Source organism: Phyllobates terribilis, unplaced genomic scaffold (genome assembly GCF_046119375.1).
Source record: "Phyllobates terribilis strain yellow unplaced genomic scaffold, ASM4611937v1 Scaffold_3__8_contigs__length_932513732, whole genome shotgun sequence".
In the NCBI taxonomy this organism is placed as follows: Eukaryota; Metazoa; Chordata; class Amphibia; order Anura; family Dendrobatidae; genus Phyllobates; species Phyllobates terribilis.
Genome location: NW_027362763.1, coordinates 78147601 through 78291779, shown reverse-complemented (window position 1 = coordinate 78291779; position 144179 = coordinate 78147601). Strand labels below are relative to the sequence as shown.

Below are 144179 nucleotides of genomic sequence, written 5' to 3'. Positions count from 1 at the left end.
GAACTCCAGCTTAAATGAGCTGTAATTCTCGGGGTTCCTTTCGGTGGGTCGCAGTTTTCGGCTGGCGTAGGCGATTACTCGTTCCTTCCCCTGCTGGATCTGGGACAGTACGGCTCCTAGCCCGATGTTACTGGCGTCGGTGTAGAGGATAAAGGGCTGGCTATAATCCGGGTACGCCAGGATTTCGTCCCCCGTGAGGGCCATCTTCAGCTGGCGGAAGGACTCTTCTTCCAGCTCCTCCCATTTGAAGGGCGGCTTCTGGTTCTTGGCCTTCCGGGACTGGCCTATCAGGAGGTCCTGCATAGGTGCTGCCTTTTTGGTGAAACCGGGAATAAACCTTCGGTAGTAGCCTACCAACCCGATGAACTGCCGCACTTCTTTTACGCTGGAGGGGCTTGGCCATTCCTTAATTGCGGTGATCTTATCAGGGTCGGGAGCCACTCCGTCAGCGCTCACCACGTGTCCCAGGTACTGCACCTTTGGTTTCAGGAGGTGACACTTGGAGGGTTTCACCTTTAGGCCGTAACTCGCCAGAGCTTCGAACACTTCCGCCAGGTGTTTCAGGTGGTCCTCATACGTCTTGGAATATACGATGACATCGTCCAGGTACAACAGGACCGTCTCGAAGTTTCTGTGGCCCAGACAACACTCCATTAGTCGTTGGAAGGTTCCTGGTGCGTTGCAGAGTCCGAACGGCATGCAGGTGAACTCGCTAAGTCCCATCGGGGTGGTGAATGCGGTCTTCTCCCGGTCCGCCTCTGCTACAGGAACCTGCCAGTACCCGCTAGTGAGATCCAAGGTAGAGAAGAAGTTAGCAGATCTTAAAGCAGCCAATGACTCCTCTATCCTTGGTAAGGGGTACGCATCCTTGTGTGTGATACGGTTGATTTTCCGGTAATCTACACACATCCTCATGGTGTTGTCTTTTTTTCTGACTAAGACTAGTGGAGCTGCCCAGGGGCTACAGCTATCCCTAATCACCCCAGCCTCCTTCATGTCTCTAAGCATCCCCTTGGCGTGTTGGTAGTGGGCAGGGGGTACGGGTCGATACCTCTCTTTTATAGGAGGATGGTCTCCCGTGGGGATGTGGTGTTCTACCCCCTTGACTCGCCCGAAGTCTAACGGGTGTTTACTGAACACTCTCTCGTACTCTTGAACCACCCGATAGACTCCTTGTTTCTGGTGTGCGGGAGTGGAGTCAGTACCCAGATGTAGTTGCTGACACCAGTCCTCCATGTTTTTCTTAGAGCCGTTACCTTCCTCCGGGTGAGATGGAGGCAAGGGTTCCACAGATTGTATAGAATTTTGGTTAATGGTATATAATTTGGCTAGCGTGGCATACCGGGGCAGGTACACTTCCCTCTCCCCGATATTTATTATGCGAACGGGCACCCTCCCATGGCGTACATCAACCACCCCCCGTGCTGTCAAAATGGTGGGCCTACTGTCCGAGTAAACTGGTTCTACCATTGCCTGGTAATCCCTACCTCTCAGACCAATAGCTGCCCGGCACCAAATCATCATTTCACTTTTTGGGGGCATGGCAATAGGAAAAGGGTCACACATTCTTACGCTACCAATCTCACCGCCGGAGAGTTCCACCTGTTGCCGTCGCATCAGTGCCCGGATCTCTTTCTGGAGCACCCGCTGCTCGCCGGAGCTGGCGTTCTTGGCAACCTGCTGTAAAAGGAAAATCACCTCTGCAAGACAATTTTCAATTACATTAGTTCCTAGAGTTATTTTTGGGTGACTCTCATGTTTGTCAATATCTACAATGATCAGTCCCTGTGCTGCCAGTTCGACTCTACCGATTTTGATGGTCACCTCTTTAAATCCGATCTGTGGCACGGGCTGGCCATTGCTGGCGATGATACTCAAGTCGTCGTCAGGGTAGCGGGTAATATCCGAGTCATTCCAGTACTGCTTAAAGAGCACGTACGGGATGGTGGTGACCTGTGACCCGGTGTCCAGTAGGGCACTCATGGGAATGCCATCCAGTACCACAGGCAAGACTGGACGTCCTCCCACATATCTGTCGCGCCAGTTCGATGGGCCTGGTGATCTTTTTCCTGGGGGTTGGCCCTCTACCCCAGGTTGTGCCCGTTTAAAGAACAGTACCTTGCCATATGTCCGGGTTGATTGCAGCGGCGGCAGATGGGTCGTCCGTCCTCGCTGTATCGGTCACTGGGTCTTCCTCTGGCCGGTGGGGTCCTCCTTGGTCGACGCCACGGGATGTCCTCCGGTCCGGATGCCAGCTGGATCTTCCCTGGGGTGGAAGCCTGTAAAGACTGCACAGTTCGGGTTAGCGCAGCAACGCTCTTAGCTAGCTCTTGGACCTGATGGTGTAGGTCTGGAGCCGGGTCATTGTCCAAAGCCTGCGCATCAGCTCCCACAGGCCCTGCCGACAAAGGCGCCGCCTCCTGGTGGTAAGTGATAGCAGGGCGCCTGTGGGTCACAACGCCACCCGGTGCCGGTTCTCGGAGCACCCGGATGGCTCTGTCCTTGAACTGTGCAAAGCCCAGATGGGGATCCTGTAAGGCCATTGCCCGCAACTGGGTTCGGTGGGTATTACAATATAGTCCCTCTATAAACTGTTCGGTCAACAGCCTGTCCTCGTTTCCCACTCCATCAGGGTCGGTCTGCTTAATGGCCCTCAGGGCCTCTTGTAGGTTTAGTGCATAGTCCCTTATACTCTCATGCGCTCGCTGCTTGCACCCGTAGAATCTAAGCTTAATCTCGGCTGAGGTGCGGGTATCAAAGGTGTCCTTCAGCCGGGTTAGTATCCCTGCGACAGTCTTCCTCCCAGGTGGCCAGGATTTTACTTCCCTTTTGGCTGCCCCGGTTAGTTGGGCCACCAGGATGCTCACTTTTTGCTCTTCTGTGAGGGGGTACACCTGGAAGAGGCTATCCAGCTTTTCTCTAAAGTCATGCAGGGTATGTGACTCCCCTGAGTACTGGGGTAGCCAAGCTGCTCCCGGGATATAGGGCATGGTGAAGGGCATAACTGCAGCAGCGGTAGCGCTGGCGGGGGTTGAGGCAGTGAAGCTCTCCTCCGTATCCGACATCTTCCTCCCCCCTAGTGGACCGTGGCCTACCTTGCGATGATCCTCTTCCGTAGGCCGCGGCTCCGCAGTGGATGGTTGAGGACCTTCCGTCGCGCTCCTGTGACGTCGGCGTCTGCTGGGCTCCTTCCAGGACCTTACGCAACGTCCGGACGTGAGGCGGGGCTTCAGTTCTCGCGCGCTTTCGGAGTCCACGCCCCTCTTCTTCCCACGCGGCGTCCTCAAGATGGCGTCCAATGGCGGGAAAACTCCACGGATGGCGGGAAGAAGGCAGAAGATGGCGCCGGATGGCGGGAAACTTCACCGATGGCGGGAAGAAGGCTGAAGATGGCGCCGGATGGCGGGAATCTTCACCACAGGTAAGTTTGAAAAGTCTCTTTTTCAGGCACGCAGTACCCGGTGGTTGCGGGCACGAAATCCTGCCGACTACGCCAAAGTTGACGCGCCCCTGGGCCTGCTGTGTCGCGCAGCGTCTCGCGCACGGGGGCTTACCCGGAACCGGATCAGATGAGGGTTGTAGTCTCCGAGTGGCGGGGACCCGGTCCGTGCCCAGGGAGTCAACTCAGTGTGTGGCAGTCTTGATAGATGTTATTTGAGTGTCGACTACGCCACCCGTTGATTTGCAGCTATGGAGCTGCCGCTGCAGGGCAGACCGCTGAGGCCGGTGTAGAATTGTGCAGCGTGATAGTATAACCCCCAACGGGAGGGGTATGGCCTCAGGGCAGCCGACGTGGAAGATGAGGGTAGCAGGAACCACTCAGAGACGGTGCGGTGTAATTCAGGGTCTTTACTGGTAACAACGATAGACCCTCCCGGAGTACTTGCTAGCGAACGGGGCCTGGTCAGTCCTTGAGCAGATGGGATCTCCCCTGGCCAGGCAGAGTTGTAGGCCTCCCAATCTGACTGTACTCTTCTGGCTACCTTGCTAGAAGCGGATATAAGTAGCCCACGTCCCTGAGTGTACCGTGTGGTGCTCACCCGTATGGCCGGTGACTCGGGGCCTTCTAATGGCTTCCGCTCCACGATGGCGGCGCTGGTCCCACGCGTGTGACCGTGCCTTCGGGTTTCTGGGCCTGAGGACCTGAAATCCCCTGCCGATCGGCTTCTGCTGCTGGGTAAGAGTTAGTCCCCACAGCCTCGGACGCCGGGTCCGGTAAGAAAGCTTCTCAGTCAGGGCGAGCTCTGCAGCTGCCAGCCCCTGACTAGTATTGCTCCCACTGAGCTTCTGCTGTTTCTTCCTGTGACTGTTTCTTGTCTCTACTCTCCTTGACTCCTAACCCTGCTTCAGCCCCGGGTTTATATAGGGGAAGTTCTTCCCCTCCCAAGACTGGGCAGGAGGTGTGGCATGCACAGGATCCCTGACCAAAGGACCTCCCACCTGCTCTCAGACATAACATTACATTACTGTGGAAACCAGACCCCTGGGGTGCCACATGTGTACAGTGTGTGTGTATATGCCTGTGTGTACAGTGTATGTGTATATGCCTGTGTGTGTGTGTGTGTACAGTGTGTGTCTATATGCCTGTGTGTGTGTGTGTACAGTGTGTGTGTATATGCGTGTGTGTGTACAGTGTGTGTCTATATGCCTGTGTGTGTGTGTGTACAGTGTGTGTGTATATGCGTGTGTGTGTACAGTGTGTGTGTATATGCCTGTGTGTGTGTGTACAGTGTGTGTGTATATGCCTGTGTGTGTACAGTGTGTGTGTATATGCGTGTGTGTGTACAGTGTGTGTGTATATGCCTGTGTGTGTATATGCCTGTGTGTGTGTACAGTGTGTGTGTATATGCCTGTGTGTGTGTGTACAGTGTGTGTATATGCCTGTGTGTTTGTGTACAGTGTGTATATACCTCTGTGTGTGTGTACAGTGTGTGTATATGCCTGTGAGTACAGTGTGTGTGTATATGCCTGTGTGTGTGTGTGTACAGTGTGTGTATATGCCTGTGTGTGTACAGTGTGTGTGTATATGCCTGTGTGTGTACAGTGTGTATATGCCTGTGTGTGTACAGTGTGTGTGTATATGCCTGTGTGTACAGAGTGTGTATATGCCTGTGTGTGTACAGTGTGTGTATGTCTCTGTGTGTGTGTGTGTATATACCTGTGTGTGTGTGTACAGTGTGTGTGTGTGTACAGTGTGTTTATATGCCTGTGTGTGTGTATATGCCTGTGTGTGTATGACGCGCCCCCTGGGCCAGTGCTGTTAGGGAATACCCGGAACCGGATCAGATGGGGGTTGTAGTCTCCGAGTGGCTGTGACCCGGTCCGTGCCCAGGGTGTCAAACTCAGTGTGTGGCAGTCCTTATGATGTTACCAGATGTTCTTTTGTGTCGACTACGCCACCCGTTGATTTGCGGTCAATACGGCCGCCGCTGCAGCAGGGTCCACTGAGGCTGGTGATGTATGTGCAGCTCAGGTAGTATAACCCCCAACGGGAGGGGTATAGCCTCAGGGGGTCAGTTGCAGAGGATGGGGGTTGTGGTGGTGCAGCGGGGATGGAAATGAGACTCAGAGTCGGGCTGTGCAGTTCAGGGTTTGTTTACTTACTGCAGTTGTTCTGGTCACTCCGGCCTTGAGTGACCACCCGAGCCGTGCTGCGTCCACCAGGTCCTGGACTCGGCCAACCCCCAGGTGATTCTGGAGCGTGGTCCTGAGCTCCCTTTCTGTCTTGTCCTCTTCTCTGGCCTTCCCCACCAGGGATCCACCTATGTCCGGCTCCCTCGGGCCTCTTGGTGGTAAACCCTTGTCTCTGGGTTCCCTGACCCTATTCCTGGTCTGCCTTCCGGGTGGATTTAGTGGGTGATCGTGGCAGATCCTGCCCACGACCTCCGGTTCCTGGCTAAGGTGTGCTGTAGCCTCTGCCAGCTTGGGATCCGGTACCCTGTTGCCGACTCTTCACCCTCTGGTCTAATTTGGGCTCTTGGAGTTCCTTCTTTCTCCCCCTCTGGGTCTTTCTTTCTCCTCTCTCTCTCTCTTGGCCTTGGAGCTGCTCTTCTCCTCTGCTCTGACAAAAGACTGACAGACTGACCCTGATCTAAGATGGTGCCCACCTTATATACTCCCTCTATGTGTGAGCTCAGGTGACCAGCACCCAATGAGCTCCTAACTTTACCCAGGCTGCTCCCCCTATCTGCCCCTACACTACTGGGATGTTCCACCCCCCTCCCACTCCAGCCAGGAACAGACACTGTCGTACCTGCACATTTCTCTAGTGGGAGTACCATCGGTCTGTTCCTCGGAAATGGGATGTGTGTAGTGCATGCAGCTAACTGAGCTCAGTTCCACAATCCATCCTTACCCGGGAGTGGAATATCACACCTCTGGCTGAGGTGCAATACCCCTGTAGCAGCCGAATCCTCAGGGTGCTACATTCCCCCCTGGTAAATCACAGCACGTCCTCGGGCTGTAAGATATAAAAAACATCCAAAACATACAATTTTTTTTTTTTCATAAAACATCAACATATAAACATATAAAACATCACATATATTATCAGCAATAAACTTTTCATATAAATAACATTTTTGTAAACATTCCTGTCTCTGGTTCCTCCGGTCACGGTGCAACTTGTGACCGGGTAAAGTGCGACAGTCTCTTGAAGAAAACAGTTTCCTATAAAACCGGTAGGGGGCGCTTTAGGAAGCGCAACTATATACAAGGGGATATGGCCGCTCTCAGTCCTCGGCCAGGTATTAGGGAGAATTGACCGCTCTCAGTCCTCGGTCAGTGGGAATAGGGACACACGGGGTTAACAGTTCACTCTTGGCTGGTCCCAACGGGGACTATATTTTAACTAGAACAGTTCTTATACCCTGATGGGTAACTATTTTACAGTCTCTCTCTACCGTACTCAACGACGGCGTCCTCCTGCTCCTTCTTTAGATTCTTCAGACCCGTCCGGGTCCTCTTGCTCCTCCTCACACCGCAGCTCCTCCTCCGTCAGGCGATGCACATGGAGGGCGTAGGGTCCTTTGGCACACTTGTGCCGGGTGAAGGTGACCTCGTCCCCTACATACAGGTCACGACCTCTGTGTCCCTCCGGCAGATGGCTTTCTACGTCTCTGCGGGTTACAAAGACGTCGCCGGGGGTCTGATGGTCTCTAATGAAGCCCCACCCATGCTGCATGTTGAATTTTATCACAGTCCCGGTGGAAGGGGGACCATGAGCTGCACGGGGATTCCTCCTGGTCCGGCTCTTCTGCTCCGCGCTCCTTATCTGCGCTTGCTGTTCCCGGACCCGCCTCTCTCTCCGCTCCCTCTCGAAGACCTCGAGCTGCTGCCGGCAGCACTCTGCACGCTCTGCTGCGGCCGCCCGAGTCTCCTGAGTGAACCCCATGAGGTCTTCTCCGGTGGGATCCCACTCAAACTGGGTCTCTTCTAGCGGGGGCGAGATCCTCTTCATGGGCTTTGGAACCGGGATCAGGGGTTCGCACATGGCCCTTGCTTTTTGCAGCTCCAGCTGGATGTATTCCTGGGGCCATACGAAGGGCTGCCCATCCGGGCACGTATGCTGGGCGAACAGGTCCTCACCCAGGTGCGGTACTTTAGGTGTTATGGGCGCCGTGGTGGTAGCGGCGCCCGGGTTAACCAGGCCTTGCGACCAGGCCTGGGGCACCTTGAAAGTAAAGGGCACCGTAAGAACGGCGGCGCCCTATGTTACTTGGCCCTGCGACCAGGCCGGGGGCTCCGCGGAGGTAGGGGGCGCTGTTGGTATTGTGGCGCCCGGGGGTACTAGGCCTTGCGACCAGGCCGATGGTACTTCCTGCTTGGCCACGCTCGGGGTCGAGGCGCGTGACGTCACAGGGGTCGCGGCTTCCGTTTGAGGCCTAGTCTGCGGCGGTGACGTTGCAGCGACGGGCACGGCAGGGGGTACTTCGGGCTCTGCGACGGGGAGCTGGGGCAGGCACGCGGTTTCCCGGCTCGGGGTAGTGACGTCCCCTTTACCTGCCTCCATTCGTTCGGCTCCCTTCTCGGCGCCGTCTCCGGCCTTCATTCCTCCTGCGCCATCCTCAGAGGTGGTCTGTCTCCTCGTCTCGGGCGGCGTGCTCCGCTGACGAGTCTCGGTCTGCTGGGCCATCTCTCGGCTCCACTCCACCAACGTCTCTCGTTGCACCCGGGCCAACCTCTGTGCGAGGCCCTCCAGCGCGGTCTGTGCACACTCCCGGTCTCGGGGGAGCTGTGTTAGGATCTCCAGCAGGCCTTCTGGAGTGGCGACCTGCAACAGGCTCCTGACCACTGGGTCGGTGCTGCCTGGAGTGGCGGCCCGCATCAGGCTCCTGACCGCTGGGTCGGTGCTGCCTGGCTCTTCCTCCATCTCCGGGTAGGCTCTCTCTGGACTCTCTTCCAGACGTCTTGTCTCCGGGTGCGCTTTCTCCAGACTGCTCCAGGCGACACCCATCTTTGTTCTCTTCTTCTGTCTCCGCCCACATCGAGGGTGGTCCCGGGGCAACTTCAGTTCCAGGGGCAGTTCTCTCACGCTGATGGACACTTCCAGCATCACAGTCTCTGTTGGTGGGCGCGGTTTCCGCTTTTGGCGCCATTCTTCGACCTGCCCACGATGGGAGGTGACCTCTTGCCACCCTCTGGCACGCCCATAATGGCGTCCGCTCTTCCAAGGCGGGAAATCTTTGGAAATGGCGGGAATCGTCTCACAGTGGCGGGAAACTCCATGGATGGCGGGAAAAAGCTGCAAATGGCGGACAACCGGCGGGAAACGACCTGTGATGGGGCCCGATGGCGGGGACCCTCCGGAACCGGCAGGAGACTTCTTTTTAAGGTAACGATGTACTTTTCTTCAGGCACGCAGTACCCGGTTGTTGCGGGCACGTAATCCTGCCGACTACGCCAAAGTTGACGCGCCCCCTGGGCCAGTGCTGTTAGGGAATACCCGGAGCCGGATCAGATGGGGGTTGTAGTCTCCGAGTGGCTGTGACCCGGTCCGTGCCCAGGGTGTCAAACTCAGTGTGTGGCAGTCCTTATGATGTTACCAGATGTTCTTTTGTGTCGACTACGCCACCCGTTGATTTGCGGTCAATACGGCCGCCGCTGCAGCAGGGTCCACTGAGGCTGGTGATGTATGTGCAGCTCAGGTAGTATAACCCCCAACGGGAGGGGTATAGCCTCAGGGGGTCAGTTGCAGAGGATGGGGGTTGTGGTGGTGCAGCGGGGATGGAAATGAGACTCAGAGTCGGGCTGTGCAGTTCAGGGTTTGTTTACTTACTGCAGTTGTTCTGGTCACTCCGGCCTTGAGTGACCACCCGAGCCGTGCTGCGTCCACCAGGTCCTGGACTCGGCCAACCCCCAGGTGATTCTGGAGCGTGGTCCTGAGCTCCCTTTCTGTCTTGTCCTCTTCTCTGGCCTTCCCCACCAGGGATCCACCTATGTCCGGCTCCCTCGGGCCTCTTGGTGGTAAACCCTTGTCTCTGGGTTCCCTGACCCTATTCCTGGTCTGCCTTCCGGGTGGATTTAGTGGGTGATCGTGGCAGATCCTGCCCACGACCTCCGGTTCCTGGCCAAGGTGTGCTGTAGCCTCTGCCAGCTTGGGATCCGGTACCCTGTTGCCGACTCTTCACCCTCTGGTCTAATTTGGGCTCTTGGAGTTCCTTCTTTCTCCCCCTCTGGGTCTTTCTTTCTCCTCTCTCTCTCTCTTGGCCTTGGAGCTGCTCTTCTCCTCTGCTCTGACAAAAGACTGACAGACTGACCCTGATCTAAGATGGTGCCCACCTTATATACTCCCTCTATGTGTGAGCTCAGGTGACCAGCACCCAATGAGCTCCTAACTTTACCCAGGCTGCTCCCCCTATCTGCCCCTACACTACTGGGATGTTCCACCCCCCTCCCACTCCAGCCAGGAACAGACACTGTCGTACCTGCACATTTCTCTAGTGGGAGTACCATCGGTCTGTTCCTCGGAAATGGGATGTGTGTAGTGCATGCAGCTAACTGAGCTCAGTTCCACAATCCATCCTTACCCGGGAGTGGAATATCACACCTCTGGCTGAGGTGCAATACCCCTGTAGCAGCCGAATCCTCAGGGTGCTACATGTACAGTGTGTGTATATGCCTGTGTGTGTACAGTGTGTGTATATGCCTGTGTGTGTACAGTGTGTGTACAGTGTGTGTATATGCCTGTGTGTGTACAGTGTGTGTATATGCCTGTGTGTGTGTGTGTGTGTGTATATGCCTGTGTGTGTATATGCCTGTGTGTGTGTATATGCCTGTGTGTGTACAGTGTGTGTACAGTGTGTGTATATGCCTGTGTGTGTACAGTGTGTGTATATGCCTGTGTGTGTACAGTGTGTGTATATGCCTGTGTGTGTACAGTGTGTGTACAGTGTGTGTATATGCCTGTGTGTGTGTGTGTGTGTGTATATGCCTGTGTGTGTATATGCCTGTATGTGTGTGTGTGTGTATATGCCGGTGTGTGTGTATATGACTGTGTGTTTATGTGTCTTCACACATATGTGTGTGTGTGCTTCCCTGCGTGTCTGCATTTTTGTGTGTGATTGTCTGAGTGTGTCTGTGCATTTCTGTGTGTGCTTGCCTGTGTGTGTACTTGTCCCCATTTCTGTGAGCATGTGTATCTGCGTGTGTATATTAGGGCTCTTTCACATGTCCTGATATTTACGGGACTGGAGATATCCGTGTCCACCTGTGTGTCATCCGTGTGACACGTACCAGCGCTTGGGAATCAGTGTACAGTTAGCGCTGTTCCCAAGAGCCGGGTGCTGAGCGCTGCCCTCATCATAGATCCCTGCAGGCGCTGTGATCAGCAGCAGCGGGGTCAATGATGAGAGTAGTAGTCTACTCCCACCGTGTCCGTGTCCAACTGTAAAAATAAGAATAAAATAAAAAAATCCTTATACTCACCTCTCCTAAGTGTCACCTGCTGTAATCCGTGCGAGCGCTCACGCCGAGGAGAATGACTCCTGCAGCGAGCTTGCTCCAGAGCTGCGCTTAGTGAATGACAGGGCACCGCTTGTTGAGCGCAGCTCCGGAGCCCACTCGCTGCAGGAGACATTCTCCTCGGCGTGAACGCTTGCACGGATTACAGCGGGTGACACTTAGTAGAGGTTAGTATAAGGTTTTTTTTAATTTATTCTTTTTACAGTTGGACATGGCGGGAGTAGACTACTACTCTCATCATTGACCCTGCTGGTACTGATCGCAGCGCCTGCAGGGATCTATGATGAGGGCAGCGCTCAGCGCTCTTCCCAAGCACCGGGTGCTAACTGTCATCAGTGTGCGGGACTTTTTGCGGTCTGGACAGCAGGTAAAAAACAGACATGCCAGCGTGATTTGCCCACGGACACCACATGGTCTGTAGAAAGTGGAAACACACTGACATGTGCACATACGCATTCATGTGAATGGGTCTACGTGTGTCAGTGTCTCTGGTACGTGTGGAAACGGTCACCGCATGTACTGACGTGTGAAAGAGCCCTTAGTATGTGTCTGTGTGCGCTTTTGTGTGTGTAAGCGTGCTTCTGCATGTCTGTGTGCTCTTCCGAAGATTTATTATATTTGGAGAGAGATGGGAGAGAAATTTTAGGAGACAGAATGGGGAGATGTGTGAAGAAACAGTATGGTGAACTAGGGGAGGGGTGGGAATGAGTGCAGGAACAGAATGGGGATGTATGAGGAAACAGTATGGAGAGTGGGGGAATAGTGTGAGGAGACAGTATGGAGGGAGAAAAGTGTGAGGTGACACAGCACAGAGACTAGGTAGTGTGGGGGAAGGTATAGAGATGCGGCAGTATGGGGGAAACAGTGTGAGGGCACAGAAAGGGGGGAACAGTATGCTGAGGAGGGGGAGTGTGATGAAGGGGCACAGTATAGAGACTGGGTAGTATAGGGGGGACACCGTGTGAGAGGACAATGTGAAGAGGGGGCCCAGTATGGTAAGGATAGGACAGTGTGGAGAGCAGGTACCATAAGAGGGGTAGAGTGTATGTCATATTTTGTGCAGGAAGCATTGTAAGAGTTAGGTTTATTCAGGGGCTCAGTGTAGATATTTTTATTCAGGAGCATTATAATGACACTGTATCTTTAAGGGCATCTTGTCGGGATGTGCTGCAGAAGACCGGAGAAGATGGAAGTCTGCAGAGACGAGCTGTGGATGAGAAAAGTCATCATGGAGACTGGACAAGAGGAAGAAAAGAAAGAGAACGACTCTAATCAGAGAAGACGTCTCAGGTAAGATACCTGGATGTAAATGTTCATTTGTGATCCTGCCTGTGTCTCATCAGTACTGTGGTTCCTGTATGGTCCGCAGTCTGATGATGACTGATAACTCCCAGTATCTCTATTGTTAATTACATACTGGGAGTTGTAGGTTTATGCGATACAAAGATATATGGGGCTGACCTGACATTACAAATGGTGGTGGTTCAGATGATGTATTCATGTACTGATGTGTTTGTGCTCGTCTGCGTATCTGGAATAGTATGTATTTTTGTAAGATGCGTGTATGTAACTGTGCATTGTGGTGTGTAATAACATTCATATGCTTGAGGCACCTTTACTAAATCTATTAGGTCTCTTTCACATGTGTTAGGGAATTCCATTTGTCTTTCCACATTTAGGAACAGACAAGTGAAATTTGCTAACCTTGTCATAACTGTCACCATTGGGTTGTACTTGTATGGAGCGGGTTCAGGAGCTGAGCCTGCTCCATACCGGGCAGATGTCGGCTGTGTTACATAGCCGGCGTCTGCCTGTAACAGCAGTGATCAGAGCTCGCCTTGATTGCTGCTGTTTTGAGTATTTAAGTGCCCTTGTCAATCACTGACAGCAGCATTTAGGTAGCACAATGCCCGGTGCATGCAGTCACCTGCTCCCTTCTGCCCCCTGTGACGCAGTTGCAGATTGCTGATGGGTTGCCAGTAGTGCTGAGTGAGTGTGGTCAGATAAGGTGTGATCCCAGCATGCTCGGGTGTTATCCAGGTATCTTGTAGTGCTCTGCTAATATGCTCGAGTCCCTGCGGTAACATGTTTTGCGGCGGTAGACAGAAGCAACATATGCAGGGATTACCTAACAAACAGGCAATTCCTGCATGTGTTGCGTCTGTCTACTGCCGCAAAACATGCTACCCTGGGGACTCGAGCATATTAGCAGAGCACTACAAGATACCTGGATAACACCCGAGCATGCTGGGATCACACCTTATCTGACCATTCTCGCTCAGCACTAGTTACCAGGTGCTGCTGCCATGTTAGTCATTCAATGAAGCTCAGCCTGAGGTTGGGCTCCATGGAAGTGTCACAATCCAGGTGCCGGACGTTATTGCAGCACCCTCACTTTGTAGTTCGCGGTGACTGTAATGTCTCCCTCCTTGCACCGATCCTATGACAGGGAGAATAAAACGTAATTTTCTCCGTGTAGCCAACGCTTTTCCATTAAGCCGTCTAACCAGGCTTTAAACCCTATTTACCTGCAGATTACCCCTATATCTGCAGATAAATAGCGTTTTTCAAGGTGACAAGTTACCATTATAGAGACTCTGGCAGTATGGAATGACTGTTCGAAGAAAGTCCTGCCGCTCAGTGCTCCACAGTGCAGCCAATCATGTAACTATAGTGCATTATAGAAATGCATAACAAGTAATAATACCGTTTATGGTGGGCTGTAGTGTGGGCCCCTAGAGTCAGTTCCCCTGGTGGGCCCTAGGCACCCCAGTCCGACCCTGCCAATACGATTCGCTGATTGGTCGCGCTCTCCGCCTGCGACCAATCAGTGATCTTGGCGCTAAAGTTAAACACCGCTCTGCTGATTGGTCACCAATTTGGGCGCCACATTTAAATAGCAGCCGCGACCAATCACCGATCTTGCCGCCAAATTTAAACAACGCTCTGCTGATTGGTCGTGGATGACAGCCGACCGCGACCAATCAGCGAGATTAGCGCAAAATGTAAACAATGCTCTATTTTCTCCCAACGGCAAGTGTGAACGGAGAACCGAGGAGCGGCACCGCCGGTCGGGATGCTTCTGCTGCGAGCAGCCGCTCATCTCCCAGCTGCTGGCAGCGGAAGTACTCGCACAGGCAGCGCTGCTCCCCGGTCCTCACTAATACGACGCTGATTGGTTGCGGCCGCCGGCCCCGACCAATCAGCGATTTTGGCGGCAAATTGAAACACCGCTCTGCTGATTGGTCGCTACTGCCGGGCGTGACCAATCAGCGATTTTGGCGTCAAATATAAACCCGCTCTGCTGATTGGTCGCGGTGGCCGGCCGCGACCAATCAGCAATTTTGGTGCTAAATTTAAACAACGCTCTGCTTATTGGTCGCTGTCGCTGGCCGCGACGAATCAGCAGTATTGGCGCCAAATTTAAACCTCGCTCTGCTGATTAGTCGCAACCACCGGCCGTGACCAATCAGCGATATTGGCGCCTAATTTAAACACCGCTTCGCTGATTGGTCGCGGTGGCCGGCCGCGACCAATCAGCGATATTGGTGCCAAAGTTTAACACCGCTCTGCTGATTGGTCGCGGCCGTGACCAATCACCATTATTGGCGCCAAATGTAAACACCGCTCTGCTGCTTGCGCCCGGTCGGCCGCATACCTATTCTAGAGTACCTGATGCGTTAGAATCGAGCCACCATCTAGTATTGTTATAAATCCCTCAACATTGAAATTGTAAAACCAAGAAGGAAAACTCCTGAATAGTGTTGAGCCACCCCCGTAGTGTTCGGGTTCGGTTCGGTTCGTCGAACACCGGGATGTTCGAGGAACTGTTCGTCGAACTGTTCGTCGAACACCTTAGAACACCGTCGAACACCGTTAAAACCAATGGCAGGCAAACAAAAACACATAGGAACACATAGAAAACACCTTCAAAGGTGTCCAAAAGCTCACAAACTGCTCAGAAGACGCTTTCTTTAAAAAAGCCGGCCGGCAATTCAGCAGCGGCATACACCGGTACCCGACAATTTAGACATGAAGGAATAGAGCATCACACATAGATTAGATAGATAGAAACATGTCAGTCACATATATATGAAGTACAGTGACAGTGTTGCTTACTGTACTTGTCATTTAGTGTAAAGGATTTATTAAAAAATATAATAGTGTTTTCGTGCACTGTCTCTTTAAAAAAGCCGTCCGGCAATTCAGCAGCGGTACCCGACAATTTATAACAGACAGAATAGAGCTTCACACATAGATTAGATAGATAGAAACATGTCAGTCACATATATAATAAGTACAGTGATAGTGTTGGTTACTGTACTTGTCATTTAGTATTAAAATAAAGGATTTATTATTAAAAAAAATTGGCGTGGGATCCCCCATAATTTTAGTCTCTAGCGGAGGTTAAGCAGACAGCTGGGGCAGATGTTTGAAGCCTGGGAAGGGGGTAAAACCCACGGAGCTTCCCAGGCTACTAATATCAGCCCCCAGCTGAATACCTAGCCTTTACTAGCTATTAAAATGGAGGACCCCCCCAAAAAAATGACGTGGGGTCCCCCCTAATTTAATAGCTAGCAAAGGCTAGGCAGACAGCTGGGGGCTGATATTAATAGCCCAGGAAGGGAGCCATGAATATTGGCCCCCTCCCAGGCTAGAAACACCAGCCGTCAGCCGCCCCAGAAATGGCGCATCCATAGGATGCGCCAATTCTGGCACTTAGCCTCGCTCTTCCACGCTGCCCTGGTGCGGTGGCAGGGGGTAATAGGGCTGGGGTTCATGTCAGCTTATAATGCCAGCTGACATCAAGCCCAGGTTAGTAATGGAGAGGCGTCTATAAGACACCCCCATTACTAACCCCATAGTCAAAGTTAAAAAAAAACACAAACACCCAGAATAAAGTCCTTTAATTGAAATAAAGACACAATCCTTTATTGTTCTAAATTAAACCATACTTACCGTCACGCCCATTCCAGCTGAAGCCAACGATCTCCTGCAATAAAAGAAAAATAATAAAGCAACCTCATCCTTACCTTTCCATGGTTCCCACGACAGCTTCAGCTCTGCTACATCGAGATGACAGGCTGGACCGCAGCAGAACGCTGCCATCCGGCCTGTCATCCCGCAGACACTGAGAAGCGCAGGCATGCTTGCGCTCCTCAGTGTCTGACTGTGACGGCATCCAGATGAGCCGACAATGAACTCGGCTCACCTCATGTACGTCACTGACAGCGTGGGAAAATTCTCCTGCACTCAGCGCTTCAGCGTGAGAATTTTCCCACGCTGTCAGTGACGTGCATAAGGTGAGCCGAGTTCATTGGACATGACCTCGGCTCATCTGGATGCCGTCACAGCCAGACACTGAGTAGCGCAAGCATGCCTGCTCTTCTCAGTGTCTGCGGGATGACAGGCTGGATGGCAGCGTTCTGCTGCGGTCCAGCCTGTCATCTCGATGTAGCAGAGCTGAAGCTGTCGTGGGAGCCATGGAAAGGTAAGGATGATGTTGCTTTATTATTTTTCTTTTATTGCAGGAGATCATTGGCTTCAGCTGGAATGGGCGTGGCGGTAAGTATGGTTTAATTTAGAACAATAAAGAATTGTGTGTTTATTTCAATTAAAGGACTTTTTTCTGGGTGTTTGTGTTTTTTTTAAATACTTTACTAGAAATTCATGGTGGTCATGTCTAATATTGGCGTGACCCCATGAATTTCGGGCTTAGGGCCAGCTGATAATGCCAAGCTGGCCTTAACCCCTTTATTACCCAGTGAGCCACCGCACCAGGGCCCTGGATGAGTTGGGTACAGCGCCAGAAGATGGCGCTTCTATGAACGCGCCATTTTCCGGGGCGGCTGCGGACTGCAATTTGCAGCGGGGGGGGGGCCCAGAAAGCTTGGGCCTCCCTGCGCTGCAGATTCCAGCCCCCAGCTGCCTAGTTGTACCTGGCTGGACACAAAAATAGGGCGAAGCTCCACGTATTTTTTTTTTAAATTCATGAAATTCATGGAATAATTAAGAAAAAAAGGGCTTCCCTATATTGTTGTGTCCGGCTAGGTACAAATAGGCAGCTGGTGGTTGGGAGCAGCCCGTTCCTGCCTGCTGTACCTGACTGGACACAAACATAGGGCGAAGCCCCACATCAATTTTTTTTTCATTATTTCATTATCTGGATGCCGTCACAGCGAGACACTGAGGAGCGCAAGCATGCCTGCGCTTCTCAGTGTCTGCGGGATGACAGGCCGGATGGCAGCGTTCTGCTGCGCTCCAGCCTGTCATCTCGATGTAGCAGAGCTGAAGCTGTCGTGGGAACCATGGAAAGGTAAGGATGAGGTTGCTTTATTATTTTTCTTTTATTGCAGGAGATCGTTGGCTTCATCTGGAATGGGCGTGACGGTAAGTATGGTTTAATTTAGAACAATAAAGGAATGTGTCTTTATTTCAATTAAAGGACTTTATTCTGGGTGTTTATGTTTTCTTTTAACTTTGACTATGGGGTTAGTAATGGGGGTGTCTTATAGACGCCTCTCCATTACTAACCTAGGTATTCAGCTGGGGGCTGATATTAGTAGCCTGGGAAGCTCCGTGGGTTTTACCCCCTTCCCAGGCTTCAAACATCTGCCCCAGCTGTCTGCTTAACCTCAGCTAGAGACTAAAATTACGGGGAACCCCACGCCAATTTTTTTTAATAATAAATCCTTTATTTTAATAGTAAATGACAAGTACAGTAACCAACACTGTCACTGTACTTATTATATATGTGACTGACATGTTTCTATCTATCTAATCTATGTGTGAAGCTCTATTCTGTCTGTTATAAATTGTCGGGTACAGATGCTGAATTGCCGGCCGGCTTTTTTAAAGAGACGGTGCATGAAAACACTATTATTTTTTTTAATAAATCCTTTGCAGTAAACGACAAGTACAGTAAGCAACACTGTCACAGTACTTCATATATATGTGACTGACATGTTTCTATCTATCTAATCTATGTGTGAAGCTCTATTCTGTCTGTTATAAATTGTCGGGTACCGCTGCTGAATTGCCGGCCGGCTTTTTTAAAGAGACGGTGCACGAAAACACTATTATATTTTTTAATAAATCCTTTACACTAAATGACAAGTACAGTAAGCAACACTGTCACTGTACTTCGTATATATGTGGCTGACATGTTTCTATCTATCTAATCTATGTGTGATGCTCTATTCTTTCGGTTCTAAATTGTCGGGTACAGATGCTGAATTGCCGGCCGGCTTTTTTAAAGAGACGGTGCATGAAAACACTATTATTTTTTTTGATAAATCCTTTACACTAAATGACAAGTACAGTAAGCAACACTGTCACTGTGCTTCTTATATGTGTGACTGACATGTTTCTATCTATCTAATCTATGTGTGAAGCTCTATTCTTTCGGTTCTAAATTGTCGGGTACCGGTGTATGCCGCTGATGAATTGCCGGCTTTTCATGTTTCACTGTGAGCACTGTTCCCATCGATTTGGGCAATCAGTGTAATGCCACAACCACCATGGCTGTGGCATTACAGTGAGTGGCAGACAATCCCTGCATGATTGGTGCTCTAAATAGCGCCAGACATGCAGGACACGCTTTTGGTGCACGAACAGTTATCGAACATAACCTCGAACAGCCGAATTTTTTGCAAATCGTTCGGGTTCGTCGAACAACTCGAACACCACCCAAAACAGCTCGAATTTGAGATTGGCGAACAGTTCTAGTCGAACACCGCTCATCTCTACTCCTGAATTACAGAAATCACAGGATATAAATATACTGGAAATAAATCATTTCTTCTGGTGTCGCCGGATCCTGAGAGCAGAAAGTTTTACATTTTTTAGGCAATGAAGTTATAGGAGGGCTTCATTTCTGCGTGACAAGATGTCGCTCCATTCTCTGATAGATTCGTCTTTTGGATAATTTATTCTACACTTTTTTGGAGGTGAAATGTAGAGAAGAAACAACAATTCTGTGTTATTTTACCCCCTGTTCACTCCTCAGTATAACGGACAGATCAGCTTTTCTCCTGCAGTAGAAATGATAATAACAATATACAATTTATATCCTTCTTATATTTTACTGCCTTTACACAAAATAAATCATCTTTTTCATGGGGTTCATCATATTCCAAGACTCAGACATTTTCTTTCATCTTCTGCAGATCAGTGACGTCTCCATCCTGGGATTTCCAGAATTCCACCACTTCTCCTTCTTGCTACAATTTCCATGTTGAGGAATGTAAAAAAAGGGCATGTATATTATATTATATTATATGTGGCCCTAAAAATGTCATTACTTGTTATCATTATGTAATGAATACACGATAAAAAAGAAAATCTAGTATCACCATAGAAAACCACCCACATTATACCGCCATATGGTGAACACATACTACCGCCAAACTGAGCGGACGTCCTCTCTCTAGGGGGATGACAAATATTGTCATATCATTTTTAATACTTCCATCTATGTTCCCTATATTTATAGGGTCCTGTATGGTATAAATGTCCCCGGCAGTGTACTATGTGACATGAGGAGTGAAAACCTCTCTATGGTCAGTATTGAGCGGCAATACGGCGATGGTACTATTGTCAAGATAAAATATATATATTATAGAAAATCAATTAGTTTCTTTTAATAGATTACCTAATCAGTGTGAATTAATATAGAGATGATGGAATAATCTATGTGTATGTATGTATGCAAATGTGTATATGCACATGGATTATGTTAATAGTTAATGACAGTTTCTGTTCTTATTGTAGGCATGAACAACTAAATGATTTCCTGGGAACGACGTATGCATGTACATGGCTGATAACAGGGAGATTCATGTCAAGTTGACAAAGATGGCGCTGAGAGACGAACTCACCCCCTCCCATCAGAATTCCTAAGGCGTTACTGAGGCCAAGAGATACATGGATGAGCAAATTGCAGTGTGCCAAGTTATCAGAAAGAGAAATGAATTTTACTAATCCCACCTAGGAGTGGAATACTCTATAACCCCATGTCTACATAATAAAGTATGCCATTTTGCGTGGTTCAGTCTCTGAGTGAAGCTTTTTAACCAGATTAGCAGATTTGGTTAATTAGCTTCTTTGCATGCACTCGGACATCTTTAATTTGGAGGAGAGCAGTTACCTGGTGTATCTTAAATTGGTGAAACCTCCACAAATGGTGCCGTGACTCGGATCACACTCGAGGGTACTCTAGGTCTTGGGGTGCCCATCACCGGACCACCTACAGACGAGCCGGTACTGCTCAAAGCGAGAACCTGATCAACTCTCATCACTGAATACGGTAAGTCTGCAGATGTAATGAATCCGTAGTGCTTATTCGTATTTTGAGCAGTCTCTGGTGAGTTTGTGATGTCTAGATTGGCCCTTAGGGACGGCCCGGTGCGACTGGGCGGACCCCGCTGTGTGATTCCAAGAACTCTGGTGTGTAGTCACTCCTGGCTAACTGCTGCTCTGTGGATTCTGAGGTGTTCAGTCCCATTAGAACGATCTTTGTACGCAGGGGAGTACAAGTATACACTTGAGAATTTAGGAAACTTTCTTTGTTTATAACGCGGGAACGCGGGGAGTGAGAATGCTGATAAGTCGTGTATTAAGACACCATTAGGGCGCGGGCACACGGGGCCAACCAATCCTCTATTAAGTTGTGTATTAAGTCGTGGGACACGCGGGGAGTGAAGTTGCTGATAAGTCGTGTATTAAGACGCTATTAGGGCGTGGACAAGCGGGGTCAACTAATCCTCTATTAAGACGTGTAATACTCGGGGAGCCAAATGCATCGTTAAGAGGCATATTACAATGTCACTAGGACGCGGGTGCGCGGGGTGCTCAGTGCTTCATTAAGTCGTAAAATAATCAATTCAGTGCTTGGTAGGGAGTGTAGGGACCTGTTACAATTCTACTTGTGTATCAGCTGCCTGGTCTGATCATAAGTCTAAGGGGACGGGACACCTGGAGCCAAAATCCTGGAAAAACTAAAGACATTGTTTGTGTGGCAGGGGTCGCTCGATCAGGAGCTACAAGACCCCAAAGATATAGTTGCTAGAAGAGAAGGAAGGAAATATGTAGAGAAAACCAAAAAAGTTATGTCATTGTGTGGGTTGTACCTGGGGGGTAGATTACAGTACGAGATGTTGAATGCAGCAATTTGTGAAAACAGGGGAAAACTGGAAGATAATGGGTTGTTGCAAAGTGCATACATGTGGAGAAAGGTTGCGCTGAGTTTATCGAAAGAAGGGTTTGTGGAAATTGAGGATAGGGATAACAAAAGGAACATAACTGGTTATTTCTATGTTAGAGAGATGCCTCCGCCACCGCCCTATAATAGCGGCGCAATGAATTGTTGGGTGTGTTCTAATTGTGGCCAACAGAATCCAATGTCAGCGGAGTATTGTGTTGCATGTCATGCGCCCCGTCCAGGAGGCCCACCCCTCGCTACTACCCAAGCCACTCCTAGTGCCCCATCTTCATCTGTTATACCTATGTCCGCCCAAAGTTCCAACCCTTCCTGCAGCGGCCATGTTACTACACCCATTGCATCACCTCCAGCCTCTGACCAGATGTCAGTGGGTGTGCTTCCTCCCAGTGGCACGCACCCTTCCGGTAGTGTGCTTCCTTCCAGTGGCGGCCATCTTGGCGCACCCGGAATACAGGCCGCAATACACATTACACCCGGAACATCAACCGCAACATTTACTCCTATACCAGTGTGTCCGGTTGTCACTCCGGATGGTGCGTACTATGTCCCAAAAGACTATGTTCCTCTCTATCCTCATTTGCCCAGTGCTGAAACTCTATTTAATAGTCCGGAGTTCCGGCAGGCCCTTAACCGAAGGAGAAATACAATTGAACCGGGGGAGCCGGGGGATGAAGAGGCGGCAGCACTACCACCACCACCATCAGCACCATCAGCATCCACACCGATAAGCGATACAGAAGGTAAACCAGCTGGTGTGACATTTCGTACACCAATATCAGAATTCACTCCTGATTGGGAGAATTCCCGTACCACCCTTTCAGATGAAGAATATCCACAGGTGTTGAAACCATGGACAGAAAGAATGATTTGGAAGTCATCAACGGTACTAACAGCAGGTCTGGGGGATCTGGTAACACAGCGGGTGGATGCTATAGTTAATGCAGCAAACCCTAGATTACAACATAGGGGAGGAGTGGCTAAGACTATTGTGCAAGCCGGAGGTAATGCTATTCAGGAAGACTGTAAGGCTGAGTTCACACGATGCGTTTTTCATGCGTTTCCGCAGTGTTTTTGCAGTTGCGTAAACGCCGCGGAAACGCATGAAAAACGCATGGTAGAAGGGAAGCAATGTTCCCCAATTGAAATCTGCATGTGCTGTGCCCATGATGCGGATTTTTCCGCAGCGTAAACGCTGCCGTCAAAAATCCGCAAAATGTCAATTAATTTTGCGGAAAAGCTGCTCTTTTGCCGCCATTGACTTGCATTAGACCGCATGGAATCCGCATCACTGTATATGTTGATGCGCTTTTCATGCGGTCTAATGTGCGGATGGTACCCAGGTGTGGAGGAGAAGACTCTCATCCAGACCCAGGTACCATTAAAAAAAAAAGAATAAAATAAAAAATATATATATTCTCACCTCCTGACGGCCCGCGCAGCGCTCCTGCTTGGTTCGCGGCTGAATGAAGAAGGACCTTCGCTGATGTCAGAGTCATGTGACGGGTCACGTGACGCTGACGTCGGAAGGTCCTAAAGTCTTCACTGCCGGCAGCCGGGACCGAGCGAAGCAGGACACCGGGGGCCATCAGAGGGTAAAGTATAGATTTATTTTTTATTTTTTGACATTCACACACTATATAAATCCATGCCAGTTGCATGGATTTATATAGTGTGAAGTTGACAAGCACTTTCCAAGTGATGCTAAAATCGCTTGGGAAGCGCTTGTCAACCCGCATGCGGAAATGAAAGTGAAGACCGCTTCATTTCCGCATGTCCCTGGCAGGAAACCGCATGTACAATCCGCATGCGTTTTTTCCTGCCAGAGAGATGCAGAAACGCTCAGGAAAAAATCCTGAGCATTTCTGCATCGTGTGCACATACCCTAACAGCATTGTACATTCTTCATGACCGGTGGAGGCAACAGACCTGGTAGCCACCAGACCAGGGAGATTACTGACGCGCCCCTGGGCCTGTGCTGAGTAGCGTTGCGCACGCGGGGGCCTACCCGGAGCCGGATCTGATAGGGGTAGTAGTCTCGAGGCGGTGACCCGGTCCGTGCCCAGGGAGTCAAACTGAGTGGCAGTATTTAGCAGAAGATGGTACGGTGTTCGACTACGCCACCCGTTGAATGTGGCTATGAAGCCGCCGCTGCAGGGCAGACCGCTGAGGCCGGTGGTAAGGTTGTGCAGCGTAGCTGGTAGAACCCCCAACGGGAGGGGTATGGCCTCAGGGCAGCCGACGTGTTTGAAGGGGGGTAGCAGGAACCACTCAGAGACGGTGCGGTGTAGTTTTGGGTCTTTACTGGTGACAAGGTAGACCCTCCCGGAGTACTGGCTAGCGATCGGGGCCTGGTCAGTCCGTGAGCTGATGGGATCTCCCCTGGCCAGGCGGAGTTGTAGGCCTCCCCAACTAATCGTACTCTTCTGGCTACCTTGCTAGAGGCTGATAAAAGTAGCCCACGTCCCTGAGTGTACCGTGTGGTGCTCACCCGTATGGCCGGTGACTCGGGGCCTTCTGGTAGCTTCCGCTCCACGTCGCGGTGCTGGTCCCTTGCGTGTGACCGTGCCTTCGGGTTTCTTGGCCAGAGGACCTGAAATCCCCTGCCGGGCGGTTTCTGCTGCTGGGTAAGGATTAATCCCCACAGCCTCGGACTCCGGGTCCGGTAAGAACTCTTCAATCAGGGCGAGCTCTACAGCTTCCAGCCCCTGATCTCTTTTAGCACAGCTCCCACAGAGCTCCTGATCTTTCTTGTTCCTAAAGCTGCTCCACTACAGACCAGACTGTGTCTCTGTCTGTGTTCTCTGCTCTTTCTCACCCTAACCCTGCCTCAGCCCCAGCTTTATATAGGGGAAGTTCTTCCCCTCCCAGGACTGGGCAGGAGGTGTGGCATGCATAGGATGTCTGACCAGGAAACCTCCCACCTGCTCACAGACGTAATATTGCTATTACTGTGGGAACCAGACCCCTGGGGTGCCACATTCCCCCCTAGTGAAATTTAGTACTCCGGGACTAAACATATTTTTGTAAAACATAACAAGTAAAAACAGAAACAGTACAATAAAGAAAAACACATTAGGATGGTCACGGCATGTCCACAACCGGGTGCAGTCTTTGAAGAAAACAAAGGTGTCCATTTCACCAAGAGACCGGGAGCCGTAACCAGGTAGGGGTCTGTCCTGCCCCGAGTCCTTAACAGTCTTTAGTCCATTCCTGGGTTACGCTCCAACATATGTACAAAGGATTCCGGATAATCCCTAAACGACACCTATAAAATAACTAAAAATACACAATTATTTACAAGTAACAGAAAACAGGTAAATACAAATAAACAGTTTAAACACCTAGATCCTCCAACGTACGGGCAACTGGCCTTTAGTGACCCTAGTGGACCTACGGAGCTGACTGACTGGTCCTGAGCTACGGGTGGTAGGAGCTATCAAAACTAAACTGGGCAGCTGTCTACGGGCTCTTTGGCTCACTAGGGGTACGGCAGGCTCACTATAAGCAGAGGGTTGATCCTCCTGGTCTGCTTGTGTGGGGTCTTCTGCCTCCTGGACCGGCTGCTCTTCCAGCTCTACCTGTCTCTCCGTAGGTACTTGAGATGCTGGTTGGAGGAAGGTGAGGACGGGTACCACAACAGCGCCATTGACTTGAGTCCAAGACCGAAGGAAGTCTCCGAGCACAGTACTGACCATATCTTCCCTTTCCTCTGAGGGTCGAGGGTCTTCTTGCTCTTCTTCAGGGCTTCGTAGCTGTTCGGGACACTTCTTCAGGTGATCTCGGGAGACAATGGCTGTGGTTTCTCCTCCGTCCTTACTGATTATGCAGACTTTCGGGTTCTCATGGCTTGAGGGCAGTACGGTGTACGGGTCCTTCTCCCACTGGTCGTCCAACTTGTGGAGGCGTCTCTTCCTCTTCAAGACCTGCTCTCCAGGTACCAGGGGAACAGCGGGAGCATACTGGTTGTAAGTCTTCTCCTGTCTTTCTCTAGCTTGACAGAGACTTCGCTCCACGCTCTCCTGTACCTTCCGGTACTGCTGCTGTCTTTCTGTGTCCCAGTCTGCTTCTGGTGAAGTGTCCTCGGGTGTCAGGACTCCCATCTCCAGATCAACAGGAAGCTTACCAGGTCTTGCTCTCATTAGGTAAGCCGGGGTACAGTTGGTAGAACCTACCGGGATGTGGTTGTATAGGTCCACCAGATCAGGCAGTTTCTCAGGCCACAGACTGCGTTCTTCCAGGGGCAATGTTTTCAGAAGATCCATCACCACCTGGTTCATTTTCTCGCAGAGCCTATTGGTTTGCGGATGATAGGGTGTTGTTCTTATCTTCCGGCAGCCATACAGAGTACAGAACTCCTGGAAGACTTCCGCTTCAAAGGCAGGTCCTTGGTCCGTCAGCACCTGCTCTGGGTATCCGTGTGGACGGCAGAAGTGCTGCTGGAAGGCTCTAGCTGCTGTTTGAGCCGTTAAGTCCTTGACGGGGACGACAACCAAGAACCGGGAGTAGTGATCCACGATGGTTAACGCATAGACGTAGCCACTTCTGCTGGGGGTCAGTTTTACATGGTCCAGGGCTACCAGTTCCAGTGGCTGTCGGGTGATGATGGGCTGCAAGGGAGTCTTCTGGCTAGCACGGTCCTTCCTTCGTAGGTGGAACGGTCCACAGTCTCTGCACCACCTCTCGATGGTTCCTCTCATGCCTACCCAGTGGAACCGCCCGCGCAGCAGGAACTCCAGCTTCTTCCATCCGAAGTGCCCAGCTCCGTCGTGGTATGCCTCCAGTACCATAGCCGCATCTCTTCTTGGCACCACTACTTGCCAGATCAGTTCATGCGTCCGGGAGTTAACCATTCTGCGGCACAACTTCCCCTTGTAAAGGAACAGTCGACTCTTCTCAGCCCACAGTTGCTTGGTCTCCTCCGGAGCGTCTGGGTCAAGGCGGGCATCTGGCTGAGTCAGCATCTCCTTCACCAGTCGGACGGCGGGGTCACTGTCTTGCGTTTCCGCCCAGTTGTAATGAGGTAAGGGGTTGAACGTAGCAGATTGCTTACTCCTTACACGGTGGGAATACTGGATAGTCCCATGACGGTGGAACGCGGGGAGTTCAACTTCTTCCAGTTCCTCTGGATCTTCCCCTACGTCCGGTAGGTTTGGCATTCTGGACAAGGCATCCGCGTTTGTATTGGAGCGTCCTGCCCGGTACTTGATCGTGAACTCGTAGTTGGACAGGCGGGCCATCCATCTCTGCTCCAGGGCACCGAGTCTTGCCGTATCCAGGTGTGTCAACGGGTTGTTATCCGTGTACACGGTGAACCGGGAAGAGGCGAGGTAGTGCCTAAAGCGTTCGGTGACTGCCCACACCACTGCCAGGAACTCTAGCTTGAATGAGCTGTAATTCTCAGGGTTTCTTTCGGTGGGTCGCAGTTTTCGGCTGGCGTAAGCAATTACCCGTTCTTTCCCCTGCTGGATCTGGGACAGTACGGCTCCTAGCCCGATGTTACTTGCGTCGGTGTAGAGGATAAAGGGCTGGCTGTAATCAGGGTACGCCAGGATTTCATCCCCCGTGAGGGCCATCTTCAGCTGGCGGAAGGACTCTTCTTCCAGCTTCTCCCATTTGAAGGGCGGCTTCTGGTTCTTGGCCTTCCTGGACTGGCCTATCAGGAGGTCCTGCATAGGAGCTGCCTTTTTGGTGAAACCGGGAATGAATCTTCGGTAGTAGCCTACCAACCCGAGTAACTGCCGCACTTCCTTTACGCTGGAGGGGCTTGGCCATTCCTTAATTGCGGTGATCTTATCAGGGTCGGGAGCCACTCCGTCAGCACTCACCACGTGTCCCAGGTACTGCACCTTTGGTTTCAGGAGGTGACACTTGGAGGGTTTCACCTTTAGGCCGTAGTTTGCCAGAGCTTCGAACACTTCTGCCAGGTGTTTCAGGTGGTCCTCGTAGGTCTTGGAGTAGACGATGACATCGTACAGGTATAACAGGACCGTCTCGAAGTTTCGGTGTCCCAGACAGCATTCCATCAATCGTTGGAAGGTTCCTGGTGCGTTGCAGAGTCCGAACGGCATGCAGGTAAACTCGCTAAGTCCCATCGGGGTGGTGAATGCGGTCTTCTCCCGGTCCGCCTCTGCTACAGGAACCTGCCAGTACCCGCTAGTGAGATCCAAAGTGGAGAAGAAGTTAGCAGATTTTAAAGCAGCCAAAGACTCCTCTATCCTTGGTAAGGGGTACGCATCTTTGTGTGTGATACGGTTGATTTTCCGGTAATCTACACACATTCTCATGGTGTTGTCTTTCTTTTTAACCAAGACTAGTGGAGCTGCCCAGGGGCTACAGCTATCCCTGATTACCCCAGCCTCCTTCATGTCTCTAAGCATCCCCTTGGCGTGTTGGTAGTGTGCAGGGGGTACGGGTCGGTATCTCTCCTTTATGGGAAGATGGTCTCCCGTGGGGATATGGTGTTCTACCCCCTTTACTTGCCCGAAGTCTAACGGGTGTTTACTAAACACTCTCTCGTACTCTTGAACCACCCGATAGACTCCTTGTTTCTGGTGTGAGGGAGTGGAGTCAGTACTCAGGTGTAGTTGCTGACACCAGTCCTCCATTGGTTTCTTAGAGCCGTTACCTTCCTCTGGTTGGGATGGAGGTAAGGGTTCCACGGCCTGTACAGAATTCTGATTGATGGTATACAATTTGGCTAGCGTAGCATACCGAGGCAGGTACACTTCCCTTTTCCCGATGTTTATTATGCAAACGGGCACCCTCCCATGGCGTACATCAACCACCCCCCGTGCTGTCAAAATGGTGGGCCTACTGTCTGAGTAGACGGGTTCTACCATTGCTTGGTAGTCTCTACCTCTTAGACCAATAGCTGCCCGGCACCAAATCATCATTTCACTTTTTGGGGGCATGGCAATAGGGAAAGGGTCACACATTCTCACGCTTCCAATCTCACCACCGGAGAGTTCCACCTGTTGCCGCCGCATCAGTGCCCGGATCTCTTTTTGGAGCACTCGCTGCTGGCCGGAGCTGGCGTTCTTGGCAACCTGCTGTAAAATGAAAATCACCTCTGCAAGACAATTTTCAATCACATTAGTTCCTAGAGTTATCTTTGGGTAACTCTCGCGCTTGTCAATGTCTACAATGATCAGTCCCTGTGCTGCCAGTTCGACTCTACCGATTTTAATGGTCATCTCTTTGAATCCGATCTGTGGCACGGGTTGACCATTGCTGGCGATGATACTCAAGTCGACGTCAGGGTAGCGGGTTATATCCGAGTCATTCCAGTACTGCTTGAAGAGCACGTACGGGATTGTGGTGACCTGTGACCCGGTGTCAAGTAGGGCACTCATAGGAATGCCATCCAGTACCACAGGCAAGACTGGACGTCCTCCCACATATTTGTCACGCCAGTTCGATGGGCCTGGTGATCTTATTCCTAGGGGTCGGCCCTCTACCCCAGGTTGTGCCAGTTTAAAGGACAGTACCTTGCCATATGTCCGGGTTGATTGCAGCGGCGGCAGATGGGTTGTCCGTCCTCGTTGTATCGGTCGCTGGGTCTTCCTCTGGCCGGTGGGGTCCTCCTTGGTCGACGCCACGGGATGTCCTCCGGTCCGGATGCCAGCTGGATCTTCCCTGGAGCAGAAACCTGTAAAGACTGCACAGTTCGGGTTAGCGCAGCTACGCTTTTAGCTAGCTCTTGGACCTGATGGTGCAGGTCTGGAGCCGGGTCATTGTTCAAAGCCTGCGCGTCAGCTCCCACAGGCCCTGCCGACAAGGGCGCCGCCTCCTGGTGGTAAGCGGTAGTAGGGCGCCTGTGGGTCACCACGCCACCCGGTGCCGGTTCTCGGAGCACCCGGATGGCTCTGTCCTTGAACTGTGCAAAGTCCAGATGAGGATCCTGTAAGGCCATTGCCCGCAACTGGGTTCGGTGGGCATTGCAATATAGTCCCTCTATAAATTGTTCGGTCAACAGCCTGTCCTCGTTTCCCACGCCGTCAGGGTCGGTCTGCTTAATGGCTCTCAGGGCCTCTTGTAGATTTAGTGCATAGTCCCTTATATTCTCATGTGCTCGCTGTTTGCACCCGTAGAATCTAAGCTTAATCTCGGCTGAGGTGCTTGTATCAAAGGTGTCCTTCAGCCGGGTTAATATCCCTGCGACAGTCCTCCTCCCAGGTGGCCAGGACTTTACCTCCCTTTGGGCTGCCCCGGTTAGTTGGGCCACCAGGATGCTCACTTTTTGCTCTTCTGTGAGGGGGTACACCTGGAAGAGGCTATCCAGCTTTTCTCTAAAGTCATTCAGGGTATGTGACTCCCCTGAGTACTGGGGTAGCCAGGCTGCCCCCGGGATATAGGGCATAGTGAAAGGCATGACCGCAGCAGCGGTGGCGCTGGCGGTGGCTGCGGCAGTGAAGCTCTCCTCTGTATCCGACATCTTCCTCCCCCCTAGTGGACCGTGGCCTACCTTGCGATGATCCTCTTCCGTAGGCCGCGGCTCCACAGTGGATCGTCAGGGTCGAGGACCTTCCGTCGCGCTCCTATGACGTCGGCGTCTGCTGGGCTCCTTCCAGGACCTTACGCAACGTCCGCACGTGAGGCGGGGCTTCAGTTCTCGCGGGCTTTTCGGAGTCCACGCCCCTCTTCTTCCCGCGCGGCGTCTTCAAGATGGCGTCCAACGGCGGGAAAACTCCACGGATGGCGGGAAGAAGGCAGAAGATGGCGCCGGATGGCGGGAAAACTTCACGGATGGCGGGAAGAAGGCAGAAGATGGCGCCGGATGGTAAGTTTAAAAGTCTCTTTTTCAGGCACGCAGTACCCGGTGGTTGCGGGCACGAAATCCTGCCGACTACGCCAAAAGTTGACGCGCCCCTGGGCCTGTGCTGAGTAGCGTTGCGCACGCGGGGGCCTAACCGGAGCCGGATCTGATAGGGGTAGTAGTCTCGTGGCGGTGACCCGGTCCGTGCCCAGGGAGTCAAACTGAGTGGCAGTATTTAGCAGAAGATGGTACGGTGTTCGACTACGCCACCCGTTGAATGCGGCTATGAAGCCGCCGCTGCAGGGCAGACCGCTGAGGCCGGTGGTAAGGTTGTGCAGCGTAGATGGTAGAACCCCCAACGGGAGGGGTATGGCCACAGGGCAGCCGACGTGTTTGAAGGGGGGTAGCAGGAACCACTCAGAGACGGTGCGGTGTAGTTTTGGGTCTTTACTGGTGACAAGGTAGACCCTCCCGGAGTACTGGCTAGCGATCGGGGCCTGGTCAGTCCGTGAGCTGATGGGATCTCCCCTGGCCAGGCGGAGTTGTAGGCCTCCCCAACTAATCGTACTCTTCTGGCTAACTTGCTAGAGGCTGATAAAAGTAGCCCACGTCCCTGAGTGTACCGTGTGGTGCTCACCCGTATGGCCGGTGACTCGGGGCCTTCTGGTAGCTTCCGCTCCACGTCGCGGTGCTGGTCCCTTGCGTGTGACCGTGCCTTCGGGTTTCTTGGCCAGAGGACCTGAAATCCCCTGCCGGGCGGTTTCTGCTGCTGGGTAAGGATTAATCCCCACAGCCTCGGACTCCGGGTCCGGTAAGAACTCTTCAATCAGGGCGAGCTCTACAGCTTCCAGCCCCTGATCTCTTTTAGCACAGCTCCCACAGAGCTCCTGATCTTTCTTGTTCCTAAAGCTGCTCCACTACAGACCAGACTGTGTCTCTGTCTGTGTTCTCTGCTCTTTCTCACCCTAACCCTGCCTCAGCCCCAGCTTTATATAGGGGAAGTTCTTCCCCTCCCAGGACTGGGCAGGAGGTGTGGCATGCATAGGATGTCTGACCAGGAAACCTCCCACCTGCTCACAGACGTAATATTGCTATTACTGTGGGAACCAGACCCCTGGGGTGCCACATTACCATGCAGGCTTATCATTCATGCAGTAGGTCCAGTGTATGATGAAGATCATCATGATCACTGTGTGTCACAACTTAGAGCTACAATCAACAATATTCTGAACTATGCTGGAACAAGGAACCTTACTTCTATTGCTCTTCCTGCTGTAAGTTCTGGAATGTATGGATTTCCTATGCAAGCCTGTGCCCAAGCAATAGTCCAAGCTATACGGGAGTATAGAGGACTAAATAAGTTGGAGGAGATAAGACTAATCAGCAATGATTATCATAAATCTCAAATTCTCACCCAGCTAGATCAGACCCACTCAGCCGCCAGATGACCTCAGAATATAACCCAAATGAACTATTTCCTAGACAAACAAGCCCACCTCCTATTGCTGTGTTGCCAGTATCTCCCTTAACATCTTCTCAGTCAGAATCTCCAGTGCCAGATCACCATAATAGATATGTGGCATTCACACCCTGGCAAGTTAATCTAGTGATTAGTCAACTACCTGACCCAGACAGACACCCTATGGCGTTCTACAGAAGAATCAGACAAATTCAACTAACTTATTCAGCCACTTGGAAAGATCTTCATGAAATCATTAGCATTAGAGCGGGAGATGCCTATCCCCTAAAATTGTAAAGTGCTGCGAAATATGTTGGCACTAAAAAAATAAAAATGATGATTATTATTATGCCTTCTGGCCAATAATTCAAGTAGCTCTGAATGACAGCCAAGTGACAGACAAGGAGACTTACCAATCAGGAGGAGCTTTTTGTCAACAACTACAGCAATGGGCCAAGGAGCGGCTCACAGACTCATCTACCAGTGTATCGGACTGTACTCAAGAATCAGGGGAGAATGTCGAAAAATTTTACACCAGAATCCATACTCTGTTCAAGGATCAAGGGTTCGATGAAGGTCAGAGGATCCAACAAAATCTACTAGTCACTTCATTTGTTAGGGGACTCAGAGAGAAAATCTCAGCGAAGCTTACAGACTCCAGACCAGAATATGTGGACATGTCCCCGCGAAAGGTACTCCTTATTGCTAAAGCTATAGAGAAACAATTGGATGCTGTACCAAGGCCTGCTCCAAGGCCTGCTCCAGAGCCTGCTCCAGCACCTGCACCGACTCCTGTTCCTGCTCCTGCTGCTCTAGCAATCTATCTGTGCCACTCCAGGCCTGGATGCCACAAATATTAAAGGCTGTGTCTGAGAGCAGGAGGGAGGTTCCCTGGTTAGGGACCATTAGCATGCAGCACCTCCTGTCCCAGGCCAGTAGGGGGAGCTGGCTGCCCCTATAAAAGCTGGAACTGGGGCAGGGTTAGAGAGACCAGAACCCACTTCTGAAGTGTCCAGAAGGGTTCTCAGAGAAAAGGGACAGGTCAGCAGCAGCTGAGGAGTCCATGGGGCAGAGGAGAAACTACAAGCCAGGGACAGAGGCGACGAGAGCCGGTCCTGGCTGAGAGAACGAATCTAACCGGACATTGGGGTCCGAGGCTGCCCGGGTTATCAAGCCCAGCAGAAGAGAACCAACCCGCGAGGGATTTCAAGTTCCTTGGCCTAAGAAGCCTGGAGGCTCCGCCACACAGAGGGACCAGTACAGCAAAGAGAAAGCAAAAGGTACACAAGGCCCGAGTCACAAGCCATACAGGCGAGAAGTACACGGCCAGCTCAGGGACGTGGGCTATTACACCACGAAGAGGGGGATAGTCAGAAAGAGCATAGAGAGAACGGTAGGCCTACACACTCACCCTGACCAGTGGGCTCGCCCATATGCTCTCAGACACCCAGGCCCATTCCTAACCGGTACTACTGTTGGGTCATTAATAATTCCTACAATAAAGACCCTGGACTGTTTGAAGTGGACTCTGAACTCTTACTATTGCGGCCTGCACTATCACCCCCAGCGTCCACCTACACTGCCCTGAGGCTACACTCATCCCGTGGGGTGTTATCCTACCCCTGTGCTGCACACCAACACCAGCCTCAGCGGTCTGCCTAGCAGCGGCGGTTATCCCTGACTGCAATCCACGGGTGGCGTAGTCGGACATTCAAAACACTGATAAATAGACTGCCACCATTTGGTCTGACCACCCTGAGCCACGGGATCGGGTTGCCACTACTACCCCCAGCATCATACAGAAGGCCTGGTTCCGGGTACCCCACGGCCCAGGGGGCGAGTCATATCAACCTGCAGATAATCAACAAGAACAGTTGCCATATCCCCCAGGATACCCACAACAACTATACCGCTCACCCCCACGATGGATGGTTCCTCAACAAATGTACAGAGGAGTGAGTTTAAGACTAAGGGAACCAATCTGTCACCATTGCAACCAACCAGGTCATTTCAGAAGAGAATGTCCAGAGAATAGAGGGGATCCTTTCTATGGCTCGATGCCACTCTCCTACAACCCGCAATTTGAAAGAAGAGATTCTTCACGCTACCAAGGGAATCCACGGTACTCCCACCAAGAGTATAGACAGCCATCACGGCAGCCACCACAGAGAGAATATGAGACAATGCCAAGAGAACCTGTGCAGAATTACAGAGACCAGCCACCGCAACAGATGTACCAAAATAACAGGGACCCACCACGCCGGTTTGTGGGGGAAGACCAGAATTACCCCCCATAGGACAGTGGCAAACCCGTGCTCACCTTGACCTCAGTTGAAAACGTCCCCACTAAATCTGGACTGATTTCTACTGTCAAAATAGATGTAGGGGACAGAACTTTACCTTTTTTAGTAGACACGGGTGCAGCCAGATCAGTAATACGGTCAAGAGATTTACCCTATGAATCGCTTATATCTGATGATTTCCTTTCTTGTGTGGGAGTGGATGGAAAACCACACTCATCCCGACTAACATTTCCATTGCCTATTGGGAAAGAACAGAAGCTGCTGGCCAGATTGCTCGTTTCAGACACCTGCCCGCTTAATTTGTTGGGAGCAGATCTACTCCAGAAGTTAAATGCTCAGATATCATATAATGAGAATGGAAAGCATCTAGATGTCTCTACTCCGTTATCATTAGAGGAACAAACAAAGGTACATGCCCTCCCATTGTGTGTCATCCAATTTGCAACAACCGCCATACCACAGCATTATCTTGACTGCATACCACCTGAACTCTGGTCTCAAGGTCCTGATGATATAGGCCGGCTACCTGTCCCACCAGTTCAAGTTTTCCTGAAAGAAGGTTCACGGATTCCCAGACTCCCACAGTACCCACTGAAAGCAGCCCAAGAAGCGTCATTAGATGCCCAGATCCAAGAATTACTCAAGAAAGGAGCATTACTGCCCTGTGTTTCTCCTGCTAATACTCCATTGTTTCCAGTGAAGAAGAAAACTGCAAGAGGAGAACCGGACAAATTTAGGATGGTGCAAGATCTGAGGGCTGTGATGCCAAATCCACATACATTACTCAGTGAAATTCCCCCTGAGGCAACGCATTTTACAGTAATCAACTTGGCAAACGCCTTCTTCAGTGTGTCTCTGGAGAGTGGGAAGAAGACTATGTCTGCCAAGAGCACTGTATCCTGCGGTGGTTCAGTGGACTCATGGAAAGGTACATAGAGGGAAGAATCAGATGATTTCAGTTATCAATAAACTCTACATTTCACCAGAGATCTCAGTTCTTGCTACAAACTATACTAGGAACTGTGAGATTTGTAACACTTGTAATCCCGGAAGAACAGAACATGTGCCAAAGAAGAAACTGGCAAAGTCACAGTATCCTTTCCAGAGAATCCAAATTGATCATATGCAATTACCCAAGAGTGGAAGATATGAATATGTTCTGGTGGTGGTGGATATGTTTTCCAGCTGTACAGAAGCATACCCAGTAGCCAACTTGACTGCTAGAACTACAGTGAAAAGGCTTCTGGCAGAACTTATCTGCAGATTCGGGATTCCAGAAGTGATTGAAAGTGATCAAGGACCCACCTTCACTGCAGAAGTTACCAAATCAATCTTGGAGATGATTGGGGCGGATTTGGGCCTGCATACTCCTTATCGTCCTCAAAGTAACGGCAAAGTTGAAAGGATGAATGGCACTTTAAAAAACAAAATTCTTAAAGCCATTAAAGAATTGTCACTTCCATGGCAGGAGGTGCTGCCTATTGCCCTATACTCAGTCCGACATACCCCGAGACAACCCACAGGGCTCACACCATATGAGATCTTGTTTGGGGGGCCACCTAGAATGGGTCGATATTACCCAGAGCAGCTTAGTTCAGGGAATGATAAGCTTGTGAATTTTGTTGTCGGACTTGCTAAAGAGTTAAAACTAACACTCTTCTATTCCAGACTCAGATCTTGAACCAGGTACTCACAGCATCCAGCCTGGAGAATTTGTCTGGATAAAGAATCACGTGCGAGGCACACTGGATGCCAGATATGAAGGGCCCTACCAAGTGTTGCTTACATCACCTACGGCTGTGAAGGTCGAAGACCGAAAATCATGGGTCCACACATCCCATTGCAAGAAGGTGGTCTCAGACCCACAACCCTGATGTTCCTTTGTCTGATGACAGTAGCTGGGGGGGGGGGGGGGCCTTTGTTACGGTAACACGTGCATTCCAAGCAATTATTACTAAACAGAATGATATTCCAGTTTTCTGGTACAACACTTCCTTGAATGTGGTGACATGAAGATTAGGATTAGACTGGAGGGCAAATGGACTGGGGAGTGTGCCATAACTAAAGCAATAATGTCTGTTTACCTTATATCTGAGTCTCAGGAATCCAAAGAGGAAATAAAGGCTGCGTTTGCAGGTACATACAGGGTCAAGAGAGAAGTTAACCCCAAAGGCAGTTTTGACCCACACATATATATTAATGTTCTCAGAGTGCTTAGGGGGGTGCCAGACAAATTCAAGGCCCGAGACCAAGTGAAGGCGGGATTTGAGCCCATAATAGCCATAATAACCATTAACAAGAACGTAGATTGGATAAATTACATATATTATAGCCAACATTGATTTGTCAATTGCACCAAAGATGCATTGCACGGGATAGCTGACCAACTAGAACCCACATCTACCATGGCCTTCCAAAACAGAATAGCTCTGGATATGTTACTTGCAGAGAAGGAGGGGTATGCAAAATGATAGATGAGCATTGTTGTACGTATATCCCAGAAAATATCGGCCCCACAGGGAAAGTTACTAAGGCTCTCAAAATCTATGAACAAACAGTTCTCCTTAGAACAAAAGTGTTGTACCAGAGAGATTACCGGAAGTAAATGAGTTTGTAAAGTTAATATCCATATTTCTGTGTTAGGGGTGGCCCTCGATTACCCAGTCACTAGATCGTTTAGGGTCTCCATCCATCCCTTTCCTGTAGGTCTTCGTATGAGTTAGATTTAGGAACGTCAGTGGGTCCGTCTAAAAGGGACGGGGCGCCCGTCACATCGTAGGGCTCCAGAATAGCCTTAACATACGGTCAATTCTTCTCCCCCTCTGATTTTTAGCATATGGATATTAAAAGCAAATAATTGATTTTAGGGGGGTCTGTCAAGGTAAAATATATATTATAGAAAATCAATTAGTTTCTTTAAATAGATTACCTAATCAGTGTGAATCAATATAGAGATGATGGAATAATCTATGTGTATGTACAGTATGTATGCAAATGTGTATATGCACATGGATTATGTTAATAGTTAATGAATATATAACTAATAGATTCTATTCTTTTTGTAGATACGAACAACTAAATGATTTCCTGGGAATGACGTATGCATGTGCACGGCTGATAACAGAGAGATTCATGTCGAGTTGGCAAATATGGCGCTGAGAGACGAACTCATCCCTCCCATCAGAATTCCTAAGGAGTTACTGAGGCCAAGAGATACATGAATGAGCAAATTGCAGTGTGCCAATTTTACTAATCCCACCTAGAAGGAGAATACTATATAACCCCATGTCTACGTAATAAAGTATGCCATTTTGTGTGGTTCTGTCTCTGAGTGAAGTTTTTCAACCAGATTAGCAGATTTGGTTAATTAGCTTCTCTGCATGCACTCGGACATCTTTAATTTGGAGGAAAGCAGTTACCTATTGTATCTTAAATTGGTGAAACCTTCACAGTATTATGTGTGCTTTATATTGTAGTATTATATGGGCTCCTTATTGTAGTATTATGTGGGCTCTTTATTGTAGTATTATGTGAGCTTTGTATTGTAGTATTATGTGAGCTTTGTATTGTAGTATTATGTGGGCTCTGTATTGTAGTATTATGTGGGCTCTTTATTATAGTATTGTATGAGCTTTGTATTGTAGTATTATGTGAGCTTTGTATTGTAGTATTATGTGGGCTCTGTATTATAGTATTATGTGAGCTTTGTATTGTAGTATTATGGGAGCCTTGTATTATAGTATTATGTGAGCTTTGTATTGTAGTATTATGCGAGCTTTGTATTATAGTATTATGTGAGCTCTGTATTGTAGTATTATGTGAGCTTTGTATTGTAGAATTATGTGGGCTCTGTATTGTAGTATTAGGCTGTGTGCCCACGTAGCGTTTTTCAAACGTATATGCTGCGGAATTTCCGCAGCGTAAACGCTTGAAAAACGCATGTATATCCGCACCCCATGGTCCCCAATGGCATTCCGCAATGTCAATGCCCATGCTGCGGATTTTTCCGCAGCGTATATGCTGCGGTCAAAAATCCGCAGCATGTTCATTAATTTTGCGGAAGCGCAGCGGAATCAATGTGCGGATGGTACCCAAGTCTGGAGGAGAGGAGACTCTCATCCAGACCTGGGTACCAAAGAACCTGTAAAAAAAAGAATAAAATAAAGTTTATACTTATCTTCTGATGTTTTCCCTCCGTCGCGCTGTTGTCTGAAGGACCTGCCACGTCATTGAGTCATGTGACCCACCACATGACTCAATGACGTCACCGCAGGTCCTGCACACAACAACGTGAGCCGCTCAAGCCTCCGGACGGGGCAGAGAATGCATCAGAAGGTGAGTATGAAGTTTATTTTTTTATTTTTTACCATTCTGAACAAGTTGTCAAGCACTTTTCCAAGTGATGCTTGGAGAAGTGCTTGATAACCCACATGCGGAAATGCATGCAAAGACGCCTCACAAACGCTTCTACCTGGCGGGAAAACCGCATGTAATATCAGCATGCGATTTTCCCGCCAGGGAGAAGCGTAAAAAATATGCTTCAGGTCCGCAACGTGGGCACATAGCCTTATGCGGGCATTCTATTGTAGTATTATATGGGCTCCTTATTGTAGTATTATGTGGGTTCTGTATTGTAGTATTATGTGAGCTTGGTATTGAAGTATTATGTGAGCTTGATATTGTAGTATTATGTGGGCTTTTTATTGTAGTATTATGTGAGCTTGGTATTGTAGTATTATGTGAGCTTTGCATTGTAGTATTATGTGGGCTCTGTATTGCAGTATTACGTGGGCTTTTTATTGTAGTATTATGTGAGCTTTGTATTGTAGTATTATGTGAGCTTTGTATTGTAGTATTATGTGAGCTTTGTATTGTAGTATTATGTGAGCTTTGTATTGTAGTATTATGTGGGCTTTTTATTGTAGTATTATGTGGGTTTTGTATTGTAGTATTATATGGGTGCTCTAGTGAAGTATTATGTGGGTGATGTAGGGTAGTATTATGTGTGATCTTATTGTAGAATTATGTGGGCTTTGTATTGTAGTATTATGTGAGCTTTGTATTGTAGTATTATGTGAGCTCTGTATGATAGTATTATGTGTGCTCTGTATTGTACTATTATGCGGGCTCTGTATTGTAGTATTATGCGAGCTTTCTATTGTAGCATTATGTGAGCTTTGAATTGTAGTATTATGTGAGCTTGGTATTGTAGTATTATGTGACCTTGATATTGTACTATTATGTGGGCTTTGTATTGTAGTATTTGTGAGCTTGGTATTGTAGTATTATGTGAGCTTTGTATTGTAGTATTATGTGGGCTTTTTATTGTAGTATTATGTGAGCTTTGTATTGTAGTATTATGTGAGCTTTGTATTGTAGTATTATGTGAGCTTTGTATTGTAGTATTATGTGGGTGCACTAGTGTAGTATTATGTGGGTGATGTAGGGTATTATTATCTGTGCTCTTATTGTAGTATTATGTGGGCTTTGTATTGTAGTATTATGTGAGCTTTGTATTGTGGTATTATGTGGGCTCGAAGTAGTAGTATTATACGGGCTTGGTATTGTAGTATTATATGGGCTCAGTATTGTAGGATTATGTGGGCTCTGTATTGTAGTATTATGTGAGCTTTGTATTGTAGCATTATGTGGGCTCTGTATTGTAGTATTATGTGAGCTTTGTATTGTAGCATTATGTGAGCTTTGTATTATAGTATTATGTGAGCTTTGTATTGTAGTATTATGTGAGCTCAATGTTGTAGTATTATGCGGGCTTTGTATTGTAGTATTATATGGGCTCTGTATTGTAGTATTATGTGGGTTCTGTATTGTAGTATTATGTGAGCTTTGTATTGTAGCATTATGTGAGCTTTGTATTGTAGCATTATGTGGGCTTTGTATTGTAGTATTATTTGGGCTTTGTATTGTAGTATTATGTGAGCATGGTATTGTAGTATTATGTGAGCTTGATATTGTAGTATTATGTGGGCTTTTTATTGTAGTATTATTTGAGCTTTGTATTGTAGTATTATGTAGGCTTTTTATTGTAGTATTATGTGAGCTTTGTATTGTAGTATTATGTGAGCTTTGTATTGTAGCATTATGTGGGCTTTGTATTGTAGTATTATGTGGGTGCTCTAGTGTAGTATCATGTGGGTGATGTAGGGTAGTATTATGTGTGCTCTTATTGTAGAATTATGTGGGCTTTCTGTTGTAGTATTATGTGAGCTTTGTATTGTAGTATTATGTGGGCTCTATGTTGTAGTATTATGCGGGCTTTGTATTGTAGTATTATATGGGCTCTGTATTGTAGTATTATGTGGGCTCTGTATTGTAGTATTATGTGAGCTTTGTATTGTAGCATTATGTGAGCTTTGTATTGTAGTATTATGTGAGCTTTGTATTGTAGCATTATGTGGGCTTTGTATTGTAGTATTATGTGGGTGCTCTAGTGTAGTATCATGTGGGTGATGTAGGGTAGTATTATGTGAGCTTGGTATTGTAGTATTATGTGAGCTTGATATTGTAGTATTATGTGGGCTTTGTATTGTAGTATTTGTGAGCTTGGTATTGTAGTATTATGTGAGCTTTGTATTGTAGCATTATGTGGGCTTTTTATTGTAGTTTTATGTGAGCTTTGTATTGTAGTATTATGTTAGCTTTGTATTGTAGTATTATGTGAGCTTTGTATTGTAGTATTATGTGGGTGCACTAGTGTAGTATTATGTGGGTGATGTAGGGTAGTATTATGTGTGCTCTTATTGTAGTATTATGTGGGCTTTGTATTGTAGTATTATGTGAGCTTTGTATTGTGGTATTATGTGGGCTCGAAGTTGTAGTATTATGCGGGCTTGGTATTGTAGTATTATATGGGCTTAGTTTTGTAGGATTATGTGGGCTCTGTATTGTAGTATTATGTGAGCTTTGTATTGTAGTATTATGTGAGCTTTGTATTGTAGCATTATGTGGGCTCTGTATTGTAGTATTATGTGAGCTTTGTATTGTAGCATTATGTGAGCTTTGTATTATAGTATTATGTGAGCTTTGTATTGTAGTATTATATGAGCTCTGTAATTTGGTATTATGTGAGCTTTGTGCTGTAGCATTATGTGAGCTTTGTATTGTAGTATTATGTGAGCTTTGTATTGTAGTATTATGTGAGCTTTGTATTGTAGTATTATGTGAGCTCTATGTTGTAGTATTATGCGGGCTTTGTATTGTAGTATTATATGGGCTCTGTATTGTAGTATTATCTGGGCTCTGTATTGTAGTATTATGTGAGCTTTGTATTGTAGCATTATGTGAGCTTTGTATTGTAGTATTATGTGAGCTTTGTATTGTAGTATTAAGTGAGCTTTGTATTGTAGTATTATGCTTGCTTTGTATTGTAGTATTATGCGGCCTTTGTATTGTAGTATTATGTGAGCTTTGTATTATAGCATTAAGTGAGCTTTGTATTGTAGTATTATGTGGACTTTGTATTGTAGTATTATGCTAGCTTTGTATTATAGAATTATGTGAGCTTTGTATTGTAGTATTAAGTGAGCTTGATATTGTAATATTATGTAAGCTTTGAATTGTAGTATTATGTGAGCTTGGTATTGTAGTATTATGTGAGCTTGATATTGTAGTATTATGTGGGCTTTGTATTGCAGTATTATGTGACCTTGGTATTGTAGTATTATGTGAGCTTTGTATTGTAGTATTATTTGAGCTTTGTATTGTAGTATTATGTGGGCTCTGTATTGTAGTATTATGTGGGCTTTTTATTGTAGTATTATGTTAACTTTGTATTGTAGTATTATGTGGGCTTTTTATTGTAGTATTATGTGAGCTTTGTATTGTAGTATTATGTGGGCTTTGTATTGTAGTATTATGTGGGTGCTCTAGTGTAGTATTATGTGAGTGATGTAGGGTAGTATTATGTGTGTTCTTATTGTACTATTATGTGGGCTTTGTATTGTAGTATTATGTGAGCTTTGTATTGTAGTATTATGTGAGCTTTGTATTGTAGTATTATATGGGCTTTTTATTGTAGTATTATGTGAGCTTTGTATTGTAGTATTATGTGGGCTTTGTATTGTAGTATTATGTGGGTGCTCTAGTGTAATATTATGTGGGTGATGTAGGGTAGTATTATGTGTCCTCTTATTGTAGTATTATGCTGGCTAGGTATTGTAGTATTATGCGAACTTTGTATTGTTGTATTGTGTGTGCATTGTATTGTAGTATTATGTGAGCTTTGTATTGTAGTATTATATGGGCTCTGTAATTTAGTATTATGTGAGCTTTGTATTGTAGCATTATGTGAGCTTTGTATTGTAGTATTATGTGAGCTTTGTATTGTAGTATTATGTGAGCTCTATGTTGCAGTATTATGCGGTCTTTGTATTGTAGTATTATATGGGCTCTGTATTGTAGTATTATCTGGGCTCTGTATTGTAGTATTATGTGAGCTTTGTATTGTAGCATTATGTGAGCTTTGTATTGTAGTATTATGTGAGCTTTGTATTGTAGTATTAAGTGAGCTTTGTATTGTAGTATTATGCTTGCTTTGTATTGTAGTATTATGCGGCCTTTGTATTGTAGTATTCTGTGAGCTTTGTATTATAGCATTAAGTGAGCTTTGTATTGTAGTATTATGTGGACTTTGTATTGTAGTATTATGCTAGCTTTGTATTATAGAATTATGTGAGCTTTGTATTGTAGTATTAAGTGAGCTTGATATTGTAATATTATGTAAGCTTTGAATTGTAGTATTATGTGAGCTTGGTATTGTAGTATTATGTGAGCTTGATATTGTAGTATTATGTGGGCTTTGTATTGCAGTATTATGTGACCTTGGTATTGTAGTATTATGTGAGCTTTGTATTGTAGTATTATTTGAGCTTTGTATTGTAGTATTATGTGGGCTCTGTATTGTAGTATTATGTGGGCTTTTTATTGTAGTATTATGTTAACTTTGTATTGTAGTATTATGTGGGCTTTTTATTGTAGTATTATGTGAGCTTTGTATTGTAGTATTATGTGGGCTTTGTATTGTAGTATTATGTGGGTGCTCTAGTGTAGTATTATGTGAGTGATGTAGGGTAGTATTATGTGTGTTCTTATTGTAGTATTATGTGGGCTTTGTATTGTAGTATTATGTGAGCTTTGTATTGTAGTATTATGTGAGCTTTGTATTGTAGTATTATATGGGCTTTTTATTGTAGTATTATGTGAGCTTTGTATTGTAGTATTATGTGAGCTTTGTATGGTAGTATTATGTGGGCTTTGTATTGTAGTATTATGTGGGTGCTCTAGTGTAATATTATGTGGGTGATGTAGGGTAGTATTATGTGTCCTCTTATTGTAGTATTATGCTGGCTAGGTATTGTAGTATTATGCGAGCTTTGTATTGTTGTATTGTGTGTGCTTTGTATTGTAGTATTATGTGAGCTTTGTATTGTAGTATTATATGGGCTCTGTAATTTAGTATTATGTGAGCTTTGTATTGTAGCATTATGTGAGCTTTGTATTGTAGTATTATGTGAGCTTTGTATTGTAGTATTATGTGAGCTTTGTATTGTAGTATTATGTGGGCCTTGTATTGTAGTATTATGTGGGTGCTCTAGTGTAGTATTATGGGGGTGATGTAGGGTAGTATTATGTGTGCTCTTATTGTAGTATTATGTGGGCTTTGTATTGTAGTATTATGTGAGCTTTGTATTGTAGTATTATATGGGCTTTTTATTGTAGTATTATGTGAGCTTTGTATTGTAGTATTATGTGAGCTTTGTATGGTAGTATTATGTGGGCTTTGTATTATAGTATTATGTGGGTGCTCTAGTGTAATATTATGTGGGTGATGTAGGGTAGTATTATGTGTCCTCTTATTGTAGTATTATGCTGGCTCTGTATTGTAGTATTATGCGAGCTTTGCATTGTTGTATTGTGTGTGCTTTGTATTGTAGTATTATGTGAGCTTTGTATTGTAGTATTATATGGGCTCTGTATTTTAGTATTATGTGAGCTTTGTATTGTAGCATTATGTGAGCTTTGTATTGTAGCATTATGTGAGCTTTGTATTGTAGTATTATGTGGGCTCTGTATTGTAGTATTATACGGGCTTTGTATTGTAGTATTATGCGGGTTTTGTATTGTAGTATTATGTGAGCTTTGTATTGTAGTATTATGTGAGCTTTGTATTGTAGTATTATGTGAGATTTGTATTGTAGTATTAAGTGAGCTTTGTATTGTAGCATTATGTGGGCTTTGTATTGTAGTATTATGTGGGCCTTCTATTGTAGTATCATGTGAGCTTAGTATTGTAGTATTATGTGAGCTATGTATGGTAGTATTATGTGTGCTTTGTATTGTAGTATTATGCGGGCTTTTTATTGTAGTATTATATGGGCTCTGTATTGTAGTATTATGTGGGCTCTGTATTGTAGTATTATGTGAGCTTTGTATTGTAGCATTATTTGAGCTTTGTATTGTAGCATTATGTGGGCTTTGTATTGTAGTATTATGCAGGCTTTTTATTGTAGTATTATGTGAGCTTTGTATTGTAGTATTATGTGAGCTTTGTATTGTAATATTAAGTGAGCTTTGTATTGTAGCATTATGTGAGCTTTGTATTGTAATATTATGTGAGCTTTGTATTGTAGTATTAAGTGAGTTTTGCATTGTAGTATTATGTGAGCTTTGTATTGCAGTGTTATGTGGGCTTTGTATTGTAGTATTAAGTGAGCTTTGTATTGTAGTATTATGCTGGCTCTGTATTGCAGTATTATGTGGGCTCTGTATTGCAGTATTATGCGGGCTTTCTATTGTAGTATTATGTGAGCTTTGTATTGTAGTATTATGTGAGCTTTGTATTGTAGTATTATACGGGCTTTGTATTGTAGTTATATGCGGGTTTTGTATTGTAGTATTATGTGAGATTTGTATTGTAGTATTAAGTGAGCTTTGTATTGTAGTATTATGTGAGCTTTGTATTGTAGTATTATGTGAGCTTTGTATTGTAGTATTAAGTGAGCTTTGTATTGTAGTATTATGTGAGCTTTGTATTGTAGTATTATGTAAGCTTTGTATTGTAGTATTAAGTGAGCTTTGTATTGTAGTATTATGCTTTCTTTGTATTGTAGTATTATACGGGCTTTGTATTGTAGTATTATGTGAGCTTTGTATTGTAGTATTATGCTTTCTTTGTATTGTAGTATTATACGGGCTTTGTATTGTAGTATTATGTGAGCTTTGTATTATAGTATTAAGTGAGCTTTGTATTGTAGTATTATGCTGGCTTTGTATTGTAGTTTTATGTGAGCTTTGTATTGTAGTATTATGCGGGCTCTGTATTGCAGTATTATGTGAGCTTTGTATTGTAGTATTATGAGGTTTTGTGTTGTAGTATTATGCTGGCTTTGTATTGTAGTATTATGTGATGCTTTGTATTGTAGTTTTATGCGGGCTTTGTATTGTAGTATTATGCGAGCTTTGTATTGTAGCATTATGTGTGCTTTCTATTGTAGTATTATGTGAGCTCTGTATGGTAGTATTATGTGGGTGCTATATAGTAGTATTATATAGACACTTTATTGCAATATTATGTGGGCTCTGTATTGTAGTATTATGTGAGTTTGTATTGTAGTATTATGTGGGATTTGTATTGTAGTATTATGTGAGCTCTGTATTGTATTATGTGAGCTCTGTATTGTAGTATTATGTGGGTTCTATATAGTAGTATTATATAGACACTTTACGGCAATAAATATGTGGGCTCTGTATTGTAGTATTATGTGAGCTCTGTATGGTATTATGTGGGTGCTATATAGTAGTATTATATAGACACTTTATGGCAATAAATATGTGAGCTCTGTATGGTAGTATTATGTGGTTGCTATATAGTAGTATTATATAGACACTTTTTATGGCAATATTATGTGGGCTCTGTATTGTAGTATTATGTGAGCTCTGTATAGTAGTATTATGTGGGTGCTATATAGTAGTATTATATAGACACTTTATGGCAATATTATGTGAGCTCTGTATTGCAGTATTATATAGGCTCTGTATGGCGGTATTATGTAGGTGCCATGTAGTAGTATTATGTGGACATTTTATGGTAGCATTATATAGGCTCTGTATGGCGGTATTCGTTGTGCACTGACATTACTAATTTTTAACGTTTTCAACCTATAATAATCCCAAATAGTAACATTTATAAACCCCCCCCCCATATTAGTACCAACCCCACAGTACCATACAATACTGCCGGTATAATGTTTCCACTCCAGGGCCTGTATCTGATAAAACATGTTCCCCGGTTCATTCATTTTGCTCCTGAGATTCTTTGACTTTTTGTGGTTTTGATTGGTGCCGACCAACTCCGCCAACTTTGTAAAAACAGGTTAAGCTTAGCCAGGATGGGGCGTAGCCGCGCGCCGCCGACAAATTAATCATAATTTATGGCACAAAAGTGGTGAAAATTATAAGAGAAAAATTCTCCAGTTCCCAAATGAGGAGCATTTCTTGTGGTGGCAAAAGGCAGCTGTAAGTAAATTTATTAAAGGGGAAGTGCCCAGTGATTGGCTGCAGCGCTCTATGTCCCTGAATTTGCCCATACAGGCTATACAGGGGATGCAGCTCAGTGGTAGAGCGCATGCTTTGCATGTATGAGTCCTTGGCTTCAGTCCCCGACATCTCCGTATATTGTGATAAATAGCTGGAAAAGCTTCCAAATATTCCGGGAACTGATAAATGTGCAGAACTTCATCTCTCTGGATGTAACAGAAGATTAGTGAGAAATGTCATCCAAACATGTTCTTAAAGGGGTTTTCTTTAAAAAAACCATGGTGGTATCTAAAAAAAACCCATAATAATAATAATTGCCTTCACGATTGTGCTGCACCACTGTCTGTGTTTCCTGCCGGTCACCTCATTTTCTGTTCTGGCGTGGGTAAAATGTTACCATTGATTGACTGCAGTGGTCACGTGACATCCCCAATCAGAAAACGAAGAGATGAGACCGGAAGGAATATGGAAGATAAGTATCTGCTCCTTTATATTGTTGGACAACCATGGATTCATTTTTAAATACTAGTTTAAAACCCCTTTAATTTGGAGGATTTTATGTAAAGTAACTTACAGACACCAGGGGGCAGACTTGTAGACACAAGGCACGTATGATCTACGCCCGTCCATCCCAACAAAGAAAGTTATAAAAAATGTAAAAATAGTATTACATGAGCCGTTGTCGCCTGTCACACAGAAACATCACATCCCACCACAAGCATGAGGGACTCGAACATGCGATACCACCCATACTACACTGTACTACCTATGAAGTGCAGAGAATCACCCAACCTGTCACTGTTTAACTGTCAATTAACTTATATCCTCACCTCCAGCGGGATCTGATAGGGTGATAAGGATCTGATGATGAAGCATACACTACCTACCACCTACCATTATATGGACCCGATATAATGCTCCATACAGAATAATGGGCCCCATATAATGCTCCATACAGAATAATGGACCCCATATAATGCTCCATACAGAATAATGGGCCCCATATAATGCTCCATACAGGATAATGGACCCCATATAATGCTCCATACAGAATAATGGGCTCATTATAATGCTCCATACAGAATAATGGACCCCATATCATGCTCCATACAGAATAATGGACCCGATATAATGCTCCATACAGAATAATGGGCCCATATAATGCTCCATACAGGATAATGGACCCCATATAATGCTCCATACAGAATAATGGGCTCATTATAATGCTCCATACAGAATAATGGACCCCATATCATGCTCCATACAGAATAATGGACCCCATATAATGCTCCATACAGAATAATGGGCCCCATATAATGCTCCATACAGACTAATGGACCCCATATCATGCTCCATACAGAATAATGGGCCCCATATAATGTTCCAAACAAAATAATGGACCCTATATAATGCTCCATACAGAATAATGGCCCCCATATAATTCTCCATGCAGTATGGGCCCCATGTAATGATCCATACAGTATGGGCCCCATATATTGCTCCATACAGTATGAGCCCCATATAATTCTTCATCCAGTATGGGCCCCATATAATGCTCCATACAGTATGGGCCCCATATAATGCTCCAGAGTCGGAAGACACCGAACTGCGGAGGAACGTGGAGAGATGAGTATCGCGAGCAGTTTAAACCAATGTGGGACGCGGTGCCAGCGCCCGTGCTGTACTGCTCTGCCAGCTGTATAGTGGCCGCTTCCAGGTACTGCACAGCTGACCCTATTCATATGAATAGAGTGGATCTGCAGTACCCGCTGTGGCCACTATGCTGTTGTCGGTGCTGTGCTGTTCCAGTCTGCAAATAATCACATCCAACCGGCACCAAGAACAGCTGATCACGCGTGCCGGGGGTCACGTCCCCATTAATCTGATATTGGTCGCCTATCCTAAGGGTAAGCCATCAATATAAGAGTGCTGGACATCCCCTTTAACTGTTGCCACTACCCCTATACCAACTAATGGTAAATCCCTCCCTCACTTATCATTATGTGCTGCTAATGTTACGTAACAACATTCTATATAGTGAAGTCACAACCAGACATAGAGATGGTAAATATTATTTATTTTTAGGAATATTTGGACAAATAATGGAATATATGAGGATATCATAGTCGGGGCTGCAGCTGTTATCAGCATCTCTGCACATGATGAAATCAGGGTCTCTATGAAGCAGATGAGGGATCTGTGGATCATTATGGAAATGATCTGTAACTTCTGCAGATTTCTGTAAAGAGAAGACACCAAATTATTACATCTCATCAATAGATTCCCAGTAAAAAGTTAATAATCAGCTGGAAAATATAAAAAAGCAAATTCTAATATCTACTTACATGAAGGACAAGTCATTCTGATCTAATTCCTCAATGTTCTCCAGACTTGGATCATCCTTCTATGAAAAGGAGAAAAGAACAATTACTTATATGTCACATGTGATCTAGATATCATGGGGCAGCGGGAATGAGAGGTGACTTACCATCGGGTGTTTTTGGGGTGTTCATGGCCCTTCATGCTTGGTAAGATGTTGACCAAAGCTGATGGTAAACTAAAGAGAGATCAGAACAGCAGGAAGTTACAGGTGATATTTTTTACAGTCTTGTAATGAATGTAGTGTTAATGTATGCATTGCTCCCTTACCTGGGCTGGGGTTCAGTATGTTCTCCACCACTGTCTGCACCATGAACATGGTGCTTCAATGGAAGCAGTGGTTACGGCACAGGGGGCACAGAGGGTTGGAGCGGAGCCATCTAGTAATACATCCCTGATGGAAGGTGTGGTCACATGGAAGGACCGTGACCTGCTCTCCGATCTCATATTCGGTCATACAGATGATACATGACTCGGCCTCCTCCTGTGCGGTTACATCCCTTGTTGGGAGATTTGCAATTAGCAGTGCTCTCCTGCGAACCCAATGCTGCCGCCTCTGCCGCACAGGTAGATTTTGTGCAGGTGGCTCCACAGCATTGCTGTCGCTCTGACGTCCATCACTGGTAGAAGGTCTTTCCTCGTCTCTTGGAGGAGACCGTCCATCACTGGTAGAAGGTCTCTCCTGCACAGGTAGGTTTTGTGCAGGTGGCTCCACCTGTGGCAGTGGTGGTGTCATCACACCCACTTCCTCCAGTTGAATGGGTGGGAGGGGACGGCCTCCATCCCTGCTGCTCTCTCCTGTTGTTCCGGAGGGCTCCGCAGGGGCTGGTCTTAGAGGAGAGCGGCTTCTATCCCTGCTCTCTTCCTGTCCTCTACGCCGTGGAGGATCTCTGGCCCGTCTCCCTCTCCTCTCAGTGACAGCATTGCTGTCTCTCTGACGTCCATCACTGGTAGAAGGTCTTTCCTGATCTCTTGGAGGAGACCTCCTTCCATCACTGGTAGAAGGTCTTTCCTGATCTCTTGGAGGAGACCTCCTCCGTCCATGGACAATTATGGCCTGACCTATAAACAAATTTATCAGAATTATTTCCAATTTTAGTAAACACTTTTGGGCTATAGTGATGGGTCCTTCTACTGCCGTGGTGTTTAGGGAGAGGGGAACCCTAGAAAGAATTGACTTTATTTTGGCCTTAGTTAACCTGCACTGTCTGTCCTGAAATGTGTCCCCTCATACCCCAGGGATATCTCCTCCCAGGAAAGCCCTATAGTGTGGGAATATTGTGGATCTCCCCCAAATATTTCACTTACCTTGATTTTCTGGTCGGCGCAGCCATGCCTCATTGTCAGCAATCAGCTGGCGCAGCTCCCGGGCGCTCATGACTTAGGTACCTGGAGCTGGCTGATAGAATATTGGAGAACTAAGCTCTCCGGTGGCACCGGTGTTATTGTGCTCTGATCAAAGATCAAGAAGAATAAATGGAAGTAATCACCAGATGTGTAACACAAACTAGTTCGCTCTTCCACAACCAAAGTGAAGTCTCAGCAAAAGCATCAACTCAAGAAATGGCGCTGATGTCACAGTGCTCAGAGATTATATACCCTCAGGACATTCCATGATGTCATTATGACATCATAACTGAGTGACCCCCTAATCCTGAGCATTGTGACATCAGAGCAGCCAGGCCGCCATGTTTGCTGCCAACTGGTGAATGAGGCAGAGAATGTGGAATAGAAATATCCCATCTGATTAATAGAATATAAATGTATATAAATCTGTGTTGGAAAAGATAGAAAAATCAGTTTTCTCCATGTTTGTAAATAGTCGTTTTTTCGCTTTGGTAGATATTATATACATGTTATATATGGTATAAATTATCCTCTGCTGTAAATGATAAGAATGGAATGTTATTCTTTATCATTTATAGTTGTGGGTGATACATTATTGCTAAACAATAAACAACTCACCGACCTGTCAGGGAAATGATCAGGTTATATAAATGAGTGAAAATAGAATAAATAATAATAGAAGGTAAAGTATACAAATGCCTCTAAAAAAAAAAGTCATCAGTGTTTTTACTTTTCTGTACCACCAGGGCCGTCCTACATGACATACATGGATTTTATGTGGGTGTCACGTGCCCCTATAATAATGTGTCCCTATCACTCAGTTACCCCAAATCCACAAAACTGTCTATTAGAACAAGAGCTGGACTGGTAATCTTCCTACCTGGCAGATTCCCTGTGGACACCTCGGGTGGGCTGGTCAGTGGATCACCAGCAAGGTGCAGATTTTGGAGAAGGAGATGGTGAAGTTGCCCTCCTAAAGTATAACAATAGTAACTATAACAATAGTATGTTTGCATATTATTGCGCTCCAGAGTGCTACTTTATTTGTTGGTTATATATGGAGATGGCTACTCTTAGTAAGCACCTGTACACACCGGTTTTCTGTTTTGGAAGTGAGGAGTGAGGGTCAGTCTTTTGATATTTGTATACATTTACATACATATACATATATTTGTAGGATTTCTGACTGATCACTCCATCCCTAAGCCTCAGGAGGTTTTAATTATAGCAGGATCTTACCCTCCCGTATACATGTAGACTTTAGTATAAGATTGGATTCACACCAGGTAGGTTCCAGGTGACGAGAGTCGCCTTACCGTGGCTGTCGGATACACATGAATTGGCCAATTTATGCGCTAAGAATTCTCATTTATTTCTATTTTCTAGAGCAGTAATGCTATTCAAATTTCATATTTTTCATGTTTGCATGCTATAGCGCTACAGAGTGCTACTTTATTTGTTAGTCATATATAGAGATGGCTACTCTTAGTAAGCACCTGTACAGACCAGTTTTCTGTTTTGGAAGTGACGGTCAGTCTTTTGATAGCTGTTATTGATAACCAGGGAACATTTTGGGCTAATGGCCCCTTTCCCTGGCTAGTAATATCAGCCCCCAGCACACGGCTTTCCCTCTGCTGGTTATGAAAATTTGGCCAGAGCCCACTCTGTTTTTTTAAATTTAATTCTTTATTTTACACATAATGTACCCTAGGGGTGCTGACTACAATTTCCATCATTGTCTCTTGCTCGGCGCTGATCTCAGGCAACAATGATGTGAGCTGCATTCAGCTCCCGGCGCCTGTCCGGCACTCCGGCATTCAAAAGTCCCACGTTAGAGCTACTGTCAGACCTGGTGGCTTGAACTCCGGTAACCTTGTAGAGTTCAAAGCCACCGGGTCTCCTGGCAGCTGCAAGGCCCAGAAATCTCATGGGAAACTTTGAGGGACATTTTAGGTTTTGGGAGTTTCCAGCTGCTGGAACACCTAGAGGCTGCGAACTAAGGTTACCTTAGGTGTCTATTTTACTGTGCTTGTTAATAAAAAAAAAATAAGTGGGGTCCCTCGTCATTTTCATAATCAGCAAAGGGAAAGTCAACGGCTGGTGGCTGATATTAATATTCTGGGAACAGGTCAATACCCATTACGGTTCCCAGGCTATTAATATCAGCGCACAGCTGTTTGCTTAGCCTTTATTGATTATTAAAGGGGAGACCCCAAACAAAAATTGATGTGGGGTCCCCCTATATTCACTAACCATCAAAGGCTAAACAGACAGCTGCGGGCTTATATTAATAGCTTAGGAAGTGGCCATGGTTATTGGCCCCCTCCTAGACTAAAAACATCAGCTCTCATCCGCCGCAGAAATGGCGCATCAATAAAATGTGCCAAATCTGATGCTTAGCCTCCGATTTTCCCACTTGCCCTGATGCGATGACAAGTGGGTTAATGATTGTGGGGTTGACGTCAGCTGTTTTATGGCCGCTAATATCAAGTCCACAAGTTAGTAATGGAGAGGCATCTATAAGACTCCCTATTACTAACCCAATAGTCAGATTGTAAAAAAAACCACCCAGAATAAAGTCCTTTATTTTAAATAAAGACAAACACTCTTTTATTGAAATAAAAATAAAAAAGTATTATACTCACCTTTATGTCTAATCCACCGAAGTCCTTGTTCCCGGTAAAAGAGAAAAAATTAAAAAACACCATAATGCTCACCTTAACACCTAATCCCTGATACCCTTGTCACCAGTAAACTACAAAAAATAGTAAACCACCATAATACTCACCTGTCCGCCGTGAATATAATCCATACTGTCCCATGACAGTCCGGATGACTTGGAGAGCAGTCACATCAGCAGTCACTAATGTGACTGCTCTCGACGACAGCCCGCTCACACTGACACAAGAGTGTATTCTCTCCTGCAGGTGATGCCGCCTTTCTGCCGCCGCTGATGGCCTGCAACCAATCATCAGACATAAGCAATGTCAGGAGATCATCATGGGGTGCAGTGCTTGTCACGGTGCGTATCTGGGAGGTAAGTGCTCTATGCTTTCTTCTTATTTGATTGGGACAATCGAAAAGCGCCATCCAGTAGGGAACAATCTCTTTAAAATATGGGAAAAGGAGAATTGCATTTTTTTTTAATCTGTTCAAAAAAAGATGTAAAAAATAAAATCGCCTCCTTTTTTCCCCATATTTTAAATATAAACAAATAATAAAAAATTAAAGAAAAATAGTTTCGTCTTGTCCCTAATAGTCCAGACTATGAGAATATGATGTTATTTATGCTGCATGATTATAGAAGAGAAAAAATAACAGAGAAAATCTATTAGTAGATAGTCATAGATTAGTGTCTCTTGGAGATGAGAACAAATCCCTGGGTGTCCATACAGGGGATGTAGCTCAGTGGTAGAGCGCATGCTTTGCATGTATGAGGCCCTGGGTTCAATCCCTGACATCTCTATGTTTTGTGATAAAAAAAAAAACTAGAAAAGTTTCCAAACATTCAGGAATCTGATACGTGTGAGTATACAGCGGTTCGTCTGTCTGGGTGTAACACAGAAACTGCACACAGAAGTAAATATCAGATAGGGACTAGTGTTGAGCGACACTAAAATGCTCGGGAGCTCGCCGTGATACTCGGTTGCCGGACCCGAGCAATGAACCCAATGTCCCTATGGGAGACCCGAGCATTTTTGCGGCGGCACCCCCGGCAGTCTGTAGAAAGCCTAAAAAGTGCCCAAAACGATAGTGACAGTGCTCAAATGACACGGGGACAGCATGGGGATCGCCCCAGGAAGCATTTCTGACCCCCAGGTCACTGCTGTCAATAACGTGGTCAGAGGTATTAAGCCACTTTTACGGGCTCACAATAGAAGGTTCAAAAATGAAACTGAAACTGTTTTCCTGTGAAATATGTTAAGGAACATCCTTTCCAGGGTAATGACTTGTGTATAAGGTAAAATAAATAACCAAAAACAAAAATACTCCTCCACACCTTGGGCTATGTTCACAAGTAGCATTTTTTATGCGTTTTTGCACTTTTGCATTGCTTTCAACCGTGACAAATGCAATCACCGGGAAATGTCATTTTAACATTTTACAACCTTATCTGGCCATGTGCTGTGTGACACATGCATACAGTGCTGAAAAGACATGGGAACAGCATGGGGAAGACCCCTGGATGCATCTCTGACACCTAGGTCACTGCCTAAAAGTGTGCCCATCAGAAATGATCCTTGCCGCATCAGAAGATGCAGACTTGCAACTATCCCCGTGCAAGTCCTTGTCCCAGGGCAGTGTTCAATTGTACCTCCCCCATTCCTTGCAATGAAAGAGCAAGTATGCAGCCTGCCACCCACTCACCCACCCCCAGGCTGCAATACCATACTGCTTGCTTGCTTGCACTTGAAATTGGGCCTTTTAGGCATGTGGAGGCGGAATCTGGCCACCACGTCATGGCTGCGTCGGCGGCCTGGTATCCATACTCAGTCCCCAGCCGCCCGGCGGCCGGGTGTCCACGCTTGGTCCGCAGCCGCCGGGGGTGGTCGGGTGTTTACGCTTGGTCCCCATCCGCCAGGGGGCGGCCGGGTGTCCATACTCGGTCCCCAGCCGCCCCGCGGCCGGGTGCCCACACACGGTCCCCAGCCGCCTGGGGGCGGCTGGGTGTCCATAAACGATCCCCAGCTGCCCCTATTTGTCTCGGTGCGCCTTATACACAAGCGCGCATACCAAAACATTACCTGTGACCTCCCCAGTGCATTTAGTGGGAAGGACAGCCTAACCACAAACACGTGGACAAGTGAATGTGGCCAGGGATGGTCCATCTCACTGACGCCTTCACACTGGGTTAATATTGTGGAAGCCGGGATACAGCTGGACACTGTGATGCAACACGTCCTCCAGACATAGAGGATTGCGGGTCCTGGGTCAATCAGGCTTCAACACAAAGTTCAGAAGGTAAACAGCAGCAATGGTCGGCCTCCTACACAACGAGTAAATTATTTATGATCATGAGGCTATCCATCTCATTAGCTTTCTGTTCCTTGGAATGCAAGCTCATGTATGTAGTAGCGGCTAGGCCTGAGGTGGTCAACGTTTTGGCGCATATCCTACCTCCTCCGAGGATTTCTGGATGTTATCCTGCTACTATCCCAGTTCTATGACTCCTGTTAAAACAAAGCTTCAGGTGATGAATGATGGATGAGGTGGTGGCAAAGGAGAAAGAGCAGGAGGAACAGGGACCATTCACATCAATATCAGGCCAGTCAACCACACATGTCTTGTAGGATATATTTCTGTACCAAAAGGAGCGGTTCGGCTACACAGTTATAGGGCATACAGTGAGTGCAATGCCTACCAAAAATTTCGAGGCACTCCAAAGCCCCTTGGAAGTGACATGGAGGTCAGAGGGCCTTAACTAAACCATTTTTTCCATTTATAGCAACTGGGACTCCAGTACACTGTTGGCCTTAGCAGTGAATGGAAGAGTCGTGGAGGTTAGAGGTAACTGAAAACAACATTTCAATGCCCCTTGGAAGAGCTGTGTAGTTCACAGTGGTTTAACAAGACCATTTCAATGCCCCTTGGAAGAGACGTGGAGGTCACAGTAGCTTAACAAGATGGTTTTAATGCTCCTTAGGAGAGACATGGAGGTCACAGTAGCTTAACAAGATGGTTTTAATGCCCCTTGGAAGAGTGGTGGAGGTTACAGTGGAATAAAAAGACAATATCAATGCCCCTTGGAAGAGACGTGGAGTTCAGAGTGGTTTAACAAGACGGTTTTAATGCCCCTTGGAAGAGACGTGGAGTTCAGAGTGGTTTAACAAGACGGTTTTAATGCCCCTTGGAAGAGACGTGGAGGTCACAGTAGCTTAACAAGACGGTTTTAATCCCCCTTGGAAGAGACGTGGAGTTCAGAGTGGTTTAACAAGATGGTTTTAATGCCCCTTGGAAGAGACGTGGAGGTCACAGTATCTTAACAAGACCGTTTAAATGCCCCTTGGAAGAGACGTGGAGGTCACAGTAGCTTAACAAGACGGTTTTAATGCCCCTTGGAAGAGACGTGGAGTTCAGAGTGGTTTAACAAGACGGTTTTAATGCCCCAACCAACCGCGACCAATCAGCGAGATTGGCGCTTAATTTAAACAGCGCTATGAGCTCCCGACGGCAAGTGTGAACGGAGGACCGAGGAGCGGCACCGCCGGTCGGGATGCTTCTGCTGCGAGCAGCCGCTCATCTCCCAGCTGCTGGCAGCGGAAGTACCCGCACAGGCAGCACCGCTCCTCGGTCCTCACTAATACGACGCTGATTGGTTGCGGCCGCCGGCCCCGACCAATCAGCGATTTTGGTGGCAAATTGAAACACCGCTCTGCTGATTGGTCGCTACCGCCAGCCGCGACCAATCAACGATTTTGGCGAAAAATTTAAACAATGCTCTGTTGATTGGTCGCGAATTCCAGCCGCGACCAATCAGCGAGATTGGCACCAAATTTAAACAACGCTCTGCTGATTGGTCGCGGACGGCAGACGCGACCAATCAGCGAGATTGACGCCAAATTTAAACAATGCTCTGCTAATTGGTCTCAGTCGCCGGCCTCGAACAATCAGCAGTATTGGCGCAAAATTTAAATTCCGATCTGCTGATTGGTCGCGACCGCCGGGCGTGACCAATCAGCGATTCTGGCGCCAAATGTAAACCCCGCTCTGCTGATTGATCGCGGTGGCCGGCCGCGACCAATCAGCAATTTTGGTGCCAAATTTAAACAACACTCTGCTGATTGGTCGCTGTCGCCGGCCGCAACCAATCAGCAGTATTAGCGCCAAATTTAAACACCGCTCTGCTGATTAGTCGAAACCAATATATAGAAAGGATATAAACGAGCTTGAAAAGGTACAAAGGAGGGTAACAAAATTAATAAGTGGAATGGAGGGACTGCAATACCCAGAGAGGTTGGCAAAACTAGGACTATTCATCCTGGAAAAGAGAAGGTTGAGGGGGGACATAATAAATGTGTACAAATATGTTAGGGGACAGTATAGAGACCTTGCCCGGGATTTGTTCAAAAGGAGGGATATTACGGTAACAAAAGGGCATTCATTAAGACTGGAAGAGAAAAGGTTCCAGCACCAGCATAGGAAGGGGTTCTTTACGGTAAGAGCAGTGAAAATATGGAATTCACTGAGTGAGGAGACGGTAATGTCGGATTCACTAAACCAGTTCAAGCGGGGACTGGATGCATTTCTAGATACCAGGCAGATTTCAGCATATACTTAAAAATAGAATAAAATAGTAGGTTGATACAGGGATTTATTCTGACTGCTGGTTTCAGAGTCGGGAGGGAATTTTTCCTCAGGTGAAGATTGGCCAAATCATTTGGGGTTTTTGCCCTCCTCTGGATCAACTTTAGCAACTACAGAACTTACAGGTCGAACTTGATGGGCGCAAGTCGTTATTCGGCTTTACTAACTATATAGTGATGTCACAGTACAGAGATAATACACATAGTGATGTCACAATACAGAGATAATGCACATAGGGATGTCACAGTACATAGATAATGAACATAGTGAGGTCACAGTACAGAGATAATGTATATAGTGATGTCACAGTAGAGAGATAATAAAGACAGTGATGTCACATTACAGACATAATACACATAGTGATGTCACAGTGCAGAGATAATAAACACAGTGATGCCACATTACAGAGATAATACACATAGTAATGTCACAGTAGAGAGATAATAAACACAGTGATGCCACATTACAGAGATAATACACATAGTGATGTCACAGTGCAGAGATAATGCACATAGTGAGGTCACATTACAGAGATAATACACATAGTAATGTCACAGTAAAGAGATAATAAGCACAGTGATGTCACATTACAGAGATAATACACATAGTGATGTCACAGTACAGAGATAATGCACATAGTGATGTCACAGTGCAGAGATAATGCAGATAGTGAGGTCACAGTACAGAAATAATGAACATAGTGAGGTCACAGTGCAGAGATAATGCAAATAGTGAGGTCACAATACAGAGATAATGCACATAGTGAGGTCACAGTACAGAGATAATGCACATAGTGAGGTCACAGTAGAGAGATAATAAACATAGTGATGTCACATTACCGAGATAATACACATACACATAGTGATGTCACAGTACAGAGATAATGCACATAGTGATGTCACAGTAGATAGATAATGCACATAGTGAGGTCACAGTACAGAGATAATGCACATAGTGATGTCACAGTAGAGAGATAATAAACACAGTGATGCCACATTACAGGGATAATACACATAGTGATGTCACAGTACAGAGATAATAAACACAGTGATGTCACATTACAGAGATAATACACATAGTGATGTCACAGTACAGAGATAATGCCCATATTGAGGTCAAAGTACAGAGATAATGCACATAGTGAGGTCACAGTACAGAGATAATGCACATAATGAGGTCACAGTAGAGAGATAATGCACATAGTGAGGTCACATTACAGAGATAATGCACATAGTGAGGTCACAGTACAGAGATAATGCACATAGTGAGGTCACAGTACAGAGATAATGCACATAGTGATGTCACAGTGCAGAGATAATGCACATAGTGAGGTCACAGTACAGAGATAATGCACATAGTGAGGTCACAGTACAGAGATAATGCACATAGTGAGGTCACAGTACAGAGATAATGCACATAGTGAGGTCACAGTGCAGAGATAATGCACATAGTGAGGTCACAGTACAGAGATAATGCACATAGTGAGGTCACAGTGCAGAGATGATGCACATAGTGAGGTCACAGTACAGAGATAACACACATAGTGAGGTCACAGTACAGAGATAAAGCACATAGTGAGGTCACAGTAGAGAGATAATAAACACAGTGATGTCACATTACCGAGATAATACACATAGTGATGTCACAGTACAGAGATAATGCACATAGTGATGTCACAGTACATAGAAAATGAACATAGTGAGGTCACAGTACAGAGATAATGCACATAGTGAGGTCACAGTACAGTGCAGAGGCTCTGCAGCCTATCAATTTCTGGTATATATTTTTCACTGCTTGTGTGATCTGTCCTGAAAACTGCATTATATCTCCATGCAATGCTCTGCAGCCTATCAATTTCTGGTATATATTTTTTCACTCCTCTAGCTTTTTTATTCCATGATACTTAAAGGTCATCACACTTACTTTAAGAGTTTATGATCCATGCCGAGTTTACTAGTCTTTTTTTTTTTTTTTTTTCCCTGCACTTTATGGTCTCCTGTTGTCTTTTAAGCTAGTGATTGATTGTTAATGAGTTAAATCTGTGCAGATCTAAGCAGATACGTCCCTATATATTGAGACTTAGTTAAGGGGAGGCATTTATGCGGGGGCATTTATGCATACTTTATCGAAGTGCCATAATTTAGCAAAGTGCCCTGGCAGTTAGAAAATGGCAGTTGGACAGGGCAGGAGACAGGTAAGACATGCAAGACAATTAAACAAACTTGCTTCCAGGTCATCTTTTTGGCAAACAGTATTCACCATTTGTATCTGTGCCATTTATACTCTGGTTGCTACAATCATCCACATTCACCGTTCTCCCACAAATGCGGCACACTTCATCCATATTAATCCCTCACTCCTCTCTTCTCCTATGTACAGTTGTCATGCTCTCTTCACAATGTTATACCACGCAGATCCATTCATTCCCACCATACAACGCAGGAAACGCTCTCACAAATCACTCAATCATCTGCTCACTCTCTGTATCTTCCTTCTATTAGTCGCAGGTGATATTTCTCCCAACCCAGGACCCTCCAGTAATAATAACACTAACTCTTTCCCTGTTACATTCAGAAACCCTGCTAATCTCATTAATATTCCCTGCATATCTTCTGTCTCATTCAACTGTGCCCTTTGGAATGCACGCTCAGCTTGTAATAAACTCTCTTACATCCATGACTTTTTCCTCTCTAATTCCCTCAACCTTCTGGCTCTCACTGAAACCTGGATCCAGCAGTCGGACACCACCGCCGCTGCAGCTCTCTCCTATGGTGGCCTACATTTCTCTCATACCCCGCGACCTGACAACAGATCAGGTGGAGGTGTTGGTCTGCTTCTTTCAACAAAATGTACTTTTCAGGTTATCCCCCCTGTACCCTCCCTTATCTTCCCGTCCTTTGAGGCCCACACAGTCAGACTCTACCGGCCCTTCTCCCTGCGAGTGGCGGTTGTCTATCGCCCCCCAGGTCCCCTCCATCAATTCCTGGATCACTTTGCTGCCTGGCTTACAAATTTTCTATCCTGCGACATCCCCACGATAATCATGGGAGACTTTAACATCCCAATTGGCGATTCTCTTTCCCCATCTGCCGCTCACCTTTTATCGCTAACCTCCTCCTTCGGCCTTTCACAGCTTGCTAATTCTCCTACACATGAGGACGGGAACACATTGGACCTGATCTTCTCCCGGCTTTGCTCAGTACATGACTTTACTAACTCTCCCCTTCCACTCTCTGACCATAATCTTCTTTCATTCTCTGTCAAGAACTGTGACTCTACTCAAGACACTCCCACCGTCCACACTTATAGAAATTTACGCGCCATTAACACCCAGAAATTTATAAAAAGGTTGCAATCATCATTGGCCCCAATCTCCTCCCTCTCATGTCCCGAATCTGCATTGAAGCATTATAACAAAATAATGCTATGCGCCCTGGATGAAGCCGCACCTCCTACACAAAGAACAATTCGGCATAGACGGCGACAACCCTGGCACACGCCTCAAACACGTCTTCTCCAGCGGTCCTCCAGGTGCGCTGAACGGCTGTGGAGAAAATCAAATCTGCCCGAAGATTTCCTCCACTATAAATTTATGCTGAAAACATATAACTCTGCCCTTCACCTCTCCAAACAAACCTACTTTAACAACCTCATCATCTCACTTTCCAATAATCCTAAACGACTCTTTGACACGTTTCATTCTCTCCTCAATCAAACAGCACAGGCCCCGACCACCGACCTCAGCGCTGACGATCTGGCTAACTATTTCAAAGAAAAAATTGACCATATCCGACAGGAAATTTTCTCCCAATCCCCAAATGTTATGCATGCTCCCCCCCGCCACATTGTATCTTGCTCATTTTCTGACTTCGAACCAGTCACGGAAGATGAAGTGATCAGGCTCCTTGCATCTTCTCGCCCTACCACCTGCACCAGCGACCCTATTCCCTCACATCTCCTTCAGTCCCTTGCTCCAGCTGTCACCTCTCACCTAACTAAAATTTTCAACCTTTCCCTCTCATCTGGTATCTTTCCCTCTTCTTTTAAACACGCCAGCATACAACCATTACTTAAAAAACCATCCCTCGACCAGAACTGCACGGCCAACTACAGACCTGTTTCCAATCTTCCCTTTATCTCTAAACTCCTGGAACGCCTGGTCCACTCCCGTCTAATCCGCTATCTCTCAGACAACTCTCTTCTTGACCCTTTACAATCTGGTTTCCGCTCTTTACATTCTACTGAAACTGCCCTCACTAAAGTCTCTAATGATCTACTAACAGCTAAATCTAATGGTCACTACTCCCTGCTGATTCTCCTGGATCTCTCTGCAGCATTTGACACTGTGGATCATCAGCTCCTCCTCACTATGCTCCGCACTATTGGCCTCAAGGACACGGTTCTCTCCTGGTTCTCCTCTTATCTCTCTGACCGCTCCTTCTCTGTGTCTTTCGCCAGCTCCTCCTCCTCCCTACTTCCTCTTACTGTCGGGGTTCCACAAGGATCAGTCCTAGGCCCCCTTCTTTTCTCCTTATACACTGCTCCTATTGGACAAACAATCAGTAGATTCGGTTTTCAGTACCATCTCTATGCTGATGACACCCAATTATACACCTCTGCTCCGGACATCACCCCTGCATTACTACAAAAGACCAGTGATTGTCTTTCTGCTGTGTCTAACATTATGTCCTCCCTCTGCCTAAAACTGAATCTGTCAAAAACTGAACTACTCGTCTTTCCTCCCTCCATTAATCTACCTGTGCCCGATATTGCCATCTCCGTTTGTGGCTCAACCATTACTCCCCAGCTACAAGCCCGCTGTCTTGGGGTCATTTTTGATTCAGATCTTTCTTTCACTCCTCACATCAAATCACTCGCTCGTTCATGTCATCTACACCTCAAAAACATCTCAAGAATCAGGACTTTTCTCACCTTTGACTCGGCAAAAACTCTTACTGTCGCTCTTATTCATTCTCGTCTTGACTATTGCAACGCTCTACTAATCGGTCTCCCTCTTACTAAACTCTCCCCTCTCCAATCCGTCCTGAACGCAGCAGCCAGGATCATATTCCTCGCCAACCGCTACACCGATGCCTCTTCCCTGTGCCAGTCATTGCATTGGTTGCCCATCCAATATAGAGTTCGTTTTAAACTTATCACGCTTACCCACAAAGCGCTCCATGCTTCAGTACCCCCCTACATCTCCTCCCTTGTCTCAGTCTACCACCCTACATGTGCCCTCCGTTCTGCAAATGACTTGAAACTAAAATCCTCCATAATCCGAACTTCCCACTCCCGTCTCCAAGATTTCTCGCGTGCTGCGCCAATTCTCTGGAATGCACTACCCAGGACAGTTCGATTAATTCCCAATACCCACAGTTTCAAGCGAACCCTAAAAACACATTTCTTTAGACTGGCGTATCACCTAAACACACTCTGTCCATCCCAGCTTTCCCCCATATTAAAATCTTCTTCAACTTCGGGTTCAAACCAACCATGCACATAAAAGCCTCTGTCAGGACTGCACACATACTGGCTGGCGACCAGTCCATGTATTATTATTTATCCTATTCAGTATATCAAGGCTGCATTATACAATATATGTACTTTTTACCTTTTGTGTCTCCCCCACTTCCTCATAGACTGTAAGCTCGCGAGCAGGGCCCTCACTCCGTTCGATATGAGATATGCTTATTCTGTATTGTCTGTATAAGTCCCCCCTAAAATTTGTAAAGTGCTGCGGAATATGTTGGCGCTATAAAAATAAACTATTATTATTATTATTATTATTATTATTAGAGATAATAAACACAGTGATGTCACAGTACAGAGATAATAAACACAGTGATGTCACATTACAGAGATAATACACTTAGTGATGTCACAGTACAGAGTCACTAAACACAGTGATATCACATTACAGAGATAATACACATAGTGATGTCACAGTACAGAGAAAATGCACATAGTGATGTCACAGTACAGAGATAATGCACATAGTGAGGTCACAGTACAGAGATAATAAACAAAGTGATGTCACAGTACAGGGATAATAAACAAAGTGTTGTCACATTACAGAGATAATACACATAGTGATGTCACAGTACAGAGATAATGCACATAGCGATGTCACAGTGCAGAGATAATGCACATAGTGAGGTCACAGTACAGGGATAATGCACATAGTGAGGTCACAGTAGAGAGATAATAAACACAGTGATGTCACATTACAGACATAATACACAGTGAGGTCACAGTACAGAGATAATGCACATAGTGAGGTCACAGTACAGGGATAATGCACATAGTGAGGTCACAGTAGAGAGATAATAAACACAGTGATGTCACATTACAGAGATAATACACATAGTGATGTCACAGTACACAGATAATAAGCACAGTGATGTCAAGTTACAAAGATAATACACAAAGTGATGTCACAGTACAGAGATAATAAACACAGTGATGTCACGTTACAGAGATAATGCACATAGTGATGTCACAGTACAGAGATAATGCACATAGTGAGTTCACTGTACAGAGATAATGCACATAGTTAGGTCACAGTACAGAGATAATAAACACAGTGATGTCACAGTACAGGGATAATACACATAGTGATGTCACAGTACAGAGATAATGCACATAGTGATGTCACAGTACTGAGATAATGCACATAGTGAGGTCACTGTACAGAGATAATGCACATAGTTAGGTCACAGTACAGAGATAATAAACACAGTGATGTCACAGTACAGGGATAATACACATAGTGATGTCACAGTACAGGGATAATGCACATAGTGATGTCACAGTACATAGATAATGCACATAGTGAGGTCAGAGTACATAGATAATGCACATAGTGAGGTCACAGTAGAGAGATAATAAACACAGTGATGTCACATTACAGAGATAATACACATAGTGATATCACAGTACAGAGATAATACACATAGTGATGTCACAGTACAGAGATAAAGCACATAGTGAGGTCACAGTAGAGAGAAAATAAACACAGTGATGTCACATTACAGAGATAATACACATAGTGATGTCACAGTACAAAGATAATAAGGACAGTGATGTCATGTTACAGAGATAAAACACATAGTGATGTCACAGTACAGAGATAATAAACACAGTGATGTCACATTACAGAGATAATACACATAGTGAGGTCACAGTACAGAGATAATGCACATAGTGATGTCACAGTGCAGAGATAATGCACCTAGTGAGGTCACAGTAGTGAGATAATAAACACAGTGATGTCATATTGCAGAGATAATACACATAGTGATGTCACATTACAGAGATAATACACATAGTGATGTCACAATACAGATATAATAAGCACAGTGATGTCATGTTACAGAGATAATACACATAGTAATGTCACAGAACAGAGATAATGCACATAGTGATGTCACAGTACAGAGATAATGCAAATAGTGATATCATGTTACAGAGAGAATACACATAGTGATGTCACAGTACAGAGATAATAAGCACAGTGATGTCACATTACAGAGATAATACACATAGTGATGTCATAGTACAGAGATAATGCACATAGTGGGGTCACAGTACATAGATAATGCACATAGTGAGTTCCCACTACAGAGATAATGCACATAGTGAGGTCACAGTAGAGAGATAATAAACACAGTGATGTCACATTACAGAGATAATGCACATAGTGATGTCACAGTACAGAGATAATGCACATAGTGAGGTCACATTACAGAGATATTACACGTAGTGATGTGACAGTACAGAGATAATGCACACAGTGATGTCACAGTACATAGATAATGCACATAGTGAGGTCACAGTACAGAGATAATGCACAGAGTGAGGTCACAATTGAGTGATAATAAACACAGTGATGTCACATTACAGAGATAATACACATAGTGATGTCACAGTACAGAGCTAATGCACATAGTGAGGTCATAGTACTGAGATAATACACATAGTGAGGTCACAGTACAGAGATAATGCACATAGTGAGGTCACAGAAGAGAGATAATAAACACAATGATGTCACATTACAGTGATAATACACATAGTGATGTCACAGTACCGAGATAATCCACATAGTGATGTCACAGTACATAGATAACGCACATAGTGAGGTCACAGAGCAGACATAATGCACATAGTGATGTCACAGTACAGAGATAATGCACATAGTGATGTCACAGTACAGAGATAATGCAAATAGTGATATCATGTTACAGAGAGAATACACATAGTGATGTCACAGTACAGAGATAATAAGCACAGTGATGTCACATTACAGAGATAATACACATAGTGATGTCATAGTACAGAGATAATGCACATAGTGATGTCACAGTACATAGATAATGCACATAGTGAGTTCACACTACAGAGATAATGCACATAGTGAGGTCACAGTAGAGAGATAATAAACACAGTGATGTCACATTACAGAGATAATGCACATAGTGATGTCACAGTACAGAGATAATGCACATAGTGATGTCACAGTACATAGATAATGCACATAGTAAGGTCACAGTAAAGAGATAATTCACGTAGTGAGGTCACAGTAGAGAGATAATAAACACAGTGATGTCACATTTCTTAGATAATACACATAGTGATGTCACAGTACAGAGATAATACACATAGTGATGACACAGTACAGAGATAATGCACATAGTGATGTCACAGTACAGAGATAATGCACATAGTGAGGTCACATTACAGAGATATTACACGTAGTGATGTGACAGTACAGAGATAATGCACACAGTGATGTCACAGTACATAGATAATGCACATAGTGAGGTCACAGTACAGAGATAATGCACATAGTGAGGTCACAATTGAGTGATAATAAACACACTGATGTCACATTACAGAGATAATGCACATAGTGATGTCACAGTACAGAGATAATGCACATAGTGATGTCATAGTACGTAGATAATGCACATAGTGAGGTCATAGTACTGAGATAATGCACATAGTGAGGTCACAGTAGAGAGATAATAAACACAATGATGTCATATTACAGTAATAATACACATAGTGATGTCACAGTACCGAGATAATCCACATAGTGATGTCACAGTACATAGATAATGCACATAGTGAGGTCACAGAGCAGATATAATGCACATAGTGAGGTCACAGTAGAGAGATAATAAACACAGTGATGCCACTTTACAGAGATAGTACAATTAGTGATGTCACAGTACAGAGATAATGCACATAGTGATGTCACAGTGCAGAGATAATGCATATAATGAGGTCACAGTAAAGAGATAAAGCACATAGTGAGGTCACAGTGCAGAGATAATGCACATAGTGAGGTCACAGAACAGAGATAATAAACACAGTGATGTCAGATTACCGAGATAATACATAGTGATGTCACAGTACAGAGATAATGCACATAGTGATGTCACAGTACATAGATAATGCACATAGTGAGGTCACAGTACAGAGATAATGCACATAGTGATGTCACAGTAGAGAGATAATAAACACAGTGATGTCACATTACAGAGATAATTCACATAGTGATGTCACAATATAGAGAAAATGCACATAGTTATGTCACAATAGAGATAATGCTCATAGTGAGGTCACAGTACAGAGGTAATGCACATAGTGAGGTGACAGTACAGAGATAATAAACACAGTGATGTCATAGTACAGGGATAATGCTCATAGTGAGGTCACAGTACAGAGGTAATGCACATAGTGAGGTCACAGTAGAGAGATAATAAACACAGTGAGGTCACATTACAGAGATAATACACATAGGAGTGATGTCACAGTACAGAGATAATAAACACAGTGATATCACATTACAGAGATAATACACATAGTGATGTCACAGTACATAGATAATGCACACAATGAGGTCACAGTACATAGATGATGCACATAGTGATGTCACAGTAAAGATATAATGCACAAAGTGAGATCACAGTAGAAAAATAATAAACACAGTTATGTCACATTACAGAGATAATACATATAGTGATGTCACAGTACAGAGATAATAAGCACAGTGATGTCACATTACAGAGATAATACACATAGTGAGGTCACAGTACATAGATAATGCACATAGTGATGTCACAGTACAGAGATAATGCACATAGTGATTAGTGTTGAGCCACCCCCGTAGTGTTCGAGTTCGGTTCGGTTCGTCGAACACCCGTGTGTTCGACGAACTGTTCGTCGAACTGTTTGTCGAACACCTTCGAACACCGTTAAAACCAATGGCAGGCAAACAAAAACACATAGAAACACATAGAAAACACCTTCAAAGGTGTCCAAAAGCTGACAAACTGCTCAGAAGACACAACTAACACATGGAAAAGTGACAAGTACATATAGTCATGCGAAAAGAGAAGAGGTGGAGGAGTAAAAGGAGGGGGAGACACAGATATAGGCATGTCATGCCCTTCTAAAATCCAAAAAGTGAGAAGCCGACACGTTCAGTCCGCTCCTGCCCGTGCCACCTCCGTGTCGCCGGGTTTGTGCCAGAGCCGCGGTGAACCCTGACGGCCAGCCCCCCTCTCCCAATACTGGTGCCAGTCCGCTGGTGGGTCGAGAGAGCCCCCCTGTGGTGGAGGCAGCTCTAAGCTTTTTAATTTAAATTGTCTCTCTAATTTGAATGAATACACTTTAAATCCATTTACAAGGATCTATTGGAGGGCAAGTCTCATGCCAGCAGCCGCGTAATTCCAGCTCCAGTAGCGTCAACTAAAGCTGCTGCAGTTAAAAAGCTTTTATAAGGATCGAGCTTGGCGGTCCACTGCAAGGCGTCCTACCGCCAGTCCCAGCCCCTGTGGCTTGGGGTGCCTCCTGATGCTCTTCACTGAGTATCCCGTGGTCCCGAAGCATTTCCTTTGAAAAAATTAAGTGTCCAAACTACAGGTGGTGTAGCTTGCTTAACAGCCGGGATAATCCGCTGACTAGCAGACACTGCTACTAGGCACAAAGTATTTCCTGGGCTAGATGCAGTTAAAAATTTGTAATTAGATTCTCTCGTTGGATGCTGAGAAAGCATTCCATAGAGTCTCCTGGCACGCCATATATGATTCTCTTAAAAAGCTTGGGGTAGGGGTCTAGGGGAACCTTTTATAGCCAAAATCACGGCCCTGTATCGCAATACGTCACCTAGGCTGAAGATAAATGGAACTATAGCACTCTGAGGGCTCGGTTGCTACAGAGGTATTGCACCTCACCCAGAGGTGTGATATCTCACTCTCAGGTAAGGATGGAGTGTGGATCAGGACCCGACACCTGCATGCATTACACCACATTGCCGTGGGGCAGGGCGACCAATATGCCCCTGAGATGGGCACGACAGTCCCTGTCCCTGACTGGAGTGGGGGGAGGGAACACTGAGGAAGGGGAACCCTGTAGTGCAGGAGCAGGGAGGAAGCAGTTCCTGGGTGCATTGAGAAGGGAGTATAAAAGGTGGGCACCATCTTAGTTCAGTGCAGAGAAGTCTGAGCAGAAGTGGCAGGGAGCAGGGGCTCTGCATGAGCTCTGCTCCGGAGGTGGGCCTAGTAACAGAGGCCCAGGCCTGGAAGAGGGAGAAGGAAGGAAGAGGAGCGGAGAAGTCTCCAGGAACGAGGAACGAAGGGATCCCAGGCGTGCGGACGGGCGAGTCGCCACCGCACGCCCGAATCCACCTGCGTGGAGGGGTCAGGCCAAAGGGGGAGACCGGTCCACGAAACTAGTGGAGGCAGGAAATGACCCTCAGCTAGAAACCGGAGGCTGTGACATTTTATGTGGCGCAGCCCCTCGCTACACCCGCTAGGAAGGCACCACATAGGGTCAGGGAAACTGGCGCCAAGTTTACCAAGAGGAGGCCCGAGGCAGCCGGACAGAAGGGTTGGTAAGAAAGGCCAGACAAAGGACACGCAAAGGGGGTCCTGTGAAGTGCTCCAAAGTTATCTGGGAGTTGTCTGAGCCCCTCACCTGGTGAGCACAGTACGACGTGGGCAGCCGTTACCTGCAGACGTGGTCTGGATAATAAGAACTGTGAGTAAAGGCCCTGAACTGCATCACTGACTCAATGTCGTTACTGCTGCTGCCCTGCACCATCACCCCCATCCTCCGCATACACTGCCCTGAGGCTATACTCCTCCCGTGGGGAGTTATGCTACGCTCTGCTGCACCCACAACACCAGCCTTAGCGGTCTGCCCTGTAGCGGCGGTTCACTCTGACCGCAATCCACGGGTGGCGTAGTCAGACATTTAAACATCAAAACCACATAAATAGTTCCGCCACTGGTTTGACCGCCCTGAGCCACGGAACCGGGTCGCCGCCACGGAGACTACAACCACCAGCATCCACCAAAAAGGGTCCGGCTCCGGGTGTCCCAAGGCCCAGGGGGTGCATCAGAACATTTTCATCACCTTTCACAATCACCAATGGGACAAGGCAGGGATGTCCTCTGTCCCCTCTCTTATACATCCTAGTGACGGAGCACCTGCTCTCATCAATTCGCCATAACCCCAATATTAGGTGGATTGAGGTGGGAGGCACCGAGTACAAGTGCTCTCTATTTGCTGATGATGTCCTAGTATATATCACTCAATCACATATATCCATCCCTGCTGTTATGGCTGAAATAGATCACTTTGTTACATGGTCAAATTTTAAAATCAATGCAGCGAAGTCTGAGGCCCTCGATGTCTCCCTCCCCAAATCCATACAGGATTCCATCCAGTCCAACTTTCCCTTTGCCTGGCCCTCACAGGGTATCAAATACTTAGGAATTCCTATTCATAGAGACCTCTCCCATCTATGTTATTTTAATTTTGGGCCCTTTATTGAACAACTCCATACAGACCACGGTTGGCAAGTTAGAACTGTAAGATTCACTACGTGAACCACTGGTGTTTTGTGGAAAAGCACATGTACACTGTGTTCCAAATTATTATGCAAAAAGTGTTTAGGAGTGATAAGGGAAGAATTTGTTTGTTTGTCAGTTAAACTCATTGATGGTGATGTGTGTCAGGGCTCTTTATATCACTGTAAGCAATTGCAGACACCTGTGCTAATTAGTTTGGCAGGTGTGTCCAATGAAAGGCAAGACTACTTAAGAAGGCTGTCTCACATTATTAAGCAGCCTACATTTTCTGCCAAAATGGGAAAGAAAAAGGATGTGTCGGCTGCTGAGAAGCAACAAATTGTGGAGTGTTTAGGTCAAGGCATGACTACAATCAACATTGTGCGATGATCAGGATGAAGTGTCTTGGCAATCAAGAAGTATGTAGCTGATTCACAGTACACACGTGTGCGTGCTGATAAGGGCAAATTGAGGACTCTTTCCTACAGGCAATTATGTCAGGTTAAAAGAGCAGCGGCAAAAAAGCCTTGTCATAGCAGCAGACAAGTTTTTGAAGCTGCTGGTGCCTCCAACGTCCCCCGAACAACAAGATGCAGGGTCCTTCAGAGGTTTGCAGCTGTGCATACGCCATCCTGTCGACCTCCTCTATCCACTTCACACAAGCAGAAACGGCTCCAGTGGGCCAAAGATTACATGAAGACTGATTTCAAAACTGTTTTGTTCACGGATGAGTGCCGTGCAGCGCTCGATGGTCCAGATGGATGGAGTGGAGGATGGCTGGTTGATGGACACCCCACACAAACACGGCTACAGCGCCAACAAGGAGGAGGTGGAGTAATGTTTTGGGCTGGAATCATGGGGAGAGAGATTATCGGCCCCTTTAGGATCCCTGAAGGGGTAAAGATGAACTCCATAATGTATGTGGATTTTCTCAAACAGCACTTCCTGCCATGGTTCAAGAAGAAGAACCGTGTATTCCACAGCAAGATCATTTTTATTCATGATAATGCACCATCTCATGCTGCACATAAAACATCTGCATCTCTGGCTGATATGGGCATAAAAGGGGACAAACTTATGGTGTGACCCCCATGCTCCCCTGACCTCTACCCCATTCAGAACCTCTGGAGCATCATCAAAAGGAGTGTCTATGATGGCGGGAGGCAGTTCACAACTAAGCAACAGCTCTGGGAGGGTATTCTGTCCTCATGCAAAACAATTGAAGCAGAAACCATCCAAAACCTGACAAATTCAATGGACGAGAGAGTTCAGAAGCTCCTTTCGAACAAGGGGTCCTATGTGAAAATGTAACATCACCTAGAATAAAGTTTTGAGTTGAAAACTGTTTGATTTCAGTTTCTAATAACCTGCTAATGCTTATAATTTCAAAAATGACCATTTTTTTGGTCTTTTTTAAAATGAAAAGGTTGATCGAAAAGTTTGGGGGATCTAAGAGTGTGGCAACCCAGTAGTCATGATTACTTCGAATTCTGACAATATGAGGGTCATGTTGCAGGTAGTGCAGCAAGAAGGCACTTATGTGTCTTGCGCATCTCGGAGCCCCAAAATTATTTTCCGGGCTAGATGCAGCTAAAAATTATTATTAATTTTAAATCTGGTGGAGCTTAGTATAGATGGCCTAATAGGATCAGTGCTGCACACGGCTACAAAGCCCAAATTATTTTCCAGCCAAGATACAGATAAACATGATTAGTAATTTTAAATCTGGTGGAGCTTATTATAGATGGCCTAATAGGATCAGTGCTGCACACTGCTACAAAGCCCAAATTATTTTCCAGCCAAGATACAGATAAACATGATTAGTAATTTTAAATCTGGTGGAGCTTATTATAGATGGCCTAATAGAATCAGTACTGCACACTGCTACAAAGCCCAAATTATTTTCCACCCAAGATACAGATAAACATGATTAGTAATTTGAAAGCTTAAAACGGTTGGTGAGGTGATTTTAACCAATCATCAAGCTTTTACTCTCCCCAGGATGACACAGGGGTAGAAAAGTCATTTCGGATCCATGATTTGTTCATCTTTATGAACGTGAGTCTGTCTACATTATCAGTGGAGAGCCGCGTGCGCTTATCTGTCAGCACACCACCAGCAGCGCTGAACACACGTTCAGACAGAACGCTGGCTGCGGGGCATGACAAGATCTCCAAGGCGTAAGTGGCTAGCTCTGGCCGTTTATCCAGATTGGAAGCCCAAAAAGAGCAAGGGTACAGTGACACAGTCATGGCTTCAATGTTTACTTGGAGATACTCCTGTATCATCGTCTTTAGGCGTTGACTATGTGTCAGACTTCTTGTCTCCTGTGGCCTTGCAAAGGATGGGCTAAAAAAGTGGTGAAATGATTCCGCAAAATTGATGTTACCAGCAGATACTGTGGTTCTGTTACGGTTTGAGTGCTGAACACTTAACGGTCCCACGGTTGGCAAGTTGGAACTGTGAGATTCACTACGTGCACCACTGGTGTTTTGTGGAAAAGCACATGTAACATTCTGCAACAGTCTCTGCTGATACTCCTGCATGCGTGCATCCCTTTCTATGGCAGGAATAATTTCTGCAAATTTACTTTTGTACCGGGGATCTAACAGTGTGGCAACCCAGTAGTCAGGATTATTTCTAATTCTCCCAATTCGAGGGTCATGTTGCAGGTAGTGCAGCAAGAAGGCACTCATGTGTGTTGTGCATCCAGGAGCACCAAGTCCCTGTTGTGTTGGTGGCGAGGTAACAATCATGCTTCCTTCCTCTGTCCTCTCCCCCCAACCTCGCACAACAGAAATTTGATCAAGGTCTCCCTCATCTGATCAGTCTTCCATCAGTTCGTCCTCCACTTCTTCCTGGGCTCCTGCACCTTCCTCACTAGTTTGGCTGCTACCATGCGCCCTGGTAAAACCATCTCCCCCACCCTCACATGCCTGCCGCCTTGGTGCTGCCGACCGTCTGGACCTTGCAGATGTTAGCCCTTCCGCATACAACTCCTCCTCCTCTACTTCCTCCACCTCCTCTTGTCGCACCACCTGACTCCGAATTCTGTTTAACATGTGCTCCAGCATGTAAATCACCGGAATAGTCATGCTGATAATGGCATCGTCAGCACTAAACATCTTCGTCGCCATTTCAAAACTGTGCAGAAGGGTGCATAGGTCCCTGATCTGAGACCACTCCTCCAGCGTGATTTGCCCCACCTCCGGATCTCGTTGGCCCAGGCTATACGTCAGAACGTATTGCACCAGGGCTTGTCGGTGCTGCCACAGTCGCTGCAACATGTGCAGAGTTGAATTCCACCGGGTAGGCACATCGCATTTTAGCCGGTGAAGTGGCAGGCCCAACGACTTCTGTAGAGATGTAAGTCGCTGAGCTGCGGGATGCGAACGGCGGAAGTGAGCACACAGCGACCGTGCCCTCTGCAGAAGGCCATCTAGTCCGGGATAGTGGGCTAAAAATCGCTGGACAACCAGGTTCAACACGTGAGCCATACAAGGCACGTGTGTGACATTGCCCCGGCGAAGGGCCGCACCCAGGTTTGCAGCATTGTCGCACACGGCCTTCCCTGGTTTCAGGTCCAGTGGAGACAACCATTCATGAAACTGGTTCTCCAGAGCTGACCACAACTCCTCAGCTGTGTGACTCACATTTCCCAGACATTTCAAAGTAAAAACCGCCTGATGACGTTGAGCCCTACTGCCAGCATAGTAAGGAGGTGTGCAGGATCCCTTCTGCGCAGTTAGAAAGCTTGTGGCACGACCAGACAGGCTTTGGGTGCAGGTGGAGGACCGAGAGGAGGTTGAGGAGGCAGAAGCAGTGGAGGAACTTTGAGATAAAGAGGATTGACACACAACTCGTGGGGACGGCAAGACTTGGACAGCAGCCCCTTGTCCTGCTGTCACCATAGTTACCCAGTGCCCAATCAGCGACATGTAACGCCCCTGTCCATGCCTACTCGTCCAAGTGTCTGTGGTGAAATGCACCCTGTCACACACAGAGTTTCTCAAAGAAGCGGTGATGTTGTGTGCGACATGCTGGTGGAGCGCAGGCACACCTTTCTTTGAGAAGTAGTGCCGACTGGGCATCTGGTACTGGGGCACTGCGACGGACATAAGGTCTCGAAAATCCTCTGTGTCCACCATGTGGAAAGGCAGCATTTCTGTAGCCAAGAGCTTGCAGATGGTGAAATTCAACCTCTTAGCTTTCTCATGGCTAGGAGGAAATAGTCTTTTACTTGTCCACATCTGAGGGACCGAGGGCTGGCTATTGTGCTTAGACGGGGTTGATAAGGGTGTCCCCGGCAAACTGCCGGTCTGTGAGGAAGATGCAGGCGGACATGTTAGGTTGCCTTGATCCAAAGGTGGTGCTATCGATGTCGGACAGCGCTCAACACCAGCTGGTGTTACCACCTCCAAAGAAAATGATGACCTGCCAATCACTCTGGCTGTTGCGCGTAAAGAGGTGGCAGGTTTGCGCCCCAAAACAGGTGTGACTGCTGTCCCCCCAGTCACAGAGGATGAAGAGGCCGCGGATGCACAAGATATGGCAGACGGTGGTTGGCCCGGCCGGCTAGGCCGCATTGTAGCACAGTGAGCTTCCCACTGCAACTTATGCTTCATGTCCATGTGCCGGTTCATGCATGAAGTACTCAAACTATGTATTTTTTGGCCTCTACTTAGCTTTTGCTGACAAATGTTACAGATAACACGAGTTGGGTCATCTTTATCGATCTGAAAAAATGCCCAGGCTATGCAAGGCTTAGCACCCATGCGACCTGAAGAGCCACCACGACTTGTGGTGAGAGGCAGAGTTGTGTTTGAGGATGCAGTTGTTGACGTGCTTCCAGTACTACGTCTCTGTCCAGGAAGGCACAACCTGACCTCGTCGTCACTAGCATCCTCCTCCTCCTCCTCTGCTGATCTCATCTCTTGGCTGACTGTGGGTTGACAGTAAGTGGGATCTCCAACCTCATCATCATCACCCTTTGCGTTATCACACCCGTCGTCCTCAGAGCCAACCTGTTCCTGCCCTGACAAAAAACTAAAGTTGTCGCTCCAATCAGGTATTTGAGTCTCATCATCGTCTTCCTCATTGTCTCCACCAACAGGAGTTACAGTTTGGGAATGAGGGTCTACATTATGGTCAGAACCTTCTGCGTCTGGTCCTGGATCCGACTCATAAAGATTCTGGGCATCAGTGCAGATCATTTCCTCGTCTGGATTCACAGAAGCGCTGGAGTCGACCTCTGATTCCCAGGCTATAGTATGAGTAAACAGCTCTGCAGACTCAACCATCTGTTCTACCTCATACTCAGATGGGCAGCTGGAGATTTGGGAGCTGTGAGGAAGCAAGTGCGATTTGGGTGACACCTTTGAGGACTGGAGTATTTGTGATGTTGAAGTTGATGTGGAGGAGAGCCCACTTAAAGGAGCACTTGATATCCGTTGAAGCACCTGCTGTTTTTGTGCCTCATCTGGAATTTGTAGCGATTGGCGTGGCCGTAAGAAAGGGATCTTATCACATTGTCCGCTAAAAGAAGTAGACATTTTAGTTTGGCTGGAAGATGGTCTTTCTTCTGCAGATGTTACTGTTGCTTTAACACCTACCCCACGGACACAACCTTTTTTCCCCTTCCCAACACGCCTATTCCCCTTTCCACCAGCAGCAGGCCTTTTTCCACTCATTTTGGTAGTTAACTAATTCACAACTCTGGAGTTGTTTGCACAAAAAAACAATGGATGGGAACCGAGCAGAGCTGAGTGGCCAAACTGTGGTATTAGGCCAAAACTATTGGCTGGGTTAGATGCAGAAAAAAATTGTATTCAATTTGCAACCTGATGGAGGTCAGTATAGATGGATTAATAGAACAAGTCCCACACACTGCTAGAAGGCCAAATATTTTTTCAGAGGTAGATGCAGATAAAAATTATTTTTAATTTGCAACCTGATGGAGGTCAGTATAGATGGACTAAGAGAATGATGCTATGCCCAAAAGATTTTACTTCACTAGGTGCAGTAAAAAAATTGTTATTCTATACACAGGTGGTATATCTTGCAACACAGATAGGCTACTCCACTGACTAACACACTCTGCAATAGGCCAAAAAGGATTAGCTTTGCTAGATTCAGCCAAATGCTGTGTAAAAAACTTGCACAGGACTGGCACAGACCTGCCTGGCAAAAACTGATAGGAACTGATGTAACCTAGTCCTGAAAAGGACTGCAATTACAATTAGTCTTTACTCCCACAATCTATCTATTTAAGAGCACAGACCTGCCTGATAAAAGTCGTAGGAAATGCTGTAACCTAGTCCTTAAAAGGACTGCAATCACAACTATTCCCTACTCCCAAGCTATCTGTAGATTTGTGCGAAAATTGGCTTGAAATTAAAAAGGTATAGCGCACACAGCAACAGCGGTGCCGTCTAACACGCAGCTGCAGCAGTGAGAAAATGGTGGCGACGGGGAAAATGGCTTGGTCTTATAGGGCAAGGACATGTGACATACACTGCCAATGACACATGCCCTTGCTTGTGTGAAAAAAGCACTTCGCTCCGTGTGTGCGCTGCTGATAGGCTGACAGATTGCACCTCCCCACTGCAAATGCGGGAAAGAGAAAAAAAAATGGAGATCTTCATTGTTCCTGCAGAGATCCATCCCCTGCCCCTCCCCCCGCCCCGCTGTACACTCAAACTGCGTATTAACATTAATTTTCATCATTACTGAGAAAAAATCCAGTTATGATTTTGGTGCACGAACAGTTATCGAACATAACCTCGAACAGCCGAATTTTTCTCAAATTGTTCGTGTTCGCCGAACGGCTCGAACACCGCCCAAAACAGCTCGAATTTGAGATTGGCGAACAGTTCGAGAAGAACAACGCTCATCTTTAATAGTGATGTCACATTACAGAGATAATACACATAGTGAGGTCACACTACAGAGATAATACACATAGTGAGGTCACACTACAGAGATAATGCACATAGTGAGGTCAGAGTACAGAGATAATACACATAGTGAGGTCACACTACAGAGATAATACACATAGTGAGGTCACACTACAGAGATAATGCACATAGTGAGGTCACACTACAGAGATAATGCACGTAGTGAGGTCAGAGTACAGAGATAACGCAAATAGTGTGGTCACAGTAGAGAGATAATGCACATAGTGATGTCACAGTACATAGATAACACACATAGTGAGGTCACAGTACATAGATAATGCACATAGTGATGTCACAGTACATAGATAATGCACATAGTGATGTCACATTACATAGATAATGCACATAGTGAGGTCACAGTACATAGATAATGCACATAGTGAGGTCACAGTACAGAGATAATACACATAGTGAGGTCACATTACATAGATAATGCACATAGTGAGGTCATAGTACATAGATAATGCACATAGTGAGGTCACATTACATAGATAATGCACATAGTGAGGTCATAGTACATAGATAATGCACATAGTGAGGTCACAGTACAGAGATAATGCACATAGTGTGGTCACAGTACAGAGATAATGCACATAGTGATGTCACAGTACATAGATAATGCACATAGTGAGGTCACAGTACATAGATAATGCACATAGTGAGGTCACAGTACAGAGATAATACACATAGTGAGGTCACATTACATAGATAATGCACATAGTGAGGTCACAGTACAGAGATAATGCACATAGTGAGGTCACAGTAGAGATATAATAAACACAGTGATGTCACACTACAGAGATAATAGACATAGTGAGGTCACAGTACAGAGATTATAAACACAGTGATGTCACATTACAGAGTTAATACACATAGTGAGGTCAGAGTACATAGATAATGCACATAGTGAGGTCACATTACATAGATAATGCACATAGTGAGGTCACAGTAGAGAGATAATAAACACAGTGATGTCACATTACAGAGATAATACACATAGTGAGGTCACAGTACATAGATAATGCACATAGTGAGGTCAGAGTACAGAGATAATGCACGTAGTGAGGTCACAGTACAGAGATAATGCACATAGTGATGTCACATTACAGAGATAATAAATACAGTGATGTCACATTACAGAGATAATACACATAGTGAGGTCACAGTACATAGATAATGCACATAGTGAGGTCAGAGTACAGAGATATTGCACATAGTGAGGTCACAGTACAGAGATAATGCACATAGTGAGGTCACAGTAGAGAGATAATAAAAACAGTGATGTCACATTACAGGGATAATACAAATAGTGATGTCACAGTACATAGATAATGCACATAGTGAGGTCAGAGTACAGAGATAATGCACGTAGTGAGGTCACAGTACAGAGATAATGCACATAGTGATGTCACATTGCAGAGATAATACACATAGTGAAGTCACATTGCATAGATAATGCACATAGTGAGGTCAAAGTACATAGATAATGCACATAGTGAGGTCAGAGTACAGAGATAATGCAAATAGTGAGGTCACACTACTGAGATAATGCACATAGTGAGGTCACAGTACATAGATAATGCACATAGTGAGGTCAGAGTACAGAGATAATGCATAGTGAGGTCACACTACATAGACAATGCACATAGTGAGGTCACAGTAGAGAGATAATAAACACAGTGATGTCACATTACAGAGATAATACACATAGTGATGTCACAGTATAGACATAATGCAAATAGTGAGGTCACAGTAGAGAGATAATAAACACAGTGATGTCACATTACAAAGATAATACACATAGTGATGTTACAGCACAGAGATAATGCACATAGTGATGTCACAGCACATAAATAATGCACATAGTGAGGTCACAGTACATAGATAATGCATATAGTGAGGTCACAGTACAGAGATAATGCACATAGTGAGGTCACAGTAGAGAGATAATAAACACAGTGATGTTACATTACAGAGATAATACACATAGTGATGTCACAGTACATAGATAATGCACATAGTGATGTCACAGTACATAAATAATGTACATAGTGAGGTCACAGTACAGAGACAATACACATAGTGAGGTCACAGTAGAGAGATAATGCACATAGTGAGGTCACAGTACAGAGATAATGCACATAGTGAGGTCACAGTAGAGATAATAAAAACAGTGATGTCACATTACAGAGATAAAACACATAGTGAGGTCACAGTACAGAGATTATAAACACAGTGATGTCACATTATAGAGATAATGCACATAGTGAGGTCACAGTAGAGAGATAATAAACACAGTGATGTCACATTATAGAGATAATACACATAGTGAGGTTACAGTACATAGATAATGAACATAGTGAGGTCACATTACATAGATAATGCACATAGTGAGGTCAGATTACAGAGATAATGCACATAGTGAGGTCACAGTACAGAGACAATACACATAGTGAGGTCACAGTACAGAGATAATGCACATAGTGAGGTCACAGTAGAGAGATAATGCACATAGTGAGGTCACAATAGAGAGATAATAAACACAGTGATGTCACATTACAGAGATAAAACACATAGTGAGGTTACAGTACATAGATAATGAACATAGTGAGGTCAGAGTACAGAGATAATGCACATAGTGATGTCACAGTACATAGATAATGCACATAGTGAGGTCACAGTAAATAGATAATGCACATAGTGATGTCACAGTACATAGATAATGCACATAGTGATGTCACAGTACAAAGATAATGCATATAGTGATGTCACATTACAGAGATAATAAATACAGTGATGTCACATTACAGAGATAATACACATAGTGATGTCACAGTACAGAGATAATGCACATAGTGAGGTCACAGTACAGAGATAATGCACATATTGAGGTCACAGTACATAGATAATGCACATAGTGAGGTCACAGTACAGAGATAATGCACATAGTGAGGTCAAAGTAGAGAGAAAATAAACACAGTGATGTCACATTACAGAGATAATGCAAATAGTGAGGTCACAGTAGAGAGATAATAAACACAGTGATGTCACATTACAGAAATAATACACATAGTAAGGTCACAGTACATAGATTATGCACATAGTGAGGTCAGAGTACAGAGATAATGCACATAGTGAGGTCACTGTACATAGATAATGCACATAGTGATGTCACATTACAGAGATAATACACATAGTAAGGTCACATTACATAGATAATGCACATAGTGAGGTCAGAGTACAGAGATAATGCACGTAGTGAGGTCACAGTACAGAGATAATGCACATAGTGATGTCACATTACAGAGAAAATAAATACAGTGATGTCACATTACAGAGATAATACATATAGTGATGTCACATTGCATAGATAATGCACATAGTGAGGTCACAGTACAGAGATAATGCACATAGTGATGTCACATTACAGAGATAATAAATACAGTGATGTCACATTACAGAGATAATACACATAGTAAGGTCACAGTACATAGATAATGCACATAGTGAGGTCAGAGTACAGAGATAATGCACATAGTGAGGTCACTGTACATAGATAATGCACATAGTGATGTCACATTACAGAGATAATACACATAGTAAGGTCACATTACATAGATAATGCACATAGTGAGGTCAGAGTACAGAGATAATGCACGTAGTGAGGTCACAGTACAGAGATAATGCACATAGTGATGTCACATTACAGAGAAAATAAATACAGTGATGTCACATTACAGAGATAATACATATAGTGATGTCACATTGCATAGATAATGCACATAGTGAGGTCACAATACATAGATAATGCACATAGTGAGGTCACAGTACATAGATAATGCACATAGTGAGGTCAGAGTACAGAGATAATTCAAATAGTGAGGTCAAACTACAGAGATAATGCACATAGTGAGGTCACAGTACATAGATAATGCACATAGTGAGGTCACAGTAGAGAGATAATAAACACAGTGATGTCACATTACAGAGATAATGCACATAGTGAGGTCACAGTACATAGATAATGCACATAGTGATGCCACAGTACAGAGATAATGCACATAGTGATGTCACAATACAGAGATAATAAATACAGTGATGTCACATTACAGAGATAATGCACATAGTGAGGTCACAGTAGAGAGATAATAAACACAGTGATATCACATTACATAGATAATGCACATAGTGAGGTCACAGTACATAGATAATGCACATAGTGAGGTCACAGTACATAGATAATGCACATAGTGAGGTCACAGTACAGAGATAATGCACATAGTGATGTCATAGTACATAGATAATGCACATAGTGATGTCACAGTACAGAGATAATACACATAGTGATGTCACAGTACATAGATAATGCACATAGTGAGGTCACAGTACATAGATAATGCACATAGTGAGGTCACAGTACATAGATAATGCACATAGTGAGGTCACAGGAAATAGATAATGCACATAGTGATGTCACAATACAGAGATAATGCACATAGTGAGGTCACAGTACATAGATAATGCACATAGTGATGCCACAGTACAGAGATAATGCACATAGTGATGTCACATTACAGAGAAAATAAATACAGTGATGTCACATTACAGAGATAATACACATAGTGAGGTCACAGTACAGAGATAATGCACATAGTGAGGTCACAGTAGAGAGATAATAAACACAGTGATGTCACATTACAGAGATAATAGACATAGTGATGTCACAGTACAGAGATAATAAGCACAGTGATGTCACGTTACAGAGAAAATACACATAGTGATGTCACATTACAGAGATAATACACATAGTGATGTCACAGTACAAAGATAATGCACATAGTGATGTCACAGTACATAGATAATGCACATAGTGAGGTCACAGTACATAGATAACGCACATAGAGAGGTCAGAATACAGAGATAATGCATATAGTGATGTCACAGTACATAGATAATGCACATAGTGATGTCACAGTACATAGATAATGCACATAGTGATGTCACAGTACAGAGATAATGCACATAGTGAGGTCACAGTACATAGATAATGCACATAGTGATGTCACAGTACAGAGATAATGCACATAGTGATGTCACATTACAGAGATAATAAATACAGTGATGTCACATTACAGAGATAATAGACATAGTGATGTCACAGTACAGAGATAATAAGCACAGTGATGTCACGTTACAGAGATAATACACATAGTGATGTCACAGTACAGAGATAATGTACATAGTGAGGTCACAGTACATAGATAATGCACATAGTGAGGTCACAGTACATAGATAATGCACATAGTGAGGTCACAGTAAATAGATAATGCACATAGTGATGTCACAATACAGAGATAATGCACATAGTGATGCCACAGTACAGAGATAATGCACATAGTGATGTCACATTACAGAGATAATAAATACAGTGATGTCACATTACAGAAATAATACACATAGTGAGGTCACAGTACAGAGATAATGCACATAGTGAGGTCACAGTAGAGAGATAATAAACACAGTGATGTCACATTACAGAGATAATAGACATAGTGATGTCACAGTACAGAGATAATAAGCACAGTGATGTCACGTTACAGAGAAAATACACATAGTGATGTCACATTACAGAGATAATACACATAGTGATGTCACAGTACATAGATAATGCACATAGTGATGTCACAGTACATAGATAATGCACATAGTGATGTCACAGTACATAGATAACGCACATAGAGAGGTCAGAGTACAGAGATAATGCATATAGTGATGTCACAGTACATAGATAATGCACATAGTGAGGTCACAGTAAATAGATAATGCACATAGTGATGTCACAGTACAGAGATAATGCACATAGTGAGGTCACAGTACATAGATAATGCACATAGTGATGTCACAGTACAGAGATAATGCACATAGTGATGTCACATTACAGAGATAATAAATACAGTGATGTCACATTACAGAGATAATAGACATAGTGAGGTAACATTACATAGATAATGCACATAGTGAGGTCACAGTTCAGAGATAATGCACATAGTGAGGTCACAGTAGAGAGATAATAAACACAGTGATGTCACATTAGAGAGATAATAGACATAGTGATGTCACAGTACAGAGATAATAAGCACAGTGATGTCACGTTACAGAGATAATACACATAGTGATGTCACAGTACAGAGATAATGCACATAGTGAGGTCACAGTACAGAGATAATGCACATAGTGATGTCACATTACAGAGATAATAAATACAGTGATGTCACATTACAGAGATAATAGACATAGTGAGGTAACATTACATAGATAATGCACATAGTGAGGTCACAGTTCAGAGATAATGCACATAGTGAGGTCACAGTAGAGAGATAATAAACACAGTGATGTCACATTACAGAGATAATAGACATAGTGATGTCACAGTACAGAGATAATAAGCACAGTGATGTCACGTTACAGAGATAATACACATAGTGATGTCACAGTACAGAGATAATGCACATAGTGAGGTCATAGTACATAGATAATGCACATAGTGAGGTCACAGTACAGAGATAATGCACATAGTGAGGTCACACTACAGAGATAATGCACATAGTGATGTCACAGTAGTGAGAAAATAAACACAGTGATGTCACATTACAGAGATAATACACATAGTGATGTCACAGTACAGAGATAACACACATAGTGATGTCACAGTATAGAGATAATGCAAATAGTGAGGTCACAGCACAGAGATAATGCACATAGTGAGGTCACAGTAAAGAGATAATGCACATAGTGAGGTCACAGTAGAGAGATAATAAACACAGTGATGTCACATTAGAGAGATAATACACATAGTGATGTCACAGTATATAGATCATGCACATAGTGAGGTCACAGTACATAGATAACGCACATAGTGAGGTCACAGTACATAGATAATGCACATAGTGAGGTCAGAGTACAGAGATAATGCAAATAGTGAGGTCACACTACTGAGATAAAGCACATAGTGAGGTCACAGTACATAGATAATGCACATAGTGAGGTCAGAGTACAGAGATAATGCAAATAGTGAGGTCAAACTACAGAGATAATGCACATAGTGAGGTCACAGTACATAGATAATGCACATAGTGAGGTCACAGTAGAGAGATAATAAACACAGTGGTGTCACATTACAGAGATAATGCACATAGTGAGGTCACAGTACATAGATAATGCACATAATGAGGTCAGAGTACGGAGATAATACACTTAGTGAGGTCAAAGTACAGAGATAATGCACATAGTGATGTCACATTACAGAGATAATAAATACAGTGATGTCACATTACAGAGATAATGCACATAGTGAGGTCACAGTAGAGAGATAATAAACACAGTGATATCACATTACAGAGATAATACACATAGTGATGTCACAGTACATAGATAATGCACATAGTGAGGTCACAGTACATAGATAATGCACATAGTGAGGTCACAGTACAGATGTAATGCACATAGTGATGTCATAGTACATAGATAATGCACATAGTGATGTCACAGTACAGAGATAATACACATAGTGATGTCACAGTACATAGATAATGCACATAGTGAGGTCACAGTACATAGATAATGCACATAGTGAGGTCACAGTAAATAGATAATGCACATAGTGATGTCACAATACAGAGATAATGCACATAGTGAGGTCACAGTACATAGATAATGCACATAGTGATGCCACAGTACAGAGATAATGCACATAGTGATGTCACATTACAGAGATAATAAATACAGTGATGTCACATTACAGAGATAATGCACATAGTGAGGTCACAGTACAGAGATAATGCACATAGTGGAGTCACAGTAGAGAGATAATAAACACAGTGATGTCACATTACAGAGATAATAGACATAGTGATGTCACAGTACAGAGATAATAAGCACAGTGATGTCACGTTACAGAGAAAATACACATAGTGATGTCACATTACAGAGATAATACACATAGTGATGTCACAGTACATAGATAATGCACATAGTGATGTCACAGTACATAGATAATGCACATAGTGAGGTCACAGTACATAGATAACGCACATAGAGAGGTCAGAGTACAGAGATAATGCACATAGAGAGGTCACAGTACATAGATAATGCACATAGTGATGTCACAGTACATAGATAATGCACATAGTGATGTCACAGTACATAGATAATGCACATAGTGAGGTCACAGTAAATAGATAATTCACATAGTGATGTCACAGTACAGAGATAATGCACATAGTGAGGTCACAGTACATAGATAATGCACATAGTGATGTCACAGTACAGAGATAATGCACATAGTGAGGTCACAGTACATAGATAATGCACATAGTGATGTCACATTACAGAGATAATAAATACAGTGATGTCACATTACAGAGATAATAGACATAGTGATGTCACAGTACATAGATAATGCACATAGTGAGGTCACAGTAAATAGATAATGCACATAGTGATGTCACAGTACAGAGATAATGCACATAGTGAGGTCACAGTACATAGATAATGCACATAGTGATGTCACAGTACAGAGATAATGCACATAGTGATGTCACATTGCAGAGATAATAAATACAGTGATGTCACATTACAGAGATAAAAGACATAGTGAGGTAACATTACATAGATAATGCACATAGTGAGGTCACAGTTCAGAGATAATGCACATAGTGAGGTCACAGTAGAGAGATAATAAACACAGTGATGTCACATTACAGAGATAATAGACATAGTGATGTCACAGTACAGAGATAATAAGCACAGTGATGTCACGTTACAGAGATAATACACATAGTGATGTCACAGTACAGAGATAATGCACATAGTGAGGTAACAGTACAGGGATAATGCACATAGTGATGTCACATTACAGAGATAATAAATACAGTGATGTCACATTACAGAGATAATAGACATAGTGAGGTCACAGTTCAGAGATAATGCACATAGTGAGGTCACAGTAGAGAGATAATAAACACAGTGATGTCACATTACAGAGATAATAGACATAGTGATGTCACAGTACAGAGATAATAAGCACAGTGATGTCACGTTACAGAGATAATACACATAGTGATGTCACAGTACAGAGATAATGCACATAGTGAGGTCATAGTACATAGATAATGCACATAGTGAGGTCACAGTACATAGATAATGCACATAGTGAGGTCACAGTACATATATAATGCACATAGTGAGGTCACAGTACAGAGATAATGCACATAGTGATGTCACAGTACAGAGATAATGCACATAGTGAGGTCACAGTAGTGAGAAAATAAACACAGTGATGTCACATTACAGAGATAATACACATAGTGATGTCACAGTACAGAGATAACACACATAGTGATGTCACAGTATAGAGATAATGCAAATAGTGAGGTCACAGTAGAGAGATAATAAACACAGTGATGTCACATTACAGAGATAATACACATAGTAATGTCACAGCACAGAGATAATGCACATAGTGATGTCACAGTACAGAGATAATACACATAGTGAGGTCACATTACATAGATAATGCACATAGTGATGTCACAGTACATAGATAATGCACATAGTGAGGTCACAGTACATAGATAACGCACATAGAGAGGTCAGAGTACAGAGATAATGCATATAGTGATGTCACAGTACATAGATAATGCACATAGTGAGGTCACAGTACAGAGATAATGCACATAGTGACGTCACAGTACATAGATAATGCACATAGTGATGTCACAGTACAGAGATAATGCACACAGTGATGTCACATTACAGAGATAATAGACATAGTGAGGTAACATCACATAGATAATGCACATAGTGAGGTCACAGTTCAGAGATAATGCACATAGTGAGGTCACAGTAGAGAGATAATAAACACAGTGATGTCACATTACAGAGATAATAGACATAGTGATGTCACAGTACAGAGATAATAAGCACAGTGATGTCACGTTACAGAGATAATACACATAGTGATGTCACAGTACAGAGATAATGCACATAGTGAGGTCACAGTACAGAGATAATGCACATAGTGATGTCACATTACAGAGATAATAAATACAGTGATGTCACATTACAGAGATAATAGACATAGTGAGGTAACATTACATAGATAATGCACATAGTGAGGTCACAGTACAGAGATAATGCACATAGTGAGGTCACAGTAGAGAGATAATAAACACAGTGATGTCACATTACAGAGATAATAGACATAGTGATGTCACAGTACAGAGATAATAAGCACAGTGATGTCACGTTACAGAGATAATACACATAGTGATGTCACAGTACAGAGATAATGCACATAGTGAGGTCATAGTACATAGATAATGCACATAGTGAGGTCAGAGTACATAGATAATGCACATAGTGAGGTCACAGTACATAGATAATGCACATAGTGAGGTCACAGTACATATATAATGCACATAGTGAGGTCACAGTACAGAGATAATGCACATAGTGAGGTCACAGTACATAGATAATGCACATAGTGAGGTCACAGTACAGAGATAATGCACATAGTGAGGTCACAGTAGAGAGATAATAAACACAGTGATGTCACATTAGAGAGATAATACACATAGTGATGTCACAGTATATAGATCATGCACATAGTGATGTCACAGTACATAGATAATGCACATAGTCAGGTCACAGTACATAGATAACGCACATAGTGAGGTCACAGTACAGAGATAATGCACATAGTAATGTCACAGTACATAGATAATGCACATAGTGATGTCACAGTACATAGATAATGCACATAGTGAGGTCACAGTACATAGATAACGCACATAGCGAGGTCACAGTACAGAGATAATGCACATAGTGATGTCACAGTACATAGATAATGCACATAGTGAGGTCACAGTACATAGATAATGCACATAGTGATGTCACAATACAGAGATAATGCACATAGTGATGTCACATTACAGAGATAATAAACACAGTGATGTCACATTAGAGAGATAATACACATAATGAGGTCACATTACATGGATAATGCACATAGTGAGGTCACAGTACAGAGATAATGCACATAGTGAGGTCACAGTAGAGAGATAATAAACACAGTGATGTCACATTACTGAGATAATACAAATAGTGAGGTCACAGTACAGAGATAATAAACAGAGTGATGTCACATTACAGAGATAATACACATAGTGATGTCAGAGTACAGAGATAATGCACATAGTGAGTTCACACTACAGAGATAATGCACATAGTGAGGTCACAGTACATAGATAATGCACATAGTGATGTCACAGTACATAGATAATGCACATAGTGAGGTCACAGTACATAGATAATGCTCATAGTGAGGTCAGAGTACAGAGATAATGCACGTAGTGAGGTCACAGTACAGAGATAATGCACATAGTGAGGTCACAGTAGAGAGATAATAAACACAGTGATGTCACATTACAGAGATAATGCACATAGTGAGGTCACAGTACATAGATAATGCACATAATGAGGTCAGAGTACAGAGATAATGCACGTAGTGAGGTCAGAGTACAGAGATAATGCAAATAGTGAGGTCACACTACTGAGATAATGCACATAGTGAGGTCACAGTACATAGATAATGCACATAGTGAGGTCAGAGTACAGAGATAATGCAAATAGTGAGGTCAAACTACAGAGATAATGCACATAGTGAGGTCACAGTAGACAGATAATAAACACAGTGATGTCACATTACAGAGATAATGCACATAGTGAGGTCACAGTAGACAGATAATAAGCACAGTGATGTCACGTTACAGAGATAATACACATAGTGATGTCACAGTACAGAGATAATGCACATAGTGAGGTCATAGTACATAGATAATGCACATAGTGAGGTCACAGTACATAGATAATGCACATAGTGAGGTCACAGTACATATATAATGCACATAGTGAGGTCACAGTACAGAGATAATGCACATAGTGATGTCACAGTACAGAGATAATGCACATAGTGAGGTCACAGTAGTGAGAAAATAAACACAGTGATGTCACATTACAGAGATAATACACATAGTGATGTCACAGTACAGAGATAACACACATAGTAATGTCACAGCACAGAGATAATGCACATAGTGATGTCACAGTACAGAGATAATAAGCACAGTGATGTCACGTTACAGAGAAAATACACATAGTGATGTCACATTACAGAGATAATACACATAGTGATGTCACAGTACATAGATAATGCACATAGTGATGTCACAGTATAGAGATAATGCAAATAGTGAGGTCACAGTAGAGAGATAATAAACACAGTGATGTCACATTACAGAGATAATACACATAGTGATGTCACAGTACAGAGATAACACACATAGTAATGTCACAGCACAGAGATAATGCACATAGTGATGTCACAGTACAGAGATAATAAGCACAGTGATGTCACGTTACAGAGAAAATACACATAGTGATGTCACATTACAGAGATAATACACATAGTGATGTCACAGTACATAGATAATGCACATAGTGTTGTCACAGTACATAGATAATGCACATAGTGAGGTCACAGTACATAGATAACGCACATAGAGAGGTCAGAGTACAGAGATAATGCATATAGTGATGTCACAGTACATAGATAATGCACATAGTGAGGTCACAGTAAATAGATAATGCACATAGTGATGTCACAGTACAGAGATAATGCACATAGTGAGGTCACAGTACATAGATAATGCACATAGTGATGTCACAGTACAGAGATAATGCACATAGTGATGTCACATTACAGAGATAATAAATACAGTGATGTCACATTACAGAGATAATAGACATAGTGAGGTAACATTACATAGATAATGCACATAGTGAGGTCACAGTTCAGAGATAATGCACATAGTGAGGTCACACTAGAGAGATAATAAACACAGTGATGTCACATTACAGAGATAATAGACATAGTGATGTCACAGTACAGAGATAATAAGCACAGTGATGTCACGTTACAGAGATAATACACATAGTGATGTCACAGTACAGAGATAATGCACATAGTGAGGTCACAGTACAGAGATAATGCACATAGTGATGTCACATTACAGATATAATAAATACAGTGATGTCACATTACAGAGATAATAGACATAGTGAGGTAACATTACATAGATAATGCACATAGTGAGGTCACAGTTCAGAGATAATGCACATAATGAGGTCACAGTAGAGAGATAATAAACACAGTGATGTCACATTACAGAGATAATAGACATAGTGATGTCACAGTACAGAGATAATAGACATAGTGATGTCACAGTACAGAGATAATGCACATAGTGAGGTCACAGTACATAGATAATGCACATAGTGAGGTCACAGTACATAGATAATGCACATAGTGAGGTCACAGTAAATAGATAATGCACATAGTGATGTCACAATACAGAGATAATGCACATAGTGAGGTCACAGTACATAGATAATGCACATAGTGATGCCACAGTACAGAGATAATGCACATAGTGATGTCACATTACAGAGATAATAAATAGTGATGTCACATTACAGAGATAATACACATAGTGAGGTCACAGTACAGAGATAATGCACATAGTGAGGTCACAGTAGAGAGATAATAAGCACAGTGATGTCACATTACAGAGATAATGCACATAGTGATGTCACGTTACAGAGAAAATACATATAGTGATGTCACATTACAGAGATAATACACATAGTGATGTCACAGTACATAGATAATGCACATAGTGATGTCACAGTACATAGATAATACACATAGTGAGGTCACAGTAAATAGATAATGCACATAGTGATGTCACAGTACAGAGATAATGCACATAGTGAGGTCACAGTACATAGATAATGCACATAGTGATGTCACAGTACAGAGATAATGCACATAGTGATGTCACATTACAGAGATAATAAATACAGTGATGTCACATTACAGAGATAATACACATAGTGATGTCACAGTACAGAGATAATGCACATAGTGAGGTCACAGTACAGAGATAATGCACATAGTGATGTCACATTACAGAGATAATAAATACAGTGATGTCACATTACAGAGATAATGCACATAGTGAGGTCACAGTTCAGAGATAATGCACATAGTGAGGTCACAGTAGAGAGATAATAAACACAGTGATGTCACATTACAGAGATAATAGACATAGTGATGTCACAGTACAGAGATAATAAGCACAGTCATGTCACGTTACAGAGATAATACACATAGTGATGTCACAGTACAGAGAAAATGCACATAGTGAGGTCATAGTACATAGATAATGCACATAGTGAGGTCAGAGTACATAGATAATGCACATAGTGAGGTCACAGTACAGAGATAATGCACATAGTGAGGTCACAGTAGTGAGAAAATAAACACAGTGATGTCACATTACAGAGATAATACACATAGTGATGTCACAGTACAGAGATAACACACATAGTGATGTCACAGTATAGAGATAATGCAAATAGTGAGGTCACAGTAGAGAGATAATAAACACAGTGATGTCACATTACAGAGATAATACACATAGTAATGTCACAGCACAGAGATAATGCACATAGTGATGTCACAGTACATAGATAATGCACATAGTGAGGTCACAGTACATAGATAATGCACATAGTGAGGTCACAGTACAGAGATAATGCACATAGTGAGGTCACAGTAGAGAGATAATAAACACAGTGATGTCACATTAGAGAGATAATACACATAGTGATGTCACAGTATATAGATCATGCACATAGTGATGTCACAGTACATAGATAATGCACATAGTCAGGTCACAGTACATAGATAACGCACATAGTGAGGTCACAGTACAGAGATAATGCACATAGTGATCTCACAGTACATAGATAATGCACATAGTGAGGTCACAGTACATAGATAATGCACATAGTGATGTCACAGTACAGAGATAATGCACATAGTGATCTCACATTACAGAGATAATAAACACAGTGATGTCACATTAGAGAGATAATACACATAGTGAGGTCACATTACATAGATAATGCACATAGTGAGGTCACAGTACAGAGATAATGCACATAGTGAGGTCACAGTAGAGAGATAATAAACACAGTGATGTCACATTACAGAGATAATGCACATAGTGAGGTCACAGTACAGAGATAATGCACATAGTGAGGTCACAGTAGAGAGATAATAAACACAGTGAGGTCACAGTACAGAGATAATAAACAGAGTGATGTCACATTACAGAGATAATACACATAGTGATGTCAGAGTACAGAGATAATGCACATAGTGAGGTCACACTACAGAGATAATGCACATAGTGAGGTCACAGTATATAGATAATGCACATAGTGAGGTCACAGTACATAGATAATGCTCATAGTGAGGTCAGAGTACAGAGATAATGCACGTAGTGAGGTCACAGTACAGAGATAATGCACATAGTGAGGTCACAGTAGAGAGATAATAAACACAGTGATGTCACATTACAGAGATAATTCACATAGTGAGGTCACAGTACATAGATAATGCACATAATGAGGTCAGAGTACAGAGATAATGCACGTAGTGAGGTCAGAGTACATAGATAATGCACATAGTGAGGTCACACTACTGAGATAATGCACATAGTGAGGTCACAGTACATAGATAATGCACATAGTGAGGTCACAGTACAGAGATAATGCAAATAGTGAGGTCAAACTACAGAGATAATGCACATAGTGAGGTCACAGTAGACAGATAATAAACACAGTGATGTCACATTACAGAGATAATGCACATAGTGAGGTCACAGTACATAGATAATAAATACAGTGATGTCACATTACAGAGATAATGCACATAGTGATGTCATAGTACATAGATAATGCACATAGTGATGTCACAGTACAGAGATAATACACATAGTGATGTCACAGTACATAGATAATGCACATAGTGATGTCACAGTACATAGATAATGCACATAGTGAGGTCACAGTACAGAGATAATGCACATAGTGATGTCATAGTACATAGATAATGCACATAGTGATGTCACAGTACAGAGATAATACACATAGTGATGTCACAGTACATAGATAATGCACATAGTGATGTCACAGTACATAGATAATGCACATAGTGAGGTCACAGTACATAGATAATGTACATAGTGAGGTCACAGTAAATAGATAATGCACATAGTGATGTCACAATACAGAGATAATGCACATAGAGAGGTCACAGTACATAGATAATGCACATAGTGATGCCACAGTACAGAGATAATGCACATAGTGATGTCACGTTACAGAGATAATAAATACAGTGATGTCACATTACAGAGATAATTCACATAGTGAGGTGACAGTACAGAGATAATGCACATAGTGAGGTCACAGTAGAGAGATAATAAACACAGTGATGTCACATTACAGAGATAATAGACATAGTGAGGTCACAGTAGAGAGATAATAAACACATTGATGTCACGTTACAGAGAAAATACACATAGTGATGTCACATTACAGAGATAATACATATAGTGATGTCACAGTACATAGATAATGCATATAGTGATGTCACAGTACATAGATAATGCACATAGTGAGGTCACAGTAAATAGATAATGCACATAGTGATGTCACAGTACAGAGATAATGCACATAGTGAGGTCACAGTACATAGATAATGCACATAGTGATGTCACAGTACAGAGATAATAAATACAGTGATGTCCCATTACAGAGATAATAGACATAGTGAGGTAACATTACATAGATAATGCACATAGTGAGGTCACAGTTCAGAGATAATGCACATAGTGAGGTCACAGTAGAGAGATAATAAACACAGTGATGTCACATTACAGAGATAATAGACATAGTGATGTCACAGTACAGAGATAATAAGTACAGTGATGTCACGTTACAGAGATAATACACATACTGATGTCACAGTACAGAGATAATGCACATAGTGAGCTCACAGTAGAGAGATAATAAACACAGTGATGTCACATTACAGAGATAATAGACATAGTGATGTCACAGTACAGAGATAATAAGCACAGTGATGTCACGTTACAGAGATAATACACATAGTGATGTCACAGTACAGAGATAATGCACATAGTGAGGTCATAGTACATAGATAATGCACATAGTGAGGTCAGAGTACATAGATAATGCACATAGTGAGGTCACAGTACATAGATAATGCACATAGTGAGGTCACAGTACATATATAATGCACATAGTGAGGTCACAGTACAGAGATAATGCACATAGTGAGGTCACAGTACATAGATAATGCACATAGTGAGGTCACAGTACAGAGATAATGCACATAGTGAGGTCACAGTAGAGAGATAATAAACACAGTGATGTCACATTAGAGAGATAATACACATAGTGATGTCACAGTATATAGATCATGCACATAGTGATGTCACAGTACATAGATAATGCACATAGTCAGGTCACAGTACATAGATAACGCACATAGTGAGGTCACAGTACAGAGATAATGCACATAGTAATGTCACAGTACATAGATAATGCACATAGTGATGTCACAGTACATAGATAATGCACATAGTGAGGTCACAGTACATAGATAACGCACATAGCGAGGTCACAGTACAGAGATAATGCACATAGTGATGTCACAGTACATAGATAATGCACATAGTGAGGTCACAGTACATAGATAATGCACATAGTGATGTCACAATACAGAGATAATGCACATAGTGATGTCACATTACAGAGATAATAAACACAGTGATGTCACATTAGAGAGATAATACACATAATGAGGTCACATTACATGGATAATGCACATAGTGAGGTCACAGTACAGAGATAATGCACATAGTGAGGTCACAGTAGAGAGATAATAAACACAGTGATGTCACATTACTGAGATAATACAAATAGTGAGGTCACAGTACAGAGATAATAAACAGAGTGATGTCACATTACAGAGATAATACACATAGTGATGTCAGAGTACAGAGATAATGCACATAGTGAGTTCACACTACAGAGATAATGCACATAGTGAGGTCACAGTACATAGATAATGCACATAGTGATGTCACAGTACATAGATAATGCACATAGTGAGGTCACAGTACATAGATAATGCTCATAGTGAGGTCAGAGTACAGAGATAATGCACGTAGTGAGGTCACAGTACAGAGATAATGCACATAGTGATGTCACAGTACAGAGATAATAAGCACAGTGATGTCACGTTACAGAGAAAATACACATAGTGATGTCACATTACAGAGATAATACACATAGTGATGTCACAGTACATAGATAATGCACATAGTGATGTCACAGTATAGAGATAATGCAAATAGTGAGGTCACAGTAGAGAGATAATAAACACAGTGATGTCACATTACAGAGATAATACACATAGTGATGTCACAGTACAGAGATAACACACATAGTAATGTCACAGCACAGAGATAATGCACATAGTGATGTCACAGTACAGAGATAATAAGCACAGTGATGTCACGTTACAGAGAAAATACACATAGTGATGTCACATTACAGAGATAATACACATAGTGATGTCACAGTACATAGATAATGCACATAGTGTTGTCACAGTACATAGATAATGCACATAGTGAGGTCACAGTACATAGATAACGCACATAGAGAGGTCAGAGTACAGAGATAATGCATATAGTGATGTCACAGTACATAGATAATGCACATAGTGAGGTCACAGTAAATAGATAATGCACATAGTGATGTCACAGTACAGAGATAATGCACATAGTGAGGTCACAGTACATAGATAATGCACATAGTGATGTCACAGTACAGAGATAATGCACATAGTGATGTCACATTACAGAGATAATAAATACAGTGATGTCACATTACAGAGATAATAGACATAGTGAGGTAACATTACATAGATAATGCACATAGTGAGGTCACAGTTCAGAGATAATGCACATAGTGAGGTCACACTAGAGAGATAATAAACACAGTGATGTCACATTACAGAGATAATAGACATAGTGATGTCACAGTACAGAGATAATAAGCACAGTGATGTCACGTTACAGAGATAATACACATAGTGATGTCACAGTACAGAGATAATGCACATAGTGAGGTCACAGTACAGAGATAATGCACATAGTGATGTCACATTACAGATATAATAAATACAGTGATGTCACATTACAGAGATAATAGACATAGTGAGGTAACATTACATAGATAATGCACATAGTGAGGTCACAGTTCAGAGATAATGCACATAATGAGGTCACAGTAGAGAGATAATAAACACAGTGATGTCACATTACAGAGATAATAGACATAGTGATGTCACAGTACAGAGATAATAGACATAGTGATGTCACAGTACAGAGATAATGCACATAGTGAGGTCACAGTACATAGATAATGCACATAGTGAGGTCACAGTACATAGATAATGCACATAGTGAGGTCACAGTAAATAGATAATGCACATAGTGATGTCACAATACAGAGATAATGCACATAGTGAGGTCACAGTACATAGATAATGCACATAGTGATGCCACAGTACAGAGATAATGCACATAGTGATGTCACATTACAGAGATAATAAATAGTGATGTCACATTACAGAGATAATACACATAGTGAGGTCACAGTACAGAGATAATGCACATAGTGAGGTCACAGTAGAGAGATAATAACCACAGTGATGTCACATTACAGAGATAATGCACATAGTGATGTCACGTTACAGAGAAAATACATATAGTGATGTCACATTACAGAGATAATACACATAGTGATGTCACAGTACATAGATAATGCACATAGTGATGTCACAGTACATAGATAATACACATAGTGAGGTCACAGTAAATAGATAATGCACATAGTGATGTCACAGTACAGAGATAATGCACATAGTGAGGTCACAGTACATAGATAATGCACATAGTGATGTCACAGTACAGAGATAATGCACATAGTGATGTCACATTACAGAGATAATAAATACAGTGATGTCACATTACAGAGATAATACACATAGTGATGTCACAGTACAGAGATAATGCACATAGTGAGGTCACAGTACAGAGATAATGCACATAGTGATGTCACATTACAGAGATAATAAATACAGTGATGTCACATTACAGAGATAATGCACATAGTGAGGTCACAGTTCAGAGATAATGCACATAGTGAGGTCACAGTAGAGAGATAATAAACACAGTGATGTCACATTACAGAGATAATAGACATAGTGATGTCACAGTACAGAGATAATAAGCACAGTGATGTCACGTTACAGAGATAATACACATAGTGATGTCACAGTACAGAGAAAATGCACATAGTGAGGTCATAGTACATAGATAATGCACATAGTGAGGTCAGAGTACATAGATAATGCACATAGTGAGGTCACAGTACAGAGATAATGCACATAGTGAGGTCACAGTAGTGAGAAAATAAACACAGTGATGTCACATTACAGAGATAATACACATAGTGATGTCACAGTACAGAGATAACACACATAGTGATGTCACAGTATAGAGATAATGCAAATAGTGAGGTCACAGTAGAGAGATAATAAACACAGTGATGTCACATTACAGAGATAATACACATAGTAATGTCACAGCACAGAGATAATGCACATAGTGATGTCACAGTACATAGATAATGCACATAGTGAGGTCACAGTACATAGATAATGCACATAGTGAGGTCACAGTACAGAGATAATGCACATAGTGAGGTCACAGTAGAGAGATAATAAACACAGTGATGTCACATTAGAGAGATAATACACATAGTGATGTCACAGTATATAGATCATGCACATAGTGATGTCACAGTACATAGATAATGCACATAGTCAGGTCACAGTACATAGATAACGCACATAGTGAGGTCACAGTACAGAGATAATGCACATAGTGATCTCACAGTACATAGATAATGCACATAGTGAGGTCACAGTACATAGATAATGCACATAGTGATGTCACAGTACAGAGATAATGCACATAGTGATCTCACATTACAGAGATAATAAACACAGTGATGTCACATTAGAGAGATAATACACATAGTGAGGTCACATTACATAGATAATGCACATAGTGAGGTCACAGTACAGAGATAATGCACATAGTGAGGTCACAGTAGAGAGATAATAAACACAGTGATGTCACATTACAGAGATAATGCACATAGTGAGGTCACAGTACAGAGATAATGCACATAGTGAGGTCACAGTAGAGAGATAATAAACACAGTGAGGTCACAGTACAGAGATAATAAACAGAGTGATGTCACATTACAGAGATAATACACATAGTGATGTCAGAGTACAGAGATAATGCACATAGTGAGGTCACACTACAGAGATAATGCACATAGTGAGGTCACAGTATATAGATAATGCACATAGTGAGGTCACAGTACATAGATAATGCTCATAGTGAGGTCAGAGTACAGAGATAATGCACGTAGTGAGGTCACAGTACAGAGATAATGCACATAGTGAGGTCACAGTAGAGAGATAATAAACACAGTGATGTCACATTACAGAGATAATTCACATAGTGAGGTCACAGTACATAGATAATGCACATAATGAGGTCAGAGTACAGAGATAATGCACGTAGTGAGGTCAGAGTACATAGATAATGCACATAGTGAGGTCACACTACTGAGATAATGCACATAGTGAGGTCACAGTACATAGATAATGCACATAGTGAGGTCACAGTACAGAGATAATGCAAATAGTGAGGTCAAACTACAGAGATAATGCACATAGTGAGGTCACAGTAGACAGATAATAAACACAGTGATGTCACATTACAGAGATAATGCACATAGTGAGGTCACAGTACATAGATAATAAATACAGTGATGTCACATTACAGAGATAATGCACATAGTGATGTCATAGTACATAGATAATGCACATAGTGATGTCACAGTACAGAGATAATACACATAGTGATGTCACAGTACATAGATAATGCACATAGTGATGTCACAGTACATAGATAATGCACATAGTGAGGTCACAGTACAGAGATAATGCACATAGTGATGTCATAGTACATAGATAATGCACATAGTGATGTCACAGTACAGAGATAATACACATAGTGATGTCACAGTACATAGATAATGCACATAGTGATGTCACAGTACATAGATAATGCACATAGTGAGGTCACAGTACATAGATAATGTACATAGTGAGGTCACAGTAAATAGATAATGCACATAGTGATGTCACAATACAGAGATAATGCACATAGAGAGGTCACAGTACATAGATAATGCACATAGTGATGCCACAGTACAGAGATAATGCACATAGTGATGTCACGTTACAGAGATAATAAATACAGTGATGTCACATTACAGAGATAATACACATAGTGAGGTGACAGTACAGAGATAATGCACATAGTGAGGTCACAGTAGAGAGATAATAAACACAGTGATGTCACATTACAGAGATAATAGACATAGTGAGGTCACAGTAGAGAGATAATAAACACATTGATGTCACGTTACAGAGAAAATACACATAGTGATGTCACATTACAGAGATAATACATATAGTGATGTCACAGTACATAGATAATGCATATAGTGATGTCACAGTACATAGATAATGCACATAGTGAGGTCACAGTAAATAGATAATGCACATAGTGATGTCACAGTACAGAGATAATGCACATAGTGAGGTCACAGTACATAGATAATGCACATAGTGATGTCACAGTACAGAGATAATAAATACAGTGATGTCCCATTACAGAGATAATAGACATAGTGAGGTAACATTACATAGATAATGCACATAGTGAGGTCACAGTTCAGAGATAATGCACATAGTGAGGTCACAGTAGAGAGATAATAAACACAGTGATGTCACATTACAGAGATAATAGACATAGTGATGTCACAGTACAGAGATAATAAGTACAGTGATGTCACGTTACAGAGATAATACACATACTGATGTCACAGTACAGAGATAATGCACATAGTGAGGTCACAGTAGAGAGATAATAAACACAGTGATGTCACATTACAGAGATAATAGACATAGTGATGTCACAGTACAGAGATAATAAGCACAGTGATGTCACGTTACAGAGATAATACACATAGTGATGTCACAGTACAGAGATAATGCACATAGTGAAGTCACAGTACATAGATAATGCACATAGTGAGGTCACAGTACATAGATAATGCACATAGTGAGGTCACAGTACATATATAATGCACATAGTGAGGTCACAGTACAGAGATAATGCACATAGTGAGGTCACAGTAGTGAGAAAATAAACACAGTGATGTCACATTAAAGAGATAATACACATAGTGATGTCACAGTACAGAGATAACACACATAGTGATGTCACAGTATAGATATAATGCAAATAGTGAGGTCACAGTAGAGAGATAATAAACACAGTGATGTCACATTACAGAGATAATACACATAGTAATGTCACAGCACAGAGATAATGCACATAGTGATGTCACAGTACATAGATAATGCACATAGTGAGGTCACAGTACATAGATAATGCACATAGTGAGGTCACAGTACAGAGATAATGCACATAGTGAGGTCACAGTAGAGAGATAATAAACACAGTGATGTCACATTAGAGAGATAATACACATAGTGATGTCACAGTATATAGATCATGCACATAGTGATGTCACAGTACATAGATAATGCACATAGTCAGGTCACAGTACATATATAACGCACATAGTGAGGTCACAGTACAGAGATAATGCACATAGTGATGTCACAGTACATAGATAATGCACATAGTGAGGTCACAGTACATAGATAATGCACATAGTGAGGTCACAGTACATAGATAATGCACATAGTGAGGTCATAGCACAGAGATAATACACATATTGAGGTCACAGTACATAGATAATGCACATAGTGATGTCACAGTACATAGATAATGCACATAGTTAGGTCACATTACATAGATAATGCACATAGTTAGGTCACAGTACAGAGATAATGCACATAGTTAGCTCACAGTACAGAGATAATGCACACAGTGTGGTCACAGTACAGAGATAATGCACATAGTTAGGTCACAGTACAGAGATAATGCACATAGTGAGATCACAGTAGAGAGATAATAAACACAGTGATGTCACATTACAGAGATAATACACATAGTGAGGTCACAGTACATAGATAACGTACATAGTGAGGTCAGAGTACAGAGATAATGCACGTAGTGAGGTCACAGTACAGAGATAATGCACATAGTGATGTCACATTACAGAGACAATAAATACAGTGATGTCACATTACAGAGATAATACACATAGTGATGTCACAGTACATAGATAATGCACATAGTGAGGTCAGAGTACAGAGATAATGCACGTAGTGAGGTCACAGTACAGAGATAATGCACATAGTGATGTCACATTACAGAGATAATAAATACAGTGATGTCACATTACAGAGATAATACACATAGTGATGTCACAGTACATAGATAATGCACATAGTGAGGTCACAGTACAAAGATAATGCACATAGTGAGGTCACAGTAGAGAGATAATAAACACAGTGATGTCACATTACAGGGATAATACAAATAGTGATGTTACAGTACATAGATAATGCACATAGTGAGGTCACAGTACATAGATAATGCACATAGTGAGGTCAGAGTACAGAGATAATGCAAATAGTGAGGTCAGACTACTGAGATAATGCACATAGTGAGGTCACAGTACATAGATAATGCACATAGTGAGGTCAGAGTACAGAGATAATGCAAATAGTGAGGTCACACTACAGAGATAATGCACATAGTGAGGTCACAGTACATAGATAATGCACATAGTGAGGTCAGAGTACAGAGATAATGCACGTAGTGAGGTCACAGTACAGAGATAATGCACATAGTGATGTCACATTACAGAGATAATAAATACAGTGATGTCACATTACAGAGATAATACACATAGTGAGGTTACAGTACATAGATAATGCACATAGTGAGGTCAGAGTACAGAGATAATGCACGTAGTGAGGTCACAGTACAGAGATAATGCACATAGTGATGTCACATTACAGAGATAATAAATACAGTGATGTCACATTACAGAGATAATGCACATAGTGAGGTCACAGTAGAGAGATAATAAACACAGTGATGTCACATTACAGAGATAATACACATAGTGATGTCACAGTACATAGATAATGCACATAGTGAGGTCACAATACATAGATAATGCACATAGTGAGGTCACAGTACATAGATAACGCACATAGTGAGGTCACAGTACAGAGATAATGCACATAGTGATGTCATAGTACATAGAAAATGCACATAGTGATGTCACATTACAGAGATAATACACATAGTGATGTCACAGTACATAGATAATGCACATAGTGATGTCACAGTACATAGATAATGCACATAGTGAGGTCACAGTACATAGATAATGCACATAGTGAGGTTACAGTACAGAGATAATGCACATAGTGATGTCACAGTACATAGATAATGCACATAGTGAGGTCACAGTAAATAGATAATGCACATAGTATTGTCACAATACAGAGATAATGCACATAGTGAGGTCACAGTACATAGATAATGCACATAGTGATGCCACAGTACAGAGATAATGGACATAGTGATGTCACATTACAGAGATAATAAATACAGTGATGTCACATTACAGAGATAACACACATAGTGAGGTCACAGTACAGAGATAATGCACATAGTGAGGTCACAGTAGAGAGATAATAAACACAGTGATGTCACATTACAGAGATAATACACATAGTGAGGTCACAGTACATAGATAATGCACATAGTGAGGTCACAGTACATACATAACGCACATAGTGAGGTCACAGTACAGAGATAAAGAACATAGTGATGTCACAGTACATAGATAATGCACATAGTGATGTCACAGTGCAGAGAAAATGCACATAGTGAGGTCACAGTACAGAGATAATGCACGTAGTGGGGTCACAGTGCAGAGATAATGCACATAGTGATGTCACAGTACATAGATAATGCACATAGTGAGGTCACAGTACATAGAAAACGCAAATAGTGTGGTCACAGTAGAGAGATAATGCACATAGTGATGTCACAGTACATAGATAACGCACATAGTGAGGTCACAGTACATAGATAATGCACATAGTGAGGTCACAGTACAGAGATAATACACATAGTGAGGTCACATTACATAGATAATGCACATAGTGAGGTCACAGTACAGAGATAATGCACATAGTGAGGTCACAGTAGAGAGATAATAAACACAGTGATGTCACATTACAGAGATAAAACACATAGTGAGGTCACAGTACAGAGATTATAAACACAGTGATGTCACATTACAGAGATAATTCACATAGTGAGGTCACAGTACATAGATAATGCACATAGTGAGGTCAGAGTACAGAGATAATGCACATAGTGAGTTCAGAGTACAGAGATAATGCACATAGTGATGTCACAGTACATAGATAATGCACATAGTGAGGTCACAGTACATAGATAACGCACATAGTGAGGTGACAGTACAGAGATAATGCACATAGTGAGGTCACAGTAAATAGATAATGCACATAGTGAGGTCACAGTACATAGATAACGCACATAGTGATGTCACAGTACATAGATAATGCACATAGTGAGATCACAGTAAATAGATAATGCACATAGTGATGTCACAGTACAAATATAATGCACATAGTGACGTCACAGTACATAGATAATGCACATAGTGATGTCACAGTACAAAGATAATGCACATAGTGATGTCACATTACAGAGATAATAAATGCAGTGATGTCACATTACATAGATAATGCACATAGTGAGGTCACAGTAGAGAGATAATAAACACAGTGATATCACATTACAGAGATAATACACATAGTGATGTCACAGTACATAGATAATGCACATAGTGAGGTCACAGTACATAGATAACGCACATAGTGATGTCACAGTACAGAGATAATGCACATAGTGAGGTCACAGTACAGAGATAATGCACATAGTGATGTCACAGTACATAGATAATGCACATAGTGATGTCACAGTACAGAGATAATGCACATAGTGAGGTCACAGTACAGAGATAATGCACATAGTGATGTCACATTACAGAGATAATAAATACAGTGATGTCACATTACAGAGATAATGCACATAGTGAGGTCACAGTACAGAGATAATGCACATAGTGAGGTCACTGTACATAGATAATGCACATAGTGAGGTCACAGTACAGAGATAATGCACATAGTGAGGTCACAGTAGAGAGAAAATAAACACAGAGATGTCACATTACAGAGATAATACACATATTGATGTCACAGTAGAGAGATAATAAACACAGTGATGTCACATTACAGAGATAATACACATAGTGATGTCAAAGTACATTGATAATGCACATAGTGAGGTCACAGTACAGAGATAATGCACATAGTGAGGTCACAGTAGAGAGATAATAAACACAGTGATGTCACAGCACAGAGATAATGCACATAGTGATGTCACAGTACATTGATAATGCACATAGTGAGGTCACAGTACAGAGATAATGCACATAGTGAGGTCACAGTAGAGAGATAATAAACACAGTGATGTCACATTAGAGAGATAATACACATAGTGATGTCACAGTACATAGATAATGCACATAGTGATGTCACAGTACATAGATAATGCACATAGTGAGGTCACAGTACATAGATAACGCAAATAGTGTGGTCACAGTAGAGAGATAATGCACATAGTGATGTCACAGTACATAGATAACGCACATAGTGAGGTCACAGTACAGAGATAATACACATAGTGAGGTCACATTACATAGATAATGCACATAGTGAGGTCACAGTACAGAGATAATACACATAGTGAGGTCACATTACATAGATAATGCACATAGTGAGGTAACAGTACGGAGATAATGCACATAGTGAGGTCACAGTAGAGAGATAATAAACACAGTGATGTCACATTACAGAGATAAAACACATAGTGAGGTCACAGTACAGAGATAATAAACACAGTGATGTCACATTACAGAGATAATTCACATAGTGAGGTCACAGTACATAGATAATGCACATAGTGAGGTCAGAGTACAGAGATAATGCACATAGTGAGTTCAGAGTACAGAGATAATGCACATAGTGATGTCACAGTACATAGATAATGCACATAGTGAGGTCACAGTACATAGATAACGCACATAGTGAGGTCACAGTACAGAGATAATGCACATAGTGAGGTCACAGTAAATAGATAATGCACATAGTGAGGTCACAGTACATAGATAACGCACATAGTGATGTCACAGTACATAGATAATGCACATAGTGAGGTCACAGTAAATAGATAATGCACATAGTGATGTCACAGTACAAATATAATGCAAATAGTGACGTCACAGTACATAGATAATGCACATAGTGATGTCACAGTACAAAGATAATGCACATAGTGATGTCACATTACAGAGATAATAAATACAGTGATGTCACATTACATAGATAATGCACATAGTGAGGTCACAGTAGAGAGATAATAAACACAGTGATATCACATTACAGAGATAATACACATAGTGATGTCACAGTACATAGATAATGCACATAGTGAGGTCACAGTACATAGATAACGCACATAGTGATGTCACAGTACAGAGATAATGCACATAGTGAGGTCACAGTACAGAGATAATGCACATAGTGATGTCACAGTACATAGATAATGCACATAGTGATGTCACAGTACAGAGATAATGCACATAGTGATGTCACATTACAGAGATAATAAATACAGTGATGTCACATTACAGAGATAATACACATAGTGAGGTAACGTTACATAGATAATGCACATAGTGAGGTCACAGTACAGAGATAATGCACATAGTGATGTCACATTACAGAGATAATAAACGCAGTGATGTCACGTTACAGAGATAATACACATATTGATGTCACAGTACAGAGATAATAAACACAGTGATGTCACATTACAGAGATAATACACATAGTGATGTCACAGCACAGAGATAATGCACATTGTGATGTCACAGTAGAGAGATAATAAACAGAGTGATGTCACATTACAGAGATAATACACATAGTGATGTTACAGTACAGGGATAATAAACACAGTGATGTCACATTACAGAGATAATACACATAGTGATGTCACAGCACAGAGATAATGCACATAGTGATGTCACAGTACATAGATAATGCACATAGTGAGGTCACAGTACATAGATCATGCACATAGTGAGGTCACAGTAGAGAGATAATAAACACAGTGATGTCACATTACAAAGATAATACACACAGTGATGTTACAGTACAGGGATAATAAACACAGTGATGTCACAGCACAGAGATACTGCACATAGTGATGTCACAGCACATAGATAATGCACATAGTGAGGTCACAGTACATAGATAATGCACATAGTGAGGTCACAGTACAGAGATAATGCACATAGTGAGGTCACAGTAGAGAGATAATAAAGACAGTGATGTCATATTACAGAGATAATGCACATAGTGAGGTCAGAGTACAGAGATAATGCATATAGTGAGGTCACAGTACATACATAATGCACATAGTGAGGTCACAGTAAAGAGATAATAAACACAGTGATGTCCCATTACAGAGATAATACACATAGTGATGTCACAGTATAGAGATAATGCAAATAGTGAGGTCACAGTAGAGAGATAATAAACACAGTGATGTCACATTACAAAGATAATACACATAGTGATGTCACAGCACAGAGATAATGAACATAGTGATGTCACAGCACATAGATAATGCACATAGTGAGGTCACAGTACATAGATAATGCACATAGTGAGGTCACAGTACAGAGATAATGCACATAGTGAGGTCACAGTACAGAGATAATGCACATAGTGAGGTCACAGTAGAGAGATAATAAACACAGTGATGTCACATTAGAGAGATAATCCACATAGTGATGTCACAGTACAGAGATAATACACATAGTGATGTCACAGTACATAGATAATGCACAAAGTGATGTCACAGTACATAGATAATGCACATAGTGAGGTCACAGTACATAGATAGCGCACATAGTGATGTCACATTACAGAGATAATAAATACAGTGATGTCACATTACAGAGATAATGCACATAGTGATGTCACAGTACATAGATAATGCACATAGTGAGGTCACAGTACATAGATAATGCAAATAGTGTGGTCACAGTACATAGATAATGCAAATAGTGTGGTCACAGTAGAGAGATAATGCACATAGTGATGTCACAGTACATAGATAATGCACATAGTGAGGTCACAGTACAGAGATAATGCACATAGTGATGTCACAGTACAAAGATAATGCACATAGTGAGGTCACAGTACAAAGATAATGCACATAGTGAGGTCACAGTACAGAGATAATACACATAGTGAGGTCACATTACATAGATAATGCACATAGTGAGGTCACAGTACAGAGATAATGCACATAGTGAGGTCACAGTAGAGAGATAATAAACACAGTGAGGTCACAGTACAGAGATAATGCACATAGTGAGGTCAGAGTACATAGATAATGCACATAGTGAGGTCACAGTACATAGCTAACGCACATAGTGAGGTCACAGTACATAGATAACGCACATAGTGAGGTCACAATACAGAGATAATGCACATAGTGAGATCACAGTAAATAGATAATGCACATAGTGAGGTCACAGTACATAGATAACGCACATAGTGATGTCACAGTACATAGATAATGCACATAGTGAGGTCACAGTAAATAGATAATGCACATAGTGATGTCACAGTACAAATATAATGCACATAGTGACGTCACAGTACATAGATAATGCACATAGTGATGTCACAGTACAAAGATAATGCACATAGTGATGTCACATTACAGAGATAATAAATACAGTGACGTCACAGTACATAGATAATGCACATAGTGAGGTAACAGTACATAGATAATGCACATAGTGAGATAACAGTACAGAGATAATAATCACAGTGATGTCACATTACAGAGATAACACACATAGTGATGTCACAGCACAGAGATAATGCACATAGTGATGTCACAGTAGAGAGATAATAAACACAGTGATGTCACATTACAGAGATAATACACATAGTGATGTCACAGTACATAGATAATGCACATAGTGAGGTCACAGTACATAGATAATGCACATAGTGATGTCACAGTACAGAGATAATGCACATAGTGAGGTCACAGGAGAGAGATAATAAACACAGTGATGTCACATTACAGAGATAATACAAATAGTGAGGTCACATTACAGAGATAATACACATAGTGATGTCAGAGTACAGAGATAATGCACATAGTGAGGTCACACTACAGAGATAATGCACATAGTGAGGTCACAGTACATAGATAATGCACATAGTGATGTCACAGTACATAGATAATGCACATAGTGAGGTCACAGTACATAGATAATGCACATAGTGAGGTCATAGCACAGAGATAATACACATATTGAGGTCACAGTACATAGATAATGCACATAGTGATGTCACAGTACATAGATAATGCACATAGTTAGGTCACAGTACAGAGATAATGCACATAGTTAGCTCACAGTACAGAGATAATGCACACAGTGTGGTCACAGTACAGAGATAATGCACATAGTTAGGTCACAGTACAGAGATAATGCACATAGTGAGATCACAGTAGAGAGATAATAAACACAGTGATGTCACATTACAGAGATAATACACATAGTGAGGTCACAGTACATAGATAACGTACATAGTGAGGTCAGAGTACAGAGATAATGCACGTAGTGAGGTCACAGTACAGAGATAATGCACATAGTGATGTCACATTACAGAGATAATAAATACAGTGATGTCACATTACAGAGATAATACACATAGTGATGTCACAGTACATAGATAATGCACATAGTGAGGTCAGAGTACAGAGATAATGCACGTAGTGAGGTCACAGTACAGAGATAATGCACATAGTGATGTCACATTACAGAGATAATAAATACAGTGATGTCACATTACAGAGATAATACACATAGTGATGTCACAGTACATAGATAATGCACATAGTGAGGTCACAGTACAAAGATAATGCACATAGTGAGGTCACAGTAAATAGATAATGCACATAGTGAGGTCACAGTAGAGAGATAATAAACACAGTGATGTCACATTACAGGGATAATACAAATAGTGATGTTATAGTACATAGATAATGCACATAGTGAGGTCACAGTACATAGATAATGCACATAGTGAGGTCAGAGTACAGAGATAATGCAAATAGTGAGGTCAGACTACTGAGATAATGCACATAGTGAGGTCACAGTACATAGATAATGCACATAGTGAGGTCAGAGTACAGAGATAATGCAAATAGTGAGGTCACACTACAGAGATAATGCACATAGTGAGGTCACAGTACATAGATAATGCACATAGTGAGGTCAGAGTACAGAGATAATGCACGTAGTGAGGTCACAGTACAGAGATAATGCACATAGTGATGTCACATTACAGAGATAATAAATACAGTGATGTCACATTACAGAGATAATACACATAGTGAGGTTACAGTACATAGATAATGCACATAGTGAGGTCAGAGTACAGAGATAATGCACGTAGTGAGGTCACAGTACAGAGATAATGCACATAGTGATGTCACATTACAGAGATAATAAATACAGTGATGTCACATTACAGAGATAATGCACATAGTGAGGTCACAGTAGAGAGATAATAAACACAGTGATATCACATTACAGAGATAATACACATAGTGATGTCACAGTACATAGATAATGCACATAGTGAGGTCACAATACATAGATAATGCACATAGTGAGGTCACAGTACAGAGATAATGCACATAGTGATGTCACAGCACATAGATAATGCACATAGTGAGGTCACAGTACATAGATAACGCACATAGTGAGGTCACAGTACAGAGATAATGCACATAGTGATGTCATAGTACATAGAAAATGCACATAGTGATGTCACATTACAGAGATAATACACATAGTGATGTCACAGTACATAGATAATGCACATAGTGATGTCACAGTACATAGATAATGCACATAGTGAGGTCACAGTACATAGATAATGCACATAGTGAGGTTACAGTACAGAGATAATGCACATAGTGATGTCACAGTACATAGATAATGCACATAGTGAGGTCACAGTAAATAGATAATGCACATAGTATTGTCACAATACAGAGATAATGCACATAGTGAGGTCACAGTACATAGATAATGCACATAGTGATGCCACAGTACAGAGATAATGGACATAGTGATGTCACATTACAGAGATAATAAATACAGTGATGTCACATTACAGAGATAACACACATAGTGAGGTCACATTACAGAGATAATACACATAGTGATGTCACAGTACATAGATAATGCACATAGTGAGGTCACAGTACAGAGATAATGCACATAGTGAGGTCACAGTAGAGAGATAATAAACACAGTGATGTCACATTAGAGAGATAATACACATAGTGATGTCACAGTATATAGATCATGCACATAGTGATGTCACAGTACATAGATAATGCACATAGTCAGGTCACAGTACATAGATAACGCACATAGTGAGGTCACAGTACAGAGATAATGCACATAGTGATGTCACAGTACATAGATAATGCACATAGTGAGGTCACAGTACATAGATAATGCACATAGTGATGTCACAGTACAGAGATAATGCACATAGTGAGGTCACAGGAGAGAGATAATAAACACAGTGATGTCACATTACAGAGATAATACAAATAGTGAGGTCACATTACAGAGATAATACACATAGTGATGTCAGAGTACAGAGATAATGCACATAGTGAGGTCACACTACAGAGATAATGCACATAGTGAGGTCACAGTACATAGATAATGCACATAGTGAGGTCACAGTACATAGATAATGCACATAGTGAGGTCATAGCACAGAGATAATACACATATTGAGGTCACAGTACATAGATAATGCACATAGTGATGTCACAGTACATAGATAATGCACATAGTTAGGTCACATTACATAGATAATGCACATAGTTAGGTCACAGTACAGAGATAATGCACATAGTTAGCTCACAGTACAGAGATAATGCACACAGTGTGGTCACAGTACAGAGATAATGCACATAGTTAGGTCACAGTACAGAGATAATGCACATAGTGAGATCACAGTAGAGAGATAATAAACACAGTGATGTCACATTACAGAGATAATACACATAGTGAGGTCACAGTACATAGATAACGTACATAGTGAGGTCAGAGTACAGAGATAATGCACGTAGTGAGGTCACAGTACAGAGATAATGCACATAGTGATGTCACATTACAGAGATAATAAATACAGTGATGTCACATTACAGAGATAATACACATAGTGATGTCACAGTACATAGATAATGCACATAGTGAGGTCAGAGTACAGAGATAATGCACGTAGTGAGGTCACAGTACAGAGATAATGCACATAGTGATGTCACATTACAGAGATAATAAATACAGTGATGTCACATTACAGAGATAATACACATAGTGATGTCACAGTACATAGATAATGCACATAGTGAGGTCACAGTACAAAGATAATGCACATAGTGAGGTCACAGTAGAGAGATAATAAACACAGTGATGTCACATTACAGGGATAATACAAATAGTGATGTTATAGTACATAGATAATGCACATAGTGAGGTCACAGTACATAGATAATGCACATAGTGAGGTCAGAGTACAGAGATAATGCAAATAGTGAGGTCAGACTACTGAGATAATGCACATAGTGAGGTCACAGTACATAGATAATGCACATAGTGAGGTCACAGTACATAGATAATGCACATAGTGAGGTCAGAGTACAGAGATAATGCAAATAGTGAGGTCACACTACAGAGATAATGCACATAGTGAGGTCACAGTACATAGATAATGCACATAGTGAGGTCAGAGTACAGAGATAATGCACGTAGTGAGGTCACAGTACAGAGATAATGCACATAGTGATGTCACATTACAGAGATAATAAATACAGTGATGTCACATTACAGAGATAATACACATAGTGAGGTTACAGTACATAGATAATGCACATAGTGAGGTCAGAGTACAGAGATAATGCACGTAGTGAGGTCACAGTACAGAGATAATGCACATAGTGATGTCACATTACAGAGATAATAAATACAGTGATGTCACATTACAGAGATAATGCACATAGTGAGGTCACAGTAGAGAGATAATAAACACAGTGATATCACATTACAGAGATAATACACATAGTGATGTCACAGTACATAGATAATGCACATAGTGAGGTCACAATACATAGATAATGCACATAGTGAGGTCACAGTACAGAGATAATGCACATAGTGATGTCACAGCACATAGATAATGCACATAGTGAGGTCACAGTACATAGATAACGCACATAGTGAGGTCACAGCACAGAGATAATGCACATAGTGATGTCATAGTACATAGAAAATGCACATAGTGATGTCACATTACAGAGATAATACACATAGTGATGTCACAGTACATAGATAATGCACATAGTGATGTCACAGTACATAGATAATGCACATAGTGAGGTCACAGTACATAGATAATGCACATAGTGAGGTTACAGTACAGAGATAATGCACATAGTGATGTCACAGTACATAGATAATGCACATAGTGAGGTCACAGTAAATAGATAATGCACATAGTATTGTCACAATACAGAGATAATGCACATAGTGAGGTCACAGTACATAGATAATGCACATAGTGATGTCACATTACAGAGATAATAAATACAGTGATGTCACATTACAGAGATAACACACATAGTGAGGTCACAGTACAGAGATAATGCACATAGTGAGGTCACAGTAGAGAGATAATAAACACAGTGATGTCACATTACAGAGATAATACACATAGTGAGGTCACAGTACATAGATAACGCACATAGTGAGGTCACAGTACAGAGATAAAGAACATAGTGATGTCACAGTACATAGATAATGCACATAGTGATGTCACAGTGCAGAGAAAATGCACATAGTGATGTCACAGTACATAGATAACGCAAATAGTGTGGTCACAGTAGAGAGATAATGCACATAGTGATGTCACAGTACATAGATAACGCACATAGTGAGGTCACAGTACATAGATAATGCACATAGTGAGGTCACAGTACATAGATAACGCAAATAGTGTGGTCACAGTAGAGAGATAATGCACATAGTGATGTCACAGTACATAGATAACGCACATAGTGAGGTCACAGTACATAGATAATGCACATAGTGAGGTCACAGTACAGAGATAATACACATAGTGAGGTCACATTACATAGATAATGCACATAGTGAGGTCACAGTACAGAGATAATGCACATAGTGAGGTCACAGTAGAGAGATAATAAACACAGTGATGTCACATTACAGAGATAAAACACATAGTGAGGTCACAGTACAGAGATTATAAACACAGTGATGTCACATTACAGAGATAATTCACATAGTGAGGTCACAGTACATAGATAATGCACATAGTGAGGTCAGAGTACAGAGATAATGCACATAGTGAGTTCAGAGTACAGAGATAATGCACATAGTGATGTCACAGTACATAGATAATGCACATAGTGAGGTCACAGTACATAGATAACGCACATAGTGAGGTGACAGTACAGAGATAATGCACATAGTGAGGTCACAGTAAATAGATAATGCACATAGTGAGGTCACAGTACATAGATAACGCACATAGTGATGTCACAGTACATAGATAATGCACATAGTGAGATCACAGTAAATAGATAATGCACATAGTGATGTCACAGTACAAATATAATGCACATAGTGACGTCACAGTACATAGATAATGCACATAGTGATGTCACAGTACAAAGATAATGCACATAGTGATGTCACATTACAGAGATAATAAATACAGTGATGTCACATTACATAGATAATGCACATAGTGAGGTCACAGTAGAGAGATAATAAACACAGTGATATCACATTACAGAGATAATACACATAGTGATGTCACAGTACATAGATAATGCACATAGTGAGGTCACAGTACATAGATAACGCACATAGTGATGTCACAGTACAGAGATAATGCACATAGTGAGGTCACAGTACATAGATAATGCACATAGTGATGTCACAGTACAGAGATAATGCACATAGTGAGGTCACAGTACAGAGATAATGGACATAGTGATGTCACATTACAGAGATAATAAATACAGTGATGTCACATTACAGAGATAATGCACATAGTGAGGTCACAGTACAGAGATAATGCACATAGTGAGGTCACTGTACATAGATAATGCACATAGTGAGGTCACAGTACAGAGATAATGCACATAGTGAGGTCACAGTAGAGAGAAAATAAACACAGAGATGTCACATTACAGAGATAATACACATATTGATGTCACAGTAGAGAGATAATAAACACAGTGATGTCACATTACAGAGATAATACACATAGTGATGTCAAAGTACATTGATAATGCACATAGTGAGGTCACAGTACAGAGATAATGCACATAGTGAGGTCACAGTAGAGAGATAATAAACACAGTGATGTCACAGCACAGAGATAATACACATAGTGATGTCAAAGTACATTGATAATGCACATAGTGATGTCACAGTACATTGATAATGCACATAGTGAGGTCACAGTACAGAGATAATGCACATAGTGAGGTCACAGTAGAGAGATAATAAACACAGTGATGTCACATTAGAGAGATAATACACATAGTGATGTCACAGTACATAGATAATGCACATAGTGATGTCACAGTACATAGATAATGCACATAGTGAGGTCACAGTACATAGATAACGCAAATAGTGTGGTCACAGTAGAGAGATAATGCATATAGTGATGTCACAGTACATAGATAACGCACATAGTGAGGTCACAGTACAGAGATAATACACATAGTGAGGTCACATTACATAGATAATGCACATAGTGAGGTCACAGTACAGAGATAATACACATAGTGAGGTCACATTACATAGATAATGCACATAGTGAGGTAACAGTACAGAGATAATGCACATAGTGAGGTCACAGTAGAGAGATAATAAACACAGTGATGTCACATTACAGAGATAAAACACATAGTGAGGTCACAGTACAGAGATTATAAACACAGTGATGTCACATTACAGAGATAATTCACATAGTGAGGTCACAGTACATAGATAATGCACATAGTGAGGTCAGAGTACAGAGATAATGCACATAGTGAGTTCAGAGTACAGAGATAATGCACATAGTGATGTCACAGTACATAGATAATGCACATAGTGAGGTCACAGTACATAGATAACGCACATAGTGAGGTCACAGTACAGAGATAATGCACATAGTGAGGTCACAGTAAATAGATAATGCACATAGTGAGGTCACAGTACATAGATAACGCACATAGTGATGTCACAGTACATAGATAATGCACATAGTGAGGTCACAGTAAATAGATAATGCACATAGTGATGTCACAGTACAAATATAATGCAAATAGTGACGTCACAGTACATAGATAATGCACATAGTGATGTCACAGTACAAAGATAATGCACATAGTGATGTCATATTACAGAGATAATAAATACAGTGATGTCACATTACATAGATAATGCACATAGTGAGGTCACAGTAGAGAGATAATAAACACAGTGATATCACATTACAGAGATAATACACATAGTGATGTCACAGTACATAGATAATGCACATAGTGAGGTCACAGTACATAGATAACGCACATAGTAATGTCACAGTACAGAGATAATGCACATAGTGAGGTCACAGTACAGAGATAATGCACATAGTGATGTCACAGTACAGAGATAATGCACATAGTGATGTCACATTACAGAGATAATAAATACAGTGATGTCACATTACAGAGATAATACACATAGTGAGGTAACGTTACATAGATAATGCACATAGTGAGGTCACAGTACAAAGATAATGCACATAGTGATGTCACATTACAGAGATAATAAACGCAGTGATGTCACGTTACAGAGATAATACACATAGTGATGTCACAGCACAGAGATAATGCACATTGTGATGTCACAGTAGAGAGATAATAAACAGAGTGATGTCACATTACAGAGATAATACACATAGTGATGTTACAGTACAGGGATAATAAACACAGTGATGTCACATTACAGAGATAATACACATAGTGATGTCACAGCACAGAGATAATGCACATAGTGATGTCACAGTACATAGATAATGCACATAGTGAGGTCACAGTACATAGATCATGCACATAGTGAGGTCACAGTAGAGAGATAATAAACACAGTGATGTCACATCACAGAGATAATACACATAGTGATGTCACAGTAGAGAGATAATAAACACAGTGATGTCACATTACAAAGATAATACACATAGTGATGTTACAGTACAGGGATAATAAACACAGTGATGTCACAGCACAGAGATACTGCACATAGTGATGTCACAGCACATAGATAATGCACATAGTGAGGTCACAGTACATAGATAATGCACATAGTGAGGTCACAGTACAGAGATAATGCACATAGTGAGGTCACAGTAGAGAGATAATAAAGACAGTGATGTCATATTACAGAGATAATGCACATAGTGAGGTCACAGTACATACATAATGCACATAGTGAGGTCACAGTAAAGAGATAATAAACACAGTGATGTCCCATTACAGAGATAATACACATAGTGATGTCACAGTATAGAGATAATGCAAATAGTGAGGTCACAGTAGAGAGATAATAAACACAGTGATGTCACATTACAAAGATAATACACATAGTGATGTCACAGCACAGAGATAATACACATAGTGATGTTACAGTACAGGGATAATAAACACAGTGATGTCACATTACAGAGATAATACACATAGTGATGTCACAGCACAGAGATAATGAACATAGTGATGTCACAGCACATAGATAATGCACATAGTGAGGTCACAGTACATAGATAATGCACATAGTGAGGTCACAGTACAGAGATAATGCACATAGTGAGGTCACAGTACAGAGATAATGCACATAGTGAGGTCACAGTAGAGAGATAATAAACACAGTGATGTCACATTAGAGAGATAATCCACATAGTGATGTCACAGTACAGAGATAATACACATAGTGATGTCACAGTACATAGATAATGCACAAAGTGATGTCACAGTACATAGATAATGCACATAGTGAGGTCACAGTACATAGATAGCGCACATAGTGATGTCACATTACAGAGATAATAAATACAGTGATGTCACATTACAGAGATAATGCACATAGTGATGTCACAGTACATAGATAATGCACATAGTGAGGTCACAGTACATAGATAATGCAAATAGTGTGGTCACAGTAGAGAGATAATGCACATAGTGATGTCACAGTACATAGATAACGCAAATAGTGAGGTCACAGTACATAGATAATGCACATAGTGAGGTCACAGTACAGAGATAATGCACATAGTGATGTCACAGTACAAAGATAATGCACATAGTGAGGTCACAGTACATAGATAATGCACATAGTGAGGTCACAGTACAGAGATAATACACATAGTGAGGTCACATTACATAGATAATGCACATAGTGAGGTCACAGTACAGAGATAATGCACATAGTGAGGTCACAGTAGAGAGATAATAAACACAGTGAGGTCACAGTACAGAGATAATGCACATAGTGAGGTCAGAGTACATAGATAATGCACATAGTGAGGTCACAGTACATAGCTAACGCACATAGTGAGGTCACAGTACATAGATAACGCACATAGTGAGGTCACAATACAGAGATAATGCACATAGTGAGATCACAGTAAATAGATAATGCACATAGTGAGGTCACAGTACATAGATAACGCACATAGTGATGTCACAGTACATAGATAATGCACATAGTGAGGTCACAGTAAATAGATAATGCACATAGTGATGTCACAGTACAAATATAATGCACATAGTGACGTCACAGTACATAGATAATGCACATAGTGATGTCACAGTACAAAGATAATGCACATAGTGATGTCACATTACAGAGATAATAAATACAGTGACGTCACAGTACATAGATAATGCACATAGTGAGGTAACAGTACATAGATAATGCACATAGTGAGATAACAGTACAGAGATAATAATCACAGTGATGTCACATTACAGAGATAACACACATAGTGATGTCACAGCACAGAGATAATGCACATAGTGATGTCACAGTAGAGAGATAATAAACACAGTGATGTCACATTACAGAGATAATACACATAGTGATGTCACAGTACAGAGATAATGCACATAGTGAGGTCAAAGTAGAGAGATAATAAACACAGTGATGTCACGTTACAGAGATAATACACATAGTGATGTCACAGTACATAGATAATGCACATAGTGATGTCACAGTACATAGATAATGCACATAGTGAGGTCACAATACATAGATAATGCACATAGTGAAGTCACAGTACAGAGATAATGCACATAGTGAGGTCACAGTAGAGAAATAATAAACACAGTGATGTCACATTACAGAGATAATACACATAGTGATGTCACAGTACATAGATAATGCACATAGTGATGTCACAGTACATAGATAATGCACATAGTGAGGTCATAGTACATAGATAACGCACATAGTGATGTCACATTACAGAGATAATACACATAGTGAGGTAACGTTACATAGATAATGCACATAGTGAGGTCACAGTACAGAGATAATGCACATAGTGAGGTAACGTTACATAGAAAATGCACATAGTGAAGTCACAGTACAGAGATAATGCACATAGTGAGGTCACAGTAGAGAGAAAATAAACACAGAGATGTCACATTACAGAGATAATACACATAGTGAGGTCACAGTACATAGATAATGCACATAGTGAGGTCACAGTACATAGATAATGCACATAGTGAGGTAACAGTACAGAGATAATGCACATATTGATGTCACAGTAGAGAGATAATAAACACCGTGATGTCACAGTACAGAGATAATACACATAGTGATGTTACAGTACAGAGATAATAAACACAGTGATGTCACATTACAGAGATAATACACAGTGATGTCACAGTATAGAGATAATGCAAATAGTGAGGTCACAGTAGAGAGATAATAAACACAGTGATGTCACATTACAGAGATAATGCACATAGTGAGGTCACAGTACATAGCTAACGCACATAGTGAGGTCACAGTACATAGATAACGCACATAGTGAGGTCACAATACAGAGATAATGCACATAGTGAGATCACAGTAAATAGACAATGCACATAGTGAGGTCACAGTACATAGATAACGCACATAGTGATGTCACAGTACATAGATAATGCACATAGTGAGGTCACAGTAAATAGATAATGCACATAGTGATGTCACAGTACAAATATAATGCACATAGTGACGTCACAGTACATAGATAATGCACATAGTGATGTCACAGTACAAAGATAATGCACATAGTGATGTCACATTACAGAGATAATAAATACAGTGATGTCACAGTACATAGATAATGCACATAGTGAGGTAACAGTACATAGATAATGCACATAGTGAGATAACAGTACAGAGATAATAATCACAGTGATGTCACATTACAGAGATAACACACATAGTGATGTCACAGCACAGAGATAATGCACATAGTGATGTCACAGTAGAGAGATAATAAACACAGTGATGTCACATTACAGAGATAATACACATAGTGATGTCACAGTACAGAGATAATGCACATAGTGAGGTCAAAGTAGAGAGATAATAAACACAGTGATGTCAAGTTACAGAGATAATACACATAGTGATGTCACAGTACATAGATAATGCACATAGTGATGTCACAGTACATAGATAATGCACATAGTGAGGTCACAATACATAGATAATGCACATAGTGAAGTCACAGTACAGAGATAATGGACATAGTGAGGACACAGTAGAGAGATAATAAACACAGTGATGTCACATTACAGAGATAATACACATAGTGATGTCACAGTACATAGATAATGCACATAGTGATGTCACAGTACATAGATAATGCACATAGTGAGGTCATAGTACATAGATAACGCACATAGTGATGTCACATTACAGAGATAATACACATAGTGAGGTAACGTTACATAGATAATGCACATAGTGAGGTCACAGTACAGAGATAATGCACTTAGTGAGGTAACGTTACATAGATAATGCACATAGTGAGGTCACAGTAGAGAGATAATAAACACAGAGATGTCACATTACAGAGATAATGCACATAGTGAGGTCACATTACATAGATAATGCACATAGTGAGGTCACAGTACATAGATAATGCACATAGTGAGGTAACAGTACAGAGATAATGCACATAGTGAGGTCACAGTAGAGAGAAAATAAACACAGAGATGTCACATTACAGAGATAATACACATAGTGAGGTCACAGTACATAGATAATGCACATAGTGAGGTCACAGTACATAGATAATGCACATAGTGAGGTAACAGTACAGAGATAATGCACATATTGATGTCACAGTAGAGAGATAATAAACACCGTGATGTCACATTACAGAGATAATACACATAGTGATGTTACAGTACAGAGATAATAAACACAGTGATGTCACATTACAGAGATAATACACATAGTGATGTCACAGTATAGAGATAATGCAAATAGTGAGGTCACAGTAGAGAGATAATAAACACAGTGATGTCACATTACAGAGATAATGCACATAGTGAGGTCACAGTAGAGAGATAATAAACACAGTGATGTCACAGCACAGAGATAATGCACATAGTGATGTCACAGTACATTGATAATGCACATAGTGAGGTCACAGTACAGAGATAATGCACATAGTGAGGTCACAGTAGAGAGATAATAAACACAGTGATGTCACATTAGGGAGATAATACACATAGTGATGTCACAGTACATAGATAATGCACATAGTGATGTCACAGTACATAGATAATGCACATAGTGAGGTCACAGTACATAGATAACGCAAACAGTGTGGTCACAGTAGAGAGATAATGCACATAGTGATGTCACAGTACATAGATAACGCACATAGTGAGGTCACATTACATAGATAATGAACATAGTGAGGTCACAGTACAGAGAAAATGCACATAGTGAGGTCACAGTAGAGAGATAATAAACACAGTGATGTCACATTACAGAGATAAAACACATAGTGAGGTCACAGTACAGAGATTATAAACACAGTGATGTCACATTACAGAGATAATTCACATAGTGAGGTCACAGTACATAGATAATGCACATAGTGAGGTCAGAGTACAGAGATAATGCACATAGTGAGGTCACAGTACATAGATAACCCACATAGTGAGGTCACAGTACAGAGATAATGCACATAGTGAGGTCACAGTAAATAGATAATGCACATAGTGAGGTCACAGTACATAGATAACGCACATAGTGATGTCACAGTACATAGATAATGCACATAGTGAGGTCACAGTAAATAGATAATGCACATAGTGATGTCACAGTACAAATATAATGCACATAGTGACATCACAGTACATAGATAATGCACATAGTGATGTCACAGTACAAAGATAATGCACATAGTGAGGTAACATTACATAGATAATGCACATAGTGATGTCCCATTACAGAGATAATGCACATAGTGAGGTCACAGTACAGAGATAATGAACATAGTGATGTCTCAGTACATAGATAATGCACATAGTGATGTCACAGTGCAGAGATAATGCACATAGTGAGGTCACAGTACAGAGATAATGCACGTAGTGGGGTCACAGTACAGAGATAATGCACATAGTGATGTCACATTACAGAGATAATAAATACAGTGATGTCACATTACATAGATAATGCACATAGTGATGTCCCATTACAGAGATAATGCACATAGTGAGGTCACAGTAGAGAGATAATAAACACAGTGATATCACAATACAGAGATAATACACATAGTGATGTCACAGTACATAGATAATGCACATAGTGAGGTCACAGTACATAGATAACGCACATAGCGAGGTCACAGTACAGAGATAATGCACATAGTGATGTCACAGTACATAGATAATGCACATAGTGATGTCACAGTACAGAGATAATGCACATAGTGATGTCACAGTACAGAGATAATGCACATAGTGATGTCACATTACAGAGATAATAAATACAGTGATGTCACATTACAGAGATAATACACATAGTGAGGTAATGTTACATAGATAATGCACATAGTGAGGTCACAGTACAGAGATAATGCACATAGTGAGGTCACAGTAGAGAGATAATAAACACAGTGATGTCACGTTACAGAGACAATACACATAGTGATGTCACAGTAAAGAGATAATGCACATAGTGAGGTCACAGTACATAGACAATGCACATAGTGAGGTCACAGTACAGAGGTAATGCACATAGTGAGGTCACAGTAGAGAGATAATAAACACAGTGATGTCACATTACAGAGATAATACACATATTGATGTCACAGTACAGAGATAATAAACATAGTGATGTCACATTACAGAGATAATACACATAGTGATGTCACAGCACAGAGATAATGCACATTGTGATGTCACAGTAGAGAGATAATAAACACAGTGATGTCACATTACAGAGATAATACACATAGTGATGTCACAGTACAGGGATAATAAACACAGTGATGTCACATTACAGAGATAATACACATAGTGATGTCACAGCACAGAGATAATGCACATAGTGATGTCACAGTACATAGATAATGCACATAGTGAGGTCACAGTACATAGATAATGCACATAGTGAGGTCACAGTACATAGATAATGCACATAGTGAGGTGACAGTAGAGAGATAATAAACACAGTGATATCACATTACAGAGATAATACACATAGTGATGTCACAGTACATAGATAATGCACATAGTGAGGTCACAGTACATAGATAACGCACATAGTGATGTCACAGTACAGAGATAATGCACATAGTGAGGTCACAGTACAGAGATAATGCACATAGTGATGTCACAGTACATAGATAATGCACATAGTGATGTCACAGTACAGAGATAATGCACATAGTGAGGTCACAGTACAGAGATAATGCACATAGTGATGTCACATTACAGAGATAATAAATACAGTGATGTCACATTACAGAGATAATACACATAGTGAGGTAACGTTACATAGATAATGCACATAGTGAGGTCACAGTAGAGAGATAATAAACACAGTGATGTCACGTTACAGAGACAATACACATAGTGATGTCACAGTAAAGAGATAATGCACATAGTGAGGTCACAGTACAGAGATAATGCACATAGTGAGGTCACAGTACATAGATAATGCACATAGTGAGGTCACAGTACAGAGATAATGCACATAGTGAGGTCACAGTAGAGAGAAAATAAACACAGAGATGTCACATTACAGAGATAATACACATAGTGATGTCAAAGTACATTGATAATGCACATAGTGAGGTCACAGTACAGAGATAATGCACATAGTGAGGTCACAGTAGAGAGATAATAAACACAGTGATGTCACATTAGAGAGATAATACACATAGTGATGTCACAGTACATAGATAATGCACATAGTGATGTCACAGTACATAGATAACGCACATAGTGAGGTCACAGTACATAGATAATGCACATAGTGAGGTCACAGTACAGAGATAATACACATAGTGAGGTCACATTACATAGATAATGCACATAGTGAGGTCACAGTACATAGATAATGCACATAGTGACGTCACAGTACATAGATAATGCACATAGTGATGTCACAGTACAAAGATAATGCACATAGTGATGTCACATTACAGAGATAATAAATACAGTGATGTCACATTACAGAGATAATACACATAGTGAGGTCACAGTACAGAGATAATGCACATAGTGAGGTCACAGTAGAGAGATAATAAACACAGTGATGTCACATTACAGAGATAAAACACATAGTGAGGTCACAGTACAGAGATTATAAACACAGTGATGTCACATTACAGAGATAATTCACATAGTGAGGTCACAGTACATAGATAATGCACATAGTGAGGTCAGAGTACAGAGATAATGCACATAGTGAGTTCAGAGTACAGAGATAATGCACATAGTGATGTCACAGTACATAGATAATGCACATAGTGAGGTCACAGTACATAGATAACGCACATAGTGAGGTCACAGTACAGAGATAATGCACATAGTGAGGTCACAGTAAATAGATAATGCACATAGTGAGGTCACAGTACATAGATAACGCACATAGTGATGTCACAGTACATAGATAATGCACATAGTGAGGTCACAGTAAATAGATAATGCACATAGTGATGTCACAGTACAAATATAATGCACATAGTGACGTCACAGTACATAGATAATGCACATAGTGATGTCACAGTACAAAGATAATGCACATAGTGATGTCACATTACAGAGATAATAAATACAGTGATGTCACATTACATAGATAATGCACATAGTGAGGTCACAGTAGAGAGATAATAAACACAGTGATATCACATTACAGAGATAATACACATAGTGATGTCACAGTACATAGATAATGCACATAGTGAGGTCACAGTACATAGATAACGCACATAGTGATGTCACAGTACAGAGATAATGCACATAGTGAGGTCACAGTACAGAGATAATGCACATAGTGATGTCACAGTACATAGATAATGCACATAGTGATGTCACAGTACAGAGATAATGCACATAGTGAGGTCACAGTACATAGATAATGCACATAGTGATGTCACAGTACATAGATAATGCACATAGTGAGGTCACAGTACAGAGATAATAAACACAGTGATGTCACGTTACAGAGATAATACACATATTGATGTCACAGTACAGAGATAATAAACTCAGTGATGTCACATTACAGAGATAATGCACATAGTGATGTCACAGTAGAGAGATAATAAACAGAGTGATGTCACATTACAGAGATAATACACATAGTGATGTTACAGTACAGGGATAATAAACACAGTGATGCCACATTACAGAGATAATACACATAGTGATGTCACAGCACAGAGATAATGCACATAGTGATGTCACAGTACATAGATAATGCACATAGTGAGGTCACAGTACATAGATCATGCACATAGTGAGGTCACAGTAGAGAGATAATAAACACAGTGATGTCACATTACAGAGATAATACACATAGTGATGTCACAGTAGAGAGATAATAAACACAGTGATGTCACATTACAGAGATAATACACATAGTGATGTCAGAATATAGAGATAATGCAAATAGTGAGGTCACAGTAGAGAGATAATAAACACAGTGATGTCACATTACAAAGATAATACACATAGTGATGTTACAGTACAGGGATAATAAACACAGTGATGTCACAGCACAGAGATACTGCACATAGTGATGTCAAAGCACATAGATAATGCACATAGTGAGGTCACAGTACATAGATAATGCACATAGTGAGGTCACAGTACAGAGATAATGCACATAGTGAGGTCACAGTAGAGAGATAATAAAGACAGTGATGTCATATTACAGAGATAATGCACATAGTGAGGTCACAGTACATACATAATGCACAGAGTGAGGTCACAGTAAAGAGATAATAAACACAGTGATGTCCCATTACAGAGATAATACACATAGTGATGTCACATTACAAAGATAATACACATAGTGATGTCACAGCACAGAGATAATGAACATAGTGATGTCACAGGACATAGATAATGCACATAGTGAGGTCACAGTACATAGATAATGCACATAGTGAGGTCACAGTACATAGATAATGCACATAGTGAGGTCACAGTACAGAGATAATGCACATAGTGAGGTCACAGTACAAAGATAATGCACATAGTGAGGTCACAGTACAGAGATAATGCACATAGTGAGGTCACAGTAGAGAGATAATAAACACAGTGAGGTCACAGTACAGAGATAATGCACATAGTGAGGTCACAGTACATAGCTAACGCACATAGTGAGGTCACAGTACATAGATAACGCACATAGTGAGGTCACAATACAGAGATAATGCACATAGTGAGATCACAGTAAATAGATAATGCACATAGTGAGGTCACAGTACATAGATAACGCACATAGTGATGTCACAGTACATAGATAATGCACATAGTGAGGTCACAGTAAATAGATAATGCACATAGTGATGTCACAGTACAAATATAATGCACATAGTGACGTCACAGTACATAGATAATGCACATAGTGATGTCACAGTACAAAGATAATGCACATAGTGATGTCACATTACAGAGATAATAAATACAGTGACGTCACAGTACATAGATAATGCACATAGTGAGGTAACAGTACAGAGATAATAATCACAGTGATGTCACATTACAGAGATAACACACATAGTGATGTCACAGCACAGAGATAATGCACATAGTGATGTCACAGTAGAGAGATAATGCACATAGTGAGGTCACAATACATAGATAATACACATAGTGATGTCACATTACAGAGATAATACACATAGTGATGTCACAGTACAGAGATAATGCACATAGTGAAGTCACAGTACAGAGATAATGGACATAGTGAGGACACAGTAGAGAGATAATAAACACAGTGATGTCACATTACAGAGATAATACACATAGTGATGTCACAGTACATAGATAATGCACATAGTGATGTCACAGTACATAGATAATGCACATAGTGAGGTCATAGTACATAGATAACGCACATAGTGATGTCACATTACAGAGATAATACACATAGTGAGGTAACATTACATAGATAATGCACATAGTGAGGTCACAGTACAGAGATAATGCACTTAGTGAGGTAACGTTACATAGATAATGCACATAGTGAGGTCACAGTAGAGAGATAATAAACAGTGATGTCACGTTACAGAGATAATGCACATAGTGAGGTCACAGTACATAGCTAACGCACATAGTGAGGTCACAGTACATAGATAATGCACATAGTGAGGTCACAGTACATAGATAATGCACATAGTGAGGTAACAGTACAGAGATAATGCACATAGTGATGTCACAGTAGAGAGATAATAAACACCGTGATGTCACATTACAGAGATCATACACATAGTGATGTTACAGTACAGAGATAATAAACACAGTGATGTCACATTACAGAGATAATACACATAGTGATGTCACAGTATAGAGATAATGCAAATAGTGAGGTCACAGTAGAGAGATAATAAACACAGTGATGTCACATTACAGAGATAATGCACATAGTGAGGTCACAGTACATAGCTAACGCACATAGTGAGGTCACAGTACATAGATAACGCACATAGTGAGGTCACAGTACATAGATAATGCACATAGTGAGGTCACAGTAAATAGATAATGCACATAGTGATGTCACAGTACAAATATAATGCACATAGTGACGTCACAGTACATAGATAATGCACATAGTGATGTCACAGTACAAAGATAATGCACATAGTGATGTCACATTACAGAGATAATAAATACAGTGACGTCACAGTACATAGATAATGCACATAGTGAGGTAACAGTACATAGATAATGCACATAGTGAGATAACAGTACAGAGATAATAATCACAGTGATGTCACATTACAGAGATAACACACATAGTGATGTCACAGCACAGAGATAATGCACATAGTGATGTCACAGTAGAGAGATAATAAACACAGTGATGTCACATTACAGAGATAATACACATAGTGATGTCACAGTACAGAGATAATGCACATAGGGAGGTCAAAGTAGAGAGATAATAAACACAGTGATGTCACGTTACAGAGATAATACACATAGTGATGTCACAGTACATAGATAATGCACATAGTGATGTCACAGTACATAGATAATGCACATAGTGAGGTCACAATACATAGATAATGCACATAGTGAAGTCACAGTACAGAGATAATGGACATAGTGAGGACACAGTACATAGATAATACACATAGTGAGGTCATAGTACATAGATAACGCACATAGTGATGTCACATTACAGAGATAATACACATAGTGATGTCACAGTACAGAGATAATACACATAGTGAGGTAACGTTACATAGATAATGCACATAGTGAGGTCACAGTAGAGAGATAATAAACACAGAGATGTCACATTACAGAGATAATACAAATAGTGATGTCACAGTACATAGATAATGCACATAGTGATGTCACAGTACATAGATAATGCACATAGTGAGGTCATAGTACATAGATAACGCACATAGTGATGTCACATTACAGAGATAATACACATAGTGATGTCACAGTACAGAGATAATACACATAGTGAGGTAACGTTACATAGATAATGCACATAGTGAGGTCACAGTAGAGAGATAATAAACACAGAGATGTCACATTACAGAGATAATACACATAGTGATGTCACAGTACATAGATAATGCACATAGTGAGGTCATAGTACATAGATAACGCACATAGTGATGTCACATTACAGAGATAATACACATAGTGATGTCACAGTACAGAGATAATACACATAGTGAGGTAACGTTACATAGATAATGCACATAGTGAGGTCACAGTAGAGATATAATAAACACAGAGATGTCACATTACATAGATAATGCACATAGTGAGGTCACAGTACATAGATAATGCACATAGTGAGGTAACAGTACAGAGATAATGCACATAGTGAGGTCACAGTAGAGAGAAAATAAACACAGAGATGTCACATTACAGAGATAATACACATAGTGAGGTCACAGTACATAGATAATGCACATAGTGAGGTAACAGTACAGAGATAATGCACATATTGATGTCACAGTAGAGAGATAATAAACACCGTGATGTCACATTACAGAGATAATACACATAGTGATGTTACAGTACAGAGATAATAAAAACAGTGATGTCACATTACAGAGATAATACACATAGTGATGTCACAGTATAGAGATAATGCAAATAGTGAGGTCACAGTAGAGAGATAATAAACACAGTGATGTCATATTACAGAGATAATGCACATAGTGAGGTCACAGTAGAGAGATAATAAACACAGTGATGTCACAGCACAGAGATAATGCACATAGTGATGTCACAGTACATTGATAATACACATAGTGATGTCACAGTGCAGAGATAATGCACATAGTGAGGTCACAGTACAGAGATAATGCACGTAGTGGGGTCACAGTACAGAGATAATGCACATAGTGATGTCACATTACAGAGATAATAAATACAGTGATGTCACATTACATAGATAATGCACATAGTGATGTCCCATTACAGAGATAATGCACATAGTGAGGTCACAGTAGAGAGATAATAAACACAGTGATATCACATTACAGAGATAATACACATAGTGATGTCACAGTACATAGATAATGCACATAGTGAGGTCACAGTACATAGATAACGCACATAGCGAGGTCACAGTACAGAGATAATGCACATAGTGATGTCACAGTACATAGATAATGCACATAGTGATGTCACAGTACAGAGATAATGCACATAGTGATGTCACAGTACAGAGATAATGCACATAGTGATGTCACATTAGAGAGATAATAAATACAGTGATGTCACATTACAGAGATAATACACATAGTGAGGTAACGTTACATAGATAATGCACATAGTGAGGTCACAGTACAGAGATAATGCACATAGTGAGGTCACAGTAGAGAGATAATAAACACAGTGATGTCACGTTACAGAGACAATACACATAGTGATGTCACAGTAAAGAGATAATGCACATAGTGAGGTCACAGTACATAGATAATGCACATAGTGAGGTCACAGTACAGAGGTAATGCACATAGTGAGGTCACAGTAGAGAGATAATAAACACAGTGATGTCACATTACAGAGATAATACACATATTGATGTCACAGTACAGAGATAATAAACATAGTGATGTCACATTACAGAGATAATAAATACAGTGATGTCACATTACAGAGATAATATGTAGCACCCTGAGGATTCGGCTGCTACAGGGGTATTGCACCTCAACCCAGAGGTGTGATATTCCACTCCCGGGTAAGGAAGGAGTGTGGAACTGAGCTCAGATAGACTGCATGCACTACATACATCCCATTCCAGAGGAGCAGGCCGACGGTACTCCCACTTAGAAATGTGCAGGTACAACCGAGCCTGTTCCTGGCTGGAGTGGGAGGGGGGTGGTACATCCCATGTAGTGTAGGGGCAGATAGGGGGAGCAGTCTGGGTAGTGATAGGAGCTCATTGGGTGCTGGTCACCTGAGCTCACACATAGAGGGATATATAAGGAGGGCACCAACTTAGATCAGGGTCAGACGCTGAGAACAAGTCAGTTGGAGAGGAGAGAGAAGGAAACAGCAGCCCTGGAGAGAGAGAGAGGAGATAGAAAGAGAAAGACCCAGAGGGGGAAGACTGAAGGGACCCAAGAACCCAAATCAGAACACCGGGTGAGGAGTCAGCAAGAGGGTACCGGAACCCAAGCTGGTGGGGGCAAAGACATTCCCCAGCCAGAGACCGGAGACCGTGGGCAGTGTCTGTCACGGTCACCCACCACATTCACCCTGAAGGCACACCACATGGAGGGTCAGGGAACCCAGGGCCAAGGGTGTCCCAAAAGAAGGCCCGAGGGAGCTGGACCTAGGTGAATCACTGGTGGGGACGGCTGAAGAAAGGACAGAGGGAGAGCTCAGGGCCACGCTCCGGACTTGTTTGGGGGTTGGCTGGATCCAGGACCTGGTGGACGCAGCACGGCTCGGGTGGTCACTAACAGCTGGAGTGACCGAAACATCAGCAGTAAGTAAACTCCCTTAACTGCACAACCCGAGTCTGTCTTCATTGCCGGCTGCACTGCACCACCACAACCCCCATCCTCTGCGCCTGTCCCCTCTGAGGCTATACCCCTCCCGTTGGGGGTTATCTCACCAAGCTGCGCACCCACCATCAGCCTCAGCGGACCCTGCTGCAGCGGCGGCCACAGTGACCGCATCCCAACGGGTGGCGTAGTCGACACAAAAGAACTCTTAATAACATCTGTAGGACTGCCACATAACACTGAGCTTGACGCCCTGGGCACGGGACCGGGTCACAGCCGCTCGGAGACTACAACCCCCCATCTGATCCGGTGCCGGGTATTCCCCTCAAAAAGGAATATGTCCCAGGGGGCGCGTCAAATACACATAGTGATGTCACAGCACAGAGATAATGCACATTGTGATGTCACAGTAGAGAGATAATAAACACAGTGATGTCACATTACAGAGATAATACACATAGTGATGTCACAGTACAGGGATAATAAACACAGTGATGTCACATTACAGAGATAATACACATAGTGATGTCACAGCACAGAGATAATGCACATAGTGATGTCACAGTACATAGATAATGCACATAGTGAGGTCACAGTACATAGATAATGCACATAGTGAGGTCACAGTACATAGATAATGCACATAGTGAGGTCACAGTAGAGAGATAATAAACACAGTGATGTCACATTACAGAGATAATGCACATAGTGAGGTCACAGTACATAGATAATGCACATAGTGAGGTCACAGTAGAGAGATAATAAACACAGTGATGTCACATTACAGAGATAATACACATAGTGATATCACAGTAGAGAGATAATGCACACAGTGATGTCACATTACATAGATAAAACACATAGTGATGTCACAGTACAGAGATAATAATCACAGTGATGTCACATTACAGAGATAACACACATAGTGATGTCACAGTATAGATATAATGCAAATAGTGAGGTCACAGTACAGAGATAATGCACATAGTGAGGTCACAGTAGAGAGATAATAAACACAGTGATGTCACATTACAGAGATAATACACACAGTGATGTCACAGTACATAGTTAATGCACATAGTGATGTCACAGTACATAGATAATGCACATAGTGACGTCACATTACAGAGATAATACACATAGTGATGTTACAGTAGAGAGATAATAAACACAGTGATGTCACATTACAGAGATAATACACATAGTGATGTCACAGTACATAGATAATGCACATAGTGATGTCACAGTACATAGATAATGCACATAGTGAGGTCACATTACAGAGATAATACACATAGTGATGTCACAGTACATAGTTAATGCACATAGTGATGTCACAGTACATAGATAATGCACATAGTGAGGTCACAGTACATAGATAACGCACATAGTGAGGTCACAGTACTAGTGTTGAGCCACCCCCGTAGTGTTCGAGTTCGGTTCGGTTCGTCGAACACCTTCGAACACCGTTAAAACCAATGGCAGGCAAACAAAAACACATAGAAACACATAGAAAACACCTTCAAAGGTGTCCAAAAGCTGACAAACTGCTCAGAAGACACAACTAACACATGGAAAAGTGACAAGTACATATAGTCATGCGAAAAGAAAAGAGGTGGAGGAGTAAAAGGAGGGGGAGACACAGATATAGGCATGTCATGCCCTTCTAAAATCCAAAAAGTGAGAAGCCGACACGTTCAGTCCGCTCCTGCCCGTGCCACCTCCGTGTCGCCGGGTTTGTGCCAGAGCCGCGGTGAACCCTGACGGCCAGCCCCCCTCTCCCAATACTGGTGCCTGTCCGCTGGTGGGTCGAGCGAGCCCCCCTGTGGTGGAGGCAGCTCTAAGCTTTTTAATTTAAATTGTCTCTCTAATTTGAATGAATACACTTTAAATCCATTTACAAGGATCTATTGGAGGGCAAGTCTCATGCCAGCAGCCGCGTAATTCCAGCTCCAGTAGTGTCCACTAAAGCTGCTGCAGTTAAAAAGCTTTTATAAGGATCGAGCTCGGCTGTCCACCGCAAGGCATCCTACTGTCAGTCCCAGCCCCTATGCCTTGGGGTGCCTCCTGATGCTCTTCACTGAGTATCCCGTGGTCCCGAAGCATTTCCTTTAAAAAAATTAAGTGTCCAAACTACAGGTGGTGTAGCTTGCTTAACAGCCGGGATAATCCGCTGACTAGCAGACACTGCTACTAGGCACAAAGTATTTCCTGGGCTAGATGCAGTTAAAAATTTGTAATTAGATACTCTCGTTGGATGCTGAGAAAGCATTCCATAGAGTCTCCTGGCACGCCATATATGATTCTCTTAAAAAGCTTGGAGTAGGGGTCTAGGGGACCCTTTTAAAGCCAAAATCACGGCCCTGTATCGCAATACGTCACCTAGGCTGAAGATAAATGGAACTGTAGCACCCTGAGGGCTCGGTTGCTACAGAGGTATTGCACCTCACCCAGAGGTGTGATATCTCACTCTCAGGTAAGGATGGAGTGTGGATCAGGACACGACACCTGCATGCATTACACCACATTGCCGTGGGGCAGGGCGACCAATATGCCCCTGAGATGGGCACGACAGTCCCTGTCCCTGGCTGGAGTGGTGGGAGGGAACACTGAGGAAGGGGAACCCTGTAGTGCAGGAGCAGGGAGGAAGCAGTTCCTGGGTGCATTGAGAAGGGAGTATAAAAGGTGGGCACCATCTTAGTTCAGTGCAGAGAAGTCTGAGCAGAAGTGGCAGGGAGCAGGGGCTCTGCGTGAGCTTTGCTCCGGAGGCGGGCCTAGTAACAGAGGCCCAGGCCTGGAAGAGGGAGAAGGAAGGAAGAGGAGCGGAGAAGGCTCCAGGAACGAGGAACGAAGGGATCCCAGGGGTGCGGACGGGCGAGTCGCCACCGCACGCCCGAATCCACCTGCGTGGAGGGGTCAGGCCAAAGGGGGAGACCAGTCCCCGAAACTAGTGGAGGCAGGAAACGACCCTCAGCTAGAAACCAGAGGCTGTGACATTTTATGTGGCGCAGCCCCTCGCTACAACCGCTAGGAGGGCAGCACATAGGGTCAGGGAAACTGGCGCCAAGTTACCAAGAGGAGGCCCGAGGCAGCCGGACAGAAGGGTTGGTAAGAAAGGCCAGACAAAGGACACACAAAGGGGGTCCTGTGAAGCGCTCCAAAGTTATCTGGGAGTTGTCTGAGCCCCTCACCTGGTGAGCACAGTACGACGTGGGCAGCCGTTACCTGCAGACGTGGTCTGGATAATAAGAACTGTGAGTAAAGGCCCTGGACTGCATCACTGACTCCGTGTCGTTACTGCTGCTGCCCTGCACCATCACCCCCATCCTCCGCATACACTGCCCTGAGGCTATACTCCTCCCGTGGGGAGTTATGCTACGCTCTGCTGCACCCACAACACCAGCCTCAGCGGTCTGCCCTGCAGCGGCGGTTCACTCTGACCGCAATCCACGGGTGGCGTAGTCGGACATTTAAACATCAAAACCACATAAATAGTTCCGCCACTGGTTTGACCACCCTGAGCCACGGAACCGGGTCGCCGCCACGAAGACTACAACCACCAGCATCCACCAAAAAGGGTCCGGCTCCGGGTGTCCCAAGGCCCAGGGGGTGCATCAGAACATTTTCATCACCTTTCACAATCACCAATGGGACAAGGCAGGGATGTCCTCTGTCCCCTCTCTTATACATCCTAGTGACGGAGCACCTGCTCTCATCAATTCGCCATAACCCCAATATTAGGTGGATTGAGGTGGGAGGCACCGAGTACAAGTGCTCTCTATTTGCTGATGATGTCCTAGTATATATCACTCAATCACATATATCCATCCATGCTGTTATGGCTGAAATAGATCACTTTGTTACATGGTCAAATTTTAAAATCAATGCAGCGAAGTCTGAGGCCCTCGATATCTCCCTCCCCAAATCCATACAGGATTCCATCCAGTCCAACTTTCCCTTTGCCTGGCCCTCACAGGGTATCAAATACTTAGGAATTCCTATTCATAGAGACCTCTCCCATCTATGTTATCTTAATTTTGGGCCCTTTATTGAACAACTCCATACAGACCACGGTTGGCAAGTTAGAACTGTAAGATTCACTACGTGAACCACTGGTGTTTTGTGGAAAAGCACATGTACACTGTGTTCCAAATTATTATGCAAAAAGTGTTTAGGAGTGATAAGGGAAGAATTTGTTTGTTTGTCAGTTAAACTCATTGATGGTGATGTGTGTCAGGGCTCTTTATATCACTGTAAGCAATTGCAGACACCTGTGCTAATTAGTTTGGCAGGTGTGTCCAATGAAAGGCAAGACTACTTAAGAAGGCTGTCTCACATTATTAAGCAGCCTACATTTTCTGCCAAAATGGGAAAGAAAAAGGATGTGTCGGCTGCTGAGAAGCAACAAATTGTGGAGTGTTTAGGTCAAGGCATGACTACAATCAACATTGTGCGATGATCAGGATGAAGTGTCTTGGCAATCAAGAAGTATGTAGCTGATTCACAGTACACACGTGTGCGTGCTGATAAGGGCAAATTGAGGACTCTTTCCTACAGGCAATTACGTCAGGTTAAAAGAGCAGCGGCAAAAAAGCCTTGTCATAGCAGCAGACAAGTTTTTGAAGCTGCTGGTGCCTCCAACGTCCCCCGAACAACAAGATGCAGGGTCCTTCAGAGGTTTGCAGCTGTGCATATGCCATCCTGTCGACCTCCTCTATCCACTTCACACAAGCAGAAACGGCTCCAGTGGGCCAAAGATTACATGAAGACTGATTTCAAAACTGTTTTGTTCACGGATGAGTGCCGTGCAGCGCTCGATGGTCCAGATGGATGGAGTGGAGGATGGCTGGTTGATGGACACCCCACGCAAACACGGCTACAGCGCCAACAAGGAGGAGGTGGAGTAATGTTTTGGGCTGGAATCATGGGGAGAGAGATTGTCGGCCCCTTTAGGATCCCTGAAGGCGCTAAAGATGAACTCCATAATGTATGTGGATTTTCTCAAACAGCACTTCCTGCCATGGTTCAAGAAGAAGAACCATGTATTTCACAGCAAGATCATTTTTTTGCATGATAATGCACCATCTCATGCTGCACATAAAACATCTGCATCTCTGGCTGATGGGCATAAAAGGGGACAAACTTATGGTGTGACCCCCATGCTCCCCTGACCTCTACCCCATTCAGAACCTCTGGAGCATCATCAAAAGGAGTGTCTATGATGGCGGGAGGCAGTTCACATCTAAGCAACAGCTATGGGAGGGTATTCTGTCCTCATGCAAAACAATTGAAGCAGAAACCATCCAAAACCTGACAAATTCAATGGACGAGAGAGTTCAGAAGCTCCTTTCGAACAAGGGGTCCTATGTGAAAATGTAACATCACCTAGAATAAAGTTTTGAGTTGAAAACTGTTTGATTTCAGTTTCTAATAACCTGCTAATGCTTATAATTTCAAAAATGACCATTTTTTTGGTCTTTATTAAAATGAAAAGGTTGATCGAAAAGTTTGGGGGATCTAAGAGTGTGGCAACCCAGTAGTCATGATTACTTCGAATTCTGACAATATGAGGGTCATGCTGCAGGTAGTGCAGCAAGAAGGCACTTATGTGTCTTGCGCATCTCGGAGCCCCAAAATTATTTTCCGGGCTAGATGTGCGACACCCCAGGGGTGTGGTTGCCACAGTAATAGAGATATTATGTCTGAGAGCAAGTGGGAGGTTTCTCTGGTCAGGATCCCTAAGCATGCAACACGGTCCGCCCAGACCTGGGAGGGGAGGAATCTGCCCTTTTAAACTGGGTCTGGGGCGGGATTAGAGCAGTCAGAGTGAAGCTGCAGACAGAGTCAGAGTCTGGAGAGGGAAAGTGAGATCAGGAGCTCTGGAGGAGCAGTAGCAGAAGTCCAGGGGCTGGAGCTGAGCAGAGTTCGCCCTGGACGAAGATACTAAAGCCGGACACAGGAGTCCGAGGCTGTGGGGACTGATATACACCCAGCAGCAGAAACCAGCCGGCAGGGGATTCCAGGTCCTCTGGCCATAGAAGCCCGGAGGCTCAGTCACAGAGAAGGGACCAGCGCCGCCATCCAGGAGCGGAGGCTAACAGAAGGCCCCAAGTCACCAGCCATACGGGTGAGCACCACACGGTATACTCAGGGACGTGGGCTACCTGTAACCGCTGATAGCAAGGTAGCCAGGAAGAGTGCAGATTAACAGGGAGGCCTACAACTCCACCTGGCCAGGGGAACTCCTGCTTGCTCGCAGACTGACCAGGCCCCTTATACTAGCCAGTACTCCCGGGAGGGTCTGCCTTGTACCATCAGTAAATACCCTGAACTGCACCACACGTCTCTGTGATTCCTTGCCGCTCCAGCACCATTAGCACTGGGACCCTCACACCATCACTCCCATCATCTTCCACATTAGCTGCCCTGAGGCAATACTCCTCCCGTGGGGAGTTATCCCATACTCGGCTGCGCAACCAACATCAGCCTCAGCGGTCGGCAGCGCAGCGGCGGTCCCCACTGACCGCAATCCACGGGTGGCGTAGTCGGACACTTATTACAATACAAATAGACTGCCACTGGTTTGACCGCCCTGGGCACGGACCGGGTCACCGCCACGGAGAACTACAACCCCCAGCGATCCGGCTCCGGGTATTCCCCCTGCACAGCAGCAGCAGCACAGGCCCAGGGGGCGCGTCAACTTTGGCGTATTCGGCAGGATTTCGTGCCCGCAACCACCGGGTACTGCGTGCCTGAAAAAGAGACTTTTGTACTTACCTGTGGTGAAGTTTCCCGCCGTCCGGAGTCGTTTCCCGCCATCCGGAGCCGATTCCCGCCATCAGACGCCATCTTGGACCGTTTCCAGCCGTCTTCTGCCTTCTTCCCGCCATCCGCAGCTGCTTCCCGCCTTCGGACGCCATCTTCGGGACGCCGCACGGGAAGAAGAGGGGCGTGGACGCCGAAAGCGCGCGAGATCCGAAGCTCCGCCCCACGCTCTGACGCTGCGCAAGGTTCTGGAAGGAAGGAAGAGCGACGCTGACGTCATCGGAGCGCGACGCCAGGTCCTCAACTGCGACTGCGGAGCCGCGGCCTACGGAAGAAGAGCATCGCAAGGTAGGCCACGGTCCACTAGGGGGGAGGAGGATGCCGGATACCGAGGGGAGCTCCACTGCCACAGCCACCGCCAGCGCAACCGCTGCAGCAGTCATGCCATTCACCATGCCCTATATCCCGGGGGCAACCTGGCTACCCCAGTACTCAGGGGAGTCACATACTCTAAATGACTTTAGAGAAAGACTGGATAGCCTCTCCCAGGTGTACCCCCTCACAGAAGGGCAAAAAGTGAGCATCCTGGTGGCCCAATTAATCGGGGCAGCCCAAAGGGAGGTAAAGCCCTGGCCACCTGGGAGGAAGAGGACTGTCAGAGACATACTAACCCGGCTGAAAGACACATTTGACACCCGCACCTCAGCCGAAATAAAACTAAGATTTTATGGGTGCAAACAGCGAGCACATGAGAGTATAAGAGACTATGCTCTAAACCTACAAGAGGCCCTGAGAGCCATTAAGCAGGCAGACCCTGACAGCGTGGGAAATGAAGATAAGCTGTTGACTGAACAATTTATTGAGGGTCTACTGTGCAATGCCCACCGAACCCAGTTGCGGGCAATGGCCTTACAGGACCCTGACCTGGACTTTGCACAGTTCAATGACAGAAACATCCGGGTGCTCCGAGAACTGGCACCAGGTGGCGCTGTTACCCACAGGCGCCCTGCTATCACTAACCACCAGGAGACGGCGCCCTTGTCTGCAGGGCCTGTGGGAGCTGATGCGCAGGCTTTAAACAGTGACCCGGCTACAGACCTGCACCATCAGGTCCAAGAGCTGACTAAGAGTGTTGCCGCGCTAACCAGAACTGTGCAGTCTTTACAGGTCTCTTCTCCAGGAAAGATCCAGCTGGCATCCGGACCGGAGGACGTCCCGTGGCACCGACTGAGGAGGACCCCACCGGCCAGAGGAAGACCCAGCAACAGATACAACGAGGACGGATGACCCATCTGCCGCCGCTGCAATCAACCCGGACATGTGGCAAGGTACTGTCATTTAAACGGGCACAACCTGGGGTAGAGGGCCAACCCCCAGGCATAAGACCATCAGGCCCATCAAACTGGCGTGATAAATACGTAGGGGGACGTCCAATCTTGCCTGTGGTACTGGATGGCATTCCTATGAGTGCCCTACTAGACACCGGGTCACAGGTCACCACTATCCCGTACGTGCTCTTCAAGCAGTACTGGAATGACTCGGACATAACCCGCTACCCAGATGACGACCTGAGTATCATCGCCAGCAATGGTCAGCCCGTGCCGCAGGTGGGATTCAAAGAGGTGACCATTAAGATCGGTAAAGTCGAACTGGCGGCACAAGGACTGATAATAGTGGACATAGACCGTCATGAGAGTCACCCTAGAATAACCTTGGGAACTAATGTGATTGAAAATTGTCTTGCAGAGGTGATTCTCATTTTACAGCAGGTTGCCAAGAACGCCAGTTCCGGCCAGCAGCGTGTGCTCCAAAAAGAGATCCGGGCACTGATGAAGCGGCAACAGGTGGAACTATCTGGTGGTGAGATAGGTAGCGTGAGAATGTGTGACCCGTTCCCTATTGCCATGCCCCCAAAAAGTGAGATGATGATTTGGTGCCGGGCAGCTATTGGTCTAAGAGGTAGAGACTACCAAGCAATGGTAGAACCCGTCTACTCAGACAGTAGGCCCACCATTTTGACAGCACGGGGGGTGGTCGATGTACGCCATGGGAGGGTGCCCGTTCGCATCATAAATATCGGGGAGAGAGAAGTATACCTGCCCCGGTATGCCACGCTAGCCAAATTGTTCACCATAAACCAGAATTCTGTACAGGCCGTGGAACCCTTGCCTCCATCTCAACCAGAGGAAGGTAACGGCTCTAAGAAACCAATGGAGGACTGGTGTCAGCAACTGCATTTGGGTACTGACTCCACTCCTTCACACCAGAAACAGGGAGTCTATCGGGTGGTTCGAGAGTACGAGAGAGTGTTTAGTAAACACCCGCTAGACTTCGGGCGAGTAAAGGGAGTAGAACATCACATCCCAACGGGAGACCATCCTCCCATAAAGGAGAGATACCAACCCGTACCCCCTGCACACTATCAACACGCCAAGGGGATGCTTAGAGACATGAAGGAGGCTGGGGTAATCAGGGACAGCTGTAGCCCCTGGGCAGCTCCATTAGTCTTAGTGAAAAAGAAAGACAACACCATGAGAATGTGTGTAGACTACAGGAAGGTCAACCGTATCACACACAAAGATGCGTACCCGTTACCAAGGATAGAAGAGTCCTTAGCTGCATTAAAATCTGCTAACTTCTTCTCTACTTTGGATCTCACTAGCGGGTACTGGCAGGTTCCTGTAGCAGAGGCGGACCGGGAGAAGACCGCATTCACCACCCCGATGGGTCTCAGTGAATTTAACTGCATGCCGTTCGGGCTCTGCAACGCACCAGGAACCTTCCAACGGTTGATGGAATGCTGTCTGGGACACCGGAACTTCGAGACGGTCCTGTTATACCTGGACGATGTCATCGTCTATTCCAAGACCTACAAGGACCACCTGAAACACCTGGCAGAAGTGTTTGAAGCTCTGGCAAACTACGGCCTAAATGTGAAACCCTCCAAGTGTCACCTCCTGAAACCAAAGGTGCAGTACCTGGGACACGTGGTGAGTGCTGACGGAGTGGCTCCCGACCCTGATAAGATCACCGTAATTAAGGACTGGCCAAGACCCTCCAGCATAAAGGAAGTGCGGCAGTTCCTCGGGTTGGTAGGCTACTACCGAAGATTCATTCCCGGTTTCACCAAAATGGCAGCCCCTATGCAGGACCTCCTGATAGGTCAATCTCGGAAAGCCAAAAACCAGAAGCCGCCCTTCAGGTGGGAAAAGCTGGAAGAGGAGTCCTTCTGCCAGCTGAAGATGGCCCTCACGGGGGATGAAATCCTGGCATATCCAGACTACAGCCAGCCCTTTATCCTCCACACGAACACAAGCAACATCGGGCTAGGAGCCGTACTGTCCCAGATCCAGCAAGGGAAAGAACGGGTAATCGCTTATGCCAGCCGAAAGCTACGGCCCACGGAGAGGAACCCTGAGAATTATAGCTCATTCAAGCTGGAGTTCCTGGCAGTAGTGTGGGCAGTGACCGAACGTTTCAAGCATTACCTTGCCTCCTCCAAATTCACCGTGTACACAGATAACAACCCGTTGACACACCTGGACACTGCAAGGCTCGGTGCCCTGGAACAGAGATGGATGGCCCGCCTGTCCAACTTTGAATTCACCATCAAATACCGGGCAGGACGATCAAATGCGAACGCGGATGCCCTGTCTAGAATGCCAAACTTACCGGACGTAGGGGAAGATCCAGAAGATCTGGAAGAAGTTGAGCTCCCTGCGTTCCACCGTCATGGGATTACCCTGTATTCCCACCGTGTGAAGGACAGGTGCTCCGTGACGTTCAATCCCTTGCCCCACTACAACTGGGCGGAGACGCAAGACAGTGATCCCGCAGTCCATTTGGTGAAGGAAATGCTGACCCAGGCCGATGCCCGTCTTGACCCAGATGTTCCAGAGGAGACCAAGCAACTGTGGAAGGAGAAAAGTAAGCTGTTCCTCTACAGGGAGAAGCTGTGCCGGAGAATGGTTAACTCTCGAACACATGAGTTGACCTGGCAGGTAGTGGTCCCAAGACGAGACGCGGCTATGGTTCTGGAGGCATACCACAACGGAGCAGGGCATTTCGGATGGAAGAAGCTGGAGTTCTTGTTGCGTGAACGGTTCTACTGGGTAGGCATGAGAGGAGCCATCGAGAGGTGGTGCAGAGACTGTGGCCCGTGCCACCTGAGAAGAAAAGACCGAGCCAGCCAGAAGACCCCCTTGCAGCCCATCATCACCAGACAGCCACTGGAACTGGTAGCCCTGGACCATGTGAAACTGGCTCCAAGCAGATCTGGGTATGTCTACGCCCTCACAATCGTAGATCATTACTCCCGGTTCCTGGTGGTGGTCCCGGTCAAGGACTTAACGGCTCAAACAGCAGCTAGAGCCTTCCAGCAGCACTTCTGCCGTCCACACGGGTACCCGGACCAAGTGTTGACAGACCAAGGACCAGCCTTCGAAGCAGAGGTCTTCCAGGAGTTCTGCAACCTGTATGGCTGCAAGAAGATAAGAACAACGCCCTATCACCCTCAAACCAATGGACTCTGCGAGAAGATGAACCAGGTGGTAATAGATCTGCTAAAAACGTTGCCCCTGGAAGAACGCAGTCTGTGGCCTGAGAAACTGCCCGATCTGGTGGACCTGTATAACCACATCCCTGTAGGTTCCACCAACTGTACCCCGGCTTACCTAATGAGAGCAAGACCTGGTAAGCTGCCTATTGACCTGGATATGGGAGTCCTGATGCCTGAGGACACCTCGCCAGAGGCAGACTGGGATACAGAACGGCAGCAGCAGTATCGGAAAGTACAGGAGAGCGTCGAGCGAAGTCTGTCTCAAGCTAGAGAAAGGCAAGAGAAGGCTTATAACCAGTATGCTCCCGCTGTTCCCCTGGTACCTGGAGAGCAGGTCTTGAAGAGGAAGAGGCGGTTCCACAAGTTGGACGACCAGTGGGAGAAAGACCCGTACACCGTACTGCCATCAAGCCATGAGAACCCAAAAATCTGCGTAATCAGTAAGGATGGAGGAGAAACCACAGCCATTGTCTCCAGAGACCACCTGAAGAAGTGTCCCGAGCAGCTGCAAAGCCCTGAAGAAGATCAAGAAAACCCTCAACCCGCAGAGGAAAGGGAAGAAATGATCAGTACTGTACTCAGAGACTTCCCCCGGTCTTGGACACAAGTAAACGGCGCTGTCGTAGTACCCGTCCTCACCTTTCTCCAGCCAGCCCCGCAAGTGCCTACAGAGGAACCGGTAGAGCTGGAAGAGCAGCCGGCCCAAGAGGCAGAAGAGTCCACACCAGCAGTACAGGAGGATCAACCCTCTGCTAGTAGTGAGCCTGCTGTGCCCCTAGTGAGCCAAAGAGTGCGCAGAAAGCTGCCCAGCTTGCCCATAACACCTCCTACACCCTGTAGTGCAGAACCAGTTAGTGAGCTCCGTAGGTCCACTAGAGTCACTAAAGGTCAGATGCCCGCTCGCTGGAGAATCTAAACCAGTGCACTGTAAAGTTGACTGTTTATTGAAAAATGTTTATGGTTTATGTTTGTTGCCTGTTACTAATTATGTTTCTCAGTTACCCTGCAGATTTATTTGGACTAACAGGTTATGGACACTGGATAACCGGAACAGTTTTGTAGATAGTTGCACCTTGGTGCCTCTTGTGAAGATGGCCGCAGAAGAGAAAACCTGTCTGGCGTGGCCTACTGGCGGCCCAAAGTAGCTAGCTCCAGCCTTGCAGCCACGCCCAAGGACAACGCAAGGGGTTTGCTTTGGACAGGTCCCCTACTTCCCTTAAAACTTCACCTTGGGTGATATGGACACCCGGTCACGGAAACGCCGTGACCTCTACAGACTAAAGCTTCTTGTAAATATGTTGTCTTGTTATTGTTATACCTTGTATTTATGTTTCTTTAAAAAATGTGTTTAGTCCCGGAGTACTAAAATTTACTAGGGGGGAATGCGACACCCCAGGGGTCTGGTTGCCACAGTAATAGAGATATTATGTCTGAGAGCAAGTGGGAGGTTTCTCTGGTCAGGATCCCTAAGCATGCAACACGGTCCGCCCAGACCTGGGAGGG

The 144179-nt window shown here is 43.3% G+C and overlaps 1 non-coding gene across 1 annotated transcript; it reads left to right on the top strand.

Moving 5' to 3' along the window:
- Positions 1–53376: 53376 nt before the first annotated feature.
- On the top strand, positions 53377–53448 carry TRNAA-UGC (transfer RNA alanine (anticodon UGC)). The gene has a single exon. It is a non-coding gene; the product is annotated as a tRNA-Ala (tRNA).
- The last annotated feature ends 90731 nt before the right edge of the window (positions 53449–144179 follow it).